This window comes from Parasteatoda tepidariorum, chromosome 8, assembly GCF_043381705.1.
Source record: "Parasteatoda tepidariorum isolate YZ-2023 chromosome 8, CAS_Ptep_4.0, whole genome shotgun sequence".
In the NCBI taxonomy this organism is placed as follows: domain Eukaryota; kingdom Metazoa; phylum Arthropoda; class Arachnida; order Araneae; family Theridiidae; genus Parasteatoda; species Parasteatoda tepidariorum.
In genome coordinates this window covers 32,378,324-32,522,502 of record NC_092211.1, presented here as the reverse complement: position 1 = coordinate 32,522,502, position 144,179 = coordinate 32,378,324, and the positions used below count along the sequence as shown (strand labels likewise).

General features: G+C 28.3%; 5 protein-coding genes across 6 annotated transcripts in view; 4 read left to right on the top strand and 1 right to left on the bottom strand.

Moving 5' to 3' along the window:
• The window catches only part of LOC107454335 (Deoxyhypusine synthase), a 16,428-nt gene extending 4,404 nt beyond the window's left edge, over nucleotides 1-12,024 (bottom strand). The window contains exons 1-6 of one of the 2 annotated variants that reach the window (XM_016071493.4): nucleotides 11,888-12,024; nucleotides 10,775-11,000; nucleotides 8,547-8,705; nucleotides 7,782-7,885; nucleotides 6,283-6,397; nucleotides 4,008-4,094 (exon numbers count right to left, since the gene is read on the bottom strand). In XM_016071493.4, coding sequence (XP_015926979.1) covers nucleotides 4,008-4,094; nucleotides 6,283-6,397; nucleotides 7,782-7,885; nucleotides 8,547-8,705; nucleotides 10,775-10,975 — 666 coding nt within the window. In that variant the 5' untranslated portion in view covers nucleotides 10,976-11,000; nucleotides 11,888-12,024. Of the gene's footprint in view, nucleotides 1-4,007; nucleotides 4,095-6,282; nucleotides 6,398-7,781; nucleotides 7,886-8,546; nucleotides 8,706-10,774; nucleotides 11,001-11,509; nucleotides 11,645-11,887 lie in introns of those variants that run through there. The other variant, XM_071184602.1, reaches the window with a different exon arrangement.
• On the top strand, nucleotides 11,718-26,599 carry LOC107454328 (protein SCAI). Its single transcript, XM_043040850.2, has 13 exons — nucleotides 11,718-12,060; nucleotides 13,943-14,029; nucleotides 14,253-14,351; nucleotides 15,765-15,861; nucleotides 16,542-16,640; nucleotides 17,502-17,654; nucleotides 18,663-18,782; nucleotides 19,356-19,545; nucleotides 19,631-19,718; nucleotides 21,304-21,458; nucleotides 22,169-22,342; nucleotides 22,602-22,702; nucleotides 26,035-26,599. The coding sequence occupies exons 1-13, from the start codon at nucleotides 11,858-11,860 to the stop codon at nucleotides 26,176-26,178; spliced, it is 1,710 nt and encodes a 569-aa protein (XP_042896784.2). The 5' UTR covers nucleotides 11,718-11,857; the 3' UTR covers nucleotides 26,179-26,599.
• A 13,348-nt stretch (nucleotides 26,600-39,947) lies between these two features.
• Nucleotides 39,948-72,213, top strand: LOC107454329 (nose resistant to fluoxetine protein 6). The gene is made up of 15 exons (XM_043040849.2): nucleotides 39,948-40,858; nucleotides 43,254-43,420; nucleotides 43,504-43,594; nucleotides 45,577-45,679; nucleotides 52,252-52,445; nucleotides 54,503-54,679; nucleotides 55,854-55,947; nucleotides 58,053-58,145; nucleotides 59,760-59,922; nucleotides 61,522-61,601; nucleotides 62,693-62,836; nucleotides 64,101-64,224; nucleotides 65,281-65,455; nucleotides 68,157-68,299; nucleotides 69,670-72,213. Exons 1-15 carry the CDS (start codon nucleotides 40,528-40,530, stop codon nucleotides 69,787-69,789), a joined length of 2,199 nt encoding a protein of 732 aa, XP_042896783.1. The 5' UTR covers nucleotides 39,948-40,527; the 3' UTR covers nucleotides 69,790-72,213.
• Nucleotides 72,214-76,150: 3,937 nt separating this feature from the next.
• On the top strand, nucleotides 76,151-113,666 carry LOC107454327 (nose resistant to fluoxetine protein 6). The gene is made up of 16 exons (XM_043040848.2): nucleotides 76,151-76,619; nucleotides 82,088-82,248; nucleotides 82,332-82,413; nucleotides 82,499-82,598; nucleotides 85,819-86,030; nucleotides 89,989-90,093; nucleotides 91,569-91,745; nucleotides 94,723-94,816; nucleotides 97,040-97,132; nucleotides 97,773-97,941; nucleotides 98,796-98,875; nucleotides 100,845-100,994; nucleotides 103,479-103,602; nucleotides 105,688-105,862; nucleotides 108,586-108,728; nucleotides 112,519-113,666. Exons 1-16 carry the CDS (start codon nucleotides 76,268-76,270, stop codon nucleotides 112,651-112,653), a joined length of 2,352 nt encoding a protein of 783 aa, XP_042896782.1. The 5' UTR covers nucleotides 76,151-76,267; the 3' UTR covers nucleotides 112,654-113,666.
• Nucleotides 113,667-122,875: 9,209 nt separating this feature from the next.
• Nucleotides 122,876-144,179, top strand: part of LOC122269139 (nose resistant to fluoxetine protein 6-like) — a gene marked incomplete in the record, with an annotated part of 31,962 nt that continues 10,658 nt past the window's right edge. The window contains 10 exon segments of the mRNA XM_071184601.1: nucleotides 122,876-123,305; nucleotides 125,695-125,849; nucleotides 133,382-133,463; nucleotides 133,688-133,790; nucleotides 134,229-134,419; nucleotides 135,763-135,939; nucleotides 137,303-137,396; nucleotides 138,868-138,960; nucleotides 139,773-139,935; nucleotides 143,119-143,198. Of these exon segments, the coding sequence (XP_071040702.1) occupies nucleotides 122,954-123,305; nucleotides 125,695-125,849; nucleotides 133,382-133,463; nucleotides 133,688-133,790; nucleotides 134,229-134,419; nucleotides 135,763-135,939; nucleotides 137,303-137,396; nucleotides 138,868-138,960; nucleotides 139,773-139,935; nucleotides 143,119-143,198 (1,490 nt within the window).

The following is a 144,179-nucleotide window of genomic DNA, read 5'->3' as shown; positions in this document are numbered from 1 at the left end:
ATAGATCGATGACGAAATCACAGGAATCAGACTCCTCTATGTTTTTCATTTCAAGAATAGGTTGTTGTAATAAATAATATCGTACAAAAAATATCAGATTTAAAAATTATGGAGAAATCAATAGCAATAACTGCCAAAAATTCTATAGAATTATTACCTTAAAAAGTAAATACTCAAATGCACGATTTGATTTTTCCATATTGTTTGAAATATATCGGGATATTTAAAATCCACGCGAAAATCAATCGAAATATTACATCGATTTAAGATACGATCGGCGTAAATTGAGCGCATCAAAAAGTGATTATCTAAATGCATGATTCAAATATTACGTTTAAATTTCTGCAGAAATTATTTTTTTTCTCGATTTTTCAAAAAAAAAAAAAAAACAAAAAAAAAAAAAAAAAAAAAAAANAAAAAAAAAAAAAAAAAAAAAAAAAAAAAAAAAAAAAAAAAAAAAAAAAAAAAAAAATCCTTTCTGCAAGAACTTTGTAATGTTTCTGCGACAATGTCACCGTGTCGCTGGGATTCTGCCATGGGCCGATTCTCAATTTGAGACTTAAATGTACAGATCTTTAAATCACATAAAAATGAATCATGATGTGTAGTTTAAAATCCTATGAATACAGATCATAATGTTCTATTTTAAATTGTGACATACAATTATAAATTGTGTTAATGTAATTTTAAATCCTATTTACATGAGTAAGAAGAAGTATAATTTTTTTTCTTCAGGAATACAAAAAGCAGAACTTTTTCTAAAAAGGCGGAATTTTTCTAGTTATTAAAAGAGTGGCTGAATGGAAGATACAGGGTTCATGCTCTACAATAAAAATAAAATTCAAGTACTTTTCAAGGACTTTTTAAGACTTATTATAAAATTCTCAAGGACTTAAATTTTAGTTAAAGATAGACTAAAATTTAACATTTTAAACTAAAATGTTTTGACGATAAAAGTTAGTCGATAATAGCAGTACTGAAAAATAAGACTTCCATTGCTCTCTCTTGATTTCGGAAAGTGATCTAAGTATATACATATATATATATATATATATATATAAAAAAAACAAGGGTGATTGGCATCAAGTCGAGAATAAAATTCATGATGCATAAAAACGTCAGGTTTGAATTTTGCATTAAGGCTTATTTTAAGCTAGGTATACAAAGTCTGAATAAGCAAAGATTCGGGCAGAAGACGGGGTAGGGGGGAATGTTCTATATAATACTGTGATATCAATTAGATATTTAAAAACAACTCTGCCGGGAGACTTATTTAATATTTAAAGTGGCAGAAGCATTTAGTCAATGAATTTTAAATTGTTCTTAAATATAATTTTGAAATTTCGACCACTTTTCTATTTAAGAAAATTAATCAATTATTGGATGTTGCGGCTTGATTATCATTTTAAATTTATTACCAGTCAACCACTTTAAATTGAAACAGTTGCCAACTTTCACCTCAATACCTTCTGATAGATTCTTAGTAACAATTTTGGTCACTGACTTTTTTTATTAACCACTCATACTTGAATTAACTTTTTTTCAGTAGCGTCGATCATACGCACTTGACATGGTCACGTGAATATGAATTGCAACGAGTAGTTTTCAAATCGAGTATAAATACGAAAATCGATGTTTGATATCGCAAAATGCGTGAATACGAATAGCGACATTCGATTTTAAACTCGCGGAAAAACTAATTGCGCTAAAAAAACGCTTAAGTACAAATCGCGATATTAGATTTTTAAATTGCTTTAATGGGAATTGCGAGTACGATTTTTGAATCAGGCGAAAACGAATTGCAACACCAGGCATTAAAGTGGACAAAAATAAAAAAAGCGCTGAACTTTTACAACGCAGGTCACTAGGAGGAGGGGGGGGGGAGTGCTCTATATGATACTGAGATTTATAAAAGCAACTTTTAACTATGCTGGGAGATTTTTATTCAATATTTAAAGTGGCAGAAGCATTTAGACAGTTAACTTTAAATTTTTCTTAAATATAATTTTAAAATTTTGACCACTAATATATTAAAAAAAAATTAAGCAATTATAGGAAGGCGCGACTATTAAATTACTTACTAATGAAAANAAATCGCGATATTGGGTTTTAAAAACGCTTAAATACAAATCGCGATATTGGATTTTGAAATTGAGTGAATAGGAATTGCTAGTACGATTTTTAAATCGCGTAAAAAAATTGCAACACGTAAGTTTTAAATCAGTTAAATACAAAAATCGATGATTGATATTAAAATCGTTTGATTAAAAATCGCGAGTTTAGCAAATTCCGGCGCAGTTCCTAATATTTAAAATTCCAAAAATCAGCCCAAAAAAAAAAATTAAATATCGGCGCTCGTAACGAAACGCTTCGACTCCTTTCCACTCTATAGCAGAAGTCGCGGTAATCCGACTATCGTTCGGGCGGCTTGGGTTTCTCCAATAGGACTTCCCAAAAATTTTAGTTTTTGGAACATGGTCGGAAATTTTCAAAATTGTTGAAAAAAAGCGGATTTCCGCTTTTTCGTGGAAGTCTTTCATCCCTGCAACACATAATTTTTAAATAAGTCTAATACGAAGATCGATGATTGATATTAAAATCGCCTGAATAAGAATCGAGATTTTGTCAGAATCTGGAGCAGTTCCCAATATTTAAAATTCCTAAAATCAGCCAAACATACATAAAATCCTAAAATCAAACAGTACGTGTCATCATCTGAAAGACGGGGAAGTCATTCTCTCACACTTACGCGTGTCAAAAAGTTAAACATAGAAATACTGGAAATAGGGCTGTTTTCCTGAGTTTTCGATACTTTTCAGGGTCATTTCGAAATTTTCAAGGATTTAATATCATTTTCAAGTACTTCTAGGGGCCCTTGAAAATCAAAATGAAATTCAAGTACTTTTCAAGGCTTTTTCAAGGCCGCGGGAACCCTGAAGATAACACTAATTTGAAATTATTTCATTAAGATAATTTTTAATGAAATATTTATTCATAGTCTAAACCTAGACATAAAGCATGTTAAATATATTTTATAAAATCATTGAAATTAATATGAAAAATTAACATATTAATTCTGCTTCTACTACATTGACTTGATACCTTAATATGTATCAGGTATGTATATATATATATGTATCAGGTCAAGCATATGCATTCCATGAACTTCATACATATTGATACATGTATATGTATATATGGCTTGATACATTTATATTTTTATACTTTATGCATAGCTGCCAACTCTTTTTTTCAGTTTTCCTGGAAGATTTTATTTTCATATTTAAAGTAATAGCAAGACTCATGTTATTCCATTAAACTTCTTGAATTATAATAAATTATAAATGAGTTTGACCACCACTACATATAAATAATTGAAACAAATATATAAAAGCATAATAGTCTTTAAGATAGGCAATTTAAACCCGGCTAAAATATAAATGTATTTCAGAGTATGATTGTTTTTTGGTAATTTTTTTTACCACAACTTGGAAAATCCATTCTCAAAAAGAGTGAAAGTTTGCAGGTATGTGTATGTATCAATATACAACATTGATATGAGAAATAAACACATTACATTTTGCTTTCACTACATTGGCTTGAATGAATATTGGTCAGGAGGATAACAATGTTCAACCACTGTTATTCTCAGAATAAGTAAAGTAGATTATATTCAGAGTCAGAAATAAGGAAAAAGATGATTATTCATGAAACAATATCGCCTCAATTTATCAAGATTACAAGGTTTTTCAAAAATATTAAAAATATTTTTACATCTTATTTTTTGCTTTCACAAAAGAATGGTAACAAGAAAATAATTTGCTGCTTAATTTATGAGGATATTGTGAACGCTATTTTAAACGTAAAAAAAATATTTTCAAAAGAAAAAGGACCATTAATTTACTTTTTAGCAAAAAGTAAGCATTCTGATTTCAAACAAAAAACTATAACAAATTTTAATTAAAACAAAAATATTTTTATGTATAAGATATCTAAAAGTTATTTACCTTTGCTGCCCAATAGCATATAGATTCAGTGTTGCCTATTTTCTGGCCAAGTCTTGTAATAATTTTTGAAGGAGACCAAATATTATTCTATGAATACCAAAAATGAAAATAGGTATAAGAAATAGATAACATAAGTTGAACATATTACTAAGTTATTATTATTTTTTAAATATAAAATACTAATTTTCAAGATTTTCTTGTAAACACTTAACATTTTAGGTAGAACAATAAAATAAAAATCTAACAAGAAAGAAGAAAACATTAAATGCATTAAAAAATAAAACACTTTTGACAATATTTTTATTTTAAAGCTTTAAAATAAAGAGAATTTTTTTTAAGACTTTAAGTTTGGCTCATAATATATACTACTATGAAAGGCTTATAATATATACCTTTCATCCCTTCAGTGGGTCGATAAAAATATGCATGCTTGGGAACTAACACTCGGGGTTCCGCGTTGGGCTGACCACCTAGTCGGAACATCTGCTCTTGCACCTCAGAGCCCAATGGTTAGGAAAACTGAGATGGGTACAGTAGGCCTTGGTCCTCGATGGGCTGTAGCGCCACTGAGTTTAGTTTTTTTTCTTCATAATATATAACCAAATGACTTTATTTTTTCTGCCACCCCTGATGACAACTTTTTCTTGTTATTACGTAATAAAAATTTGAAAATAAAATTTTTTTTTCAGTTCACCTTACTGTTATGCATATAGCTCATAAAAAAAATAAAAAAATGCCAGCTATACAGATAGAACATTATCAAACATGACTTTCAACAAATTCTAGAAATTAATTTAAAGACATAGAATACTTTTTAAATTTTAGAAATTCAAATTTTTGTTTGAAACTTTTTTTCAAAACTCATCAAAATTTTAGTTATTACTCACATAATAAAGAACTGCATTATTTAAATTAATAATTGGACAAACATGTATGGAAAGAAATATATAAATTAAAATGTTTTGTGATTATAATAAATATACAATAATTAGCTTTAATAAAAAATAGACTTTTTAATTGCAATCATGTATGACCTATCAAATACCAAAAGAGTCATACCCAAATATAATCATGTTGCAACTGAGATTAATATTTCTTTAAACAGCTTTCAAAACTGGTCTTGATGTGAGGTTTCAGCTTGGTGAAAGAAAAGAAGATTAAACAAATTTAAATGGCTTTTTTAAAGACTACAAGATATTAATTTAAGAATAACATTCAACAAAGAAAAAGAGCTTATTATTAACATTTATGAATTGAATTAAACATATGCAAATTAAGTAAAATTAATTCAAAGATCCATTCAAGAATTTAAAACTAAGTAAATTTAATTAACATTTTAAAGTTGGATTAGTTGAATTTATAAATTATCTCCGTGAGGTATCTATTTCTATAGTTTTTAAAACCCCATCTTTTATTTTACTTTTATATAAAAATTTAAATAATCAGATCACTAGATCTTATATAAGAATTGTACTTTAAGTATATATAGGTAATTCTTCATAAGTATTTTTTTTTCCTTAAGAAAATGACAAATAAACAAAAAAACAATTTGTTTAAAAATTTAAAAGTTATGTTTTCTTCACTCTTTTCAATATATATCATACATTCAGATATATATATGAGTATAGAGAAATAACATATCCTATGCATAGAGAAATAACATATGGATTAATGAATAAAAATTTTTAAAAGTGCAAACAATTATTCTTTTTAGAAGTATTGTAGAAATGAATTTAGTCATGAAGAAATGCTTTTGCTCGATAGAAATTTAAAGAAAGCTTTAAAATAATTAATTATCATGAAAAGTAATTAATTATGAATCATAATATTAGCATAAAACATAAACTGTTAATTACAAATTTTAACTAAATTACAAACTTAATCCCCCTTTTTATGCTTTATCTTTTATAAGTCATCATAATCTGGTAATTTTATAATATAAATAAATTTTATGCATTTAATAATTTGATATATTAAATACATAAAATATTTCATCCCAGTGTGTATAAGGCAAAATCAAAGTCTTACATATTGCTATAATTTACAATGTGAAAAACACTATAAACATTTCAAAACTTTCAAATTATAGAAGGCAAATGAGATAAACTTCAAAGAGATATAAGATATATTATTTATTTTAAAATGAAATAAATGGTATATTTTGAACTTTAAAAAAAAAAAAAGAAAAAAAAGAAGATGTTTTGTAAAGGTTTAGTAACAAATCTCTAACCAGATAGGGAAAAAAATTGATCAGCAAATAATGCAGTAGCATTACCTTTGAATGTTGTTCCTCCAGGCATTCATCTAAAATAGGTATCACCCAATTCTCAAATAAACAGTAGTTTTCATTGGGAACTAATAAATTCCCTATACGATTAAGTCCTTTGTCTCTAGGAAGAAAAAAAAATTATATTACTATAACAGTTCAATAAGAAACTGATATAAATAAAAAAATTAATTTTTATTTTTACTCAGTACTTGGTTACTTTTTAATGACAAATCTAAAAATGCATGACAAGTTAACAGAAATTGATTTACTGGCATAATTTCAAACATTTTTTCATATGTTGCCACAAATAACGACAATAGCCATCCCATTTGTGGGGACATGTAGGCTAATGATAACTACAGTTATCCTGCACATTTTGATAAATAAAGAAGGAACATCATTAGTACAAAATGTACTGATGCATTTAGTTGATAATTATTCAGGAATACAACAGGAAAAAAAAGATGCAACATGACACTGATTGCTGTGAGAAGAGAAAAAATGTTGTGATGAATGAGAAAATGACAGGAATAGTTTTCATGAAAAATTGTAACAATTTTCACTTTTGAACATCCGACTGACGCTCAATTTCATATGGCAATCATAAGCAATATGAAAAAAAAATGTGTTTCTGAGCAGGATTGCCAAATTTAGTGTATGACAATGTGTTAAAATTTGATCAATGGCAGTACATACTGCAGGGGTATTTGTGAACCCAAGTCAAAATTCCGGAAAATTTCTTGAGTAAAAAAAAAAAAAAAAAAAAAACAGTTTACATTGAAAAATTAGAAAAAAATTTAAACAAGGTTTTTTTTTTCTTCTTTTTTCTCAATATTTCTTAGTTTACTTAAAATATATTTAAAATTTTACATATACCTATACCANAGATACTATTGGTGATTATAACAACTATTTACTGATAAAAAATGAATATTAATCATGAATATAAGCTTATAAAGTATCTCTTTGGCTCTTACAAACAAATAAAATAAACTGTGTTTTTAAGTTTCACCTTTGAAAATTTGATTTTTGAAACTTCTGTGATCAATGATTTTTTGAAATTTCTGGACCTTTGATCTCTTAAACTTCCGGATCACTGTTAGCCATAATATAGCCACAATCTTCACTCACATGATTGTGAGGCAAAGATCAAGACATAAAGGTGTTTAGTCTGCTCATTTTGCCATACCTTACGTGAGCATTTTTTTTTTTTTTTTTTTTTATCTNTTTTTTTTTTTTTTTTTGCTTATCAGAAGTTTTAATGATTACTTTTTCTTTGTCATAACTATTAAAGCAAAATATGGTTTCACAAAATTAAAAAAAATGTGAATCATTTATTACACTTTACTATATGAGTTTTATTTAAGTCATTCTATCATAACAAATCACACATATTAGCCATCACATTTATAAAATTCAGAATATCAGATCAGAAGAGTTCTAATACATTTTTATAAATTATTCTTTTAACAGATTACAGTTAACATTTACTACAATGATAATACCTCAGTTCAGCACCATCTAAAGAAAAGTCTCCTAGTATAGTGGGAGCTAAACATTTGATAAGGTCTTCTTCTACACCTCCTGCGGATGTTACTATACAATCAATCTGAAAAATATAACAAATTATCTATGACATTAAAAGAGAAAAACAAATAAGATGCTTACATTTAAAAGGATTATTTTAAAGTGACAAATCTTATCAAAACATTGAATGATGAATTTAAATTAAATGGTGATCTTATAAGAAAATATTTTAATTTTGTAGTGTAAAAATTGTCTTGTTTTTAAGGAAACTTTTCAGAATTTCTTTTTAACGAAATAGGAAATTTAATGAAAACACATTTTATTCCTAAAATTAATAGAATTTAACTTGAAAATGATAAAAAGTTTAGCATATTGCTATTCATCATATCACAGCACATTTTTGTCTCCCATTATTTTTTCAGAAAAATTTTATTAAGTAATTAAATGCAAAAAAAAAAGCCTGAAAAATAGGAGAAATTAGCCAAATCATACAAACTCAGTTAAATGTTCACAGAATATTTTCTATGGAGTCAATTACACATTTTCTTATTCTTAAGCTTTATTTTGAAAAATAATTAAAAGCAAAGTAAATTATCAATATTTTTATGATTATTTTTTAAACATTTAATCAAAGACTTACACTAAAATGTTATGTATTCCAGTTAAAAAAGTGCTGCAAACTGTTGGAAAAATGCAGTTAAAATATTGTGTCCTTTTAAATAATAAATTATTACACTGCTTACCAGTTTATGTTGAACTAAATATCGAATGGTGTCCCTAACTCCAGCTGATGCCATATTTGAAGTATAACCGAGAAATATTGAGCAATTGGTCCTCCTCTTAATAAAAGGGTCAGTCTCTAAAACATCTTCATCGGTAAATGGCTCATTTCTACAAGAAATCTAATAAAATATAAATTAAGATTTTCTCTTTATTAATCTTATATACATTTTAATAAATTATTTACTTAAAATATAAACAAATTAAGCTCTTATTCTTCAAAAAAATTAAATAACTTTTTTTGAATGAAAAGAGAAAATAGATGTTTTAAAACAAATGAAATATATTTTTACAAAGTTCCGTAGAACATACTTACTATAGACATTCAAAGAGAGAATGCTAGCTGAACTTTTTTTTTTATGTTTAAAAGCATCTTTTTACTCCACTAATAAGAGACTATTAAAATATTAAGACAAAATAGAAATTTGGCAAATATTGATATGGCATTTCTTTTTGTTCATTAGACATTTTCATTGTGTTATTAATATTATAAATGTGCAATATTTATAAAAAAGAAGCACAACACCGAACTTATTAGCATCAATTATCAATCACTATTAGTTATTAAATATGTTTAACTTTAATTTATTACACCTGAACTTTATAAAATATGATCAAAATTTAAAAAAAAAATTATAGAAACAATTTAATGTTTCATTTTTCTTCTTAAGTAAGCGACACTTAATAATTGGATAATTGGGAGATTCTATTAATTCAATGAAATAAATTTTTTTAATAAATTTAAGAATAATCTATACATTTTAAATCTTACCTTAAAGTTTAAAGCGTAGAGTTTGATTTTCTTATAAAAGAATCTAATTATTGCTTATATTTTTGGACACAAATCTGCATCAATACTTACAAAGAGTTTGATTTATAAATCAGGTTGTTGCACATGTTGAAATTAAATTGCAATTGTAAATAAACAGATCATTTTGAGAAAAAGAAATATTTTAATAAAGATTATAACATAAGACAAACTTAGACGAAAAAAAAAGAACACTTTTATTGATATATTTTCTATAAAATTAAATATAAAAAGTTGCCAAAATCAAACGAAAAAAAAACAAGGCAGCGCACCAGTCAGACTGCTTACAACAACCTCGATTTGCTGATTCCATCAATAACCTCCGGTCCTGGTACTTTATATTCTTTCAGCACACACATTTATTTTCTAAGAAAATCTTATCAATGAGGACGACATAATCAATCCTTTTTTAGGATTGTTACAAATAAAAGAATTATAATGGTATTCGAGACAAAACTCAACCTGAAATTTCAGAATTTAGTTTGATTTTTCTAAGTAGAAATATTCAGTATGATAAGTTAAGAATATTACTTAATAGGGTAAATAATATTTAGAGAACAACAATGACTCAACTTCACATTTTTCTTTATAGTTTGTATACAAAATATGTATTATGCCTTCATATCATTAACCCTTTGATGTAGATGGGACACTGGCGTCCCTTTTATATATTATTTCTGATGCTCTAATTACAAACAAAATTATATTTTGTTGTTTTTTAGTTATAAAAAACAGTCATATTGTTACTAAAAAAACTGCTAGATTAGCAAAATTATACTTGTACTAAAATATAAAAATCCAAAGTAGTATGAATTTTTTTTTATTTTTAAAATTCATATTCAAAAATTTATCAATATTAGGATAAATTTCAATGATTAATAATTGTTTCTCTTAGATCTAAACAACTGCTAATAAATGTAAACTTAAAAAAGAATTTGAATTGTAGATACAAACATTATATTGCACGAGACCAGAAAAAATTAAAAATTAAATAAAGTTTTAAAACTCATACCTGTCATCAAATAACTTATTTCTAATTAAGAACCAAAATTAACCTAATTGCAGGAAGCTTTATTGTTAAAAAAAATTATTATATGTCTAGTGATTACTTAGTGATTAATGCTTTTTGAAGAAAATTAAATTTACTGACAATCTCAGGTTTTTCCAAACCCATGGGAATCCTAGATTAAGCATGCAAAATTGTATAAATTTAAACTTAGAAACATAAAATTACTATATTCTGTTAATAGCCTCAACAATATTTTTTTTTATTAAGACTATTTAAGATGTTGAAGAGTTTATGATACTTTGAAATAAATTAGTATTGGAATTATCTAATTTTATTTGCAAGTGCAGCATTTTAAATATGCCAGTAAAACTTACCATTTTATTTATTTCTTCAACAGCTAAACCAAAGTTTGTTGCCTGAAATCCTGAAGTTTTATATGATTGCAGAAGAGCATGATAGTCAACACCATCATTGAAGTCATATCCCTTTACAGGTACTTTATTTTTAGGCAAAGCAGAAGATTTTTTAAGAACTGCATCTAAAGCAATTGCTGGAATACCTTGTTCTGCAGACATGTTGGTTAGAAGTAGATATGTAAATCTAGAATTAGTATTATTAATGCACATTTAATATCAGATACAAAATTTAAAAACGTAAAATCAATTAGGATAGAAATTTGAAAACAAGGAGAACAAGACATGTTTTTTAGAAAAGGGACATTAATTAATTTATATTTGCAATAAATCATAATAAATTGCAAGAAAACCTGAACGTATGAATTTAATACTTAATTTAATGTTTGCAATAACTTTTTAACAAAATAAATAACACAGATATTTAAATCTATAGTTGGAATTATAAATAAGTATATTTTAATAAACAAGCAAAATAATTTATTTTCTTGGTTTGGTTTTCCTAATATCAAATAGAAATGTGATATTTTATTCTTTATAAATTGACATTACATTTCATAAAAATTTATATTAATTTGTATATCCCTTATATAAAAATTTGTACATCCCTTAGTCAAGTCTTTTAAAAAAATTTTTTTTATAGAAAGTATATAGGTATATTTTTTTAGTTATTAATAGCAAGGTAGATTTTGTTACCCTTAACTTCCATTTTAATTTTTCACATAAACCTACTTTTAATCAAAAACATTTAAACAGTTTAAAAATTTTACAAGCAAGTGATGAAATGATGTCCTTTTCAGGCTTTTTTTGAGAGCCAAGTGAATATTTATTTTCTACTCTCGTCGCTAGTTACACCGGTAACGGGATTGATTTTTCCCGCATGTTATTTTCAGATCCGCGGGATGTTGTTTAGCCGGTCGATAAACGTGTCGACCCCTCAGGTGTATTTAGTCAAGCATCTGGTGTAGAATATTATTTACTTTTATTTAGACATAGAAAAGCAGTGGACCTAAATATTTCCGATAAGTTTGACCTTAGTAGTACATGCATAAAAGTAATAGCAATTTATCTTACCGATTTTCCAATCTTGATTTAACTAAACGATCGACTTCTCACTTAGAAGATATTTCCCAACATGCAACGCGGAGGATGGCGATCATGAATGAAGCCGAAGAACAGGAACGAAAAATTGTTCATGAATTTTGCCATTTATTGGAAAAATCGAAGCAACTATTTAATGGATTAAGGTAAATTAATAGTTTTTAAACAATCAACTTTTGTTTTGTGAACTAAGTATTTATTATATTTTAGTTATTTCTCTATTATTTAAATATTTAGTCAGAACAGATGTATGCTCTGGCTTCAATAAAAAAATCACGATTTTCACTCGAGTTCTTTAAAATTAATTTTTTAATATTTGCAATTTAGTTCACGATATATTTACTATAGTAAGCACTTGAATCTTTATTATTGTTTGATAAAATTGAAGCAATATTCATTTCTAAGGTCTCTAGGTCTGAATCTTTCTTTCATTTGCTCCTCTAGATGTGACAATTTATTTTTTGTTATTGCTGCTAGTCTGTTGAGAAATTTAGTATCTTTAAAAAAGGAAGAAAAAAAGAAGAATAATTAATTTTTTTTTGAATTATATATTAAATAGATTTATGACTTCTATAATTTTTACGTGGAAGTGGAGATGTAGTGATAGGATTAGTTAAAAAATTTTATAATTGAAAATTTGACATATGTTTGTCTATTTGAATGCTATGTTTCGAAAATAGTTTTTATTTTAAAATTATTCTCGAATTGTTGATAATATGCATTAGTAATTAGTCTGTGAAGAAATTACATGAGTTGAATTATTTTTCTGTACATGAAAATGGAAATATATGGTGTAACATCGTTATTTCTTATTATTTTTATTAAAAGATTTTTTTTTATCTGTATGTATATTTATATATGTTTGATACTATAAATGGTTGAAGTCTGGTAAAGTTTTACCATCAATACTTAGAATTTACCAAAGTGACTTGGCAATTCCTAGGTTTTACCGCAAATGCTTGGTAAAAGGCAGAAATGGAATGATATTAAATCATACTTTAAATTCAGACTTTTACCCAGCCATTTTGGTTATTATGCATTATTAATAAATATTATATTGCATTATGTAAATATTATTGTAAATATATTGTAAATATATGCATTATTGTAAATATTATTTTGGTTTTATTGGTGAAATCTAGGATTTACCAATGCCATTTTGGTAAAAGTAAGGTTTACTGGTAATACCTGTGATTTACCAGACTTCAAGCTTTTACTGTAACACACATATCTGTGATAATTGCAGTATTTTCTATTTTCTTAAGATTTTTTTTTGTGAAGTGCCATTTAAATATTTATCTTTAAGTTTTAAGCTAAATAGATCCTCCATTGACTTTATTATATGGAGTTGTTCAAATATTAAGCACTCAAAAATTAAGGGGTTGAGTTGCTTAGTTTTGCTGACAAGCAAAAAAGGGAATATAAGCAACACTACTTAAGATAAGTACCCTAATAAAAAAAGTATTGTAAAATTGCAAAATAATTTGAATCTGCCAAAAAGAGAAATCTAAATGCTTAGGAAAGGTAGGGTTGCAATTAGTTTACATTTCTGATAAGGGGAGCAAAAAGTCACCAAAAATGTGCCTAATTGCATGGTTCCTATGGTTTCCATTTTTTTATTATTTATTATTATTCTTATTTNCTGTGTTAATATTTTTATCAGAAATTAAATTTAATATTGATTTTCTGAATTCTATATTTCAGTAATCTGAAATAAAAAACACGAATTTGTAAAAACAAAAATTTTATTTCAGAAACAATTTTTTTCTTTTTTTAAATCAGCAGTGGGGACAAGTGAGGGAATGACATATTTGTATATTTTAATTACCTAAAATAAATAAAAAATAAAAATTGATAATTTTATTTTTATTCTTTTGTTAGCTTGCATTCCAAAGGAAACTTTCCCTGATTTTTTTTTTCGTAAGCTGTAAAACAAACATAAAATATACTGGGGACATGAAAATGACTGTTTTTGTAAGAATGACCCATATATATATATTAATGTTTCTTCTAATTATTTCATTTCAGACAAGTACTGGATAATAAGTATCAGTTAAAAAGATGGCAAATAGGGGAAATTGCATCAAAAATTGGACAACTATACTATCATTACTAGTGAGTCTGGACTACATACAATTTCTTTTTTAAATGTAAAGTAATTAATTTACAATATAAATATTATTTATAAAATTTCTGAAGTAATTAGATAAAATGTCTTTTTTGAAAGTAAAACAATTTATCAAATTTTTTAAGGTTAAAAATTTTTGAAACATAGATTAAATGTTTTATAAATGTCTTAGTAGCCATTAAAATTCAAGTGTTGTTTTTTCTTTTCTAGCCTAAGAACTAGTGAAACTAATTATCTGAATGAGACTTTTTCTTTTTATGCTGCTATAAGAGCCAGGGGCTATTATAGCAAAGCTAGTAAAGAAGAAAGGTAAGTATCTTTTATGTCTGATTAAAGTATAAACATTCTACTCTTTTTAATTTGAATATGAAAAATTAGAAATACTGGGTTATTCATATTCGTCTCGATTCTCCTGGAATTTTCTGATTGATACCAATGTTGAAAATTCTAAATAAAATTCTTAATTCAAACAATAATAAACTTGATTGATACAAATAACAAAATGTTAAAAATTCTAAATAAAATTCTTAATTCAAACAATAACAAGCAATATCACAAATCTACAACCACTAAAATTTAATGAATATGAGTTTGAACAAGTGGCTTACTTTAAATATTTAGGTACAATAGTAAACAATAATAATGATATGAAAGTTGAAATCCAAAATAGAATCAACATTTCTAATAGATGTTATCATGGATTGAGAGACCAGTTCAAAGCTAAATACATAAGTTGTGAAACGAAAATACAGTTGTGTAAGTCACTAGTGAGACCAATAGTTTTATATGGCAGTGAATGCTGGGCAATTAACAAAACAGACGAAGAGAAGCTGATGACTTTTGAGAGAAAAATATTAAGAAAATTTTTTGGTGTAGTAAGAGGACCCGAAGAATTCGTTACAACCACGAACTACAATCAAAATACAAAGAACCTAAGAAAGTAAAAATAATCAAAGTTTCTCATATAAGGTGGCTAGGATATGTATTTTGATATAGAGATGGAAATCCTGTTAAAATGTAATCTTCCAAACACCAGAGAGAAAAAGAAAAATATGAAGACCTAGACCGAGATGGTTAGACAGAGCAGAGAAGTGGTTAAAAGACTTGGGTGTTAATAAATGGAGAAATGTAGCATCAAATAGATTGAGATGGGGTAAACTGACTGAGACGGCCTTAGCCAGTAACCGGCTGTAGTGCCTAAGAGGAAGAAGAAGACAAATCTTAAAATTGCATCTTTTTTGAACGTTTGTAAAATGGGTTAGCATGCTTACATATAATCTAAAAAATGTTATATTTATTTAAATAATTTTTTTTTTTTTGAAAGTTTAAAATAAAAATATCAACTTTTAGTTTAGTAATAGAATGTTAATCATCACAACCAAAGATATCCAAAACAAGTTGGGTTATCTTTGTTCTGGTTGTAAAATAACATAAAAACATCACAGATTCTAAATTTCTTATTAAATTTTTAAGTTATAATAAATAATATTTAGTATCTTTTGTTATTATAATATGTTATTATAATAAATAATATTAGCAGTATTTATTCTCCCCTCTTTCATTAAAATAAAAATATTATTTAATTGAAAATAATGGTTCAATTTTTGTTATAATATTATTATTTAATGTAAAGGCTGTGTATACTTTCTATTTATTTGAAATAATATTCAGCAAAGTTTCTGGTATTTTTTATGAATGACGTTTAAAATTATAAATTTTTAGGTCTGATTTGATGGTTAAGAAGCTGCGTTATTACGCCAGATTTATTGTTGTCTGTTTGCTGTTGAAGAAGATGAAATTAGTACGGGAGTTGGTGAGAGTAGGTATCCAAGGAAATAACTGAAAATGTTGTATGAATTATGAAGTAAATCTAATGAATAAAATCTTGTGAAGTTATATAATGAAATCTTTATGAAATAAATCTAATCATTTATGAAGTAAATGTTAATTTTTCAGTTTCATTTACTGTTTAAAAATTTTTTTTCTAATATTTTAATTTAGTTTATTACTAATTTGTTTTAGTTTTTATTAGTAGAATTAATTTGAAAAAAAAAAAGAATGAAAATTTAAGGGCTGTGTAGCCTAGTGGTTAGAGAATCGTACTCTGATCCGACGGGACAGGGGTTTGATCTTCGGCTCTGCTAACACCTACTGAGTACAGAGACCTGGAGAAAATTTCCTTCTCCTTCAGATATATGTCAAAATTGTGAAAGTGGCCTCACACGAATGAGTGGTGCTGCCATCTATCTGCTAGGTTCTGAGCTAAGACATGCTTTCACCCTTGCAGTGCTCTCTTCTCAACCGAAAGGCCCACCTTCCTGATTTAATTCACAAAGCCAATGGCTGACGTGTTTGGCTTGTCCAAGTGTCTTAAGAAACAACAGAAATCTTAGTGGATATTATATGTAATGCATTTATCATTAATTTAAATCGAAATGAATTTTTTAAAAACAATTTTTCTATTTTGCTTATAGTTATGTTTCTTCTTATTTTTTTCAGGAGCTAGCTAAGCAAATTGATGACTATACATCAACCTATGAGCCTGAAGATCAGCTAGAATGGTCTTTAGTTCTTGGAGAAATTAAGTCATTTATTGAGGTTTGTCACCTTTTAAAAGTTTTTAGTTTATCTATTGAAACTTTTGAAATTTGTATTTGTTATAATTAGGAAGAATTGTGTGTTATACATTGTATGAGCCTCATTTATTTGAATTTGACTGTTTAATTTATATTTGATCTTTTGAAATATTCATTATTATTATTATTAATTCTGATATTTTTATATAAAACTAATTTTCTTTTATGTTAAAAAAGAAGAAAAAAAAAGTGTTGGTAAATTAAAAATTAGAATTTTATTCTCAGTGTTGTAACCTGCAGTGGCTTAGCTTCTAATAATTCAGAAGTTGCAAATTAATTAAAAGAATAAAATATTTTATTCATGTTTTTAAGGAGCACCTTGCAGTCTGAAGTATTTCCATTGGTTTAAGCCTGAATTTAATGCCCTATTGCTGATAATATAAATAGATCATAAAGATAATGAAAAATCAATACATTGCTAGTAGCTATGTATATTCAAAAATTAGAGAAATTTAAGCAAACAGAAATATTTTTTACTAGAAAATAAGTCTTGTTTTATGCATCTTTTCACTCTAAAATGCTTGCTACATGAGGTAATGGGAAAAATTCTATTATAGTAGTATACATTGAAATTATTATTTAACAAAATTCATTTGTCTTTTCTGCTTTATGTTAAAAATATAATTATTTACAATTAAATTTGAATGTGTGTAAATTATGTTTCTCAAATTAATCTATATGTAATAACTTTTGAATAATTCAATAATTCTCATTAAAAATTTGTTTTTAATTCCGTTTAAAAATTCATCTTTTCAGATTTAAAAATTTTTTTTTTGATTTGTTTAACCTTGGTTTAAATAAAATATTTTTCTGTTTGTTACAGGCTGACAATCTTGTCAATATTGTGGATGTCAACTCGGCACCAGTTGTGCTCTCTCATCGCTTAAATCCTTTAAATAGTCCACCCATGGAAAAATTGGCCACCAATCATTTGACGCTTCAAGAGATACTTATAATGGGAAATTGCTGTGATCAGGTTAGACAGTGAAATGGTCTAGGATTTTGAATGGTCTAGGATTATTGTATGCACCTCTCTCTACTGCATACCCTTTCACATAATTCATAATCAAAATTTTTATACAGTTTATATTATTTATAACTATCTCCTATTCCAGAAACCCTTCCATCGTAATTATCAATGCACTTAAAAATTAATAGTAATACATTAAAAATTAATAGTTTAAATATTTTTACTATTGTTTAAGTCTACGTTTTTAACTATAATGAAAAAATAATTTTTTTTCTAGTTAGTTAGAATTAATTCATTATATGAGATATTCTTCTTTTTGCCCCTACAAAACCAGTGTAACCCTTTTCAGATTGTGATTTTTTTGCAATATTTAGAGAGTTTTTAAATTTGTTTTTTAATTTAAATTGAGCCATGTTTAAAAATCTAATTGTCTGTTTTGCTTCTGGATGTTAATCTTAGGATCTTTTAACTTTCATTTAATCTTAAGCTGCTTTATTGAATATTAGGTAATAAATTATTTAATAAAATAAAATTTTGATTTTTTTAAAATTATTTTTCAATGAGGAATGATTAATGAAGCTTTATAGAGAATAAAATCTATTTTGTTTTGCAATAAATGTTATATAAGTATGTTTTTTAAAGATATTCATTATAAATTGATTAATTTCATTTTTATTTATTCACTAGTTTCATTTTTATATTGAGATTAAAATTTTCACTTTATCAACTATGTAACATTCAATTAACGACTTATATTAAAGCATTGCAGCTTGCATAACTTGTTTTCAAACATTTAATTTTATTATGGTTGATGATGTCGTCCCTCTATATTTAAAACTAGCCATAATTGTAAACTTTTAAATTAATTTTTCATAACACCTAATTCAGTCTGATGATTATATATTTAAAAAACCATTAAAACCTTATAGCATCAAATTCAGTTTATCAATTACATATTGCATTAAAATTTCAACTTTAGTTAAATTCTAATTATTGTTATTTTTAATTTTTTAGGTCAAATTTAGTGAACTTACTTTAGATATGTTTCGTATGTTGCAAACTTTAGAAAGAGAACCTCAAGAAGAAGCTACTCAGCTGTTTGATGCTCCTCCTGCTCCTGGGAGAATACCATTTGTAATTATTTAAAAATTCCTTTTCTAATTGTGTTATGATCCACTCATATTTGTGAACGTTTAAAAGTTGGTCAGTTAAAAAGTTGGTGACAACCAACTTTTTAACAGAATTGTGGGACACATTCTTTAAAACTCTTTTTTATTGTTTGAATTGCCAAAAAATAAACTAGGTTTATAAACCTTAACAGAAACTAGAAGACCTTAAAATCTCAGTGGATTTAAATGTAGCTTTAGGAAAAAAGTAGAGAAAAGGAATATTTTTGCAAAAAATTAAATTTCAGGACTTTTTCTATTTTCTGATGTTGTAGTTTCCAGATAGCAAGCTCTGTATTATATTTAAATTTTTTTGTCAAAAGAAAATCACATTTATAATCTAAGAGTAGACTTTCATTGAAAAAAATCAAAATGTATAAGTTTACAGTTTTATATCGATGGAAAAATAAATATTTAAAAAGGTAACTTCTGACTACAATAGGAAATAGCATTAAAAAAAGCTAATGAATTTTTTTTTTAATGATTTAATCTTCTACATTACAAAGAAGATACTGTTTTCAATGTTACTCTTTCATTACAGACTCAAGATAATGGAGATCAAAGGCCTGCCAAGCGAGAAAATCCTCACAAGTATCTACTGTATAAACCAAACATCAGCCAACTTATAGTTTTTCTTAGTTCTGGATTCAAGGAACTCCCTCCTAATGGAGTACTTCTATTGTATATGTCGGCAGATGGTTGCTTTACTAATGTAAAACACCCCGATGATGGTATATTTATCTCTTTTATCTAATTGTTCACATGAATGTAATAAATAATTAATATTTCACTTACTTTCGTTGTTTTATTTTATAGGTTATGATTATGGTGGAATAGCTACAAATAGTAAAAGGGAACCAGATCATATTAGCAAGAGAAATGTTCAGTTAAAAGATATACATTGGTACAATTTTATTTTATATATATGAAGAATCTGTAGGCAATGTGATACGCCACGTTTGAAAATAGTTCAGTAGTGCATAACAATGATTTCCATGTAGACAATGAGGTATTTCTATGCATTTTACTGTTATCTGGTGAAACTCTGGAAACTTCAGGAGTATTTAGCTAAAAACAACACTAAGGAACAGTTTTGTGTAAAACTGTTCTCAGTGGCTAAAATGTGGCTTATCACTATATTGACCTAATTCTTTTCTTTTGCTCATTTTCATTTTAATTAGAGAATTTTGTGTTAATTAGAAAAGTTTTTAATGTTTGTTTTTAGTTTAATTTTTTTTATAAAGTAATACCATATTCCATGCTATTTTTTCTACAGAATATTCTCAGGTAGTATATAATTTCATTTTATAGTATTTATTATATTTATTTTATGAATAAATAGTTTACATGTTATAGATGTCATGTTTTTAGATCTCATAAAAAAATGTGTAAAATTAATTGTTTGAATTTTCTTCATAATTATATAAGTATCAGTAATTTAAAATCAAATCAAAATCTTTGATTAACCCTTTTTAAAACCTCTTTCAGTTCGGAGTAAAGCTTGATTTTCCCCCCACTAAGAATCTGTTTTGCTCTATGGGACACTTTTTTTTTTGATTGCTCATGTAGTTTTGCAATTAAATAGTTGGATTAGTTTTATTTTTCTGATCATGATATTTTAGTATCTTAAAACTTTGATTAGAGAGGATGTTTTTGTTATTAATATTAACAATTATAGTACAATATTTATAATAATTTTGAAAAAAAATTTTCTCTTTTTTTTATGTAGCTGAAAGATGAAATTTTAATTTATTCCATAAATTTATCTTTTGAAGAAATATTTTTATTTTACTTGTAAGAATATGAATTTTAAATTTGTATTTTTGTACTCTTTTAATAAATATCTGCAGCCATTTTCCTTGGAAAATTTGTTTCAACAATTTGGGCAAGAGCGTAACATTTCCATTAGCCTTTAAGAAAAATTTAAGTTTTTATACCTTGATTTTTTTTAATGATAATAATGCAATAATTTAATGATTTTTTTTACAACAAGAAAAATGTATAATAGTTGAGATGTATAAGAAAAATGTATAATAGCTTTTTTTTCCTTTCAATTACCACTGAAGTCTCTTGAACTTGTTTATGTGTAATTATTTTATTGTTTATAGATAGTATTTTTCTAATTACTTTTGAAATGTATAAGAAAAATGTATAATAGTTGTAATGTATAAGAAAAGTGTATAATAGCTTTTTTTTCTTTCAATTTGCTTAAAGTCTCTTGAGCATGTTTGTGTGTAATTATTTTAGTGTTATAAGATAGTTTTTTTTTCTATTACTGTTTTTAAAAATGGATAGCTTTGAGGCTAGTAATCATTTCAAAGTTGTATAAATGAAGTCTTGTCCTACATTTTTCTTTTTTCTTTCTTATTTTTTTGACATTGAAAAGGAAATTAGCTGCCACATGTTTTTTTGTTGTTTACATATTTTATGTAATAAACTTTTGAAGCATACTTCTAGTTTAATTTATAATTTATTAAAATTTCTTTTAGCCTTTATCCTGGTGATTTATATCCTTTAACCAGAAAGCCTCTATTTCTAATTGTGGATAGTGACAACAGTCATGCCTTTCAGTATATTCCACGTTATTTTGGACAGCCAGTTTTAGTTCTTATGTCGCCAGAAGATATCCCTCCATCCTTCCATGGTAAGCAAAACATTCAACCATTTATCCGTATGGTGTACCTTTTATTTAAATTCTTCAACAATTGCTTGCCTATTCTTCTCAATGATTTTGATTTTTCTAACTTTAAGTATTCAGTAATCATAATTATAAATTTGTGGGAAACAAAACAAAATGGAGTATACAAGCAAAGCATATTTTAGCTAAAATAAATGCATAATGTTGATAAAAAATCAAAATGTTAAGCTTGACAGTTTTTGCTAAATATGTTGCAAATTTTTCTAAAATTCTTACAATATAAGTGTGTGTGGTTTGAAATGAACTTAAAATTTTTATCAGCAGTTTAAGTCAACATCTCTAGGAATTATTTTAAAGTGTGTGGCATAAACTAAAAGTGTGGCTGATAATGTGTAATTTGTAATTAAAAATGCCATCGGCATGTAATATGGAACTCAATTAAATATTCAGAAAATTACAGATTCAGAAAAATGTTTGAAATATTAAAATAAGATGTAGTTTGAAGATTATGTTTTAAGCTTAATAGCTTAAATAAGAAGAACTTATATAATGAATTGAGTTTTATGTTTGATAGAAAAAAAAGAGTTCTTTGGTGTACTCTTTTTGTATTTTAATTTTTTATTATTTAAATAAAGGATTACATATAAATGCAGCATTATTAATTTTTTAATTCTGTTGTTTTTTAAAATTCTATTAAATTTTTGCCTTTTTTATAGATCAGCAGCACAAAGGAAATCTCTTCACTCTTTTTCTACATAGCCCATTGACTGCTATTTGCTTTATCTGCAATATAACAGACATACCTTATACTTTATGGGAAAAAGGTCAAAGTCACATAGATCGGTTTATGTCCGAAGCTAGCAGGCTTTTGGTTAAGTGCCGAAATATTGGTAAGCCTTAAACTTAAACACACATTTTTAAATGTTGATTGTTTAAAGAACATTAACTTTTAAGTATTCATATCTTTTGTGCTACTTATTTCCATTTATTTAACATCAGCATGGATACAGATGTTTAATATTTTATGTTTAATTTCCTTTAAAACTTTTGGAGTTTTCCATATGTCGTATTTATCTTTTGATAAAATTTCAATAAATATAGGTGTTTTTTTTTCTTCTAGTTTAAGTGTTTTTTAAATTGTTTTTTCAGATCCAGCCTTTTTACAGTTTTATGGAGATGATTTTTTGAGATTGCTGATAGTACGTTTCATTTTCTGCCATGTTGTTTTAAGACTGCACAGACTTTTCATGGTGAGTTGCTAGGTGTCTTTTCTTCACATATCGGCTATGATGACAATTTTAGAAATAATTTAAAGATTATACCCTGTCCACTAGAAATATGAGCCAAAACTAAGCTGTTGATTTACATAGTGGCGACTTAATGAAATTTAATTAGTAATCCTTTTATCAGAATTTTTTTTTTTGAAAAAAATTATCTTAATTTCATATTATGGGAAATGCTGTTCATCATTCATTCTCCCTTTACCTTTATTTATTAGAATTTCTGTAATACTTTCACCTTCATTTCCTTCTGCTGTTTTAATATTTTTAATTTTGATTCGAACTTAAGTTTAATTATTAGTGTTCTGCTTAATGTGAGCTATGAGCTATATTTCATGTTTAAATTATTTCCCAAAGTTCTTTAGATCATTATAGTGGTAAATAGACATTGATTTTATTCTTGTATATTCCAGAAATTTTTTATTCTAAAAATTTGTGATGCACCGAAAATCAAACCATAATATTATTATAACTTTATAGGACAACAAGAATTTTGTGTAACAATTTTGGTTAGTATTTCATATTTGTTGTCTTCTTACGAAAAGTTATGCAATAGATTTTATGTTAGTGAATTTTTTTTTATTGTAAAATAATAGGTTGGATTTTTTTTCTTTCTGGAATGTGATTTAAGTGATGTGATTTTTTTATGAAAAAGCAGAGGGTGAAATGGGTTTTGCAGTTTTGTAGATATAAATTTTTAATGATTTATTCCAAAGTTTGTTTTGAGTTGACATTCTATTTGAGTTGAGATAAATTGTTTGACAAAATAAAAAATTATTTGATGGACAAAGATATGTTAACTTTATATGATTATACAGATTGTGGCAAAGAAAAGGACATAAATGTTTTACCTACTTGATTCCTCCCCTCTCTTCGTTAAAGGTATATAACATTATATTGTTCAACAAAATTTTGAATAAAAGGAAACAACAGTTCATGTCCTGCTCAAATACCAGCACTGAAGCCATCAGGATGTGCATGTTTTTCTCCTGATCTACAATGTAGAAAAAAAAACTGAGAATTTACTAGCCCGGCCTGTAAGATTGTGTTTTAAGATGGATTAGATGTGACACCTTCTTTTCTAACTTATTTGACTAGTAGCATAGTTATAGTTCAATTGGGTACAAATATATAATTTTATTTTTATCCATGCTTTTCTTTTAGGTATATCAGAGTGCTTAGCGATTTTGAAAAGTACTTAAAGATGCTTATTTTTGATTTACGTTTTTTATAACAGCCCTTCAAGGGGCTTATTTTATTCAGGGTTTGTAAAAAGTGCTTAGCTTTCTATCTTTTAAAAGGATATTTTTTCTTTGCCGTATCGATTGTCGTTCTAAATTACAAAAAATGCATGTTTTTCACAATTTTCTCCGCAATATTTATCAGACACTAGTTATTTTATCATGATTATGTAAAGTTTTTGAAATTTTTTAAAAATTTTATTGTTTTTATTTTTATAAATTAAAGAACTTTAACTCCTTAACGATCGGTTAATTTTCAAGAAAATGGTCATAAAAGCAAGGTTTGGGATTTTTTTGATTTTCTTAAAAAAAATTAAAAAAATCTGATTATTTTGATTTAAATCAGATTTTTTTGATTTTTATTCATATACACTATAAGAGCTTTAATTTATGATTAAAAAAACCTTATAAATGTTTCGTCAAAATTAAATTAATATTAAAACTATATTATAACAGTATTTTAGAAGCTCTAACTTACTAAAATAATTTTTCATTATAATGCATAGCGACCATTTTGATACAAAGGCATGATTGAAATTAAAAGACAAGATAAAATAGATAATTTAAAGAATACTACTTTAACTAGTAACACAAAGTTTCAATTAGCACACCATAATTTTAATTTAAAATTGTGATCTCTTTTTTTTCCCCTCATGATTTATAAAATGGCAAAATAACTGCAACAGATTGTGTTTATAAATGTTGTCATTCATCAAAAAATAAATATTCAATCTATATATTTAAAGTATTCATTTTTAATCCTATATCAAAATTCATAAGTTAAGCTAAAAAAACATTTAAAAAAAATCTATGTACTCATTAGAATTTTTTTCACAAAAGAAAATCTGATAATTTCAAAGATACCGTAAGCATATTATGAGAAGAAAAAAAAAATACCAGTTAATAAACCCTACTGCTTCAAATTGACTTTGAAAGGGAAGAATGACACTATATCAGGAAAAAAATATCTGAACTCAGCTTCTTTTTTCTTTCTTTCTATTTTTGGCATATTAAGGTAATTTCTTTTTAATATTACCTCAAGCTTTAGAAACATAGAAATTTCCATCAATAAACTATAATGTAGATTTGAATTGCATGCTTTTTTAATCAAAAGGTAGAATTTTAATTAACATTTCCTTTTTTTTCTTTTTGAAAAAAAAATCATGTTTATTTACTTTCTACAGCTATGCAAGTCTATATTAAGACAGCATTAAATATTTACTTTAATCTGTACTTTCAATGTTAAGAATCAAAAGATTTTTAAACATGTAATTTCAAATGTGTTTAACACACACCAAGAAAGAAAGTAATTTCGTTAACTAAAATTAATTAATGCAGCAATTTAATTAAAATAAATTTTAAAACTAAGAAAAGAAAATAATAAAAGTATCAATAATTTAAAGCACTGTTTTTTAACTTTTAAAATCAATATAATATATATAAATTGATTTAAAGCAATGATTTTTTTAAAAAAATCATTTGATTTTAATCATGATTTAAATCAAGCTGATTTAAATCATGATACAGGTACAGAAGCTGATTTAAATCATGATACAGGTACAGACCTGATACAGATTAAATCAAGCTGATTTAAATCAATGAACCCTGCATAAAAGTGCCTATTTTTTTGGCTTTCGTATTTGTATTACGTATTTGATTAGTGCTGCAACTAGTTTAAAATAAACTATCTACAATTACCTTAAAAATATCCTGATACTGCCATCAGGAGTGTAAAATGAGAAATAAAATGTTTTCTGAGCAAAAGAAATGAATTAGTTTTATTCTTATTGGCGCATTACTACTGGACACTCTAGCCCGTCAATATCACGGGAGCGAGAAATAGCGGGCGAAATCTCACCCCGTCATTTTCACTGGAGCGAGAGAGAAAGGGTTAAACAGTAGAAATTTTTTTTTTAGTGCTGCACAGATCTTAATTATGATTTTTTTTTTGAAAAGTGATTAAAAATATTTGTTGAGTGCTTAAGTACTAATTTTTTGTTGAAAAATCTGGATAAACAGTATATGTTTCTAAGATTATCGTTGAATTTTTTTTTCTTTCAGAATAACAACTTTTCACCTAGATCTCATCCTCCTTTATCTGAGCCAGAGATTTTAGAACAGCCAATCTTAAAAAAAGCAGTTCTTGAATTAGTGACTGTCTTAGATGTTCGCAATATGTTCAATGATACAGAAGAAACTGACTGACAAGTAGCAAAGTTCATCCTTGCTTGAGGCTCAACTGTTCACATTTGTATTGTCTTGAATGTGTTCTCAACTTCATAATGTTTTTAGTCTTTCCTATTTAAAGATAGATCTGTTTGAAATATTTTCATTTTTCTTTTCGAGTTTCGGGTAGGAAAAGTTTTTTCTAGATATGGCTACATTTTAAAATGTTAAACTTTTTATCTAGAAATATTCTCATGAGGCACCTGTAAACTTATGAAAAAATATTCCTGCCTGCTATTTTAAAATTCTATGTGTGCATTATGGATCTGAAAATTTTATATTTTACTGTATTATACTTTTTACTTACTTTATTTATTTATTTTCAGAAATATCTTTATTTAGTATTAGTATTAATTTGCAAACATTTCTCTAATAAAAACTAAATACTATACACAAGAAATGTCTTTTTTTCTCTTCAAATTATTTTATTAAATAGAGTAGAAATATTTTTTACTTACAATTATTTTCTTTAAAATATTTGTCAAAATAGTTATTTTAACATTATTTAGATTGATTATTTTGTATCTTCTAGTATTATGATTTCTATATATTATTTATGTGGAATTAAAAGTTTTAATGATATATTGCTTTTTAGAGCCTTACTTGGGAGCATATATGCATTAAGAGTTTACCATTAGGAATTTAATCAAATGTAATGTTTCCAGAATATCTGAATTGAAATGTGTACTTAAATTTATTTAATTGAACTTTTAATTTATCTTCCAAAGATTAATCAAGTAGCTTATAAAAAATATAAAGTTTAAAGTTTTGCAGAAAAAGAATTAAAAAAGCTGCCTGTGATAAGTATTCTGTTCAATTCTAGTCTTTGACTTCATATTTTATGTGCCATGTAAAAGTAATTTATTTATTCTTCTTATGAAATTATTATCAGTATTATGGTTTTTAAAAAATATATCTTTAAAGATAAAAAAAAATTTATTTCCTTATTGTAAAATTACTAATTATATTAATGTATATTAATAAATTTTTTTAAATAATATTTTAAATAAAATAAATTTTTTATTATATGACAGAGAATAGTTTTGAAATGATATGCTGCATTTGGCATCAAAACAAACAAAATTGTTATGGAGAACATTTTGTTTACCTCAAAACTTGCACATCTCTCTCTTTTTTTTTCCTTACTTCTAATATAATAATTTTTTTAAAAATTAACACTCAATGAAGGTAACAGAAGTTACAATTTAATCCTTTGACCATACATTTTGCTTTAAAAAAAACATTTTATTCTGATATTTGAATGACCAGAATAAACTAACAAGTAAAATAAACTTAATAATTTTTTTTCTTCAAGTATATGAGTGTAATTATTCTTGTTCTACCTGAGACACTTTATCTTTGGGCAACTTCTGTGTCATGGAGCCATTACAGCATACACTAAATCACTTTAACATTTAAAATTTAAACAATCATTTGACTACTGATTTTACAAACAATTCTATTCATATTTTCCATGTGACATTATTTTTTTTAATATTTAATAATAACTCTATCATCAATGTTTCAAACAGTTCTGTAAGAAAATGTACTATATCATAACGAAACAGATTATACCATAATATCTATACTTATGCTATTTTACCAAATAATATTTGATTCATCATTTTCCGAAACTTGGCAAATATTCTAACTGGATTTGGTTCTGTCTATATTGTACCAATCAGATTCTTATTCTCCCTATGTATGTTTTACATAAATTTTCATTTCAATGAAAAAATTATAGTAAAATAAAAATGCTGTAAAATAGTTTTCAATACAAATAAAAGTTTATTAAAACTTTTAACATCATCTAAATTTTAATTACTTGAAGTTCGCAATTTTTTATGAATGACAATTTGGAGCATGCTCTACTTTGTCTGTGTTACAGAACTTTGCCCAAAAATTTCAAAGTAGCTTACCCCAAAAATAATTTTGATAATTTTTAACATACCTATTTTGTTAATAGTCAAAGGATTAAATCAAATTTTTAAGTATATTTTATCTGACAATTTGTCCCTCTGAATATTATATATATATATATATATATATATACAGTACAGAACCCGTTATCCGGAAATCAGAAAACCGGAAAACCAAAAAACCGGAACAAAATGTGATTAATTTTCCCGCCATTTAAAAAAAAAATTTTTTCCTCATAAGATTTTAGGATTTTTCGTTCTTTTTTGAAAGATGTTTACCTTACCATCAGTTTGGAAATAATCATTAGTGTATTACTCCATCGTTTTTTCTTCTTTTTAAGATTAATTCCAAAAAAAAAAATTTTTTTAGTTGGGTTTAACAATAAAAAAACAGCTTTTTGTAGCGATTCAGAAAACCGGAAAAGTCAGTTATCCGGAATAGCGATGGTCCCGATCGTTCCGGATAATCGGTTCCCTACTGTATATATAAATTACCAGATAAATATGTATATTTAAATTGAGGAATTGTAAAATTATCACTATTCATTCTATTACTAATCTCTTTAAAACATTGAAATTGAATTTTTATGCATAAATATTTCAGTAATTAAGTCTCAAGTATGGAAGAACTTCAAAAATATTTCCATCCTTTGTCATATCAGTTTAGATTATCTTGTATAAATAATTAAATAATGATATTCTATCACATAAAGCAAATTTTATATATTAATTCATTGAAAGGACTAGCACATATGTGCGTAGTTTTAAAATGCACTTATTTATAAGTAATGGAGACACTGCTGAGAGTATATATATATATATATTTGTAAAGAACTTGTTTTATTTTGTGTCTTTCTATCATTATTCAGAAGATTAAGAGAAAATTGGGTAACACCCTTAAATTCTGATCTTACTATAATTAATTATTTGTGATATATTTGTTAGGCTGTTGACATCACTCTAGATCTACACTAATAGATTTAGGGTGACGATCTGGTATTAAACTTAAATGGTTAACCATAGGCAGTATTAGCTCATGTGTGCATTACAATACCACAATTAAGGATTAGAAATAAGATGATGGTAGTAATAACTCGCCCGGTGGCTGAGCGGTAGCGCTTCGCGCTGTCGTGCCACAGGTCCTTGGTTCGATCCTCGGGCCGGACGAGGTTGACTTAGCCTTTCATCCCTTCAGTTCGTCGATAAATGTGAGTACCAAGCATGCTTGGGAACTAAACACTGGGGGATCCGCGTTCGGCTGACCACCTGACCGGAACATATGCTCCTGTACCTCAGAGCCCAAGGTCAAGAAAACTGAGATGGGCACAGTAAGCCTTGGACCTCAATAAGTTTAGTAGTAATAACTCGGCCTCTGTGCCACTCTCTCCAATCGTGTGTGAACTTTTCCATCTCTGGAAACACTGGTGTCATTATATTAAAATTAATTCCGAACCACTAAGATAGGTGATGTATTAACCTCATGAATTTAATGTATTTATTAAATTTATTTTGGGTTATTATCGATGTCTAGTTTTTGATTGGTAAATTTTTCAGTCAAAATGATGATAAGTAAGATTACTTTTTAATGCAATCTCATAGCATTAAATTGATTTACATTTATTTTTATAAATGATAATAATAATTATTATTATTTTTTACAAATTATGGAATAAGTTCCAGAAATAAGATTATTTATGTTTTGTTTTATGTCTTAATCTGTTGTCGAAAGCAAGTATTTTTTATTATTTATAAAAACAAACTTCTACCAAGTTCCTAATGAAAAATGAATATATGGTTTGAAATCATATTAAAAATTATATTGAGTGTTACCCATTTTTCAATTTTTTCTGCTATAAATTTGAAAATTTTTTCATTTTCTATAAGTGTAATCCTTACACCCACTAATATTTTCTTGTAATTTACTGGCAACTGAATTTTTTCTTGAATGAATGGTGAAACATGGTACATTAGAAAATGCACATAGGATGGAAGCACTTCTAGAATTGCCTATATTCTTGCAACAATTTTTATTGTACATAAATGATTTTTTTTAAAAATATTTATTTGGTTAAAAATTTATGCATTTTAAGTTTTTATTCAATTATTTATTTTAAGTTCATTTAATCGTTTGAAAGTGTATTTAGTTTGTTTAAATGTTCCAGTTATTAATAGGGGTGTACAACTTGTGGCCAATTGCGTCTCTCCAACTTACAGCAAAAAATTAATTAGATTAAACTTGCATAACTAGTGTAAAAGTGTAAGAAATTTCATGACATTTTTTCAAATTATTAAAAAAACTGAAAACGTAAGACTAAAATTCTAAAAATGTAAGATTTAAAATATTTCAATTAAAATTTTTTCTTAGATTTTTGTTTAACCGAAACATGTTATGAAACAAAATTGGTTTACTTAAAATTTAAAGAAGTAATTTATATTCTATATAAAAATTATGAAAAATTTTTTTTGACCTAGTTAAAAACTTGCTAAGCTTCAAGTGTTTTTTTAAGTTGAAACTATTATATATATATATACTTTATTAATATCACTATGCTCTATTTAGACTAAAACAAACTGATTTTGTACTTATTACACTAAGAAATAATTAAGCCATTATTAGTTGTAATAAATGCTGAATTAATTGTGGCCCCAAAGGTAAGCATTTTTTCTCGCAGTCCTCTTCTGAAGAAAGTTGTTTGCCTCAAAATTAATAATTCTTTAATATAAGGATAAAACCTTGACTAAGGGAAGAATGTCTTGGCATAGGCTTGTTGAGAAGGCCAGGGCTCATCCTGGGCTGTCGTGCCAATGAGAAGAAGAATATAAGGAATTTCAATTTAATTTTACATAAAGGAGTTAATTGTTTTTGTTTTGAGTTAGTAATGCTCTGTTAATTTTGACTTGTAAAATTTCTTTGCTGTTTTTATCTGCCAGATTTTTATTTTATTATTTGTTGCTTTTCATTTATGATAAACAGGTAAAAATCATTCTATCTCAGTAATATATGATTAATGGTGCTTATATTGCTATTTATTAACTAGAATTTTATTTTATATTATATTTTTATACTCAGTGTTTGTTATGTTTTAGTTTGAGCTGTATTTCTAAGTGTGCCAAAATATGATTTATTAATTTTAATTCATATTACAAAAATTTAATTTATTGAAATTATTTTATTGTTGTATTATATTGAGTAATTGCTTAAATGTTTAGTGCTGATGTTACATTTTTTGTTAAATGAAAAGAAATATTTTTATCCATTTAAAACAGTTAATAAATATTATTTATTCTATTTATTTTTATTGTGCAATATAATTATCGTATTACAGATAAATATATTTTGTTATGTTTGTTTTTTAAATATTAATGTTAAAATTTTTAATAATACATATATGTTATTTCTAATAGTGCATTGTTAATTTTATATTGTATTTGTCTTCTGAACTATTATTTTGTAATTTTCTGTATTGCACCATTGCGTCGCTTGTTTGTGAATTTTTACCAAGAAATATCAGTCTTTACTCAGATTGACTGACTGACTTTAAGGCAATACTAGCTTTGGTATTATTAATAAATCTTACCAGTTGTATAATTGATTGATATTTATTTGCTTTGAATGTGTCCGTTTTTTAAAATAAGAACAATTGGGGCATTGTATAGTGAACCCTGCAAAGTCCATATAAAAGTAAAATATAAAACAAATTAAGCAAAACATTTTCTTTAAAATATAAGGGTTGCCTAAATGAAAAGTGAACATGTAGCACCATTACACAGGGTTATAAAGGAATTAAGTGAAACGTGCTTTCTCTGTGTATAGATGATTAATGAGTTCACATGAGAGCATTAGTAATGAATATAAAGTTGAGCTAAGAATGATGCATCAAGAACAGAACGGCATAAATAAATATGATATTTAGTAGAAGAAAGTGATAGTATCATTCTTTACTCATGTTAGACAAAGTGCTGCACAGATTAGCTCTTAGGTTTCCTCTAATCCAGTGTTTCTCAACCTTTTTGGCACAATGGACCACTTTAAAAAATTTAAATATGTCACGGACCCCTCTGTGAAAAAAACATTGCTTAAACATNCCCCAAAATATGACCCATGGACCCCCAAGGGGTCCATGAACCACAGGTTAAGAAACACTGCTCTAATCATTTCCTCAACAGCAGCAACATTGTACATGATGGCATTTGTTTTTCCTAGGTCTCGGCAGATCTGATATTGATGTATGCTCTTCATTTAAATATTTACACTATTTATATATAGCTGTTTGCTTTAGACAGTTTTTCACACACAAATCAAACTTTCAATAATAAATCTCTGCATTAAGCACACCTTTCTGCCACTAAAATTAGTACTATTATGCATTGTTTCATTTTAGATCATCTATAGTATCACTTAAATTCTTGTTAATTAGTTATATGCAATTTAAGGTGAACTCTTCTTACTCTGTAACCCTGATGATTAACACCGTTATCGCTATTATTATCATGTGTGTACTTACCATGTACCATACTTTACCATGTGTGTACGCTTTTCCTTTGGGCAACCCTTTTTTGTGCCTTTTTTACTGAAATTTTTCCACTGCTTTTAGATGTGCTAAAATTACTACTCATCTATCCTATTCTTGACCAATTAAGGAGAAATGTTTTTCACAATTTTCACAAAATGAATGTGCTCTTGGCAAGGTTAGATACAAATTGCTCTACAACTTATTCTAAGACTCTTAAAATGTTTTCATTTTTTATCTTGGTTTGCTTTCAAAAATGGTATTTATTTTATAGGAAACAATTATGATTTATTGACAATATTATTCATAAATTTAAAAGTCATTAAGCAAAGATGATAATATTATAGTTTAATAGCGTGTTAATTTTCTTCATTTGAAAGTAAATAATAAAACTACAAAGACGTATGAAATTTTTTAAACAAGCATGATTAATAAAAGTTAATTATTATACAACTTTGTGTTTGTCTTTTAGTATACAAAAAAACTTTTTTTTCTAAATTTATATGTTATTTCTTTAATTGTTTGAGTTATAAGGTCTATGTTTTTGGTGTTAAAATATGTAACATAATAATTTCTTATGCCGCATATGGTTTTCTATAAAAATGTTTTAAAAGTATTTTTACGTATTTTGCAACTGAATAACTAGTCTGTATTTAAACAACTTCTCGTTTCTCGAAATTATAATTTATATGGTATTATATTATATAAAGAAAAATACTTAAGAAGAGTGAAAAAATTAAAGTGCTTTTACTTTTTAAAATTAAGTTTTTATAATGTTTGACAGTTTTCAATTTATTAGTAAACATAAAAGAATAATGGATTATTATTTTACAAAACATTAAGGAACTATAGCTGTAAGTTAAATTTTAGGTTAGGATGGCAAAAAATTTTAGTATAACATAAACTAAAATGAAAAGATTCAAGAAAACTATGTTTTTTTTATGGGCGTATTCTTTAATTTTAAATTATGTATATTAATAACAAATTACATTTTTAAAAATAGTTTTTTCTGTAAGCCTCAGAATATTATTTTTAATGTAAAATAATAATAATGCAAAATAATAATAATGCGAAAATAATATTCACGAAAAATAACTATCAGCATAAGGTATGATTTGGTGTTGTTATTCAAGTGTATTGCGCAATGCAGAAAAAAGTAAAATAAAGAAATAAAAGGCCACCCTGAATAACTTTTGATTTAACGATTGGATCTTCATGTTCTAGCAGGGTGCATAGCATTTTTAAAAAGTACTTAAAAGTGCTTGTTTTCGTTTTTTAAAAGCTCTTAAAGGTGCTTTTTTTATTGGGTGTTTTTAAAAAGTGCTTAATTTTCTCTTTTCCAAAATGAGATTTTTTCTTTACCATATCGATTTTTGCCACGAATTGCGCAAAAAGCGTGGTTTTCACATTGTTCTATTCAACGTTTTCACAATTCATTCAACCACAATCCATTTCGTCTTACCATCGGTCCGTACCGTATGAATGTGCCAATAATTTTAAATGTTTGATGAAATACTTGCGGGTCCGCATGTGCGTATACTGAGCTGCATTCGGTGGGAAGGATTCTTACATTGTCATAAGCAACTTTGCTGCATTTTGCAAGAGATTCTCAATTTCAGGCTTCATTTTCCGCCCTTTGAAATCGAACTGAAAAATCTCTCGAAATTTTGCTGATGACGGGGACTAACTAAACATTGTCATTCCCCCCCCTAAAAGAAAATTTTCTCTTGTTAATTTCATCGTTGGTGAAGCATCATCGTCTTTGTCACTGGCAAGCTAATGACCTTCTCGTGCTCTTCTATTTATAAATCAATACTATAATTGAACTTTACTTGGGGATCATTCACTAATAATGTATTTTCATGCAGGTCCCCCCCCCCCAGAGTAGTAAAGAATCACGAAGTTTCATCTCAAAATTAATCATCTTCCATTTGATCATTTAATTTAATAAAGATAAGAATTAATTTAGATTTTAATTCATCAGATTTATTACTTAAGGGACCGTCCAGAAATTGCATAAAATTTTTGTCAACTTTTACTTATTACCTGTTTTTTACTTATTACACTTTATTATTTTAAAATTTTCAGTACTTTTAAGTTGTTTTATGAATAAACTACAGAATATTTATTGGCAAGATTTCAAAAAAGTAGAAGAACTTTTGCTATTTTAAATCTTCTTAATCTAAATCTTAAATCTTCTTAAATCTAAAAATTTTTTCTTATGTTATTCAGATTTGTCATTCCAAAAAACTTTAATTCATCTCTTAATGATTTCATCTAAAAATAGTTGAAAAAGAAAAGAAAAATCTCAGATTTGCTAAATATTATGAGTGTAGGGACTGTGTAATAATTTACTTCCAACAAAAGTATTTAGCTTCAATACTCATTGTGTTTACATATTAAAACTATTTAAACTTTTTTCATGCATTTCATTAAAGAAATACTGAACCGAGTAACAAATTTTAATGAAATTTTATTTGAGGCCATTTACTTTTGTGATATGAATATATTAAAGTTTTTTTAGTTTGCTTAAATCCTTACATATCTTTATAAATTCGGTAAGATCAATAATAGTAATCTTGTTAATGTTTTGTTGAATTTGCTTTTATAAATAACTTTTATTGAAATCTAAGAAATACACTTAACCTTTTTAAATAATAGTAAGTAAATAAATTGTAAAATAATTATTAATTTAGAAAATGGAATGATCCACTCAATATTGAATATATTTAAAATTGTGCATAAATTGTTTTTATGGTGGCCAATAAAATCAAGAAAAGAATTCTTTCTCAAAAACTAGTTGTATTATTTTATCATGGTCATGGAACTTAGAAAATTATTTTGCCTTTTGTTAGCATACATATGAAGAACTTTCAATAATATGAAGGGGGAAAAATTTATTTATTCATCCTAATTACGATATTTTTTAAAAAATATTTTTAAATATAAATATAAAATATTAAAAATAAAAAAATATACTTTTTAGCTTAAAAATATTTTTGAGTGCTTAAAAAGTACTTAAAAGTTGCTTATTTTTTGTTAAAAAATTTGGCTATGCACCCTGTCTACGGCTCAATCTTAATGGTTCGATGAGGTGACTTCAAATATGATAATTAATTAGTGCAGGTGATATTTTAACTTCAATCAATATCAATCGAAATCAGAATCAAAAACGTACTTCTCTAAATAAACATAAAATTTTTTTTATGGTTCCGGATTACTGTTCCTCAAAATATAGGGAATAGCCTCACTCTAAGAAATATGGTACCCATAGATTGGGCTAGAGAGCGATCTAAAGTTTGAACCCCTTAACGTTAATTTTTTCTTTTCGGTTCGAAAACTTATTTAGCGAATTGAAAAATTTTTGCTCACAATTATAAAAATCGTTTATCCAAAGAATTAAATTATGTAATTTTAGATGGCAAAATGTAAGCCAAATCGGTCCAATAGTGCCTAAATAAATCGAATTTTAAATACATGATTTTTTCAAAACTCCTTTTCTCAAGAACTATTCGACCAGTCTCGCTCAAATTTCTTATTTTGCCATGTAAAATTACATTCTTTAAAATGATGTAAAAAATTGTATACCGTACTTCTCACATTTTTTTCGATTGTTATTAAATAAAATAATAAATAATATAAGAAATTTAATTTTTGCGTGGTATTATCTTTGGATAAAAGAATTCGTTAATTTTGTGCAAATTTTTTAAAAATTTGTTCGGGATATTGCGAAATACGCAAAAAGTAAAATTAACATTAAGGGGTCCAAACTTTGAATCGCTCTTCTGACCTTCTTCTCATCTTTTCGGGGTAACCATCCGATAAATTAAGATCTGATCATTAAATCAAAAGTTATTTAGGGTGGTCCGTTTATTTTTTGCGCTCTGTACATATATCAACAAATCAAACAGTTTAGTCATGGCATGGATTTATACACTCGGACACTATACATTTTATAATATAAAATCTGAAATTTTTTTTCCCAGACGAAATTTTTTTTGTTGAATTATTGAGGGAAATACCTTGAATATATATATATATATTCTCAATTATTTATTTTATTTAAATAAGCATGCATTTTCCTTCGAACATTTAAAAACCAGTCCACTCACACTATTAAAAAAATTCCGACTTTTTTTATGAAACATTATAAGCTTGTAAGTGATGAAGGTCGCATTTGTCTTCTCCAGCTTATTAAAAGTTAAATATAGGAAACAAAACGTTCTCCCTATTGTGTTTTAAACTCGAAATATTATCTCTCTTAAAAATGAATTGTTTTTACTAATGTGTTAAGAAGCTCTGGTCTACAGCGATTTTAAATTTGGAATTATGGAGGCTTTCACGGTAGTTATAATTACCGTGAAAGAATCTATAGAAATAACCTATAGAATCAAATAAAAAAACATTAAAATTAATGATCGAAGAAAAAATGATTAGGCTTATATGATAAGCAGTCTCATAAATTATTCTATTCCAGAAAATAAATTTTTTCCACAAATAAAATTTAAAAATATGAATTTAATACGGAATTTGATAAAGGCATCATGCTATTTTTGGTTGAACTTTATAGACTAGCTTTATAGACCGTATGAGATTCATTCAAAAATTATTTTTAAAAAAATTTAAAAACACACATTATAAACGAATAATGACATTAAACTAGTGTAGTAGATTAACATTAGCCATAATTACAGCTGGTTGCTGGTTGCATCATAAAATAGTACCAAAAAAGTAACTAAATTAAATTGAAATTAAAATGCATTTTATATCTTAAAATATCAGACGGCTTATAACGATAGTGGTTGCGAAATAAAGAAAAATGCACATTTTTCTATTTTAGCTTTATAAATTCCACTTTCCGCTAACAGAGCTACCTAAACTCGCGTGGAAAATGATAACAAGATAAGTTTCAACTCAGATGAAAAAATTGAACATTATGAATGACTCAGTTTAATAAAAATATCTGTTCAAGAAAATATATCTCTTAATCTTGAAGTATTTTTTCAACTCGTTCATCTTTAGCATAGCTGATGAATTACATGAAAAAGTTATTTAACGAACGCACCCAACTTCACTCGGTCTGAGTAAAGAAATTGCGAGCACCGAAGCAATAGTTTTCGTCTGCATTATCGCAGTGTTGCCAGATTGGGCTACAAGTAGCGGATTGGGCTACTTTTAAAAGTCCCCGCTACTGAAAATTGAATTTTCGCTACTTGCTACTTTTTGGGCTACTTATTATTTTTCGAACGCTACAAATCTTAAATTTGCGCTACTTTTTTTCCTTACTGAAATATATTTATATTTTTTAATTTTTTCCCTTCTCATTATAAAATGATTCTGAAAGTTTGCAGCTTCTTTATCATTTTTAAAAAGGACATTTTTGTTGTTGTTTAAAACGTTCTCGCTTCAGTTTTGGATTCTTAATATGTTTCACTGATGGAGTCTGTAATCTTTCCTATGTTTATGTTTCAAATCGTAGACTCGGGAAATCGCAAAGATAAATATGGAAAAATGCACGGAGAGTATGATGGGGAAAATGTTTCTTAACTCCAACTATTATTAATCGTTTATCTTCTCGAGAAAAAAAATCACGTTACTCGCTTTGAAACTCAGAAAAATTAAATCCAAAGTCATTAAACCTGATGAATGAAAATAGTTGTTGTGAATGACAGTGAGTTTCCAAAAAATTTCGTACTGTTAAATGCTTTTTAGTGAATTCATTTCACTTTTGTAAATCACCATCTATTCACAGTTGCACGAAAAATAGGAAACTTTTTATATCTCTCTAGAGCTTAGATTTGCCCGTTGTAAATGCTGAAATAATTTTTTTTTAAAGGATGTATTGCTATGGTTACAGTTATTATTTTTCACCTCATTTTGCCAAATATGCAATAAATAAATGAAACAAATAAAAATGAAGTTTTGGATAGTTATCATATTAAAATAAAATTCGTTTACCAAACGCAAATGATAATCAGAATTGGCATCAAGGAGAACGACATGAAGAAATATTTCATAGAAGGCCAAGGCCCATCCAATGATGACGATGAAACGCAAAAGATGGATTTCGTTTTTAAAACAAAAATATATACTATGGAATTTCAAATAATAATTAACTATAACAATGAAATTATGAATAAAAATGACTAAGTTAATTTAAACATAATGCACTTAGGGATCAGGAAAATTGAATAACGACAATTTTTTTAATTCGAAAATGTCAACATTTTAAACCTTTCGAAACATTTATAGTAATTGCAAAATAACTAGGAAAGATAATTACTTTAAATGATAAACACGGTAATGTATATGCTGCGTGTTATAAAAGGAGTTTAGAAAATTATTAAAGCTACTACAGTGAAACTATCGTAAACTGATCAGAAGTGGAACTACAATTTGATGGTTTTATAAGAGAAGTCATCTTATAAAAATGATAATAAATTGTTTTTACCAGTTTTGCACTTGATCATCAAAATCTTAGATAGGTGATTAACTTATAGAGATGGTCAACTTAACAGGTTTCACTGTGCAAGTAAAGTAAGCACAGCAACTAAGGCGAGCTGCGAGAAAAGAAAATATTTACGAGCATTTAGTGCAAATCTATCTTTTTATCATTGTTTTTTTTTAAACTTTACAACAGATGTTACGGCTACTATAAATGAAAAAAAAATTAGTTAAAAATATTTGTTGCTTCGTAGACGCTTTAAAATACTGTTTCATACGTGGTCCAAATCAAAATATTCATTTGTTCACTAAATTACTATCAAAACTATTCTCAATCGAGTTTGAAACAATTATTGATGCTGTTACAAAGAAAAGCAAAGTCATATTTCTCATCTGCGAGCTGAATGTTTGTACTTTGTATTGTTTCGAACTTCAGAGCAGAAATGATTAAATAAATTATTTTGCTTATCAAAAAAAGATTTTTTGCCTTTTATTTTTAAATACACACAGATGTAGGCCCATGAAGTTGAACTTTTCTGAATTTCTTGTTGGAGATTGGGTCCTAGTTAGGTCTTATTTTTAATTTCCTCGAAACGCGAGATAATTTTTATTAAAAAAAAATTAGCTAGTGAGAACATTTTTATGTGCGAGTAATTAAGGTTCTTGAGGTTGGGGAACGAAGCGAGCTGAGGTCGAAACCTCTTAGTATTCTTATGCAGCTCAAAGACCGCACCAACATTAAAATATCGAAGACAGTTCCGACTGATTTTTACACATAAAAAAGCTTTAAAAAAACGAGCTATCCAATGTTATTAATAATTTTAGTGTTTTCTGGCAAACGGCGCTGTTTTACAGAAATATAGCCAAATAAATTAGAGCACTCAAAACATGGCAAACTTTGCACTTTATTTATGCTGTGATATTAATTTTGTTAATATATATATANGTATTTTTTCAACTCGTTCATCTTTAGCATAGCTGATGAATTACATGAAAAAGTTATTTAACGAACGCACCCAACTTCACTCAGTCTGAGTAAAGAAATTGCGAGCACCGAAGCAATAGTTTTCGTCTGCATTATCGTGTTTATTATTTGATTTGCCTTGTGTTATGTTTTTGATTACGGTAATCTAATTTCTGAAATAATGCCTTATCACTTTAGGAAGTTAAGCAAAATTGCAATGACTTTTTTATGTAATTGTGTTCAGTAATAACTCGTGATTTTGCGATCTCTCGGCGTTTTATATATGGAGAAAACATGCCGAGATAATATTAATTATCTGATAGCAATGGTTTTTGCGTAGTTATGTCACAACACTTAAAACAAATGAACTTTTCATTCTGATTTGATTGCATTTATGTCTTATTTCATGCAATACTTGAAATTTTATAAATAAATTATTGAAAAAACTGATCTTGTAAAGTTATTTTGCAAAAGCAAATTTTAAATAATCATGAAGATTTTTTTAGTTTCATTAACTGTTTGTTTAAGTTTTCATATTTATCATTGTGAAAATTTGCCTGAACTGAAATTTTACAAAACCTATGATGTTGTGCAACTGGGACAAAGAATTTTTGAAGATTTACAATCTTCAAATACTTTAAGAAACAATTCAGAGTTTTTAGAAGATATTCATACTGCAGGACCGTTTGAATTTGATCCTAAGTTGCTGAAGGATATTTTCACAAATGCATCGTCTAGATGTCTTCACGATTTAGAGTATTTTGTGGACAATTTGAATACCACAGATTTTAGGAAGATACTAAGTTCATGGGCTTTTCAAAGTATGAACACAATTTTCTATAATTTTTTTCTTCCTTTTTTTATTTTGTCTATTATAATTTTTTTAAAAATAAATTTACTCTTCATATCTACCAACATTTATGAGTTGTATTTGGAGGAGTCTTAAACAGTTTTAATTTACTTTTCATATTAACCCATATATTTCTTACTTTTTATTTTCTAACTCTTCAAACAATTATTAAAAAACTGAACTGAATTTATTTTTTTGTGACCATTGTTGAACAGCTGACCCAATTTTGAGTTTACGACTACCAATGTTCAAATTTGAACCTAATCCAGAAGACAAGGGAACTCCTAGATCAAGTATTGGGAGAAATTTTGCCTCTGTGGAGGCTTTTTAATGTAACTAACCCACATTTGCATTACATGGAGAGGAAAACCATACAAATCTCCCACAGTTAGCATGACGGCAAGGGGACTCTAACTCATGATCTGTCTACCAATGAGGATATTATACGTCAGCACTGTGGTTAGTGCGATCATGTGAGGAATTTGTATTGATCAGCCATGGCTGGGATTTGAACCCAGTTCACCTCATTGGGAGGTGATTATTTCTTGAGCTATGAAGGCTCAAGAAATTTTATTTGATATAGTATTGATGTAAATTGATACAATATAATATTTTCAAATCTCATATGACCCTTATTATTGCTACTTTTTGGTTAGCTAAGCACAGGTAAATTCAATATTTTTTAAAAACTTCTTTATTAATTTTTTAAGCACAAGCAAAATAGACACTTCTTTAAAAAACGTATAAAAATGAATAAAAAATAAATCATTGTTGAATGTACTTACGCTTATTTAATCAAAAAGTGTCAATTGATTTTACAATACATTTTATTTCCATTTTTCTGATACAATTTTAAAACAACATTGTTTTAAAATTGTCACCTGTAGCACAGAAATAGAATAATGTAAATCAATTAATAAATGCAATAATAAAATATAGCTTATTGAACTTTCAAAGTCAAATAAAACTTTGAAACTTACATATGTTATAGTTGTATTTAGTTTTTGAGTATTTTTATGTGATAGAATTTCTTTTCTATATTTATTGAAAAGTGAGTTCTTTTCCATTTTGCTGGCACAAGTAAATTCAGCTACTTTATTTATCTATTTATTTATTTCAAATTTTTCAAAACTAACTGTAACAAGTAATCATGACCTAAAAAAATAATAAAAATAGTGAAAATAAAAAAAGTTGAATTTACTTGAGTCCGGTGACTTTACATTGCTAACTTTATCACCTGCATCGGAAAAATGAAAAAGTGCCAAAAAGGGTAATGTTTTTGTGTTAACTATTTCCTTTCAGAATGATGATCCAAAATTTCAAGGTGTTTTTTTCCCAAAGCTATCTTTGTAACTATGAAACTGAGAGAAATATTCTTATATAATCCTATGCAGAGTATGGAAGAGTTTTATTTGTAAAAAAAATTCCTTCGATAAAGTATAAAAATAAAAACAGAAAATACTTCCTAGTTTTTAGCATTCTTAACCCTTTAACACAGATGGGGCACCAGTTACGTTCTAGATATTTTTTTTTTATGCTCTAATTAGAAGCAAAATTACATTTTGTCATTTTTTTTCTTTTTCATTTATGTTCAAAAATTTATTAATAATTGATTTTGTAAACTAAAGACATTTCAATGAGGTATTACTGTTTCACTTAGATCTAAATAACTACAAATAAGTGCAAATTTGAAAAATTATTGTCAGGAAGTTTTTGGAAAATTGTTCCAACTCTGAGATCTAGAGAAACTCTTCCTACTATTGTGAAGAATTTCATTTGATTGTTTCTCTTTTTCGTTATTTATTTTAAACACAGATGGCTCTGGTAAAAGTTTTGAAGATTTTTTTATCTACCAAGTTTGTAACTCTTTACCTGGTGCAGGGCTCTAGGCCATTCAAGTTTTTGGGGCCCTTACATAAAATGTTTTTCTCATATATTTTTTATTTATTCAAATATAAAAGTATTTATATATCTTTTCATTTAAGAAAGCATATTTAAAATAAAAATAAATAATAATAAATTAAATTTTACTTTATTATATTAAATTGGAACTAAAAAATAATCATAAGATTTTGAAAAATCATTGTTTTTCTTAATTTCTTTTAAAATTTATTTTCAAAAAATCCATTTTAAGGGGACCCCAGGCCATGGCCTAGTCTGGCCTAATGGGTAATCCAGCCCTGACCTGGTGCTAGGATTATTCTGCAGCTGACTAAAATAGTCGAGTGGTAGCAGTAAAAGAAATTCTTCTTTTTCCAAAATATAGCCATGAAATTATTCCAGCTGTGGCAAAAAAAATATTCTGTTTTATTTTTTTATTTATTTTTTTTTTTTACAAATGATTCAAGTTATCAATTTTTTTTCAGTGGTTGATGCATATGGAAAGCCTGAAAGTGGCATTGTTCTAGGTAATTTCAAATGGCTTGGTGACTTTGATGAATGCAAAAAAGTATATGTTCCGAAGGAAAACTCAAGTGATGAGGGAGGGTTTTACGGAAAGTATTGTGGTTTACAAATACCTATCGGTTCTCAGGTGAAATGTTTTAATGATATTTTGAAAAAGAATTTTTGAAATGAGATAATAAATGTAAAATGATAAAAGTGTTCTGTTTGCAGTTAGTTGCGCTGTCTATGGGGCTGTGTGTGCCTGATTCATGTGGTGGTTTCGATTTGAAGAATGGTATAATGGAATTTATTCATACCATAAGTGAGTATATCAATGCTGCAACTTCTTGATTTTTGGGAATAAATATTTTATATTTATGATAATTTTAATTTATTATTTATGGTAAAAAAATTTAATATTTGCTTTTAAATTCTTGATTTAATAAATGAAATCTAAATTATCTTCACCATTACTTCTATGAATAAATTAAACTACAGTATTGAGTCCCATATTCAGACATCCATTTTGCAGACATCCCTTTTAACCAATTTTTCAATCCTTTTTTTTTAAAAAAAAAATTCAGGATTTTTTCTGGATTTTTCCATTTTTATATGCTTGTGGTATATTTCCAAAATCCTAATTTTTTTCCTATTTCCTCTTGCCAATGTTTAGAATAGTTAAGCATTTCATGTTTTCATGAGCACACTTCAGGAGTTGTTGAAAAGATAAGAGAAGTAAAAAAAAAAAAAAAAAAAAAAAAAAAANAAAAAAAAAAAAAAAAAAAAAAAAAAAAAAAAAAAAAAAAAAAAAAAAAAAAACATAAACTTTAGTAAGTAGAATAAACTATGAATATTAAAGAAATTTGAATATTAATAATATTTGAAAGAAACACTTGCAAATAGGCTTTATTTGGGTTTAAATTATAAATGTTTTTATTAAAAATCTACTAATTCTAATTCTTGTTTGATAATATTTGTTTTTTATTAAATAGGATAATTTTTTTTTTTTTTTTACATTTTGAAGTTTGCTTTTTAATTAATTTTTATCTGAATATTTGTGTTACTAGTTCTTCATGTTAAATATTAGGAAAAAAAAAAGATAGCGAGAGAAATAGAGAACATGTCTTTATTCATGAAGTTCAACTTATCCTCTGCTTACTTTTTAATTTTTTTAAAAATATTTTATACATGTGAATTTATTTTTATTTAAAAAGTGAATCCTTAGTAAAGCGAACTTTTTTGGAACCAAATAAATTGTTCGCTTATGAGAGTTTTTCGTTTAAGGGCAGGGTGCACTAATAATGAAAGCTAATGCCATAAATTGTTTTGAGAATAATTGCTATGAAATAGAAATAATTCAAATAATTAAATAATCTATAATAACTATTAACTATATTTATTTAAATTTAACAAAATTATATTGTTTACGGTACAAAAAAAAAATAGATGAAGAAATTTTATATTCATGTCTTGCTTTAAATTTATCCATTTGAAGAGAAAAATGTGATTGTGATGTGTGAATTGTTTTAAATGGCACTTTATCTTTATGGTACATTTTCAAATCATGTAGCATTCTTACATCAATTTTATCACTTTTGGATGGATAAATATGTCTCAATCCCTCAATACAAGTTAGAGCATCATGTGAAGTTTTCAGTTTTAATTCTTTTCAAAGTTGCGAAAAATCTGTTTTTTATTTCCTTTCCTAAAAAAAAAAAAAAAAAAAAGTTTATAAANAAAAAAATAAAAAAAAAAAAAGATAAATAAATAATAATAAAAAAATAAATAAATAAATAAATTGTTAACAAAATTTTTTTGGAACTTCCCAACAAAATGAAGAAATGTTTGAATTATACCTAACCTAATATTTGTAATTCATTACTAATTTGCCTGTGTTTCCTTTAACATTTTTATTACATCTTAAGATTTATTTATAGTCCTAGTTTTTTTATCAGTTTGTATGAAATATAGTATAATTAATAATTTTGTGCTAATAAAAGATTCAAGCTAGTGCTTGATAAAATATCTATAGCTATATTTTTTTCCCTTCAAACAAATTGACATTACGTTTAAATCATACTTGTAATGTTCACAAGCTTAAAAATGCGAAAGTTGTTTATGATAATGCTTATAACTAATTAATTTAGATTTATTTGGAATATTTAATAGTTATGATTTCAGACAGATTGAGTATCATTTCCTTAGCAAAAATGGTTTTGTCATAATTGTATTACATCTTTATCTAAATATATGGAACTTTTTTGTTTAATCAAAGCTCCTAACATGTTTTTTTCACATTTTTAGAGATTCTTCCTTACAAGAAAAAAATAGAAACAGTGATGAATTCCACAGCAATAACTTGTCATGCTAACTCAAGAGAACTCACAAATGGAGCTATAGCCACCATGTAAGTTATTGCAAATTGCTACTATGTGTACTATTTTATTTAACCATATTCTTATTTTGTAACGAAACTTAGCCTAAATAACTATCTAATAAATTTTTTTTTCTACTTTTTTTTTCTTAAAATTTGGTCTGGTCTGGTTAACATATAAAATATTCGAAATTTTAGTCTAAAATTTATTCAAATCTTTGAAATTTTTAAAAAATAAATAATTTTGGAAAAAAATGTAGCTTACTTTAAAAATTAAAATAAAAAAATTATTTTTAATTGTACTGGTTCTAGAGTAATTTGAATCCCATCAGTAGCTATGTACAGTGCACAAAAAAAGGACCACTCTAAATAACTTTTGATCTAATGATGTGATCTTCACACTAGGATGCAATCCTAATGGTTTAAAGGGGTGACCTCAAATATGCTAATTTATTAGTGCAGATGCAGGGGTCTATCCAGGGTATATTTACTACCGTTTAGCGGTACCTTCACAAACTCAACTTTAAGAAAACGGCAGTTTTATGAAATACTTTTAATAAAGCAAGTTCTCATGGAAACCCGGTTCTCGTTGCAATCTAGGAAATAGAGGAGCACTTTTGCCAGATGTCTTTCACAAAAAAGTAGCACATGTTTGGTTAGATAGTGTAATGTGGTAAACCTAACCTTTCGCTCACGCCATATCAAAGCTAGCATTTTTTTTAGCGGAGTTTTTTAAAATGAAACAACGAGGGTCTCCCTCAGTAAACTTTACAGGAAGTCAAAATTCGGATATTATTCTAAACATTTAAATATAATAAACACTATTGTAAATTTATTCTAACAGACCTTTATTTTTTATGAAACATTTTTTTTCTCTGTGAAACTTTTTTCTGTATGACCTAGTCGAAAATGTTCTCATAATGAAAATAACTTATATTACTGTTAAATGCATGTTTTTATTAAATTCAAGTTGAAATTTAACTATGGACAATAATTTTTATGGAATTTTAAATTTGGATGCAATTTTAAGCCCACAATTTTTCAATAGCAAAATTTTCTTTTTTATAAGCAGAAATTTTCCTGCCATAAATAATTTTTATTTGAAGTGAAAATTTTTGAAAATATTTTCTTACTTTATCATATTTTTGTGTTGATATTTTAATATAATTTTTAACTTTCACAAATTATGTCTAAATTTTCACAAAATATGTACCTCTCAAAAAAACCCAGACAGACCCTTGAGATGATATTTTAAGTTACGAAATCAGATGCAAAAACGCAATTTCTCTGAATAAACATGCCTTTTTTTTGACAGATTTAGATTTCAGATCCTTAAAATATGGTCTCCATAATTTTGTCAAGAAAGCAATCTAAAGTTTGAACCTCATAATGTTTTTATTTTTATTTTTTGCGAATTAAAAATTTTTTGCTCACAATTATAAAATTCGTTTATCCAAAGATAATTCCATGCAAAAAAAAAATTTTAGTTAATATTTATTATTATTTTATTTAATAATAGTTAAAAAATTTTGAATTGTAAGAAATAATTTTTTTTTAATATCAATTTAACGTAAGTAACTTAAGTAAGCAAAATACAAAATTTGAGCAACATAAGATTTTACTCATCAATTGCTCTATTGAAAAGACTGCTGGAATGGGAGATAGTTTTGAAAAAAGAAAACTGTATTTATAAACAATTATAAATCAAAAATTTTTATAAAAATTGTGCAAATAATAATGCTAATTGTGGAAAATGGGGTTCAAAAAAGTAATGGAACTATTGTATTGCTTCTTATACAATGATGACCTGCAATCTATGAGTGTTCCATTTTACACAGTGTAATCTTATAAAGTATTTCATATTCCAATTAAACCTATTTGATTAGTCTCTTCAATGCTGCAAGACACAAAGATGAGATTGCAGTTGCAAAGTAGTTTTTCAGTGATTTTTTAATGTGTCCAACGGCATCATGCGGGGTGATGCTTTGGCTTTCCTCATTTTCAACATTGGGCTAAAAAAAGTTGTTAGATATGCCAGAATCAATACAAAGAATAACATACTGAATAAATTGGTACAGATCAAAATCATTGCCTATGCTGAAAATATAGACATAATTGCTAGAAACAAGGATGATATGAAAAATAAATTTTTGGTTTTTCAAATACAAGCAAAAAAATTGAATTTACATGTTTATGCTGCAAAAACGAAATATATGTCATTTACTAAAAGGTCCAACAATGATACCTTTATAGAGTGTGGAGCTTATGAGTTTAAAAAAAATAGCTTTGGAAATATCTTAAACAAACATTTTATACATCTAGAATCAAATCAGAAATTAATACATCCAATGATGTAAATCCAATGAAAAATTAATACATTTCAGAGGTTCAAAAAAGAATTATTGCATCTGATAAATATTTTTTGTTGTCCATTTTTGAAAAGAAAATACTAAGTATTCCAAAAGAAATGCAAAATAATGGTATTANTTCAGGATTTTTTCTGGAGTTTTCCATTTTTATATGCTTGTGGTATGTTTCCAAAATCCTAAATACTAATTTTTTTCCTATTTTCTCTTGCCAATGTTTAGAATAGTTAAGCATTTCATGTTTTCATGAGCACACTTCATGATTTATTTCTATTTGGATTACTTAATAGTTATGATTTCAGACAGATTGATTATCATTTCCTTAGCAAAAATGGTTTTGTCATAATTGTATTACATCTTTATCTAAATATATGGAACTTTTTTGTTTAATCAAAGCTCCTAACATGTTTTTTTCACATTTTTAGAGATTCTTCCTTACAAGAAAAAAATAGAAACAGTGATGAATTCCACAGCAATAACTTGTCATGCTAACTCAAGAGAACTCACAAATGGAGCTATAGCCACCATGTAAGTTATTGCAAATTGCTACTATGTGTACTATTTTATTTAACCATATTCTTATTTTGTAACGAAACTTAGCCTAAATCCTCCCTCTATAAACTTTACAGGAAGTCAAAATTCGAATATAATTCTAAACATTTGAACATTATAAACACTATTGTAAATTTATTTTAACAGACCTTTATTTTTTATGAAATTTTTTTTTTCTCTGTAAAACTTTTTTCTGTATGACCTAATCGAAAATGTTCTCATAATGAAAATAACTTTTAGTGCTAGTACTGTTAAATGCATGTTTTTAATAAATTCAAGTTGAAATTTAACTATGGACAGTAATTTTTATGGAATTTTAAATTTGGATGCAATTTTAAGCCCACAATTTTACAATAGCAAAATTATCTTTTTTATATGGGGAAAAATATGCAGAAATTTACCTGTCATAAATGATTTTTATTTAAAGTGACTATTTTGGAAAATATTTTCTTACTTTATCATATTTTTGTGTTGATTTTTTAATATAATTTTTAATTTTCACTAATTATGTCTAAATTTTCACAAAATAGGTACCTCTCAAAAAAACCCAGACAGACCCTTGAGATGATATTTTAAGTTACAAAATCAGATGTAAAAGCGCAATTTCTCTGACTGAACATGCCTTTTTTTTGACAGATTTAGATTTCAGATCCTTAAAATATGGTCTCCATAATTTGGTCAAGAGAGCAATCCAAAGTTTGAACCTCATAATGTTTTTATTTTTATTTTTTGCGAATTAAAAATTTTTTACTCTCAATTATAAAATTCGTTTATCCAAAGATAATTCCATACAAAAAATAAATTTTAGTTAATATTTATTATTATTTTATATAATAATAGTTAGAAAAATTTTGAATTGTAAGAAATACATTTTTTTTTAATATCAATTTAACGTAAGTGACTTAAGTAAGCAAAATACAAAATTTGAGCAACGTAAGATTTTACTCATCAATTGCTATATTGAAGTGACTGCTTTAATGGGAGATAGTTTTGAAGAAAGAAAACTGTATTTATAAACAATTTTAAATCAAAAATGTTTATAAAAATTATTCAAATGACAATGCTAATTGTAAGAAATGGGGACCAAAGTAACGAAACTATTGTATTACTTCTTATACAATGATCTGCAATCTATGAATGTTCCATTTTATACTCTGTAATCTTATAAAGGATTTCTTATTCCAATTAAACCTATTCGAATTGTCTCTTCAATGCTGCAAGACATAAAGATGAGAGAGCAGTAGCAAAGTAGTTTTTCTGTGTCTTTTGATGTGTCCAACGGCGTTATGCGGGGTGATGCTTTGGCTTGCCTCATTTTCAACATTGGGCTTAAAAAAGTTGTTAGATATGCCGGAATCAATGCAAAGAGTAACATACTGAATAAATCGGTACAGATCATGGCCTATGCTGAAAATATCGGCGTAATTACTAGAAACAAGGATATGAAAAAGAATTTTTTGGTTTTTCAAATACAAGCAAAAAAAAAAAAAAAAATGAATTTACATGTTTATGCTGCAAAAACAAAATATATGTCATTTACTAAAAGGTCTAATAAAGATACCTTTATAGAGTGTGGAGCTTATGAGTTTGAAAAAAATAGCTTTGGAAATATCTTATAGAAACATTTTATACATCTAGAATCAAATCAGAAATTAATACATCCAATGATGTAAATCCAATGAGAAATTAATACATTTCAGAGGTTCAAAAAAGAATTATTGCAGCTAATAAATAATTTTTTTGTCCATTTTCTAAAAAAGAAAATACTCTGAAGTATTCCAAAAGAAATACAAACTAATGGTATTTAATACAAATTCACAATTGTATAAGTGCTATAAAGAACTAGATTTTTTATTTTATTTTATAACCATCATTGGACTGCTGACCCAATTAGCCTTGTAATTTTGAACTAATCCAGAAGACAAGGAAACTACTGGATCAGTATCCCCAGAGGTATTGATTTGTTTTGGGAGCATGGAGGACTTTGTGACCCGACAGATTTAACGTGCCTCAGTCACCATTTACTACACAGGGAGTCTTCGGCGGGCTGGAATTGAACCTCTTGCCCATGGTCCCAGTGCCCTACCAACCATGCTTTCCCGACCCTAACTAGATGTTTTGAAATTTATTAGAATACAAAGATTAAAGTGGGCATGCCAACTTGCCAGAATGGAAGAACATTGAAATGTCAAAAGAATTTTTATGGCCTAAGCATACTTTATTAGAAGGCCTAAACTATGATATATTTATTGAATTGAACAAGATTTTAAAATACTTCAAATAAATAACAATAAAATATGGTTATTGAAAGGGTCATGATCCACACTGGATTGTTGCTTCATTGAAGAAGAAACTTTTTTTTTTCAGTACAGTTGAACTATCCCTTATAATGAGATAGTTGGGACTGATGTAATTCGCATATTAAATCAGGGCACTCATTAAACCATTCAATATCGTGCTTAAAAATATTATTTGAGTGCTTAAAAAGTACTTAAAAGGTGCTAATTTTTTGTTGAAAGATTTGGCCATGCACCCTGCATCAGGTATAATTGTTGTACTTAATTACAATATTAATAATTACAATTATATTATTAATTACAGTTAAATAAATTATGATATAAATAATAAATGTTTATATCAAAGTCACATTTTAATAAAATGAAGAGCAAATAGAAATTATGATTCACAAATTTTTTTATAGGAAACCACAAGCAAACAAATGACCTATGTAAGCAGCAAAAGATAAAATTTAAAGTGATTAGAATGGCTTTGATATGAAGTGATTCAGGACAAAATGGATGAAAGACAATGTAACTCTTCATTGCTTGCATATATAAATTTTTTGAACAGTTTGAAATTAAATATTTTTTAACAGACATGAACAGACAAGTATTTTTTTCTGTCAACTTCTGTTAAGTTTATTTACCAGGAGGTACTCGTTAATCCCAAGTCAACAGAGTGAGATGTTTAAGTTCTATCATGGAACTGTATTTCTTATGAAGACTCATAAAACAAATCTTATAATAAGTCTCAAGTAAATTACAAGTAAAATCAATAGAAAAGGTATAGATTGTACATAATTAAACTGAGCATCTTCTTAACCACAACATTTAAGTGTTCTAGTTGAAGAGGAGAAAAAAAAGTCCGCAGCTTCTAAGATCTATGTTCTTTAAATGTTGAAACAAATTTTCTTAGCTCTTGTGAATTGTCTGAGTTCCATGAATCGACTTACAAACCTCAGAAAGTGGAATTAGTAGGATGGAGGCAATCTGCATTTGATGCAACTATTGTCTCTAGGTTTTTCAGGTGGCTGCTTCAATCTGATATGTCTGTTGGCTGGAACCACCACAAGAGTATATCTTGGTTATTCTTGTCCCAAGTTATTATCTAATAATAACACTTCATGTAGGTTTTTTAATATTAAGTCAGATTTAACGAGAAAATAACAATTATTTTCTTATTAAACCTGGGACCTCGTTAAATCTGGGAGCCAATAATCGAGTTAGGCTGTAATTTTAATGCTTAAAAATTTATTTGTTTATGTAATTCAATTTAATAGTTACTTAAATATTTGAAGGTAAGAAATAGTTAGTAAATTAACTTTCATTTTTTTTTGTTATACCGTGCAAGTCATAAAAATTTTTCTGGATTATTCTGTATTGAGTAATTTAATTTTGTTTACTTTAGAACCATCTTATCATTTTTTACACTCCTGGCCATATTGGGTAGCTTCGTAACTGCTTATAAATATCTCTCTACATCAAGGAAGCGTAAGAGTTTTCTCCATGAGAGTTCCATAAGAATAAATTATGATAAGGAAAATGAAGATGATTCAGATGAAATACTCCTCTTTACTGAAGGCGCAAAAACAAAGTTCAGTGGTAGGTTTTATTTATCAGACAAAAAATGTTTTACCTAAAAAATATCATTTATATTTCTTGTTTGATGAAGTTGAATTTTGCATAAATGTATATCATTGCTTTATAAAGGCTTAGTCGCTATCACTGCTGTCAGTTCTATTAAATATTAAAAAAACTATGCTTTCTGAACTCATATTTTATTGCTCTCCACAGACATAATGTATAGAATTACATTGTTTTGTTTTTGAAAATTTTAATCTTGTACAAAGGTACATATTGAAGTTAAACTTGATTATCATCTTGTTTGTATGCAGGAGTTGCATATGCTATTTATTGCAATTGGAGAGAGAAAAACTTGACAGAATTTTATTGCTTTATAAATGCTAAGTCACTGTCACCATAATCAGTCTTATTTAAAGTAAAAAACTGTTTCCCAAACATGTAATTTATTGTTCACCACACACATAATCTATATATTTACTTATTACCTTGTTTAGTTCTTGAAAATTTTGATGTTGCTCAAGTGTACATATTGAAGTTAAATTTGATTATCATCTTGTTTGTATGCAGGAGTTGCATAAGTAATTTTTTGCTATTGGAGATTGAAGAACTGGATAATTTGTTCAGAGTTTGTGTGTTTAAAGATCTAAAGATTAATTTCAAATGTATTATTAAGATGGAAAGAGTTAATGTGTTTGAAGCTCACAAAAATAATTAATTCGTAAGACTCACCAGATATGATTCCTGACTTATTGGTTGTAAGTAAGACTGCCTATTTCCAAAGCTTGAAGCAAGTTGACCTTTTTCTGCCTAGATTTTTGAAGCTAATAAAATTTTTATGTTATAAATATGTCTTTCAGCTCCAGTTTCTTGTTATTGTTCAATTAATAATTTTAGATTTGCTTAACTCAAATAAATAATTTAAATAGTTTTGCCTTACATTAGTGAAAAATTATCGAACTCTTTTTTTCTCCCTAATGCCCCCCCCCTCTCGATTGACACTTGTCATTCAGCTATTAGTAGGGTAGATTTGTTGGCCACTTTTCAGGGGCACCATATTAGGTGGGCCAACGTAGCTCCCGTAGTAAGGACAGATAGTACAGAGAATGAAAGAACATCCATGCCTTGTCTGGGGTTCGAACCCATGACCATAAGGTCTGATGCTCCCTGAAGACGACACAGCTCAGTTGGGGTTACATAATTTTAATGGAAAATATTTAGTTTTTATGAGAATTTTTATTATCTAATGATAATTGATTTTCAGGACTAAATTGGTTAATTAAAATCACTAAGATAGTCTGAGAATGATAACATGAATTAATATCCCTTTTTTTACAGTATTTCATCCTTAAATATCGCTAAAAAATTAGAAAAAAAGGACAATTCAATTGTATGAAGAATTCCTCAGATATTTATTGATTTTAATACGATCTTATTCTTGAGAAATATGTACAGAGTATGCACAATATGATGAGGGAACCATAATATAGTTAAAGTTTTTATAAAGTTGTCACGAAAAATGTTTGTTAAAAATAAACTTTAAAAATGCTTATATTTAACAATTTGAAATGAAGCTGTTGAAGAGAAACATACATATCCTTTTATAAGCCAAGTTCAACATACCTGATGCAAATCTGTAATATTATCATGGAAATGTAAATGTTTTGGCTAGATGAATATGTGACATATAGCTTAAATGCCCAAAGACCTACATAGTCTTGAATACTCATTGATTCCTGTAAATCATTACAGAAAATATTTCTATAAGGCAAATTTATTAGTTTATTGAGTAAAAATATATTTTTATAGAATTAATGGTTCCTTTTTGCTGAGTAGAAGGCTAATTTTATAGAATTTTGATTATTAAGAAATGTTATATCATGTCATTTTATGTGTTAAATGGATTTCCAAGATTATGAAAGAAATGTTAGAACAATCTCGTTTTTTTTTTTTGAAAATTTTTATTATGGGTTTTATTAGTGAAAAGTGTTTCAGATAAATGGTTTTTTTATATTTTTATTTCTTAAATTTTTAATAAATTCTTTGTTTTTTTTCAAACTGATAAATTTTTTTAATAGTTTTCTTGGAAAAAGCTGATTCATTTCTCAATTGCTTTTGTGTATTTACAAATGGAGCTAAACTTCTTAATACTGATGCTACTGAAGGTCAAATGATGTGCTTGCATGGAATCAGATTTCTCAGCATGAGTTGGGTTATATTGGCTCATACATATGCTTTTAGTTTTGGTTCAGTAAGTAAGTATACTGTTGTGATTATAATTTAAAGATTTTTTAATATGGGATGCATCATGAATCTTATATCAGAATTAGTTTAGAGTGGCTATGTTATGCGTGGGTAACCTATGTTTTCTGTAATATCGGCAATTTAATTCGTTATTTTTGTATTCCATAATAATCTGTATTTAATTATTAATTAATAAGTTTTATGCTATTTTGTATTTGGTAATATAGCATTAATAATAAAATAAACCGTATTTGTGGGATATCTAAAGTAATCAGTGTTTACTTTTGTCATAGATACCCAAGGTTTCATCCTCAGATTTTCCAAACGTTCCACTATTTCTGGTTTTGTTGTAACCACAAATTAGCAAAAGATATATGCTGTTAAAAAAAAGATCATGGTTTTAAAACCTGCTACTGAATTTTTTTTCCTAATAAATTAGTTTCATGGTAAAGAAAGCAGTAAAGTTGCATATTGCGCCATTGAACAACAAGTTTTGTTCTATAGAAAAATCTTTCAATGCCAAGAAAGTATCGACCAAATATTCTCCTTGCTATTAAAATGAATGTAACTAAAGTTTATATGCTATCAAGCAAGTTTTTTTCAAAGTATATTTAAACCGGCTTTATGATAGTATGTTTTACACTTTTAATGATCAGATTAGAGAAGCTTAAAGTTTGAAAATGTTCACAGTTGAGCCTCATGTTCACAAATGTTTTTATATAACAAAAAAGTTCTGAATTTAATTCGCATTTATTATTCCAATAATAGAAGAAAACCTCCTTGAGACAAATTCATATTTTGCCAACGTTCACTTTTGCAAAATGAAAAGGAAAAAGAAAAAAAAAGTTGTTGGGGTACTGTGTTAGGAAATGTTCTGTTCATCGTAGTATCAAATGCATATTATTTTTAAAAACAAACACGGTAGGTGTTATTTTGACTAAAATGATAAAAATATTTTGATTTTCAATATTCTGAATTTTTGATACCAAGCAATTTTTTAGTGTCTCTCTGGTTTTAAGTAATGACTCTATTTTAATGTATTGTATTATTCATATATATTTCCTGTATTGTATGATAAAAGCATTTAATTGTTTTAGTTCTTATTGCTGTGTTTAAAGGATTAAACTTTGAAATTTTAGTTGCTTTTTACATTATTTCTTATAATCATTTTCTAATTTTCTATAGGAGCTATGAAAGTAGTATTAGATCGTATTGATAATTTTCCTTTTGAAGTGATACTTAATGGTTTTTTTTCTGTGGATTCCTTTTTCGTTCTTAGGTGAGTTACAGTTTTTAAAAAGGTTAAATTGTGCTAAGTACAAAATTTTAGTTAATTCTTTTATTAGGATATTTTTTCAAAAGTTAAACTAGATAAATATTGTTATTTCTTCTGAATTAATAAATATTGGATGTTATCTATACACATAATGAAACAGATTTTTTTGTGTGTCTCAATCTGTGAATATCACTTACACGAGGGGACTTTTTTGCAAAGTTTAACATGAAGGTAGATATCGAACCCCAATTATAAAGAAAGAGCACAGTTGTCAAATTTTTATTAGTTTTTTTCTTTTAACTAAGCAGTGCATAAAGAAGTTCATCAAATTCAAATTAATATTTTTTTTATTTGATATATTTTAAATTTTTTCTTCCAAAATAAAGGCTCATATTTATCATCATGTTCTTCATCCTTAGAACAATGTTATAATTTCTGCCAAAGTTATTTGGGAAACTGCAATTCCCCTCCTTCCATGGAAAAAATTGTAAAATTTTAAGAGCCAGCTTCTAGAACTATTATGGTGACTTAATCGCATTTACAGCAAAATAGAAAACTAGCTTTGCATAGTCATACTTTGCTATTTTTTAGCAAAAGGGATCATATGTGTGTCATTTTACAGTAAAGAAGGAAAATATTCAATTAAAAAGTTTGATTTATCGAAAATTTTAAGAAAGTAAAGCTTTTAAATTGTGATACCAAAAATTAAATAATGCAAACTATAAAATAAACACTAAAGCAGTTGGTAAATTAATAGTTTTATTTTTAATACAAACATTAAATGGCTATATACATTAATATCGTCTTTGAGTTTTAGCTTTCAAATTTCGTCTATCAAGAAATTTTTCAGGATTAAAATCTTTTCAGAAAGGTCCACTTAAATTTATGAACATTAAACTATTCTTGATCTTAAATTTGAATGGAGTTTATTATGGTGTTTAACAAACTGAATCTTCTTTCACAGGAAGATGTTGAAGTAAGTAGTTTCAGCAAAAGGAAAATAGTAAATAAATGGAGTAATTTGTAAAAATAGCTTATTGCCAAAAATAATTTTTTTAGTGAAAAAATAATAAATAAGCTTAATATGTTGAAAAAGTTAGTGGCCAATGGAATTTTTCTTGTCACCTGGCTGACCTGGCACCTGGGATTTGTCAGTTCCTGCCCCATCTGCAAATTTTAAAGTTAAGACATCCAAGAATCTATTATAGATATAAACAAGTAATTTAGATAAGAATACAAAGATTTATCTCAAACAACATTGCATGAGAGATATCTGATAGATAAAATAAAGGCAAAAGTTAGTGTTGAATCTCAAGGTGAGTTCATGTAGGCAATTGTTTGCCAGTTTGTTTTTGTCTAAACATCATTTTAGGTATTTTCAAAGTTGAAATTTCGTAAGTGATTTTTAATCTCCCAATTTACTCTTGAAATACTAATGCCAGGAATTCTGATTAATGTTACCAAAGACAACTGTGATTATTGAGTTTGTGAAATTTGAGGATAATGTGGAATCACAAAGTTGCAAGTTCACATTTCTGCAAGTTCACAGCTATCTGTAGACGACTTGTTGTACAAAATGTCCAAATATTTAATGTTTTTCAAGAAATCACTATTAACCCTTAATTTCAAGTTTACTTCCCACCAGGTATAATAGTAATACTTAATCACAAGATTAAAAATTACAATTATATGATTAATTATAGTTAAAAAAATTATAACTGTTAAGTAATAAAATGGTTCTTGCTGCTATATACAGGACATTTAACCCTGTAAAAAAAGCCATGTCGCTTTTATAGTGTCATTGGTCTTTAAGGGTTAAACTTCAGGATAGTTAAATTTTTGTATTGATATAAAAGTGGTAAATTTATATCCCTTAAAATTTTTCAAGGCTGCTGCACCAACTAGAAATATTGCTTTCAAATGGTTATCATAGTCAAGTACCGTAACTTTGAATTCATTAAATAGTTCACTTGATTTAAATGTTTTAAGTATAATTTATTAATACTTTTTATTCTAATTCTTTCAGTGCATTTTATTTTGTGTGGTTTGTCTATGAAGTTTTTGAAAAATATAAAGTCACGAATGTAACTATTTGTATTTATTTTTAGTGCCTTCTTGATGTCATATTTATATCTGCAAGAAGCAGCTAAAAAAAAGGGCAATTTATCTTGGGCATACTTTTATATTCATCGATATTTAAGGTGGATTTTTTTTATTACTCTTTTCAAGTTTACTGAATTAATAGTTTTCATTGTATAAATTTTTATCGTACCTTGTGTTTTAAAAATGATTGTTAATTTGAAGTCAATTAAACAAGAGGAACTTGATTGAATCGTACTGTTTGCTCTTCTGCCGAGGAAACAAGAAAAATAAATTATGATAAAGTTTCAAAATGTATTTCAAGTTTGTTGACAGATGGGACTGTAACTGAAAAAAAAGCTGTCTGCTAACTCAGCCTCATCTGTAGGCAAACATTGTTATTAGTTTGTAAACTTGTTGAAAAGCCTTTTTCTTAGACAGAATTCAACTAACCATTCATTTCTATCTCCTTTCATTTTATTTTTAAAATTGATGTCTTAAAATGTTGGCCATTTTTTGTATATATAGTAGGTTGTCACATAAATTTTTAGAATTCTAACTTTATTTTATTTTTAAAGTTTTTTTTTGAATATATGTGAATTTTTTCATGTACAATTTACTTTTGAATACATATTATTGAATCAACTGAGTTTTTTTTTATAAATAAAATTGTTTATTGTATTTACTTAATTGTTGCAACTGTCAGAAATCTCAAATACAAGTGTTTAAAGTTGTATGTCGTCCTCGAGAGAGTGGATTAATACTGGACAATTTTAGTCTCGAATAATTCTCAACAAAGAACTGATGCCACATATAACTAGACTAGTGAATTATTCCAGAAAACTAGTGTATTAGGCCTCAAGATTTATCTTGGCTTAGACTCTCAACTAGCATACATGGCCCATTACCATACTGCTATCATCCTGATTTTGAGTCGCAGACCATTGGTAGGGAACCACTGATGTAAACTATTGCTTACATAATTAACTGAAGCAACTGTTTTGAGGAAAAAAAGAGAAAGAGTTATGAAAGTCGGGGAACATGGTCTTATGATAAATATGAAATGACAACTATATAGGAGTAGAATTGTAATAAATGTTAATCATGAAAACCTAGCCTTCTAATTTGCCAATGACTTATAGTAAGCTTGTGTTTCCTAGAATAAGATTTTCTAATTTTATTGATCCCTATTTTCAAACGATGTTTTCTTCTTGATACACATAGAATTGTTTTGGTACTAACTTTTTGTATTATTTAGATATTTTTTAATGTAGGTTTAATTTTCAAATCTGCATTGTTTGCTTATGCATGTTTACTAAACAATTCTCATCATTTGTACCTGATAAAATATAGAAATAACAAAAATAGTTTATTTTTATACTTTAAACTGTGGCTTGTTTCCCAACCTAAGAAATGTCTGTCTTGTCGACTTTCTCACTTTTAGTATATCTATATCAGGAAGTCATTGTTAGTAAAAAAAAGAAATTTAAAGGTGATTATCAGGAATTCTGTAGGAAGTATGATTTTAGAAATAATATTATTTAGAGAGGTAGAAATATGATTTTTAATGGTAATGTATTTTTAGTGATTAGTAATTATAAACTTTGATTGTTTTTCTTAATGAAAATTTAATATTGGGAGCAAAATTATTTTTAAAAACTTTTTTGTTCAATTTTCTTTAAACTAAAATTTTTTTTATCCTTTTTTAAAACTGTTTTTCTTCCTATTTTACACAGGCTAACTCCAGTTTACATGTTGGTGATTGCTTTTTATACTACTATTTATCCATATTTGGGTTCTGGTCCTTTCTGGCCTGACTATGATGTTGAACCTCTTTGTCAGAAAAATTGGTGGTGGAATTTATTATATATAAACAATTTCCAAAAAACTACTGAGGGGGTAATGATACTCTATTAATATTTCTCCCTCTTTTTGTCCTATTCACATTCTTTTCTCACTTTCCCAAATAAGTATAAAAATATTAAAAGAAGCACTAAATAAAAAGATATATTTTTTATTAACTCTTATTTCTGCATTACTTTGTCTCAAAAGCTATTTAATCTATTTGTAATGTAATATTAGTAACAGATACATCACATGTACTGTACATATAATTCGACTCCTTAGTTTTGATTATGAGATATCAAATTTCTGGTATGTCGAGTGTGTATGTCAACCACTGAAAAAAAAAAAAAAACAAATGTGAAAATTTCTGATATTTAAAACAAAAAAATATTAAATCTAAAAAATTGTCTCAGGTAAAAAATATTTCACATCAAAAACTTACAAAATCAGAAAATTTCCACTATGTTTATATAGACAATCCAATAATCCAATAATTTGACATCGTGTGTCAAATTATTGGATTCAAATGTTTTTGTAAAATCTTTTAAAAAGTGTTTAAAAGTTTGAATTCCTTTGATTGAGGTAAAGTAGATTTTTTTTTTGTGGGACTCAGCAGATAAGGATGAAGTAAAATCCATTACAGAGTGACATCCGCATGACGACACTGTTAACGTTGTTGAATCTGATACAGGCGATGTTCTGGAATATTTAAATTTATACCTTTAAGGTATGTTTTAAAAGCTTTCATTGTGCTATATTTTTTCAAATACTCTTGAATAAATTATCTTAACTCTTCTTCTTCTTAATTTTTTTTTTAATTTGAAGCAGTGTTTCTAAAAAAACTTTTTGTGTAAATAAAATATGTGAGAAATTACAAAATTAATTGTATATATTTTAATTAAAAGTTAATTAATCAGAGTTATTCATATCTATCTCATTGTTCATAATACATCAGTATTTCATGATCAACATATGTCCAACTTTATTACTGGTGTATAAGTCAAACCTCTGATTTTCATATAATTTTGGGACAATTTGAAAAATCAACTTACGATAATATATTACATATATTTGCATGTTATATGTAACTATTAAGGAACTATAAAGGATTTTACATTGTGTAGCATATTGTGTTGTGTAGTTATACTTTATCATTTGAATTTTGGTCTAATAATTTTAAAAGAATTCTTATTTTCATGATAAATATATGTAGCTTAAACATATAATAGTTTGAATGGATATTTAATTTGTATGGTTTGTTCTATATATATAGGTAAAAGATGTATTTATTCAAAAGAAGTATATATTTTTTTTGTATGATTTTGTTTTTTAATAATTGTTTGAGAGAATTAATAAGTGTATTTAAGGTTTGTTTTCAGACTTAGATTTTCTCTTTATTTGTTATAAATCTGATAATTATATCAAAAGTTTTTGATTGCTTCTTATATTTACTAACTTATTTATTTTTGCTGACTTTATTTGCATATGAGAGTTTTTGAAATTTATATTTGCTTGGTATATAGTTATTTCTGTGAAATACAAGGAATTAGTGAGTAAAATAAGGTAAAGTAAATAGTTATATAATAAATTAAATACATTAATTGAAACATTTGACAAAACAGCTTTTTGACTCAACTATTTTTATTTTTTTAGTGTCTTGGATGGTCTTGGTATTTAGCTAATGATATGCAATTCTTTGTTATAAGTCCACTGTTTTTAATTACCCTTTGGAGGTATGCATTATGAATAATTCGTGATATTGGAACATTGTTTAATTGCAAGATAATTATACTTTTGAGAATATGATTTGTATGTTATTGTAGGTTTTTATAATATAGTCAATATTATTAATAAATAAAAAGTTTTAATTTTTCTTCGCATGTAATAAATTACTTTATTTTTCTTGTTTATTTTAATTGATCTGAAACAAAACTGCAATTTTGGAATGTTTGTTTTAGATAAATTTAAAAATAGTAATTGTAGTTGAGCAAACTAACTCTTTAACATGCTTTTATGAAGTTGTTCAATTTATTTATTTGAATGACGCAAAATCAACTTATTTTCAGACCCAGTTACCATCAGAAGTTGATAAATGTACAGACTTTTATGGGTCAATGCAATTGAGATTAATAATTTAAATGTAGTATTAGTATTGACTATGCAATTTAGTGCAAAACATCAAGTTTAGCACTAAGTTAAAATATGCATTTTTATTAATAAATATTTTTAGTAAATAATTGTTTCACAATATTTAATTATTATTAAAGAAAGTTTATATTTTAAAAATCTGAATTAAAAATCTAAATTAAAATAATACATTTGTTTTAAATGAGAGTTAAAAAACCCATTGAAACAATAAAACATATATTTTATTGAATGATAATTCAGTGAAGCATGAAATTTGTAATTATAATATTCTTGATTGAACTAAATTGATTGACTTTGATAATCATTTAAAGAAGGCTTTGGCTTTTCAGTTTAGAAATCAAAGTAATAAAATTTTTCATTATTTTTTTTTATTGATATGTTTATAATGTTGAAGATTATCAGCTGTGTGTGGTTGTTATTTTTTTTAACATACAGCACAAATTTAAGCAAATTTATATTAGGTGGAAAACTAAATGATTACTTTTGATGGTAAATAATTTAAAAAACTGCTGCAAAATAGTTTAACTTATCCTGTTTGATAATTTACAGTTTTAATTTTTCATAACTTATTATGTACCATGAAAATTATCATTAAAAACATTATTTTATTTATTTATGAACATTTATATGACTTTTTTGTAACATGGTTAAAATATGTATTTTTATTTGCTTTTAGATGGCCAACCATTGGTTATTCTCTTCTGACCACAGCTTTATTTGGGTCTTGGGCTGCTTCGTTTATAATCACTTATGATTATAATTTGTTTTCTGGTTTTGGTGATATAGCTACCTCTATAATTCAGCCAGATTTTATGGATAGGTAAGATGGATTTGGTTTGACCTCTAAATTATTTTTCATGAGCAATAAATTAGTTTTGTATTAATTGTGTTTTAGAAGTCACCCATAAAAGTGTTTAGAGTAGCATTTTACCTGTTATATGAAGAAAATTTGAAGATTATTATTATTCTTAAAAAAAGAAGGCTGATGACCATGGTTATTATTGGTGAAGATCCACATTGCAAATTATTGTAGAAGAAAACAAACATCCAAATGCATGATTTCTTCGCTTCTCTGTCTATGGAAATAGTATTAAGGGAGATATCAACAAGATCATATTTTGGATCAAAATTAATTTATAATTAAATGTCATTTCTGAAAATTTGGCACATGCGTTAATTTAAGTGGACCCACTTAAAAAGGACAATTTAATTTATAGATTATTTTTATTTTTGGTATAATTTTTGATAATTTTTGTATATTTGTTATATGAGAGTTAATAGACCCACTTCCTGCCTGATTTATTGCCAAATAAGAAGAGATTATTATCCGACACTTTGGAAAATAATGAAATATCCATTATTCATGAAATATCCATTATTTATTAAAAAGGAATGCTGACAAATGTAAAGCCAATTGAGGCAATACCACATTGTTTAATGTTAATATTTAAATAATTTGCCAGAAAATTTAAAAGATTCTGCAAACATGTAACTAATTACATTTTAATGCCACTATCTAAAGTGGTTGAAGAAATAAAAATTAAAAATAGATTTTGATGCTCAGTTCTTGCCACATTGAATAATAATTAGTTGTACACTTGCATTGAAATAAAGAATTAGCTGTTACATTTATTGAGAAAGAAAAATAACCTAAATATTTGCATGCAGCCTATATTTTGTTTGAAAGATATTTGAAATAAATAGTTATGTATATAAATTTATAAAATAAAGGAAATTAAAAAGCTAGGAAACATGTATTGCTAATACTGATATGAAATACGCTGCTTTTAGTTATTTTATTTAATTTGGGACGCTCTAGCAACCACAATGCAATTTACAATATTTTGATTCTTAGGAATATGACACTCTTTAATGAATTTTAAAACTAACTAAATTTTAAAAAGGGAAGAAAAATTACCAATTCAGACAATTCATGTACAAAAAAGTTCTTTTATTAAATTAGGATAATAAGGCAATGCTTAATTATATATACTAAGCTTAAGTTATACACTTATAAAAAAATCATGTAATTTATATTTATTATAACTTTTTTTTAAATTTTTGCTGTGTTGCCTTTTTTACAGGTGGACTGTGTATTTTGAAAAATTGTATATCAAACCATACTCTAGAATTGGCCCATACCTTGTAGGAATAGCATTAGGTTATATATTGTTCAAAAGAAAAATCACCCCTACTAGAGATAGTAAGGTAAGAAACTTTTATACGTTGTTAACTTTTTAATTCTTTTATTCTTGCATTTAAATGTTGTTGCATCCAGAAGTATGACCTAAGCGATCACATATGACCATAAAAACATAATTCTTGTTCATAACAGTTTTTTTTTAATTTCAAATATTATAAAATGTTTGACAATGTGAAAGATTGAAGAATTATAAATTTTTTTTGGTACTATTATTTTATAGATCTTTAGAGATTTTTCTTTCTAGAGATAGTAAGGTATGGTGTTAACTTTTTAACTCTTTTATTCTTGCATTTAAATGTTGTTGCATCCAGAAGTATGACTTAAACTATGACATATGACTATAAAAACATAATTCTTGTTAATAACAGTTTTTTTTAAATTTCAAATATTATGAAATGTTTGACAATGTAAAAGATTGAAGAATTATATATTTTTTTGCTACTATTCCTTTATAGACCTTCAGAGACATATCTTTTGCTTGATATCATTCTTTCAATACCTAAGACATTTTTAGTGTAATGGAAGTAGTTTTAAAAATGTTAAAATTATTCATTTATAATATCCTTATTTAATGTCTGAGAATTTGTGGAATATAGAGACTGATTCTTTGAGATCTGGAATGATTTTTCTGAAATAAATGATTAATGTCTTAATTGTATGTTTTGTAAAGTATTACTGAATTAGCATTATCAAAATAATATTAAACAAGGTACTCTCAGGACAGGAAAAATTGTTCATGAATTAGAACAGAAAATCTTAAAATTTTTTTATTTAGTTTTACAAATACTCTGTTGCAACTTCTAATATTAATCTATTTAATTCTTTGACTGGGACATTTATTGTTACAAAAATTTACAGTATTGTCTGCTATAAAAGGAGTTTACGTAGAGAGGTGTTTAACTTATAAAACAGGTCAGCTTAACAAATTTCTCTGATTAAAATCTACCCTATTGTAGTTTGTTCTCGTACATTGCGTTTGTAAGAGTTTCTTTGATATCAGAGTTATTTGCATACTTATAAGTTTAATAATAATAACATCCTCTTTCTTTTTCTCAATCCAGATAATTCTTTTTGTTGGATGGGTTGTTGCTACATCTGTTGGATTGACCTGTGTGTACAGCCTTTATCACAATACTACTGCTTTAGTGGCTACTAGTTTTTACAATGCCCTCAGCCGTACAGCCTTTGGTCTTTGTCTAAGTTGGGTGATTTATGTTTGCCTTACTCAGCAAGCAGGTCTGTTATACATTTGTTTTTTTTTATGCATCCCATTATTTATTTATTTATTGAGTTGATGATGTTTCTAAAATATGTGATTAACCGATTTTTATAGTTTATGCTAGGTACTGTTGTATAAGTACTGCCAGATAAATGGGAATGCACTGTTTAATAATAAAAATTGAAAAGTACTTGGAAAAATTAAATTTACTAATAATAATTTTTAGATTTTTATCATATTGAATATTTTTATATCATTATTTATTCACTATTTTTGGCAGTTCACGTTTTTTTTTTCAAAACTTGTTTCCACTGTTATAATATTTTTTCCTTACAGTTCATGTCGCTAGAAGCCCAGCCAACTTTAGATTGATATGTTTCAGCTTGTTTATAAAGTAAAGTTGGACGCACTGCAATGCTAACCACATTGTTATCATTATCCCATAAATTTTTTTCCTATGCGACCTAGCACTATTTCACAGTATGCCTTAAATTACAGATAAAAAAAAGAATTATTGGATTTAAGTTTATTGATATCAATATTTCAGTTCAAAGGAAAACTCTGAACAAGAAATTTTTCAAGACACATAATAATTACACAATATAAAGTCATGTTTTTCTCTTTTAATTTATGCAATTTTAAAATAAAGATGCATATTTGGAATAAAGTAGTTATTTGGTTAAAAATGTAGTGTATTTGATAATTGATATTGCTCTTTAAATATGAGAGTTGAATTTGATTTTAAAAGTATGAACTAAATTTTGAAAATTCACCAAGTTTTTGATAGTTTTTTTAGCATATTTCTTTTTATTAAAAAATAATTGAATTTATAACTAAATATATTTCCTAACTTAACAAAAATCAACATATGTAACAATATTGAGTTGGTTTTCATGATAATAAGAGTAGTTCAAAACTGGCTAATAAGAAGCAAAGAAATTAGAAGCAAATAAGAAGAAATAAGAAGCAAAGCTAATAAGCAAAGAAATTGTTATTGTTTTGATGGAGGAGTAAAAATATAAGGAAATGGTTTAAATAATGTTTCTATGTTTTTCTTTTTAAAATAATTATTTAAAATCTCGATAAATCTTAATTTTTTGTTGTATAAGACTTCATTTATTTTCTTTAGTCTTATGGAACAAGTGGTAATAAAGTTTTATACAATTTGAAATTAATTTGTTGAGCTTAAAATTTTACTCAGTTTGCATTTAATTTACTTAAAACATTGCTTTTACTTCAGCTTTCAAAAATTTCACAATTATTATGGTTCTCTTATTATTTATATTCTGTTTTAAATTAAAATATTAATATATTTGATTATTAAGATAAACAAAACTTAAATAGTTTCATTTCAAATCATTTTTTTTCTTCAAAAAACAAAGTTTAAAAACAATTTGTCAAGAATTTTCTGTTTTCCCTGAATGTGTGAAACATTAATTAAAATATGTATATATATTTTGAAACAATTTTATAAATAATTAATTGCAAAAAGTGGCGTAATTTTTATTTTAATATTATTTTATAATCTTTAGAAATCTTCTATTTTACTATACGATATGTTCTGTAAGTAGGTTGTTTACAAAAGAGTTTCTTTTGCTGCTCTGCTGTAATTACTGTAGTTATAAATCTCAAAGTCTATTAAATTAAATTATATTTTATAAATTTCGTCTAAAACAAATTTTTTTGTCTGTTTTTAAATTTAGAAATATAGATTTTCTAGAAACATTTTTGTATATCGTGGGCACTCTTCAGTCCAGAAGACTGAAATCTGTCCTGAGAAAAGAGCAGTGGAATGATTTTCTTTCCTCCATTAAATATTTATTTTCAATTTATTTTACAAATTTAACTTTTTCTTTAAAAATGAAATAATAATTATTTTGAGTTAAAAAAATTTTAAATTATTACTATTTATGAAAACATTGTCTTTCATGTTATTGCAAAATGATTAAGCAATGATGTCGCACCACAATGAAAGAATGGTATTGATTGACTTTCAACATCTGCTTGTCTAAACATAATATTGTTGAATCTAAATCTGCTTTGTATTCCCCCCCCCCCAACATTTTGAGATTGTTGGCAAAGTTAAATTAAGATTATTTTTTAAAATATCAAATTTATAGAACTATGACAAAGCATAAAATGATGATGAAGTTTAAAATAAGTAGAAATATACATGGCTCCTAGAAGAAATTAGTAGCTTATTTTAGCAATTGGGGTAAAAAAATAAATAAGGTTTTTTTTTAGCTATAAAAAATAATAAAATAAAGAAAATATGTTTTTTTTTAAAGAAAAAAAAATCTATTTTTGCTATAATATATGGGCCATTCTGATGGAAAGTGAGCCATAAATTTCTGAAAAATTCTTCAAAATAGTGCTACACCGTATTAATTGGTTCAGACTTGAAATGTTTCTGGAGTGGCATCCATGATCGTGGGTATATTACCAAAAATGAAAAATTCAATAACTGACAAAAAAAAAAAAGAAAAGAACAAAAAGAGATAATGTATTTAATTAGTTTATATGCTGCTTTTTAAGGAAAAATGTCCAAGTCAATACATAACCAATTCCAATTATTACAGTACAGTATAATCCTAATATATCTATATTTATTGTTCAAAAACTAAATGAGAATAGTTAGTTATTAATGATACTTTAAAGAGATTATTATTACTATTAAGCTATATACATTTATTTTATTTACTCTGTTTTAATTTTCAGTTGTTGTGGATAAGATTTTATCATTTAAGCTGTTTGTTCCTTTGAGCCGTTTGACATACTCTGCATACCTTATTCATCCAATGCTCATAATAGGATATTTTGGATCAATGAGAACCACTCTTGATTTCTCACATCAAACAATGGTTTGTATTTTTCAATTGAATATTTCTGTCACATTTTCTCTTTTACTGAGGCTGAGGAAGAGAGTATCATGTGATTAGGTATGTGTGATCATGGTCCTGAAGGAATCTTTGCTTAGAAGGAAGTCAAGAAAGTATATACATTAGGGATCTCAAATTAATATCTTAGAGAAGAAAAAAACAAATTTGCAAAAAACGTAATTTTAGAAAACACCTCTGAGTTTTCAAACATAATCAGACTGGTGCCATTTCCAGTCCCCAATATTAACTCCTTGATTTCAAAAACTTTTTTTGTGTTTATTGCTTAAGACTCGGTGTATACCTATTGCGTGTACTCTTCATTTTCAACCAGAATTTAAAAAATATATTAATAGTGGCCTTTGCATATCACTGTGTATTGTTTATTTTCTATATGCGCTCATGAAATAAGCTGTTCAGAAGATAACTGGCAAAAATATTGTTTGCAATGTGCAAGAGCTACGAGAAGTTTAAATACCTTATTCTGAAAAAAGTTACTTATACATGTAAACATAGACTTTTTCCTGTAAAAGTAGACTTTTTCTTTTAAAAAATTAATACTCAAAATATTTTTGGCACAAAACTTTGTAATGGTTTTATAAATGATACTTGAAAACTCCCCTACGTTTCTGCCTTTTTGAGGAAAATAATTGTGGTTTGTGCTGGAGATTTGAATTTCTTCTAGACAAACAAGTGAGACATATTGTTGGATGAATTTTTTCAAGATGAATTGACTGTGACCATTCTCAATATAATCAAATAGATGGAATAGAAAAACAGTTTAAAAGTTATAAGGGTTTAATGGGCGAAAAGTACAAATTTGTTCTTGTACACATCTGATATTGTTACTTAAATAAAGGAGATAGTGTTTTTGTGTATTTTTTCACACTGAATTAAATAAGATTATACATGAGTCAATGGAACTAATAGTTCAAAATTCATAAGAGTTTTTATGTATTGAAATTATTATTTTTTGGCTTGTACTTGTGTTTACACTTTACATTGTGCTATGAATTGACTTGAATGAGATCAATCTGACATAATTGGCCAAATAGTTTAGAAGTTATAAGGGTTTTATACTTATCTCATACTTCTTAGTGCCAAGCATCATTTTTGATGAGCCTTAGTTGAAACGTCTGTAATAGTTATAAAGACTTTTTAATAAATACTGCTTAAAATTTCAAATTTTTGTTTGATAACTTATGTTATGAAAAATGGTATTAAAATTTCAAACAAGAAAGATTTATGAAGGAATCCAAATGTTGAAACTTTAAAATGAATAAAATAATGTCTTACTTTAAATCTATAAGTATTGACAATTAAGATAATTATTAATTTAAAATTTTATTTTATAGGTGATTTTGTTTCTTGGATTGCTGACAGTAACCTATGCTTTTTCTCTGATTGTTTCGTTACTTTTTGAATCTCCAATCATCAGATTAGAGAAATTAATTCGTTCAAAATTCCATTCATGAGTATGCTGTATTCAAGGATACATTTTTTGCACATTTGTTATTAAGTGTAGACTAGTGTGAATTAAAGAAAACTGCTCTAAGTGAATCTATATAATTAATAACATATGGGAGAAAAATAGCTTTAAAAGATGTCTATAGTTGATTGTGTATAGATTTGTATTTTAAATTGTTTTAAAATTGTGCCTTTAAGTTTTTTTTCAAATTATAAATGCTTTTATAATTTTAATTTAAAAAAAATTCTGTGTGTCAATTTATTCAGATATATATTATTGTTGAAATAATAATTTAAAGTAGTACAAGTAGTATAAATTTCCCAGAATTTTGTTGAAATGAAACTGTTGACTTTGTAAAACAATTATGAGAACAGAAACTAGGACATCATATCATAAATAATTAGTATTTAAATTTTATTTCGAAACATTAATTATTATGCTTCTATTATCGAGGCGAATATATATTTGAACTTGGATTAAATATAATAATGGAAAACTTAAAACTTAGACAAATTACAAGGAAACTAGCAATGAAAAATAAAAATAAATAAATCGTAAAATGATTAATTTTAAAAAGCATTTGGCAAAAACATTTTATTGTAAAAATTTTATCACAAAAAATAAAATTTTATTACTTAATGATGCTGGTCATTTTGTTTTAGAATTTTTTGAAACTTTAAGTGCCATATTTTCTTAGGATTTTTGGATATTTTTGTTAATATTTTATCCTACATTTTAGTTTTATGTACTTAAAAGCAGTTGCATCAGTTATAGTCCCTTTGGTTAACATTTTACTAAATTATTTTCGATTATTAACTACGCGTATCTCTACGCTTAATTATAAAAGTATATATTTATTGTTGACGTTTAAAAATATTACTTTGTTGCTTTACTTTGCAGCTTACATTATGGCATATTCTTTTCTTTGTAAAATAGTATTCTTATATATCCTTTTATGTATACAGATTTTTTGTGCATCACAATATTATTTACTAAAACTATTTACTTATTGTTTTATTTGTATATTTGTTACTTAGAACTATGTAATACAATTGGACACTTTTTTAAATATTTATCAAGCTTCAAACTGTCTTGTATGGATGTATGATTCAAGTGGCGACAAAGTCATTGCTTTAAAATTGACACTTATCTTAAGTTGCCAAACTGATAATTCATGATGTCAGATTTAATGAGGAATAGTTCTATTTTAGCAAATTGTCCTTTAATTATGAAAATTTCCTTAGTCATTCATTCTGTGTCGCAAAAAGATCTGTTTAGAGAGTTTTTTTGTTTATTCCCTTTTTTTATATGAATCTGTACTTAAAATTTTTATAAATTTATATGTTTTGTAAATATTTGTAGATATAAGTTGATAAGTAGTTGACAGTTTCTTATTTAACTCTATAGTTAGATGAATATTTTGCATGCAACTTGTTAAATTTTTTTTTCAACAAAAGTTTGAGAATTTTACCATAAAAGAACAGTATTTCAGAATTTTCGGATTGTACATAATTTAGTTGATGGTTTAACTTATCTAGATAAGTAGTTTTTCAGCAAAAGCTAAAAATAAAAATGCTTTTAACTTTCAAAGGAACAAAAAGTAACTTTATCTCATGTTCTTAACTAGTTCATATCTGATTCAGGTGCAGATTAGGTTCATCTGCAGAAAATAGTTCAAATGATCTAACATCAAAATTCAGTAGAGCTATTATTTTGTATTAAATAATACCTCTAAACTCTATTACAGCTAAAATGTTATTTCATATCACATTATAAAATCATAGTTATACAATCAAAAAAAAAATAAAATGTCTTAATAATCTATAATAAAAATGTTGCCAAATTTTACTGCATAAATCTTTATTTTTTTGTATGTCAATTTTCATTTTAAATATATTTAAAAATGTAATTATTATGACACTATTTTCATTCTTATAAAATTTTTAAAGAGGGTTTACTTTATCAATATATTGATTGTATATAATTTAATTTGATGCCAAAAATATAATTTTTATAATGAATTTATACACATTTTTTATTTTGAAATAACATTAATATTTTTATGTGAACTATGTTATGAAAAGTATTATTGTTGCATTTTTTAATTCTAATAAATAAATGATAGCTATTTTAAATTTTCTCCAAAAAAGTTTGCTTATATTTTATATATGTGATAAAAGAGTATCCATCTGTCTATTTATACTTACTTTGTTTACACTTTGTATTTTGTAAAACTAAAATTTATGTTTATGTGTTAATTTTATGATTCCTATTTTTGATACTGATTGTTGAGTTTTTATACTTAAATGTTTTACGATAAAGGTTGTGAATTAATAGTATTTATTATTGCCAGATTTTAGAAATATCTGTTAGAATGTTATTAAATGTTGTATGTTATATTTTTTTACGAATAAACTAATTGTTTATGTTATTTGAGTGGCTTTTTCCTTTCTTGCAATTGAAAGTAGGTATTTAAATTTAATGACGGAAGATTTTGCTAAAATAATTTATGGAGATGGTCTTACATTGATTGGGGTGATGAAGTTTATGATGGCTTAATACAAGAAACACAATGCTAACTAAGCCAATTGTGTAAACAGGAAAAAAGTCAAAAGTGATAAATTTTTTTCCAAAATTAAGCGTATTTTCTTGAATACACTATTGCATGGGTAGTAGACAAAATTTAGATAGAAAATGCAATCACTGGCGTATAAATGTTCAGAAAACGTTTTTTTTCTTGAAGGCACCCTCAGTCTGTGCTTAAACCATCCAAAAAAATTTTTAACCTTTTTTTTAACATTAAAATTGTGTTTTGAAGTTTCAGTTTTCTAAATTACAGTGGCTTGGTTAGCTTTAGAATGTATTTAGATTGGCCAGTCACCATGAGTAGAAAGTAAAGTAAAACCGAATTATCAAAATCATCTTTGTCAATATACTAATCACTTTATAGTACATACCAGTTTCTGAAATAGTAGGAGTTCGAATATAATACTTTGATATATGCTGATGCCACTTCTATATTGTTTGGAAAAACCATTTCTTTCAGCATCCTATTTTAGTCTGAATAACAAATTCAATGCAGCAAAAAAAAAATAATAAAATAAAAAATTATATATATACACTGCATACTATATATATACTACATATTTTAAATGCTAAGTAAAAAATTTGAACGAAATCGGTCGAGAAGTTTTTGAGAAATAAAAATTTAAAAATACGATTTCTTTGAGATGGCGATACACGCAAAAATTGAAATCATTAAAGGGCTGAAACTTACGATCGCTTTCCTGCTCTAACTATGGAGCTTATATTTTCAGTTCCCTATATTTTGAAGGTTAAGAATCCGAATAGGCCGAAAAAAAATTCCTACGTGGTAGTAAGAAGTGGTGCCTGTTTTCCTAACTTTAACTATCGTTTGTTCTAACTAACGCATTTAAGGCTAGAACTTAATTNCATACATACATACATACATACATACATACATACATACATACATACATACATACATACATACATACATACATACATACATACATACATACATACGTACGTACGTACGTACGTACGTACGTACTACATGTTTTAAATGCAATGCTAAGTAAAAAATATGAACGAAATCGGTCGAGAGGTTTTTGAGAAATAAAAATTTAAAAATAAGATTTCTTTGAGATGGCGATACACGCAAAACGTTAAATCATTAAAGGGCTGAAACTTACGATCGCTTTCCCGCTTTAACTATGGAGCTTATATTTTCAGTTCCCTATATTTTGAGGGTTAAGAATCCGAATAGGCCGAAAAAAAATTCTTACGAGGTAGTAAGAAGTGGTGCCTGTTTTCTTGACTGTAACTATCGTTTGTTCTAATTAACGTATTTAAATCTAGAACTTAACCATAAAGAGTGAGTTCCAGTGCATGAAAATAAGATCTTAAAATCAAAAGTTAATGTTTATTTTCGCCACGAAAAGAGAAAAAAAACTTAATTTTTGATTTAATAATGATCGTATTAGCATTTTCATTAAGATGCAATACGCGTTTAAAAAAGTGTTTTTTTCTTCTTTTCTTTAAACTTTTACTTTTCAAGAATTATTAAATCGACATTTCTTAGATTTAGGATTTTGTTATATAAAATTACTTATTTTAAATTAAAATTTTAATCAAAAATTTCTGTAAGTTTACATTTTTTCCTATAATTATTAATTAAAGCGATAATAATAATAAACAGTTATTAATTTTTTTTTACCTGAAATAGCAATTGAATGAATGTATTTTATGTAATTATGGGGTACAATTAATCGATACACGTCATTAGTTTCGTGAATTTAGTTATGGAAAATACAAAAAAGTTAAAATAAATTCAAGCTGACTAGATTTTGGTCAGGGTTTCTACTTGAACTATTAGAATCATAATATTTCAAGACCTGAAATTTGATTTTGTCAAACAAACAATAAAATACCATCTAAAACTATTTTGGATTTTTTCCTAGCAAATGGCAGCAATTCCTAGCTAATGTCTTTGTTGAGAAATGATGAATCCAACAAAGTACCCACCTAAATATTATGATGTATGTTTATGCAATACGCAAAGACTTTTAACGGGACATTTCAATATGGTAATCGAAAAATGGTCATGAGATTCATTCAGGAAAAATAAAAATAGTGTTACATGATTTTCGTGAAAAAACCACCAGCCATAAAAAGTAGAGCTTGTGGAATGTTTGGTAGAGTCGTTTAGGAGATTTGGTAGTGTCGTTAAAAATGGAACATACGAGAATGCTTCTACGCTGGTGAAATAAAAAAAATTGTGCTCTAATTTATTAAACAAAACAAAAACGTCTTTCAGAGTCATTGTTACTGAAGAAAGACATTACTTTTATCATTGAGAATGACGTTGGCTGACTGCAAAATCTGGCTCATTGAAATATTATATTTTGCAATGCGTCACGCTTATTGGAAAAGTTTTTAGTATTTTCTAATCTGATTGATTTCTTAAACTTATTGCAATCAGCTTATATGCTAATTAAGCTAATTAAGAAATGCGTAAATAATTATTCGATCAGACTGAATCTGCTTTGGCTTATTGTAACTATTATATATTTTAATAAGACTATTTATAATAAGTCACCACTACTATGGGCTTATTGCAAGCAGCTTGAAATAAATAAGGTTAATTGCGCAAATTAGCCTATAAGTATAAGGACTGATTAGCCTACAAGTATAAGGATATTTTCAAATTAGCCTATAAGTATAAGGACTATAATAAGGCTGATTAGAAAAGGATGGAAACTTTTCCCATCTGCCTGGCGGATTGCAAAATGACAGTGGCTATATCCACAGAACTGGAACATTCAATAAATAGTGTTATAACATTTATAAAGGCAAATGAAAGACATACTTGTCTTTACTTTTTTTTTTTTGGTTAAGAGCGAATTTTCTTCACTTTGTCCACATTAATTCGCACATTTTAGTAACTTGAGGTGTTCCTCTGGAATAGTTACAATTGCATTTTTGAGAGCGAAATTTTACAGCAAATTAAGTTTAACAACTAGTTTTTATTTATTTTTATTTTGTTCTTTGTATTGGAAATATCTTTTTTCCTTCCCTTTGCGGACAATTTCTAGAAATGGATGTCGACAGTTTTGGAAACGAAAAACCTAAATTAAAAATTTTCTTCACCCATAAATGCTCGACCAGAAATTTTGAGAAGATGCAAAAAATGCTTCTGCGAAAAAAGTGGTAGTGCAATGAAGTGGAATGTGGTAGTACAATGAAGTAATTAAATGAAGTGGACATTCTCTTGTGTTACCTCCCACTTTAGAATTTTTTCTTTTAAAGAAAAGGATCTCCCAGTAACGTCAGATATAAATGTTAATATTTTTTTTATGAAGTGTTAAAATTATATTATGGTAATCAGAACTATTTTGTTTCTATAAAGTAAATATAACACGCATGACTTTTTTGCAAAAATATTATTCAACTGATGAAAGAAACATTTGACACAATTGGAATGAGATTTTATTTCTTTCCATAAAACAATCGTAGTAAAAATTGCTCGCATTACATCTACCCTTTGTTTATATGTATAGTTATGTTCATTTTGAACCTTAGGTGAATTTTGTCTTAATAATGCATCAAATTTAGATGACAAAATAAAAAACTTTTTTGCACTAAGTATGAAGGAAATTAGTTTGTTTGCTCTCAATTATAAGACATGACCATACATGAAAATTTACATTTTTAGATTTTTTTTAAAGATTATAGTATGTCGAAAACAGTTAATGACGCATTTACTCCATTATGTGTTTTGAAATATTGAATGCCATATACCCTTATTAGATATTTGACTTGCAGGATGACGCAGGATAAATCTATCTCAGATTTGTGAAGTTTGAAACAGTGCTTCGAACGTCATTGGGTAGTTTACTTCAGTTTTTATCTCAATGGATTTTAAGTGGCAATTTTTGAAAGTGTTCGATTAGGCTTAAACAATGAAACTGACAAATTTCGGAACATTTATTATTTACATTTATTTATTATTGAAAACAAAACTAAGTTTTGGAAAAACTGCCGATAGGCATACTCGGAATGTTCACGATGTCCTTGATATTGTGCAAAATGCTATGAAAGTGATTGAAACCGCCCATAGTTTAGGCTTAAATAACGATTTTTGGTTGAATAGAGATGTGCATGACAAACTGTTTCAAAGTAAACTTTTAAATTTGATACCTGTCTTCATAAAAATTTCTAAAAATGCTCGAATTAAGAGATGTTTGCAGGATTTGTGGTATCTGAAAGAAAATCTACATTTTCGGGATTTTGAAGATTCATGGGCATGGAAAAGTAAGTACCGAATATTTCATTTTAAAATACTTTTGATCTGAATACATATATATATATATTAAGTTATACAATATTACAATATCAGAAAGCACTCTTTTTTGCGGATATAATCGTGTGGGCTGATGAAAAGATTATATCGTTTATTTTCCAGTTTTTAAAAAAAAATTTCATCCTTTTTTTCTTCTTTTATTTCTAAAATCAGTTGTTTGTTATATATATATATATATATATATATGAGATATATATATATGTTTATTGGGATGTCTTTTTATTGTATTTTCTGCCATTAAACCCACATTCTGCCAATTCCATATTTTGCATTTATGGATTACTTTTCCAATATTTCTTTAAAGTGACTTCTAAATTTCTTTAAGCATGGGAGATGACCTGGACCGTCGATTCTTGCCAAGAAAATGGATTCAAAACAATCATTCAAATCCATATAACAACTTTTTTTCAATAAAAAAATTACATCTTTTTAGTAAATACTAAGTCATTAAAATAAATTTGCATCCAAATAAATGACATGTAATTCGTTAAACTTATTAGAAATGTGCTATAGTATAAATTCTTAAAGCGTAACAGCACGACTGAGATATATATATATATATATATATGAGATATATATATATGTTTATTGGGATGTCTTTTTATTGTATTTTCTGCCATTAAACCCACATTCTGCCAATTCCATATTTTGCATTTATGGATTACTTTTCCAATATTTCTTTAAAGTGACTTCTAAATTTCTTTAAGCATGGGAGATGACCTGGACCGTCGATTCTTGCCAAGAAAATGGATTCAAAACAATCATTCAAATCCATATAACAACTTTTTTTCAATAAAAAAATTACATCTTTTTAGTAAATACTAAGTCATTAAAATAAATTTGCATCCAAATAAATGACATGTAATTCGTTAAACTTATTAGAAATGTGCTATAGTATAAATTCTTAAAGCGTAACAGCACGACTGAGATATATATATATATATATATATGAGATATATATATATGTTTATTGGGATGTCTTTTTATTGTATTTTCTGCCATTAAACCCACATTCTGCCAATTCCATATTTTGCATTTATGGATTACTTTTCCAATATTTCTTTAAAGTGACTTCTAAATTTCTTTAAGCATGGGAGATGACCTGGACCGTCGATTCTTGCCAAGAAAATGGATTCAAAACAATCATTCAAATCCATATAACAACTTTTTTTCAATAAAAAAATTACATCTTTTTAGTAAATACTAAGTCATTAAAATAAATTTGCATCCAAATAAATGACATGTAATTCGTTAAACTTATTAGAAATGTGCTATAGTATAAATTCTTAAAGCGTAACAGCACGACTGAGATATATATATATATATATATATGAGATATATATATATGTTTATTGGGATGTCTTTTTATTGTATTTTCTGCCATTAAACCCACATTCTGCCAATTCCATATTTTGCATTTATGGATTACTTTTCCAATATTTCTTTAAAGTGACTTCTAAATTTCTTTAAGCATGGGAGATGACCTGGACCGTCGATTCTTGCCAAGAAAATGGATTCAAAACAATCATTCAAATCCATATAACAACTTTTTTTCAATAAAAAAATTACATCTTTTTAGTAAATACTAAGTCATTAAAATAAATTTGCATCCAAATAAATGACATGTAATTCGTTAAACTTATTAGAAATGTGCTATAGTATAAATTCTTAAAGCGTAACAGCACGACTGAGATATATATATATATATATATATGAGATATATATATATGTTTATTGGGATGTCTTTTTATTGTATTTTCTGCCATTAAACCCACATTCTGCCAATTCCATATTTTGCATTTATGGATTACTTTTCCAATATTTCTTTAANAAGCATATATATATATACTTGTGGTTAGGATGGTGACCCTGTTAGTTGCGCATAAATAAAGATAAATATTTGTCAGAAAAATAACATTTACAAATCATATTGTCATAACTTTAACAACTACATGAAATTTTTTTTCTTCTGAAGCTTGGTGTTCAACATAATACTGTATCGACTTGTGACAAATCAAATTGGAACTATCAGGAGCTAATTTGAAACTAGTAATGAAAGTCCAATTTGTTTCTCCCCCCCTAATATGAGCTATATATTTTTTTTTCTCAACCATTTTACGGAGATGGGATATCGTTGTACCTTTTATATGTTTTTTTCAGGCGCCTTAATTACAAGCAAATATATTTGATATTTTTTAATTATAAGAAAAAATCGCTAAACTGTCTAATAGTTTCTAAAAAATTGTTATATTATTGGAATTATATTTGTACTAAAATATAACATTAAAAAAATTATTTTGAAATTTTTTTTCATTCGCATTCAAATATTTGTCAATAATTTGCAAATTAAAGAAATTTCAATGATGAATAACTGTTTCTCTTAGATATCTAAATACAAATAAATGTAAATTTAGAAAATTATTGTTTTAAAGTGAGCCATATTTTGAAAATTTTATCTTTAACCCAAAGAGAGACACCGGTGAGCCATACGGTATTTAATAATCATAAATTATTAAAATGCTAAATATAATGTTTTTCACTTATTTCGATCTAAATTTAATACAAAATAAGGAAAGAAAATGTTCGGTGTCAAAGGGTAAATGAAACATTAACATGGGTTGTTTTTGAATCAAACTATAAAATTATAGTTTGGTTTAACAGAACTATAAGTGTTTTAAATCACTATTTTTCATTAAATAAATACATCACAAAAAAATTAAGCAACTCTCTTACTCTTTTAGGTCTATTTGTAGAATTTTAATTAGTGAAAAGGTTTCAATTCAAAATTTTAACTAATATTAAAACTAAAGTCAGATTTTTTATACTACTTTTTAATGTTAATAATGAACTAAGTTTAACACAGTTTAACAGAGTGGATTTTTATTCACTGAGATATCATCAGAGAAAGCGAAGACCCTACCCTTCACGAATCTTAATTTTTGTATGTTTCCAAAGAAAAAAAGAACATTTTTAAAATGGTATTTACTCAAATGTTTGCTGAAAATAATTTAATTAGTTAATAAAACATAAGCAAACGTAGTATTTTTGTTTTAGACCTTTTAGAAATCTACTTTAGATTCGGACCTTAAAATATAAGACAACTTGCATCGTCAACCAAACGTTGATAAAATTTCAATGGAAACATTCATTGAAAGTATTTCATTTCACAAAATTATTCATGCAAGCTTTTTAAGGCCTTTTTTATTGGAGCACAAATAGGACAATAGTTGCACAATCATTAATAAATTAAGTTGGATTAGGAAAAGGTAATATTAGCTTGAAATTACATGTGGGTATATTTTATCTATGTTAGAACACAAAAATTCTTATATTCATATTTTCACTTAACTGTTTAAAAGAGTATTCTGTAAGCAGAATTAAATTAAATCATAATTAAAAGAGAAGCTCAGTTTAATTGGGTACTTGCAACTCGGGACGAAATGATGTGAGTATGCCTAGGAATGTGATTTAAACCAGATTTTAATTGGATACCTGTAAGTGACGTCAGACGCGTCTATTGAACCTGATTGGCTTCTGAATCAATTTACCAACTATGACGTCACTTGCAGGTATCCAATTATTCACAACTACGAGGAAAAAATAACTACTTAAAATCATTTGTTTAAATTTTTTTTCACTATTTCAATAAGGAAATTTACAGTAAAATATATTACAAAACTTCCATAAGTGTGTACTAATTTGTTGCGTCACTTGTAAAGTCATTTCTTAAGGAGAATTATCATTATAATTTAAAGAGAGTTAATTTAAAAGTTAAATGTAAGTATAAATGGTATGAAATTAAGGAGAGGAACTTAGGAACTTGATAAACTTAGTTTAGTGATTATAAGTTAGATTTGCTTTTATTAATGCAGTGTAAATCACTAATTATTTTTTGCCACGTTATGAGTTTTCTAATTGCGATCTCAGAAAAAAAAACTGCAGTTGAAGAATATTTTCAATTAATAAAATACTTGTTAACAAATAATAACTATCACAGGTTTGTTTTCATTAACACGACATTAACAATAAGAAATTCTTTAAGAATTCACTCACAAAAAAAAGGATGCTGTAAAACAATTATTTAAATATTTTCTCCCCAAAACTATAGTGTAACGTTAAAGCGTTTTAAGAGGATGTAATGTAAAATTATTAAAAAGAAATAATATCGAAGATAAAAATTCGTTAAAATTACTGAGGATGTTATATATAGAGGAGGTTTTCATTTTAGATCCGATTCCATTATCTAGTCAGTTTGATCTCAACGCAGAAGATAATTTAAATCCTGAGTGAAATATTGGGTGAATTGAATATCTGCAAGTGACGTCATCGTAGGTAAATCGTGATATTTGTCGATTCAGAAGCCAATCAGGTTCGACACACATGCGTGACGTCGCTTACAGGTATCCAAATAAATCTGATTTAAAGCACACGGTTAGGCATAATCACTTAACTTCTTCTCGTGCTAAAAGTACCCAATTCGCTGTTTGGGAAAATATTTTGAGCGGATTCAATCATATTTAAATCACTTAAAGGTAAAAAAAAGAAACAAAACCCACGGTCAGCTTGATTAACTTTGAGACTCTAAACCTAGATCTATCTATGTGTATATTTTATTTTACCTATAGCGGTCACATCAGCATAGAGAGCAACATTCAAATTCACTTAGCCTTTGCCAGAATTCGAATTACATTATTTTTTTAAAAGAAAGTTTTGTAGCATTTTATTTCATTTAATTGCTATAGAGTAATAATCTATCTCTGCAAGTGGATTCAAAATGCTAATGTTCCCACCCTGAAAGCTGTAATATTGAAAATCAAATTAAAAATAAAGCTGAACAAAAAATGAGAACTGAACAATTAAAGTAAGTATCATGTAGCCTTGCTTTTTTAGAGAGGATGTTTTGAGTAAAATCGTACATTCCAAGTTAAATCTTAAAATCTTTCACTGTTTTACAGCAATGGGACATATCCCACGACATGGGAATAGTTTCACTCTAACTTTGTTGCTGCAGAATGGTTGCATGCAATGAATAAATCAAATAGTCCTATTTTGGTGTTAAGATAAAAATCCGAATTCACTGGGGGGAAAAAACGTCACAAAATCTTCGGCATTACGGCAATAGGATATTATCCCACGACATGGTTTCACGTCAACTTTTTTGTTTGCAAAATGGTTGCATGCAGCGAATAAATCAACCAGTTTTTATTTAGTTATAGAGATAAAAATCCAAATTTATTTTAAAACCAAACATTGTTTTTCTACCGATTAATTACAGATTCCAATCGTTTCAATATGCATCGACACTTGTTTAGTAGCTGTAGCTACCTTTATGAATCAAAATTCCTTTGAGTTCATGCAGAGTTTAGCTCATTAAATTACTTAATCATAAATTTTATCAATAATTATCTACGCATTTTAGTGATAGATTCATTTGGAAAGCCGGAAAGTGGTTTCTTGGAAGGAAATCTTAAGTGGGTCGGAAATTTTGATGAATGTAGAAATGCATACGCCCCCAAGAAGAAAGGAAGCGATGCTGGTGGATATCATGGGCATTACTGCAACTTGAAACTCACCCTCATGGTAAAGGTTTAAATTTAAATCAAATTAAATTTCATTTATTTTTAAATATAATGAGAATTTGATTATGTTTGTCTTGATTCCAGGATACTTTACCAATGAGAATCGGCATTTGTTTACCAGAAACTTGCAATCCATCTGATTTTGAACCAATTTTGAATATTTCAAGTAAGTATATATTTTTTGTTCTTTTAACAAGAGACGTTCATGCAAATGTACAAATGATAATGTTTTTTTTAACTTTATTTTCTAGATTTAATCCCTCCATTTTATAAGCCAGACATCAAATTGAAAATTGAGTCTTTAACATGTAAAGGTCCACGAATTATTAGTAAAGTTGGAATCATAACAATGTAATTGTTCTAATTTATTATCTTGGTTCTTGTTTGGTTGAATGTGCGCAATTTTCTTTTTCGTTATTAAATTGTGTTGATACATTATTTTTAATACTTATTATCTTTTTTTAAATTTTTTTTAAAATCTTTTATTATTAAACGAAAAAGATCTTATAATATAATAAATCTCATAAAAATTTAAATCGTTGTTTTATAAATAATCAAATGTTATTTGAAAATAGTTTCCTTATGATGTGTGATGCTTTAATATATGGATAATTCAACTCCATTTATATGCATTATTTGGCATTATATAAACTTAGTAACGTTTACTACAATGTAAAAACTTATCTCTACACTAAAATGGTGGTAACTACTTTACAGCAGAGTGGTGAAGTGGATCTGTGGTAGCTAAGGGTATAGAGCGGTTGCCTCCCAATGAGGTGCCCCGGGTTCGAATTTCAGCGATGGCTGGTCGATACGAATTTCGCTACGAGCTCGCACCAACCACAGTACTGAAGTAAAAAGTCGTCAGGTGTAGACGGATCACAGTTAGAGTCCCCTTACCGTTTGGCTAACTGTGTGAGGTTTTCGTGGTTTTCTTCACCATGTAACGTAAATGCGAGTTAGTCCTTTCAAAAAGTCCTTCGCGAGGTTCAAATTTCTCCCAACACTTGATCCAGGAGTTCCCTTGTCTTTTTGATTTGATTCAAAATTATAAGGTTACCGAGTAGAACATTGGTAGTCGTAAACTCATAATTGGGTCGGCTGCTCAACAACGGTTATAAAATGAAATAAAGCGGTGAAGTGAAATGCCACACATAGCTCTTTCGGACCGAGGTGTTTCACTTCATTAAAAATGTTCTTTTACACAACTTGGTGTAAAGTAGTCGGCACCATTTTTGTTATTCAGTAAAACTAATTACAGTAAGATATGATACACATAAGAGTCTGTAAAGTTATTTTTTCGATGCAATATAAAGCAAGAATCATTCATTTAGGGGATGCATGCATTACATCTTTCTTAAAATAAAATTAGTAGTGAACCAAACATACAGTTTCAACAAAAAGAATATTAATCTGAATTCGAAAAAGGCTTAACAAAACGAAAGCTGATAGAAATGAAATATTACAAAATGCTTTTAATACAATTGACAGATTTATGTACATCTTGTTACAAAAAAAAATTATATTTATTTTACAACTAAAAACATAAATATTTTCTTATAACAATTTACTTCCGTAGAATTTGGAGCATCGTGCGAGACAAAATCACCTTCTCGATTATAAACTAAAATTATCGATCGTCTGACTTTTTAAAAAACTAATGCCAAGATTGGCGTCTAGTAAAAGCATTTAAGTTAAAAGCATTTGTTTGAAATAGAGCACAATTTTTAGAGTTTTTCAGCACCAAATCAGGATTGGCATTACACCATTTTTTACAGTATAATAAGTACAATATTGGCTTATTTAAATTTCACAATGTACCGCAGGATATTGTGAAATACACGTAAAGACATTATACATGTAAAATAAAATTTCATATCATTTATACCCCATAATACAGGATGCTTCAAAGAAACATGGTCAACATAAAACAGCAAGTTAGGCCTATAAAAAGGATAAAGAATCACACAGAAACATAGGTACATTGTATTGTACAAACATATTGTATAGGGTCGCAAACGCTATCCGAAGCCACTAGAAAAAGTTGCTAAATTATACGTAATATACAACATCAATAACCAAAAATCATTTTACATCATTTTATTTTTATTGTAATTCCACAAAGGTACGCATTTATGTCTAATTCAAGTGCAAGAGATGCTCAGAGGTTTGGTTTGATGCTGCAATGCACTGTCCACCATTTGAGCATAGCATATCCTTCTTGTATTAGTGGTAGTAAATGTATAACATGTGTGGTATTGCAGTAAAATGAAATAGTGGTAAATGGTTTTAGTTTACTGTCTTTGCATACATTTGTCATATACTGCCATTGCATGCATTTGTCATATAGCGTATAAATTGTAATGCTATATATAGTGTATGCGATTCCATGTTCCTATGTGATTTTTTATTCTTTTGGTGTGCATGGTTTATTCTTTAATTTCGCAAATGATTTTTTTAAGCACTCTGCATACACCAGGTGGTTGCAAAAGTGCATTCCCGTTTAGAAACGTAATGAAATAGCATTAAAAAAATTATTATTATTATTTTTTTTTCTTCAATCAAGTATTTCCCCCCCATTTTTTGTAATAGTAAGTCTCTCAACGTTTCCCCTCTTTTTTTGTATAGATATTGTATGCTTTATCAGAGAAAACCATAAAGACGGTTTTTATTTCTATTACATAATGAATTTTTTGCCATTTAATTTTTCTTCAGATAACTGATTATACGAAAACCTGCCTTGATTAGGTTATGTAAAGTTGGAAGGTTTTTCTTTTTAACACCCTAAATATTTTCTTTTTAACACCCTAAATATTTTCTTTTTAACACCCTAAATGTTTACTAAATATTACTAAATAACACCCGGTTGAGAGACATGTGATGGACATACTAATTTACTCCCGACTGTTCGCTTATGACTATAGCCTAGATACTGAAGTCCTTTATTGTTAATTTGAATAAAATATATGCATCAATGAAATAAAATAGTTATTTAATAGCTACGACATGACTTTTTTTTTAGTAATACGCCATTTTTCCGATGTAATTACGCTTTTGTGACTTAAAATTGCTATAGAAACAAACAAAATATTACTGATAGAATAAATCAATGTTCTTACCTTTCTTCCACTGCTTTTAACATAATTCACTTACTAATTTAAACACAATTATAATAAACATAATTAAATTATTTAGTTTTAATTCATGTATAATAAACTAAATTTAACTTCGTTCTAAAAGAAAATGTTTGTAATCGTTAAAGGTATTTTACGATTCGCAATTACCTACATAATTGCCGAATACTTGATGATTGTCGTTAAATGTCAAACCCTAAGGATATAAATTATGTTATTTCAGTTTTGATGAAGTAGTGTTGATAAGGTCTTTGCAATTGAATATTTTAATTATATCTTTTGAAAGCCATATTTTGTTTTTTACCTGAATTATTTGTCATTAATTTTCTTATAACTAAGCAGGGAAATGAAAGAACTATAAGTTTCATTCTTTTTTGGAGTAATAATTACTATGCATTATTTTCTTTATTGTTAAAATTTTGCATTTTACTTTTTAGAAGCATCATATCAGTGTTTATCCTTTTGGCCATTTTGGGCAGTACTGTGACAGCATATAAAAATTATAACAATGCGAAACCCAAGGAAGATCTAAGGCGATATGAAGGCGATTTGAAAAGTGTAGCTGTTAATTTTGATTCAGAAAAATTAACTTATGGAATCCCAAAGGTTCTCTTTGTTTTTAATGATGAAATACCTTCGACAATTTTGGGTAAGATTCTTTCATTCCTTTTCAAATTAGTATCTAAATTTGATTTTGTATTGTTTAATCTTTATTTTTACGTGCAGCATTGTCGGATTTCCAAAAAATGATTGATAATTGGAAAAAAAAAACTGTAAAAAACGCAAAGAGATAGAAATGTACGGTTTGTTCCGTTCTGCTTCGAAAACTAGAAATTTATTATCATATAATTTCAAAATTGGAATACATTTAGTCAACAGATGGCACGGCTGATTTAAAAAAATTATGTAAGATTATTTTCTGCTACATATCAGACTATTACAACTGAAATATTTGACGGATGGTTGTAGATTTGTCATTAAAATGTGCCATGCTACGAATAGTAGTAAATTTGAAAGTACTGTTTTATAACTATTGTCAGTTGCACCATTTGTTTTTTAACTGCTAATTACTTTTAAAACTATAAGAATGAACACCTGGTTTTTGAAACATATCGCTGCCAACTATACTTTTCTATCTTTTTTCATTTTTCTTTTCTTTTCTTCTTTTTTAAATTTTTAGTTATTTTAGGACACTTGGAATATGCAGATATTATGTTTTTAATGTTTTGCTTTTATAAAAAAAGCTAAGAAATGTAAATCATTGAAAAGTTTTATATGAAATATTTTACGTACTTTAAATACACACATAATTTTTTAAAATTTTTGTTATTCAAACTTTTTTACAATAAAAATAGAACGTTGAACAAAACTGTTAACGATTTCTTTTTCATTAAGCAGGTATAAATATCTTTTTTTTGAAACATTAGATTATATATATTTATGTAAATCTTAAAATATCTGATAGGTAAAAATAATTTTTTCGTCTGTTTTTATGTACTAAAATTTGCACTAGAACACATGTAAATTCTGCAGCATTAAAATTTGAATTTACATTTGAAAGTAAAGAAAGATACCTCAGTAAAAAATATTGATTTAAATATTCATAAGCAAGATTTATTTAATAAAAAAATAAAATCATAGGAAAATAAACAAACCGTGCTAGATTTATACATAATAAATTTATATATCTGTAAAATAAATGTATAAATTATTGAATGCACATTTTTCGTGCAGGAGAAAAATAAATAATCAATAAATCGGCATCAATCAAAACTACGAAATCGTGCACGAAACTGAACAACCTGCACCAACAATTTTTTTTAAAATGTTCTAATTTGTTTATTATTTGTTGCTTTTCCTGATGCCTTTAAGTTATTAAATTAAACAAAGCTAAATAGCTAAAATATAACAATTTTATTTTTTAAAATTAATTATTAGTAAGTTTATTTAAATTTAAAACAATTGTTTGCCTTATTTTATTTTGTTATTGCGATACATTATTCAGAGAAAAGGAAAAAACAAACTTATTTTTTAGCAAAATTACAGTGTAGACGTAAAATATGCTAGAATGACTTGTGATCTTATAAACAACAATGATTTTACAAATATCTTTAAACACCATCAATTATATGATACACCTAATGATTTGTTTTTTTCCTTCCTATTTTTTTTTTTAAAAAAATATAAAAGCACAAAATAATTTTTTTCTGCAATGATAATTAAAAAGTCAATTCGATACTTCATATTAAATACATACAATTTCTGGAAGACTGTATGCATAAAAATGCACTATAAATTTCTTATAATCTCTTCCTTTAAAAAATAAAAAAAAATTAAAGCTTGCAATTAATTGAAATAAAAGATTAATTTTAGATTTCAAAACATAATTTTTTTAAAATGATTATCATTTAAAAAATCTGAATGATGAAGCATCTTATAAAATGATCTGTCAAAAATGAAGGACTAATCAGTCGATAAGTTACATCATACGAATCTAATTTAAAATCGATCCAGTAGTGACGATTTCCTTTGTTGTTCTTACTGATGCCATTTGCCAACCAGCAAGCTTAAGTGAAATCAAGCAAATTTTGGAGGCAGATGGTGCGTTTCTTGTTTTTTCAGTGGTGCCCTCTATGGCCAAGAATTCGATTAAGCCACGCACACGTCATAGCCCGTTTTATAGCTCAATCATACTCCATTCATTCATTCACAGACCTTAATTTTGACCAGACAATCAATCTCCAATTCAGTATCTCCATAGGTTTTGTTTTGTTATGGGAAGTTGGTGAACTTTGCGACCCCTACAGATTTAACTTGCCCTAGTCACCATTTAAAACACAGGAATTCTTCGGCGGGCGGGATTTGAACTCCCGTTCTCATGAACGCGAGTCCAGCGTCCTACCAACCAAGCTATCCTGGCCCTACTATTTCCATTAAAAAAATGACACAAAACTTATGTTTTTATTGAATGGAAATTTTAAAAGGACAATTTCTTAAAGTTTTAGTTCATCATTATTATTTTTTAAAAAATTAAACTATTTAAATTTTTTTCTTGTAATAAACGAAAAAACTTGTAAATATATATTCCGACTAATAGTTATTTAAGTAAAGTTTATTAGGATAATCTTTAGTTGAAAATTTTGACCAGTAAGCTGCAAAATACAGTTTCGGAATTGGTTCAAATCCCAGCGCTGGCTGGTTGATCTGAATTATGCTCCCGGCTCGCATCGACTACAGCGACGACGTAAAATAGGCTCAGTGGTAGACGAATCATGCGTTGGAATCCTATTGCCATCGAGTTTACCGTGGTAGGTTTTCGTGGTTTTCTTCTTCAAGTAAGAATGTAGTAGTGAAGCCAAGTAAACTCAGAATGAGGTCGGCTGTTCAACGCCGGTTAATGAAAAAAAATAAAATATTTAAATTTTAGCGCAGTAATATATAAGTATAATTTTTATCAGTTGGTTCATCGGATTGGCGGTATTTGATCGTTTAACCCAATCGAGTTAATACGTCCAGGCTCAAATGCGTTAGAAGAATATCTTATTGGTTGGTGTCTAAATCTGATAGTAATTCAGTATTAAAACATGTATTAGAGCAAAAATGAACTTTTTCCACATAATTTTCTTTATTCTTATCACTATATTAAATTTTTTACCTCAATGTAGAGTGTTTAATAAATATAAATAAGCTTAAATCATAAATTTATATTGTTTGTTAAATACATTTATACACAAATACATAAAACAAGGTGACCGCAAAACAATATGGTCCGTAAAAAATTTATAACATCAACGATAATTTATATTCATTTTATAAATTTCAGTGATAATTAAATTTTCCGCGTCGTTTCTATTTTGATAACGTTAAAAATTGCGTCATGACAGTAGATAATCAAACGTTTTTGTAATGTTTTTTTAAAGCGTTCTAGGCAACATTAANAAAACTGATCAGATATCAGCAGAAATTCTTGATGTCACCATAGATCCAGTCTTATTTCAGATCATTGTCCAAAATATGTTTCATGCTCCGTGTGCATCACCATACATGTCTGTTTGAAAATGCACTAATGATATCCTAGAGAATTAACTGCTTTTTTTCACCATTAAATAAAATTTGCATTTCAAATCATAATCGCAAATGTCATTTACACACTTAAACACTTAAATACAAAATTCAAATTCAAATTGAAAGCGTTGCAACGCACGCAGGGTACAGCTAGTTTAATAAATATAAATAAGCTTAAATCATAAATTTATATTGCTTGTTAAATACATTTATACACAAATACATAAAACAAGGTGACCGCAAAACAATGTGGTCCGTAAACAATTTATAACATCAACGATAATTTATATTCATTTTATAAATTTCAGTGATAATTTAAATTTTCCGAGTCGTTTCTATCTTGGTAACGTTAAAGATTGCGTCATAGCAGTAGAAAAGCAAACGTTTTTGTAATGTTTTTTTAAAGCGTTCTAGGCAACATTAATTAAAGGTTCCTGTAAAGATATTTCTATATTCGAGGAAATAAATAGACTTCCCGGGATTTTTTTACATTATTCTATAACTTACGTGTACCTTTACAATCATTAAATTAAACCTTCTAGGTCCAGAGCGCGTATTTTCAAGACAAGATTCGTTTAAGATAAGAAGAAACGCTGAAACAGTTGTTGTAAAACCTCTTTATTACTGCATTGGTCGAAAATTTGAAGGTAATTACAGATGAAATAATTATTTATGAAGTGCTTTATGATATATTTTTATAATTTTTAGCAGTCAATAACGTAACTTTTGAAATACAGGGTTATTTATAATTCCCTCCGCCTGTAAACGCCATTTTTCTTTCCTACAACTGGCTTCAGTGGTATATGTTACTGCCATCTACCGGTAACAGCTTAAATTAAAACTTGAATGCTTTCGGAATAATTTCATATGTTCTTTTTTGCCATATTCGTCTTGGTTTTTTTATTATAACGCTTCGAAACCCAGGAGGGAATTATGAATAACCCTGTATAATGATAGTTTTAAAATTTTTATATTTGTTTATTAAATTCTTTTTCATGGGTATTAAACAGCATCAGTTCGTGACCTCTTTCTATAGTCAAGTTGGTGATACTAGGTACCTTTATTTGATAAATTTTAATTTTAAATTCATTTTCGTGAAGGAAAATAAATAATACAATTAAATGAAATAAATTAATTAAAAATTTATTAATTAAAATTTTTAGGGGTTTATTCAAAATTGAGACATGCATTAAATAAAAATTTGTTTCGGCTGGAGTTAAGATTTCTAGAACTCGTCTCTACAGGGAATAATTTTTAAACACCATCTTTATTAAATCAAGTTTAAAAATAGTTGGGGAGAGAAGATGTAACGAAAGTTACACCGTCTCTCCCCAACTTTTTTCACAGTAATAACTTCAATGAAGAACTTAAAAACTCAGCAAAGGCAATTTCTTCGAATACCATCTATGATCGCATGACTGCCAATACTGCCGTGCAATCGAAAAGCTAATTATTGCAATTTTTTTCCGAAAACAATTTTGTTTAATCAATTTTTTGAAATTATACTTTGGCGTTCATGGCATTAACAATGGAAAAAAAAGTTGTCAAGCCATTTCAGGGTGCGTAGCTAAATCTCTCAACAAAAAATAAGTACCTTTTAAGTACTTTTTAAGCACTCAAAAAACATTTTTACGCATTATATACTTTAACAAAATGCAAAATAATTTTCAAAAACTTTATATGATCATGATAAAATAACTAGTTTCTGACAAAGAACTGTTTTCTTGATCATATTAGCCGTTATAAAATGATCAAGAGATTTTTCGATTCGATATCAGAGGGTGGAAAATGACGCCTGAAGTAGATAATATCTTGCAAAATACAGCAGTTGCACATGAGTGTACCTGTACAACCATTTGTGCATGATTTTTTTTGAAACTTTAAATGACATTATTTCTAACTGCATGTAAGTTTTCATTTAATCATCTGGGTTTGTTTCTATATAGAAAGAGTAAAAAAATCTCGATTAAATGTGATGGGACATTAAAGCAGAGAGTTGCAAAAGCAGAGAGTTGCAGTTATACTTAAAATTAAAGCTTTTCTTAGTAATCTTTCATTTCATTTTCTTAAATTCTCAATTTTAATGACATTTCTTCTTATTAAACAAACTATTTACTAATAGGTTTAATCTCCAAATGTGACGCATTTTTGAATTGTTTCTGTGTTTTCACAAATGGATCAAAATTACTGAACGCAAATGTTGAAGACGGACAATTATCATGCATTCATGGCATTCGATTTCTAAGTATAACATGGGTTATCCTTGGCCATTTATATTTATCAATTCTTCTAACGGCAAGTAAGTATAAAATATATTCAATTTTTACTCACCACTCAATTTTTATCTTTATAACAACTGCTGCTCAATTTCCATTTTTACTAATTTGATATAAATCCTATCTCTGCATTCTATTATATTCATTCCAAAAAGAAATTAATTCAGGAAATTTTTTTATATACATGAAATCATTACATGTGTTAAACTTAGCGAATTAAAACCATGGGTTTAGAAGAGTAATTTGAGTGCCTGCCAACTATGTATTTTAATTTGTCAACTCTTAACTTTGCTAAGGAATCAGGCACAAAAACGTACATTCTTTTTATAAACATGACTTTATTTTGACGGATAGGGTTTTTTCAACCGTCAAAATATGGGAATATGGTATACTGTGCCACAATCTGGTATACGGCGGGATGGACTGACATGAAGTCTAGCTTCTTTGATTGTGCGCCGTAACATAACATGTAGCAAGAAAACGAGAGCAAGGTATAAAACAGTTTTACACAAATACACATTCACAAGGAGTAAACTCCCTTCCCAACTTGGACTGAGGGGATACCTTATGCATAAAAAAAGAGGAAAATCCGTCTTATCGAAATAAAGCAGCTTATGTTATTAGCCAGAATAACCACCATGTTTGTATATAACTTGGAATATGCGATGTCATTTGGCAACTGAAAATGGTGACATCAATATGGCACGATGTATCAATAATGACAACCTTCAAATCTATCCTAGACTAAAACTGCCTGCCATTGGCAAATAAAGCCTTACTAAGGATAGAGGAATGGGTTGCCATTCCATGACATACATCTCATTGTCCGAAAATCATACCAGTGTAGTTCTTTTCAGCAGAATTAGAGGCACCGTTCTTGAAATCTAACTTCATCTATTGATTCTTTGTGACCATGAGTTTCTAGCACTTTTTGGTAATTGGTAGACTTTGCACAATCTAGGGGAAAATCCATGTTAAGTTTATCACCAGGGTCGAAAATTTCTCATTAGTGATCCTTCATTAAAATCATTAATGAACCTTCTTTCTGCCAATCAGATTATCTTTCGTTGTTTTTTTCACCTACTGTCTTCTTTTTTTTACATCGTAAAAGCAACTTGTAAGATGAAACAATGGGACAGCCCACATTGGAAGCTGTCTACAGTCAAAGGAGAATAAGAAAGGAAGGAATTTTGGATGAAACAGTTGATCTTGAATCTTATTAGCATGGCATGAGATAAGAAAAGAATTTCTTCTGCAATGTACAACAATGTTGAGGCACATTGATGGTATGGGAAGAATTCTGCTATGATAGTAAGTTTAACATGGTTATCAAGCATCAATGAATTCTAAAAATCCATTTACTACCGGTTTCAGAGAGAATGGGTGGTCAAAGTTGGATTTTCATGGGTGCTATTGCTAAGTTGGACGTCTTTTACGTTGCATTGCTAAGTTGGACGCCATTTACGTTGCAAATGGTTTTTGAATTATTGAGTGCACGCCATTAAGGTTGCCTTTTCCCCTGATCTCAATCTCCAAGAAAAAGTAATGCGTTTTAACTATTCTGGTTATCATCTTTGAAAACCGGGATAATATTGACACAACTGATCTCTAAAGATTAGTAATGATAGTAAACAACATCATACATTCTAAATTATAAACAATCATGCTGGATATATCTTCTATTAACTGTAGTAGCTTTATTTCGGCAGAGTAAATTCCCCCCTACCTATTTACATACTCGATTTCTCATCTTGTTTAAATGAGGCTAGAAGTGAGTTACCCCTTGTAAATATGTATTTGCACTGCATACACTTTCTTAGTATAATTGTTTTGATCTCATCTGCTTTTTTTGTGCCTAATTATGACACACAATGTAGTAATATTTCAGTGGGACGCACATTATCTCCAAAACGTTTGAGGAGAATTAAAAACTTTTTGCACACAGTTATAAAATTATTTTACCTAAAAATAATTAAAAGCAAAGTATAATTTCATTAATTATACTTTTTATTATTTTATTTAATAATGGGTTGATTATTTTTTTAATTATAAGGTGTACAAATCCTTACATTATTTTAAATTTTGTAATTTAAATGAAAAAATACAAAACTTGAAAAATCAATCGAATAGTTCTTGAGAGTTCTATTTTGCAGATTTTGAACTAAGAAATTATTTGTTTGTTTTTGTTCAATGCTTTATTTTGTCATTTAAAATTGCATAGATTGAAATGAAGTAAAAGTTAGAATTCAACCTTCTAACCTTTTCCTGAATCCAACCTTTTCAAACTTTTTTGGCCAATATGAAATAAAATAATATAATATTTACAAAATAATATGATATTTACCAAAAAGTATTTTTTTGCGTGTGAAATCATATTTAGATTAAAAAAAATGTAAAATTGTGTGCAAATTTTTTTTGATTCGCTTGAAAAGTTCTGGTGACATGGGGAAACACACAAAAAAAATGAAACAAACTTTCGTCCACCTCTATCGGGCCTATATTTTCCAGATTGTGGTAACCCCATTGAGAAACAAATGCTTACTTATTCAGAGAAAGTAGGTTTTTGTATCTGATTTTGATTTGAATGCTTAACAGATCTTAACAGTTAACTTAATAGTTCTGATCTTAAGCGATAACTGTTTGTTAGATTGACCACTTAGTTCGTGAAACTACAACCATTAAAAAAAAGTTATTCAGTGTAATATCTTTTTGTTTTGATTCTCCAACATTCTTAACTCAAAGCTTCTATTTAGAAAATCTATACTGCCCAGTTCATCACATACATTGCATTGAAATTAACTAAACACAACAAGCACAATATACTTCATAACATCATTTGTAATATTTTTTTAGTACATTTGTACTTCATAAGTTCAACAAGTATTTACTACCTTTTTTATTATTTTTCATAAATTATTGCCTATAGTAAATCACTAGATATACCCTTTATTAACCTGTAATATGTCTATTATTTACATTGCTTTATTATTATTTTTTAAGGAACTTACAAGGATATTTTACCGCGTATTGACAATTTATTTTTTCAAGTCGTACTTAACGCTTGGTATTCTGTAGACTCCTTCTTCGTATTAAGGTAAGAATTATTTTTTTTTACACACGAAAGAAATAAAATTCAGTAAAATGATATGTGTTTTCAAGCTTTTTGATTAGTTTATTTTCTGCTTTTTTTAAAGTTTATTTGTTTAATTTTCAGTGTGCTGAAAATAATTACAACAAAAACATCAACATCGCATAATTTTTTGTTTAGTAAACTGATTTTTGTGTTCGAAAATGCAGTTTTAACTACTTAAAGGGTTGGTCCAAGATATGCTCATTAACTGAGTTACAGAATTAGTTTGAAAATGAATTTAAAAATTTATTTTTTCGAATAAACTTACTTTATTTGTCATCCGCTTTTAATTTTTGTAAATAAATAGTTTTTAAAATATTACTAAAAATACGTAATAAAAGATGAAATCTTATAGTTGTTAGGAAAACGAAGCATTACAGCTCATATCATAGATAATCGGTGGTTAAAAAATGATTAGTTTTGAATTGAGATGTTAGAAATAGGGCTATAGCAGCGTTTTGCCAATAATAATGATTACTCAGTATTTAGAAACAAATTTTTTTTGTTGATAGCAGCGTTTTGCCAATAATAATGATTACTCAGTATTTGGAAACAGATTTTTTTTGTTAATTGAAGCATCATTTCCAAAAATCTGAAATTTTTTTTCAAAAGAAAAAAAAATTGCCGTCTCACTTTTAGAATTTTTGTCATCAAGAACAATTCCGATTGCGTTTTGTTATTTTGCGAACTAGTTATAGCAAAAAAATAGGATAAAATGAGTTTCTAATTCTACTGAACGTTATAAAATATCTTCTAATTCATCTGGTATTTTGTATTGTGAATTGGTATTTTGATTGTATTGAATGCAAGGAAATATTTTGTTTCTTTTTTTTTTTAGTATTCTACGTATTTTACGACCAATACTATTTATAAGTTTACCTCTGAAAATAATTAGTCAGCCCTAAGGATATCATGAAAAATAAAATTTAATTCTCAATATTTTCGCCTCGGAACTTAAGAAACCACCTGGATTTGGTTAGGAAGAGAATCTACTGTTCGGCCATCAGGAGAACTCCCTCAGTCACCTGACTCACGCGATGTTCATTACTGAAGTTACGAAGATTGAACGTATTCATTTTAAATAGGGGAATGAGTTTGGCCGTTTCACATTGATATTGGTTAAGAAAATTATGTGTGATTCGTTTTCAACTCTTCCCTATTAGAAATTGTTTTACTCTTGTTTCTATAGCAGCTGACAATCTCAGACTTTCAGTCGGGAGAAGTTCTCGTGAAAGCTGAACAGTACATGGTTTTGCAGGTACGTCGCAGTTAGCTTTTAAGCTACTCTCTTTGGATTTGATCATACGTATTCACCACATTGCGGGGTTGCTGATTTCAGCGATTGATTAGTTTTTTCAACACTCCCTTCAAATTTTTTACAAGATTAAAGTCAGGTGATTTTTTTTCTAAGCTAGACAAGATGGTATAAGGTGTGAAAGCTCCACCTTATTCTATTTCGAATATAAGACTACTAGTTCCAAATTCGTCTAGCCCGTTGAACTTTGCTGCTGTCACCTTAAAAAATAGGGATATTGGCAGTTTACTAAATATGAAAATGTTGATTGGAAGACAGCACCTGATAGTACAAACTTTTAAAATAAACATGTAGGTTCATGTTAGTCATCACCTGGCTACCAGAATCATTAGACCCAATCAATTATCAGAACAGACCTCCCAAATATCACAGACCAATCACCGACTTTCCTTGAAATCTCTGGGACTGACTAATTGCTTGTTAACGAATAAACTCAGTGAAGTTTCAAATTTTTTAGAAAGAATATGAAGTAAAATAAGCATAATTTTTTTCTCCAATCAATTACGTAAGCAAAAGATGACTCGAGTTTTTTTAGATTTCCGATTAGTTTTTTATTTGTGATCTTAGACAACTTAGTTTTATCGGTATAAAACGAATTTTTTTTAAAAATATAAGTTCAAAGTGTAACATCAATGTTTGTCCTCAAAAATGAATGAATAAAATATTCTAGTTTGGTCACTAATTGCAGAATTGGAAAATGTATTGCAAAGTACCTGAAATTAGTATATACTCGCCTTGGTTTTAGTTATCTTAAAAATTATAATGTGAGTAATTTTTTTAAAGAAAAAAATGTGATTTATCTTTCAAAAGAAATTATTTCAGTTTTCAATATTTTTTGTTCGGTATGTGATGTACTTTTTTTTCTTTTTAAGTGGATTTCTCATGTCTTATTTATACTTTCAAGAGCGCACTAAGAGAAGGAGTGAAATAGCTTGGATTAATTTCTACTTTCACCGTTTCTTAAGGTATGCATAGACTGACTTATTTGTGTCACAAAAAATGTACTAATTAATTACACTGTCGGGGCTACGTTGCTAAAAATTCCTGATCACATAACGGTAAAAAATACTAGCCTCTTGAGTTCACATTTGTAAACTCCATTTTTACTGTAAAAATTTATCCCGTAATCTTTGCAGTTATATTTATTTAATTAAAATGATTCACAGTATTTTACAGTAAATATTACCATATATAACAGTAATACATACATATGCAGGCATGCGGCAATACATGTAGACAGTAGATATTACAGTAAAAATTACGGTACATTAGATTTTTTGTTTCACAAAATTTCACGGTAAAAAGAGTGTAGAAAAAGTTAGATTTAAAATTAAATACAATATCTTACTTTTCTATTTCTACGAAATATAAAAATCGAAACAGAGATCTTTTTATGAAATATAATCTTACAGATAAGAATTTATTACTAAGTAAATACTATACTCCTAATTATTGTTCCCGTGACATTCTTAAATAATTCCTAAAATGTAAATAAATAAATAAAATAAAGTATGGATTACCTCTATATTACCCTAAGTTCTGGAATTATTAAGCGAAAATAAAGTAGTTACGTTACAGATATTTATTTTAAAATTTATTTCGTAGATTAACACCGATCTATGTGATTGTCCTGGCTTTTTTTGCTACCGTTTTACCTTTATTGGGATCAGGACCTTTTTGGTATTGGTTTGACTTTAAAGTTGAAGAACATTGCCAGAACACTTGGTGGCGGAACCTCCTTTATATCAGTAATTTTCAGGATTTACTTGACCAGGTAGTATGGTTTAATGATAAAGTTTCTATGATAATTTTTCATTATATTTCAAAAAGTTAAAATTTGTTTTGTACTGATAATTATTTCAGGATTCCTCCAAATTTAGAAAATAACTCTTATTTTCCCGAATAAATTTAATGCAGGCTAATAAAATGAATAAACAGCTTATTTGATTAAAAGCACTCAGCTTTGCGTCGAAAAATTTTTACTTTGAAGAGAAAAATAACCTATATTTTTGAACATTAATAATTTCTATGTCTATCGTGTTTTAAAAATGGTGTCACACATTTTTAATTCGAGAAGTAGTTCTGATTAAAAATTGGTCAAAAATATTGCTTATTGTGTAATAAAAACGTGTACTAAATTTTAATCTTGCAAAGAGCATTTTAAATTTGCACCACGAAACTTAGAATGAATGAAACTTATAAAACTAATAATGAAATTATGGAACTTATTACCAATAAACAAATAATAAAACTTATAATGACTTTTAATGAAAAGTGCTTTAACTTTTAAAATTGGAAAGATACTTTGGAATTTAATTTCACAAATTTGCTTCATTTATATCTTTTGTATTTAATGTCATTCTTTAAAATGTTGCCATATACTAGTTGTATTTTCAAGTTGTATTTTTTCTCTAAAAAGTAGCTAATTTTATATTTTTTTAAATAGAAACGTGTAACACAAAACGTAACGTGTAACGTAAGTTACACAAAATCGTCTCACGAAACTAAACGCGATCTTTTCTTGTCTGATTATTGATATTTAATAATTTAATTAGATTAAAAATATTTTAAATGTATGTTTAGTGCGATGTTTTTAAATTGAAATATTAATAAGATATTTCTTTGCAGTGCATGCCTTGGTCTTGGTATCTTGCTAATGAAATGCAATTCTTCATCCTCAGTCCCATATTTTTGATAACACTCTGGAGGTAAATTTACAAGGAACATTTTAAACTTGTACCACGAATGTATGGAAAACGACAAACGCTGTTCAACATTATACGTAGATAATGACTTGAAAATTATGAATAATAATATAGAAAGAATAATATGAAAAAATTTAATTGATAAAAACTGTCTACTAACTGCAAAAATATATATAATGCAATAAAAGGTTAACGCACACATTTATTTAATTAAAACATTTAAAAATTTGGTAATAACATACTCTTTTCTTCCGAGCTTATAGAAGTTCTGCATTTTATATTTTATTTTATAATCGTCGTTGAACAGCCGACCCAATTTTTTGGGTTTACAAGTTCTAATGTTCCACTCCGTAGCCTTGTAATTTTGAACCCACTCCAGAAGACAAGGGAACTCCTGGATCAAATATTGGGAGAAATTTGTTTTCATGGAGGACTTTTTGATGGATCTAACCCGCATTTGCGCTACATGGAGAGGAAGGTCACGAGAACCTCCACCTTTTAGCCTGATAACTCTTTATTTAATTATGATTCTTTTATCAATATATACAAAATAATTGAGTTAGAAAAAGAAACCATAGTAAAAAAGTTGAAAATTTAAAGAATAATAAAATACAATCTACGGGCTTTAGAAACTTAAGTGTCGTTCTGACTGAATCCTGTTTGATCATTCCGCTAAAAATGCACCAGTCAAATTCCTAATATCAAAGAGAATATTTCATAAGAATTTTTAATTTAATAAAAAAATTAAAATACAATTGGTGCAGCGTTAGACAAATTGTGCATTAAAATGAAAGTTTGCTTTCAAAAAATTTTAATTCATCACAAAATCACGTGTTTATAACAAAAAGAGATGGACGGAATATCATCTTCTTCTTCTCATTGGCACGACAGCCCAGGATGGGCCTTGGCCTTCTCAACAAGCCTATGCCAAGACATTCATCACTTTTCTCAAATATTATCACTATCAGGAATATCATCACTCTTCTCAAAAGGTCGCACAGTGGAATGATAGTTAAACACGGTTCCCAGTAGATCACCAAAGTCCCCCATCACTGAAAGTGGTCAGTGAAAGGGAAGGCGATCATTGATCAAACCGTGAAGGCCCGAGGGTGCTCTTGATCGGTTCTCGTTTTACTGTTCTACCGTAAAGTGCTTGACATCGCGCGCAGCTTGTCGGGCCACCAAAGCGGGATAGCCATCCTCTCTGCTGCGGATCAAAATTGCAAAGGCATATCTTCGGATCATACTTAGGGATATTTCCCAGACCATCACCAACAGCCTATTATGAATCTCTAATGCGCTGTAAATAAAGTACTACTACTACCACTACTACCTGCCTACTTACTACTACTATTACTGCCACTACTACTACAGCTACAGCTTATCTATAGATAAAACCTGACAATTTTTCCCCCTGTTTTCGAACGGCAGTCTCAGAACGTCTTGGAGCGAACTCCAGAAAATCCATGTTCGGGACGTTACTTACAAGAAAACGAAAAATGCGAGTACGATAATTCGAAGTTAGACTGTATTTTAGGTTATGGGCAGATTTTGAAGGTGTCATTCATTAAAACAAAGCCACTGAAATAATAATAATTTTCCGCGCCGACCGGCCTGTGTAGGGGGCAGGGAACTGTCCTAGCATCAGAAAGGTCCTGGGTTCGAATCCCGGGCAAGGCATGGATGTTTCTTTCTCTCTCTCTGTGTTCTATGTCCTTTCTCCTTTGTGTGTGAATGCGACCCGCCCTATAAACGGGTTGTGGTTGCGTGAATGGCGTGGCAGAAGTCGAATTCCTGGCCATAGATGGCGCCACTGAAAAACAGGAACAATCGCACCTCCACTGCCTGAAACAAGCATACGACAAAATAAAATCATTTTCTATTTAAATTATAATTTTTAACTTCTAAAAATTACGATAAAAAATACTAAAAATGTCCGACTTACTTTTAATTAATGTTTTATTATCTTTAGGTGGCCAAAAACGGGTTATTCAGTTTTAGTTCTATTTTTATGCTGTTCCTGGATATCAGGGTTCGTGATTACTTACTATTATGGATTAACTGCTGGTTCCATTAGCAATCCCAAAGACATAGCAAAAGATCCTGCTGGATATGTTTATAAGTGAGTCCAATAACTTAATGAGAGCAAGCGATGAACCACTGAGGAGTATCCGTTACTGTCACGTGAAAAAACCAAAAACCCAAATGGATAGAGGTACTAAATCAATTTTATAGACAACGTGTGAAGCAAAATTGTAAAAACTGCTTGGAAGAGCGGTAATGCAGGCGTCAAACCTGTGACGTAATGAATTGCACACGTCATTTAAGGTAGTTCTGAAAATAGGCTTAGTCTGCTTTTTTCTGAAAATGGCGCTAAACGTCAATGCGGTGAAAAGTCAAAGTTTTATAGAAATGAAACGCATTTGTGGTCTAATTGTTTAATATGTAAAAAATTACTCCAATGCTGGGTTATGTGGGCTCATAAAAATTTGCAAAAACTGAGAATAAGGAAGAGATTTAGAAAATTTTCATCTACGTAGTTTTTAAATTTTCATCACTTTGAAAAATATCGCCAAAATGGCGATTTTTACATAAGTTTAATAATTTTTAAAATATTTAAGTTATTTATCAGTCCTAAAGCGCTCAGATAATTATTCACGGCAATATGATATGTAGTTTAAAATCATCGTTTTGGTTTAACTGTGGCTCTTTTATTTTTCTTGGCAACAGCGCTTTGGAAAACCATGTCTAGTCAAGACACATTAATAAGCGTTCTAGTGGTACAACGCTTGCTCTCCGTCTATGTATTCTATGGTAAAAATTCCTTGTTTAGAGGCTTTCCATCCCCCTATAAGTTTCGAAACACCCTGCATGAATGTTTGTTTGTAGGAAAGGAATAAAAAAAAATGCAAACATCATTAATGTAATCTTTTAAATATTTTTAAGAAAAAGAATCGTCTAAAGTTTAATACCTAACTATAATACTAATGTTAAACCGATGAGAAAAAAATCCTTTTTCAAAAGTTTCTTCCAACTTTCCTAATTAAACTATTTCGACGACATTTATGATCGATGCTTAAAGGTCTCCTTTGCACCTGTTGTTCAAACGTCAAGTCCTTAGGTCAAGATTTATTTTATATTTTCTAACCGGCTTAGAACTGCTGATCATATTTTGAGTTTACGACAACCAATGTTTAACGCCGTACCCTAGTAATTTTGAACCCGATCCAGAAGACAAGGGTACTCCTGGATCAAGTATTGGGTGAAATTTGCCATCGTGGAAGACTATTTGTTGGAACTAACCCACATTTGCGTTACATGAAGAGGAAAACCCCGAAAACCGCCCAAGGTTAGCCTGATGGCAAGGGGACTCTAACCCATGATCTGTCTATCATTGAGGATATTTTACGTCAGTACAATGGTCAGTGTGACCCAGGTGCGGCATTCGTGTCGATCAGCCATCGTTGGGATTTGAATGTGGCTCTCCTCATTGGAAGGCGAACGCTCTATCCCCTGAGCCACCACGACTCTTAGGCATAGATTTTATTATTTTAATTTTATAACTGTCGTTGAACAACCGACACAATTTTGAGTTTGCGACTACCAATGTTCTACTCCGTAGCCTCTTCCTTCCTCTATATACGCCGTAAAAGCCAAAATATGGTAAATCCTAGGTTTTACCGGTAAAACAAAGATTCACCAAAGTGGCTTGGTAAATATGCGAAGTATGCTTAGATATGATTTCATTTCGGCCTTTTACCAAGCTTATGGGGTGCAGCCTATTTACCTTTGCGTTAATATCTAGGTGTTACTGCAACGGCTTTGCAAAGGGCCAAAATGGAAGCATATTAAAGTGTTCAAGGCATATTGGTAAATACAAAGTTTTATCGGTAAAACCTAGGATTTTCAAACTTATCAGATTTATTATACCTATAAATTTAACCTAAAAATTAGGCACATTTTTAAGTTTACTAATTAGTATTTAAATGAGAACGTACACAAATGTTTCTAAACTATGAATTCAGTGAAAGAAAAGAAGGTGGTAAAACTATCTACAACCTATCTATCTATAATTATTACAATCTATATAATCACATGTTCAGAAGAGCGATTTTTTCCGTAAAATACCATGATTTCCATACAAACAATAAGGTTTTCAGCTGATTTAATCCCCGGTGGCGGTGCTATGCCCATCTTGTTCCAGATCCATAAGTACAAGTTACTATGGGGGAAAAAAGGCTGCCTATATGCAAGACTGACCCCACCACTATTCTCATACCATTGGTCTCGAAATTGTGGTACTGTCACGAGACTGCTTTGTTATAACCAGGCTAGAGGGCGAATGCAATCGAGTTAAATTTAAAAAAAAAGGAAAAACAAAAAGAAAAACAACAGTAGCAACTTGCATTTGATTTTTATTGCTGCTTCATTTTTTCTGACCTTAATAACATTTGGAACCTTTAATAAATTTGAGATCTCTAATTATAATTAAAATATTTTTATTTCATTTTTTAAATAACTGCAAAAATGTATGTTAAGGGTAACAATTACGAGATACCCTACATGAATTAAAAAATTTTGATATATTGTATTCATACTTCTCCAGCTGGAAAACATTCATGGATAAAATTTACATAAAGCCATACATAAGGATTGCACCATACATCATCGGAATAGGTCTTGGTCATATCATGTTTAAGAGAAGAAATGCAAGTTTTAAAATCAACAGAGTAAGTGCTTCATTTGTAATTTTTCTATTTACTTTTTTTTGTCAAAAAAAAACTAAATAAAATTAATTAATTGTTATTTTGTTCACGTGGTAGATTATTGAAAAAAAATGGTTGTATTGTTTTACTTAACTCTCAATTAACTATTTATGTAAATATTAAATGAAATATACCAAGAAAAATAACGTGTCCCTATTTTGATTTAGTGTAGATGACAATAACGTTTATCGTATTTATATATGTATATGTACATTATCATTCAATTTTCCGCCGATTTATCATGCATCTGAAAAAGCTCGTATAATATTTTTCAGTGCTATGTAATAAACCAATAATTTCGCACAATAACTTTGGTTTCAGTATAATAAAATCCTTTAGCTTCAAATGCATGTTTTCAACGAGTTATAACTTTCAAAGTACTGCATTTATAAAACTTTTACGATAAACCAATAATTTCGCTCAATAACTTTGGCTTCAATATCATAAAATCCTTTAGCTTCAAATGCATGTTTTCAACGAGTTACAACTTTCAAAGTACTGCATTTATAAAACTTTTACGATAAACCAATAATTTCGCACAGTAACTTTGGTTTCAATATAATAATATCCTCTAGCTTTAAATGCATGTTATCAACGAGTTACAACTTTCAAAGTACTGCATTTACAAAACTTTTATGATAAACCAATAATTTCGCTCAATAACTTTGGTTTCAATATAACAAAATCCTTTAGCTTCAAATGCATGTTTTCAACAAGTTACAACTTTCAAAGTACTGCATTTATAAAACTTTTACGATAAACCAATAATTTCGCACAATAACTTTGGTTTCAATATAATAATATCCTTTAGCTTCAAATGCATGTTTTCAACGAGTTACAGCTTTCAGAGTATTGCATTTATAAAACTTTTCTTTTTCACAACTAAAAAATTGCCTAATAGTCTTTTTGACAATAGTGGAAGTATGTATTGGTTCATATACAAGATGTGTTGTAATGAAAATTCCCAATAAATGAAAAAAAGGGAATATAATATGACGATTAATTACAAAACAGAGAAAATTGTCATCGCATTAATGCAATCACTGGTTATTTATTGCTTAAATGTTTATTAATTTTTTATTCTTTGTTTCTGGATAGACTTTCATAAACACCTCCCTATTTCAAGTCATGGATTACAAAAACCACATCAATTGATATTTGTTCTCCTGTCGTCAGTAGGGCTGGATTGGTTTTCAATTTCAGGCAATATACGTCTCTTGAAGATGCCACAAAATTTCCTTCTTTCTTCGAAATTCATATTTATGCAGAAATCACCACCAAGACAGTAATGGTTAATAAGTTCATCATAAAAAACTAAATAAATTCTTTAAACTAATATTTTATAAAAGCATTAAAAATGCACGCTGGTGGAAATAAAAAGAAAAAACTCTGTCTGGGAAACAATCAACTTCAAGAAGTTTCAAAATTATCGTCTGTTTTTTTTCATTGATCTTATGCTGCTTTTTTTAATTAATGCTTATGATAGCCTGTTTTTTTATGACTCTTACAACTCTTTATTTGTAATTCTACTGTTGAAGTGGATCGTGTCGAGAAGTGTATGGACATTAAAAACTTAGGACTTCACCCCTTTTCCTACTGGGCAACATTTAGAATTCTTGTTAAAAACGAAGTTAAAATGGTATAACAATACTTTACATTAAGGATCACAAATTAATATTTAACTAATGAAAATCAAAAAAGCTATTAGAATCTCACAATTAAGGAAGATCGGTGTAAATACATAAAAACCTGTTTCATTGTCTGATGATATTTGAAGAGGAGGCGTTTCTAACCATCACCATTCAACTCCTTTCTTTATTCTTAAGCAATCAAACAGGTTGCAATGTTTTTTACATCCACCCTCCTCAACTGTAACTCCTTTGATTTCGATTGATTTGATTTTTCTCTTCTTTACATAATAATTTGCGATCCTTAAAAATAAATATTAAGGGCAGTTATTACAGAATGCCCTATATGTACACCAAGGAAAATTTTAGAATTTATTGACTGATATTCTACATACTTCAACTTTCGCTTATTACCTTTCAGATTTATTTATGGCTTGGTTGGTTAATTGCAGTTCTAGTTGCATTATTCTGCGTTTATGGCTTATATGGACAAACTTTAGGAATAGTAGGAGCAAGTTTCTATAACGCTTTAAGCCGAACAGCTTGGGCTTTAAGTGTGGCTTGGGTGATTTTTGCATGCTTATCTGGAAGAGGAGGTCTGTATTGATTTTACATCATGCTGAAAAATTTTGTAAAGTTAAAAATCTAAAGTTTTAAAATTGTGCATCTGACAAATTTATTATATTAAACATAAGTTACAAATTAGCTAAGGATCTTTATAAAAATATGATAAAGAAGGTTATCGAAAACGGAAAACATTGAATTGAACATTGATTAAACATTACATTGTAAACATCGTTTGAATGTTAGAATACTACTACCAATAAGACAAGTGAATATACGTAAAACTCTATATATACCACAAATAGACAAATTGAAATAATTTATGGTAAGTATAATTTATAACAGTTTTCACAAAGTTATATTACATTCATTGTATATCTTAGAACTTGATTTTCGCGAATAACGTGGGGAAATAGAAATAAATAACTAATGAATCGAAAATTATAAAATTTAAAAAGACAGTTTTCGAGACAATCAGGCTTTCGTAAGAAAATGCTAGAATAATTTTAAAATTCAAAACAGTATATTTAAGTTAATTAAATTAGTTAAAGTTTAAAAGTTTATGGTAAATGAAATACTGCTGTTAAACGGAAAGTTTGAATCGCGTTTGGCACTGTTAAAAATTTTTTTTTTTTTAAATTGAGTAAAAAAAGTGTCAAAATAGCTCTGAAACAAATGTAGTCAAATATGAAAATACATGTGCTCATTATTGAAAATAGTAAGACACTTAAAAATGGGGTTTTAAAAATTCAAATTTGTTTCGGGGTTATTTGGTTACATTTTTGCTCAATTTTGCGAAATCCTTTTACAGTGCTGGTTCTTCCTCACGGACTCGCCGCTTTACCCCTCATTACTGATTAACCCCATACAATGTATTAAAAAATGACTATGCATTTAAAGTGCAAAACAAAAGACATAAACACTCTGACATTGATTTATATCGTAAAGTGGATTGAAAAAAATGCGACATTGCACACTTAAAGTGCAAATCGGTGGAATAAAAGACAAACAGATAAACCAGATAAGAAATTGCCTTTTTCTTTACTGTTATAAACATCAAAACTAAAAACTTATTTTTAATGTTTCTATAGATTTTCTGCTACCTTCATTTTAAAAAATTCTTTCCAATTTGTAACATCTTCTAACATTTTATATTATTTGATAACCCAATAAATTAAAGTATTAATATGTTACTTAAACATATTATACAAAATATATAATATAAATGTATATTCACATCTAAATAAGAACAAATATTCTGGTTTTTTCTATTTAATTGGCAATTTTAATTTTGTTTTTCACAGAGCATCTATTTTTAATATGCAGAAATATGCCCTTTACCCGCGTCTCCACCTTAACTTTTCTTTTTGAGGAAATTATCAGTCAAAAATCCCTATTCTTTGATCTTTAAAACTTGATTTAGTTGTTTGTACACCGAAGAGCCATTACATTATGACCACCCTCCATCTATAACAATAGGCTAGCCCAGGTTTTCATGGTTTCTCGCCCAGGAACAATGTTTTCAAGGAACACATTAGGACCCATAATCCTCATAGAACAATCCCTGACGTCTGTAAGCTACTTGAACATGGTTGCAGACAAGGTTCACCCGTTCATGGCAACAGTTCTTCCTGCGGAGGATGGTGTTTACCAACAGGATAATGCACCATATCATAAGGGTCGAATCGCCGAGGAACATTCCAGTGACTTTCAAGTCATGTCTTGGCCCCCAAATTCACCTGACCTTAATCCAATAGAGCATTTGTGGTCCTACTTGGAAAACCAAATTCGTGCTGCCACGCTACCTCCTCGCAATGTGAGGGTATTGCAGGATCAGTTGGTGAGCGCTTGGTAGCAGATACCTCAGACTACCTATCAGCACCTCGTGGAATCAATGCCACGGCTGGTGCTAGCAGTTTTGAGGGCTAAAGGTGGTCCTACATGTTATTATCAGGGTGGTCATAATGTAATGGCTCTTCGGTGTATTTATAACTGGCTATCTAATGGAATGAATATCGTTCTATAGTCATTCAACAGTTTTTCTCAATAATTAGGCAGAAAGAAAATGAAAAAAATAGTTTGAGATATATTTAGACAAATCATTATATTTTAAAAAATATTGAAGAGATAAGTACATCAAATTTTAAGGTGTGCAGTATGACTGCTAATTTCTTTTTGTGTTTTGCGATCCTCGTCTTAACTGCATGTCATTATTATAACAAACAGACGTTATTCCTAACGATTTTTAGTTTTATTTGATAGGTAAACTAGTTTATATAATTTTAATTGCAAATTTTCTGTGATTCATCTCTATCATAATTCGCAATATTTGGAAAACATTCTTATATTTCATACTTTAATATTGATTTGTGAAGTTAATTTTCAGAATGTATATATTAAGGACATCTGCCGAACTGCCTGTGTAGGGGTCAGGGAACTGGTCTCGTATCAGAAAGGTTCTGAGTTCGAATCCCGGGCAAGGCATGGATGTCCTTTCCTTCTCTGTACTCTCTGTCCTTACTATGGGAGCAACGTTGGACCACCTAATATGGTGCCCCTGAAAGGGTGGCCGAAAAATCTGCCCTTCAGATACCTGTATGAGGAAAGGTCATTCTCTAGTTGGGCATTGGAGCAAAATATTAAGGACAGTGATTACAAAACACATTTAAACATAAATATTTTGGTTTGTCTAATAATTTTATTGATAAATGTACATTAAAAGTAGAAGATAAATTTGTTTGTTTATCTTTTTTAGGAGTTGTAGATAAGATTCTGTCTTGTAGAATTTTCATCCCTTTGAGTCGGATAACTTTTTGTGCATATCTCATCCATCCACTTTTTATTGGTTCTTATATGTTTACTTTACGAACTCCTCTAGCTTTTTCGCACCCAACAATGGTGAGTGTTTCCATATACATTTACTAACATAGTTTGAGGGCCGGGATAGCCTGGTTGGTAGGGCACTGGGCCCATATCCAAGTGGTCATGGATTTGATCCCTGTCGGCCGAAGACTCCCCGTGTAGTAAATGGTGACTGATGCACGTTAAATCTGTCGAGTCTCAAAGTCCTCCATATTCCCATAACAAATCAATACCTCTGGGGGTACTGAATTGAAGATTGATCGTTCTCTGATTCAGGTCAAAATTACGATCTGTGGAAGAATGAATGTATGTATGAATGGGCTACCCTATAAACGGGTGCGACGTATGGTGTAGCGGAAGTCGAATTCTTGGCCATAGATGGCTCCACTGGAAAACAAGAACAATCGCACCCCCTCTGCCTTAATGGTATACGTCAGCAGCAACAACAACATAGTTTGAAAATATTTATTTTATAAAATTGTTATATTGATGGGAGATGGAATTATATTCCGACGCATTATCTTTCAATGTAACCAATGCATTTTAAAATACCAATTGAAGGCTTAATTTAAGTGATATAACGATAAGTCACATTTTCAAATTGCTCAGAAGAACGTTTTTTTTCTTCTTTTTTTTGCAAAAAGCGCAACAATTTAAATGTGAGCTGTTGTTGTTCATTTACGTCGCACTTGAGCTGCACAATGGGCCATTGGCGACGGTCTGGGAAACATCCCTGAGGATGATCCGAAGACATGCCATCGCAATTTTGATCCTCTGCCGAGGGGATGGCACCACCGCTTCGGTAGCCCGACGACCTGCACGCGAATTAAATGTGAGCAATAAGATATTAAGTAGCCATTGAGTTGCCATTAGGAAAGATTCTATCACTGATGTCGGTTCAAAGTTCACCCAGTTTTAGATAGATATCAGCCAAGCTGGAAAGCTAAGGTGGCCAGTTTGTATTCCTGAACATATTGTCACCAGCATGCCATTGTCTTGAAATTGTGAAATCTTAAACTTCAATTCTTCACCGACTGACAGCTTGCTTTGCGGGATGTTTTACTTTAATGAGATGCTTTCTCATATTATTCTAATATCTGATTGACTAACATTCGCATATTAGTATCAATTGTTCAGGAGAGTGTTATTTTAAAACACAACAATTTCAATGTGAGCAATAACATGTAATGTAGCCAATGTATGCAGTAGTAAAATCATTGAGCTGCCATTAGGAAAGATTCTATCACTGATGCTGGTTTAAAGTTCACACAGTTTTAGATGAATATCGGCCAAGCTGGAAAGCTAAGGTGGCCAATTTGTATTCCTGAACATATTGTCACCAGCATGCCATTGTCTTGAAATTGTGAAGTTAATTGTTTATTCGACTGACAGCTAGCTTTTGTGGAAGTGTTTTACTTCAATGAGATGCTTTCGCATATTGGTCTAATATCTAGTGGAAATTTTAAAAAAATTGCAAAGAATCTATCTGGAAATAATACCAAGGGATTATCTAATGTCGAAATATCACACTTGGAAAAAATATGTTTTTTTTTAAAATATTGCTCCAATATTTTTAATAATAGTAAATTCCTTTTTTATTGTCTTTTATTTTAAGTAGGTATGCACAACAACTCTGAGCAATCATTGTCTCATTACAATAATTAAAATTTGATTCAGAATCTAACCTAGTTTAAAGCAAAAGCGATATTAAATCAATAATATCAAACATCAGAACAGCAATTAATTGCAATATTAATTGTTATTTTTATTATTTAACTAATAATTGGCGATTTATCACATAAAAAGTCAAAAATACGAAAAAGTAATGAAATGGAAATAAAAATAGTTTCTGTAGGGACTGTTTTGTTCGTTTGCGTTGTTGTAATGGTACAAAGAATACACTTAAGCAATAGTGGCCATTTTAACCCATTCTCGCTTCCCAATACACAGAGTTGGTTGATAAATAATACAAGTAGTTTATGAAAGTCCTTCGTGAGGTTTATTAGAAGTCGTGAATAATTATATTTTTTTCGTCTACCTTCTCAAGCATCCTTTTACCTACAACTTGCAAGATTTTTTCAGTTCTAATGCGTTTTGTACATGAACCATTGAAGTTGCCAATGTGCGGCGGCCTCTGTATTGCCTGACAAGGAAAGTGCGGCTACCACAATATAAAGCTTCGTAACTCAACCAGGACTTCGGCGTACACGCTTTTCAATCCGGTAAAAATTTCGGTGTATAAATATTTTTCCTAGTATAGAGCATCCATCTACGTCTACGGCCTCAGAGGTCCTTGGTTCGAACCCTGCCGGCAGCCGACAAGCATCTCTCTCTCCTGTTTTCCTCCACATTCGTGATTACGAACACTTGAATACGCAATGCAACATCTTCCTCATCGGCAGAGCTACACTACTTCACCTCGTTCCACGGTTTGCCTTGATTCGACAATTAATTCGTCTAAGTCTACAGCGTCAAGGCCCAAACTGCACTAGAATGGCGACTTCACTTACGGCCTCTCAGTGTCATGAAATGCTCACGACTATCAACGAGTCAGACGTTTTGCTTTTATGGAGGGGGAGTTTGTGGCGTCCAATATATAAAACTTCTAAACTCACTCTGGACTGAGTTTCCTAAGTGCTTAGATCAGTGTTTGCCAAACTTATGACTTTTGTGCACCCTTTCTAAATTTTTCGTAACACTGAGATAGCCAATAGAAAAATACGTAATCGTAAATTTTCATGGCTAGTTGTGTTTTTAAATAAAAATTTTTGAAATTTTCGTTTGTTGCAAGATATTTCGGATAAGAGCCCGTACCCCCGCTAAACTGTTCCCGTACCCTGGGGGTACGCGCACCACACTTTGGGAAACACTGGGTTAGATCATCCGAATATAACCCCAAAGGTCCATCGTTCGAATCCTGCTGACAGCCAACAAACATCTCTCTTATTCTCCTCCACAAAAGTGATAAACACCAACTTATGGAGCTTTTTTTAATGTGTGACGTTTTTTTTAAATTGAAGTTTCTTTATTTTTTTTATGTCTTACAAAAGAAACTAGGGAAATGTGACTCGCCAATTTTGAAATAAACTTGTGGGACGTATGCCTTATGAGGAATAATTTTAGGGGGCAACATTCGTTTCGGCCCATAGAAGGTCCTGTGAGAGATAAAAAATAATTCAATATATAGAAAAATCGGTATTTTATTACTTCAATGCAGACTATTAGTTATTGTAATTGTCTCATAATCCAATTAATTTGTAATTAATTGGATAATTAATTAATTTGCTAATTAATAAATTATTCAGAAAATTAATTAATCGTTTCGTAATTGCTAATTATTAATTAATTGTTAATGAATTATTAATTAATTAATTGATTTGCAATTACATACTCCAATTAATTTGGAAAGTTTTTTGAAAAAAAAAATTAAAAAAATTTGATGTCAATTTTTTTTTTTTAAATTAACCTAACAGGTTTTTCTGAAAAACTGCAGATACATAAAATTTTCAAAATCAATTTTAACAATAAATATGCATTATATAGTACGTGAAAGTAATTAATTATCCAATTAATTACAAATTAATTGGAGTATGAGACAATTACAATAACTAATAGTCTGCATTGAAGTAATAAAATACCGATTTTTCTGTATATTGAATTATTTTTTATCTCTCATAGGACCTTCTATGGGCCGAAACGAATGTTGCCCCCTAAAATTATTTCCCATAAGGTATACATCCCACTAATTTATTTCAAAATTGGCGAGTCACACTTCCCTAGTCTCCCTTGTTAGCTATATATTTATTGGCTTCATTTTTTTTTACAGGTTTTGTTGTTTTTGGGATTGATTATGCTGATTTTTACTTCCTCAATATTAGTATCACTGATATTTGAATCTCCGGTGATTAGAATGGAAAAAATGCTGAATAATAAGCTTCAATCACGATACAAATGTTCCTAAGTTATGCATTATCTTTCATCTTAATTATGATGAAGATACAATTAAAACTGTTATCTGATTTTATTTCGCTCAGACTTTAAAATCTGATGATGTACAAGTTCAACTCAAGATGAAAACAATCATAAACTGTACAAATTTATTCAAGCTAAGCTCAAATGGTTTTTAAGTCGTGTTTGATTAGATTTAAATAACTGATAAAGAACAAATTCAACTCAAGATGAAAACAATCATAAACTGTACAAATTTATTTAAGCTAACTCAAATGGTTTTTGGGTCGTGTTTGATAAGATTTAAATAACTGATAAAAAACGAATTCAACTCAAGATGAAAACAATCATAAACTGTACAACTTTATTCAAGCTAACTCAAATGGTTTTTAAGTCGTGTTTGATTAGATTTAAATAATTGATAAAGAACAATTCAACTCAAAATGAAAACAATCATAAACTGTACAAATTTATTCAAGCTAAGCTCAAATGGCTTTTAAGTCGTGTTTGATTAGATTTAAATAATTGATAAATAACAAATTCAACTCAAGATGAAAACAATCATAAACTGTACAAATTTATTCAAGCTAACTCAAATGGTTTTTAAGTCATGTTTGATTAGATTTAAATAACTGATAAAGAACTGATATTTATTTGTAAGCATAATGTAAAGGAAATAATCATAAAATGAACAAATTCTTTAGTTTTAAATAGGGTGTACGGACTATTCAAATGCTTGATTATTTAAATAATAACACTAAAAATGCATAAAAATACACAAATTTACTGTATAATCTGTGAAATAAATATCTTGATTAGTCTCCTGATAGTAAAACAGACAGTCTAACTGTAATTACTTAAAGTTTTTTTTAAATAAAGATCAATTACACCAATGAACATTTATTGAAAATCTTGAAATGTAAATAAAATGTAAAATTAGAAGAACTGTGAAATTTTCAATTGTTTTTATTGTTAAAAATTGGCTTCTTATTTCTAGCATATAAATAAAATTGATTTTTTAAGTAAGCATTTCTATAATTTGATTTATGAAATTATAGTTTTATATTTATTCAACTTAATTTATATGTTCTGGGGTATTTATTGCATCATACTTTTGTAGTGCATCTACCACTACAAAAATACAATTCCAATTCACTAGTATATAAGACATGTTAACTCGAGTCCATGTTGGGGTACCTTTCCATAGATGAAGGTTGACATTGTCTATGACAACCCTCATTGGTGACCTTCGGACGTGATGTGAACATGCCTGCCTTGACAGAAACGCCCACTACGATTTGAACACGCCTACTTCGATGGATGGTCCACATTGAAAAGTTGACTTCCTACTTGCGACTGCGACATTGTCTTCATCGCGCTGTTGCTGCTCAGTCTCGATCACACACAACGTACAATGTATACACTCGACTGCTAAAGGCAACTTAGGAGCGACCACTACCGTGAACTTAACATAGCTCTCACTATCAGTGCTCAAAAAGTACGGTGATCTTAATACGACTCTCCCGGTTTCTCACAAAACAGCAATGAATCAACTAGTGGTATCCGTTCATCAAATTTCATCCCAGATATAATTCTGGTGGGGGAGTACTGTAGTGTATCTACCACTACAAAAATACAATTCCAATTCACTGGTATATAAGACGCGTTAACTCGAGTCCATGATGAGATACTTTTTGATGGATGACGGTTGACATGGTCGATATTTAAATCCCCTCACTTTCAATGAGGTAGTTGTCTCGCAGTGGACTGATCGTTAAGACACGGTTCCCAGCAGATCACCGGAGTCAAGCATCACTGGCTACGGTCAGTGTGCGGGTGGGTGACCACTTGGATCAGTCTGCGTAGGGACCGAGGGTGCGCGGTATTGGTCCTCGTTAAAATGTGCTACCGTAAAGTGCTCGACTTCGCGCGCAGGTCGTCGGGCTACCGAAGCGGGGGTGCCATCCCCTCTGCAGAGGATCAAAGTTGTGATGGCATGTCTTCGGATCATCCTCCGGGATGTTTCCCAGACCGTCGCCAATAGCCCATTGTGCAACTCTAGTGCGACGTAAATTAACAACAACAACAACATCAACAAGGAATCTATAAACTAATGGCTTTTTTTTATAAATGTTTTTTTCTTATTTTAATTCAACAGTGGGGTGATGTGAGGGAATGACACATAGTAACATGAAAAAATTAATTTATTATTTTGTTGAAACCCAGTCTGAATGACACTTTTCGTAGTAAAAAATATGCATAAGTTATAAAATAAACATAAAGTAGACCAGGGATTTAAAAATGTCTTCTTTTTTGAGGATTACCTTTATACCGGATATCTTTTTACTAACGAATTCTTATTTGTTACTTGCGAATTCTAATCGATATTGATTTTTATCAATTAAAAAAAAACTATTTATAAGGAAACATGTGAAAAAATATTAATAATCTATGCAAATGATACGATTTAAAGTGATAATTAAAAAAATAATCATTTACTACAAGATTTTCATATTAAGTAAGAATATTTTATTACGACATAATTGTGACGCATGATATATATTTTTAAAAAAGAAGAAATTTAATTCAAAGCAGCCAAGGTGACTGATGTTTCTTTATTGTTTTCAGATTCAGAATTATATAGCAAATTTAGGATTAGGCAGCAGATTCTGAATTAGATAGCAGATTTAGAATGAGATAATGTTCTACAAAACATGCAATAATGTTATAGTTTCGCAATCACATTTATTGAGTGCAATAAAGTGCTTTGTATCTTTACTAGTGATTTACATTGCGATTACGTTTTACCGTAGTAATAATAAAATTCACACAATTCTGGATCAATTTAAGGTAAAAAGTACTAGCTCTCTGAGTCCAGCCGTTGTAAAACCCGTTTTTATCGTAAAATTTTATATGGTAATTTTGTACAGTAATATTTACTTAAAGTGATTTCAGTGATTTTACAGTAAATTCTACTGTATAAAAATTAAGGTACATCAAATGTTTTGTTCTGCAGAAATTTTAAGATGGAAAAGGATTTTACGGTGAAAAATACAGTAGCCTAAGTGCCAGTCCTATTTTTCCTTAATTTGATCTGGAATATTTTACAGTGCATAACAGTATGAAATCACGAAATCGTATACTTGCAGCTAACCTATAACAAAGTTGAATGTTTACTCTATAATTTAGCAGAGGAAGCACTAAATGGTAAAATGTTTTTCTCTGCATACAGCAATCCAGTTTGAAACTAATTTACAGATTTTAAAAGCTGTTTTTTGTACGCTTTTTTATAGCTTTTCTAATGAGTTTTAGTTTCATATTTGCCGCTGAAGAATCATGTGTTACCTAGACTGAGAAAAAAGTATGGTTAAAACTACCTGAATATGGTAAATTTTACCGTGTTTCTGGCTCTATGGGAATACCAAAAAGCTCAGTAATTTTGACCAAACGCTTCGGTAGTGATTTTGGCAAAACTATCAATAAAATATGGTTTTAAAATATGTGATAAAATTTGATAATTTTATCATGATATTTTTAGAGTTGTTTAAGATGGACAGAATACATGGACGAAGTTTATTCTTTAGAGTTGTTTTAGATGGACAGAATACTATGACGAGGTTTTTTCTTTAGAGTTGTTTTAGATGGACAGAATACATGGGCGAAGTTTATTCTTTAGAGTTGTTTTAGATGGACAGAATGCATGGACGAAGTTTATTCTTTAGAGTTGTTTTAGATGGACAGAATACATGGACGAAGTTTATTCTTTAGAGTTGTTTTAGATGGACAGAATACTATGACGAGGTTTATTCTTCAGAGTTGTTTTAGATGGACAGAATACATGGACGAAGTTTATTTCAAATTATACACCAGGATTGCTCCCAACTTAATAGAAATTGGTCTGGGTTAATTTTTTTTAAAAAGAAAACTAGCCAACATCGATGCCTGCTGAGTAAGTACAAGTAAATTAACTTCACGATTTTTTAATATGGAATGTTTTTTTTCAAAGACGAGACTTTTTTTTAATGTCACAAAACTTTCTAAAAATCAAGAGAAAAAAACCCCCCATTTAAAATTGAATTAATTTCATTATTTAAGCTCAGATTATATAAAAAAATCCAGCAATCATTATACCCAATGACAAAATTGAGTGAATATTTGAGAAAAATGGATAAATATTAAGGGAGTAAGACTTATAATTATATATAACGGGAATTTTGAGAAAAATCGTACGTCTGAAAATGCAAAGTAATCGCTGAATGGATAAAGTAATTTAATTAATAATTTTTTAATATTTTAATCTTACAAATAAATTAAACAAAACATGTTGTAAAAGAAAATTACATATAAATTCATTAAGTTTGGGTTAACCATATTAAAATGTAAATGGTGAAAAAAAATTAAAAATAAACAGCTCTAATGCATCACATAACTAAATGAAATAGTTTAATATTAGAATAACCCGTAATATTCATAGGTTTATTGCAGTTGAAAGTTGAATTTAAAATTAAAATACTGCTTAAATGCACATATGTACTGTTTACATTTTGTTTTGGCTTTTAACCTATTGGGAAAATTGGTGTTGTTTAAGGTTTTTCATATCATCACACAGTTTGACCAGATCCACTTTATGGACTTCAACACTATAATCACACATAAAGAGCTGTTTTGTCATAAATCTGGCTAACATAAGCATTGAAAAAAGCAGCACATGAAGATCAAATAAAAAAAATATTACGATAATTTTAGTACTTTTTGGAGTTGATTGTTTTCCAGACTGATTTTTTTCTTTTTATTTGTTTTACATAACGTAAATTTAAAGTATTTTTTATGTCTTTTTTATGATTAATTTACTCATAATTACTGTCTTATGTGGCTATTTTAATATAATCATAAATATTGGTTACAGGAATGTTTTTTTGTGACGTCTTAACAAGCGTTTATTGGCGGGAAAAAATCAATCCAACTTACTGAACAAGAAGACAAACATCAATTTATGCAGTTCTTGCAACCCGAATAGAATTATGGCGTACATAAAAATCTATCAAAATAAAGGTAAAAGAAAGAAAAAAACATTTGACTAACTTGTAACCAGATTGCAATAATGCAATTACAATTTTCTATATTTTGCAATTTTTTTATTTGTATTTTTTATTTATTATCATGTTTCTCCTTTCAGAAGATATTGTAAATTGGTTGATTCCTTGATGTTCCAGTTGGTTCATACTGTGTTTTCGGTATTTATCACCAAACTTCAAATTTAGTGGCTTCTAGAGTTTTCTTATTAGTATTTTTATTTATTATAATGTTTCTCTTTTCAGAAGATATTGTGGATTGGCTGATTCTTTGCTGTTCCAGTTGGTTTATACTTATTGGTTCCAGGATTGTATCCGTGGTTGATGTATAATATAAAAATAAGTGCCATATAAGTTGATAATGAAATATTTAGAATATAGTTAGGTTTTGCTAAAAATAAATGCATTTTTTCATATTTTTTAAACTAGTCTTCATTAGATACTTAATTAAAAGCAAAAATAATAATTAAAAAATTGTATATAATTATGTTTAGAATATCATACTGAGAAAAGTATGGTCAAAACAACCAGAATATGGTAGAAGTTACCGTGATTTTGGCTCTATGGGAACAGCAAGGAGCTCGATAGTTTTTACCAAAGCGCTTTGATAATAATTTTTTTCAAATTGGCAGTAAAATATGTTTTTATTATCCGCGATAAAATTTGGTAATTTTAACATGATACTTTAGAGCATGTCTGAAAAAAATCATTTATCCTATTAAATGTCTCCTTTCAGTTTTGTATTTTTGACAAAATGTGTAGTAATAAGAACTATCGTTAGAACCAGAATTTTTGGCTAACCGTCAAAAGAGGAAGATCAAGTCATAAGAAAAACAAATAAATTACCGTTTGCATTAACCTCAGAAAAATGGCCAGAATATAAAAAGACTAACGTATGTACACCGAAGAGCCATTACATTATGACCACCCTCCATCTATAACAATGGGCTCACCCAGGTTTCTATGGTTTCTCTCCCAGGAACAATGTTTTCATGGGGCACATTAGGACTCATAATCCATATAAAACAATCCCTGACGTCTGTAAGCTTCTTGAACATAGTTGCAGACCAGGTTCACCCATTCATGGCAACAGTTTTTCCTGCGGGGGATGGTGTTTACCAACAGGATAATGCACCATGTCATAAGGGTCGAATCGTCATGGATTGGTTCGAGGAACATTCCAGTGACTTTCAAGTCATGTCTTGGCCCCCAAATTCACCTGACCTTAATCCAATAGAGCATTTGTGGTCCTACTTGGAAAACCAAATTCGTGCTGCCACGCTACCCCCTCGCAATGTGAGGGAATTACAGGACCTGTTGGTGAGCGCTGGGTACCAGATACCTCAGACTACCTATCAGCACCTGGTGGAATCAATGCCACGGCGGTGCTAGTAGTTTTGAGGGCTAAAGGTGGTCCTACATGTTATTAGTTGGGTGGTCATAATGTAATGCTTCTTCGGTGTATATTCATCCAAAAATAAATCAATAAAATCTCTCATCGTTATTTTTATAAAAACACTTATAAAATTCTGTGAATAAAATCTTTCTCTTGCTCAAATTTCAGGTATTTTTTTCAATTATTTAATAAGTGTTTTTGCAGATAACATTTTTGGATTTCTATTTAAATTTTTATTTGATTTTTAACCAAATTTATTCCTGTGGCGCAAAGCATTATAGAGTATATAAAAAAATCCATGGTTTTCAAACAAATCTCCAAAATGAGATGGCGACGAAAGGGTTGAAAGTTAATAAGCTAGTTACAAGAGTTAATCAATGCGTGAGAAAAGTTTTTCAACTGCGAGTTCGTGTTTGCAGAAAGTTTTTCATTTTATCTAACTCTATTTATGGGTGCGCACCACTGACACGCAGATAAAAGTATCTCAATTTCAAAATTGCTACAACTTCTAAGAAGCTGTTAAATTTGATAAGCGAAAATAAAAATCTCACCCTTTTGTTTTTATAGTACGCGAAAATAATACCGTGTTATCACCTATTATTTAACAGACCATAAAACCAACTTTTTAAACTTGTATTTTGAGAAACAAACAAAAACTTTATCTATAAAATCTTACTTTATGGTAATCTGTAAATAGACTCGTGATTAGAGTAATATTCTTTGTTACGCATAAAGAGGTAGCCAGTAGTTTGATAACTCTAGTAGACAATAGTATTGCTTTAAAGGCAGAAAAAAAGAAAAAAAAAACACGTGGTTTTGTTCTGATTAATATGACACTTTTAAAGTTATCCATCACTCTGTTTTTTGTTAGAACACTTGCCTCTATCAATCGTCAATGAACGTAGTTTTTAATTTGAAAACTATGAAGTTAACTGTTTTGGGAACATTTTTACTTGTGGCATATGTTTGTGGTGATAAAAATTATATTACTGATGATATCCCAGAAAAACTGGTGTCCTGGAATATTCATCCACTTTTAGATGCACCTGGATAATTTTTTTTAAAAAATTTTTTCCGCACATGCGCTGCATAAAGCAACTACTTCAATTACTCTTATCTAGCGCAGTTTTTATTATTATTTTTTTAGTTTTAAAGCAATAATTTCGTTATCAGTTTAAAATTGATTCAAACGCTTTGTTTAATTTTTTTTTTAAATATTTAAGTTATAGCAAAAGTGGCACTAGACCTAGTATATATTTCGGACATTTACCAAAGGTCTAGTCATACTAGGTCTGGTTAAGTGCCATTGCCCGGTATACATTTGCCCGCCCGGTATATCCTACACTGATGTTTTTTTTAAGTCAAGTGCCATTGCCCGGTATACATTTGCCCGATATACCCTACACTGATGTTTTTTTAAGGTTCAGTGCCAATGCCTGGTATACATTTGCCCGGAATACACTACACTGATGTTTTTTTAAGGTCAAGTGCCACTGCCCGGTATACCCGACACTGATGTTTTCGACACTGAACCGACCCGACACTGAAGTCAAGTGGCATTGCCCGGTATATATTTGCCCGATACTCCAAACACTGATGTTTGTTCTAATCTATAGTCAGTAAGTATTAAAATATCGAATAAATATAATTATATCCACGAATAAATTAATATCAAATCGGATGTAATAAATATTTCGGACATTCACCAAAGCGACTAATTTGATTGTCAACATTCACCGGTGAAAGTCTACAACCACCGATTTCGATCATTCACAGTAACATGCACAACATTTACATAATAACCTCATCAGGACGATTATTTCATACTTTGCCTAAATAGCATCCGGCATTTCAAAAAATAAAAATAATTGGTTTTGTTGGCGATGATCTCGTAAGGCGATAAAGAATCATGCATAGTACAGGTAAGGAAGATATTAACCTCGAAGGAAAAGTGGATGAAAACCCCAAGGAACCGTCATTTTTATAACTTTCATTATTTTCACTGTTTTCTTCTTTAAAATGTTTGATTCGTGTCAATTTTCTTGCGGAATTTCTACTGCATTGCGCAACTTTCCTTCGGAATTGTAGCATTTAGCTGCTTTATACATGATTTTTTATTTCTCTTTTTATTCCTGCGTTAAAACTATCATCAAAACAAATTGGTTGCCATTTAAAAGAAGAAGACTTTTTTCTAATGGTTTTCCTTCTTCAAAATTCTTCGAAACAGATGCAATTAATATTTTATGACTAAAGAGAAAGGAAATATTTCATTTTGTAGAATTTGCTTACTCGATTCCCGAAAGCTGTTTTAAGTAGATCAACTTTTTTAAGTTCTCTAACTTAAAACTGCAGATAAATGCTAAGAGTAATTGATTAATCTCGTTAGATATACAGAGTGTTCCCTCATCACCACAATTAATATATATTTTTTAGAATATTTGTCAATAATTAAGTGAATATTACATTCTTATTTTAATATTTAAGTAAGGAAAAACGAAAAAAAAAATAATCATTTTAAAAGCGCCGTTAAAAACAGCGAAACCAGTGAGATTAATAAAACAGAAAGTTTCTTTAAATATCACCTCTAAGCCTCCGTCAATATTCATGGGGGCATCAAACTCGTTTTAATGTTTTGAATCTAGTTTTCCTCCATAACGATTCGCAAAGGTTTTAACAAAGTATTCTTTATCACCTGAATAAACATTAATATGCAACCTTAAATTCGCCTTAATGTTTGATAAGGATTCTAAAAATTGACGTATGAAGAGCAGGTGTCCTGGAAAAAATATCGGTAGCAAAGATTCTCTAATCTAAATAACTTGTTTTTACAAATATGAAAGTAAATGCTGTGAGTTTTCGAACATCTTTTTTGAAATTTTATTGAGTTTTCTAGTTTCATAGATTTTTTTTACAATGATTAATTAATGCCGTCTGTTACGTAGACCCCAAATTTGCAAATTTATAAGTACAATATTATAGGGCTTTAACAGTATTTAAAAAAGAAAAATAATCATGGTAAAGTGATGAAGTAGTCCTAAGTTTACATTTTCGATAGTTTATATTTCCTGTTCATAAAAAAAATATTTTTCTATTTTTACAGAAGCATCCTAAACTTATCTTTTTACGTTAATTAACAATTCAAACTGAAAAAAAGTTTGCTTGAAAGCAGAATTTCTTAATTATAACAAAATTACGCGATTATTAAAATTACTTTAAAACAAAGTTACTCAAGTAACAAACTTACTTAGACAAGCAGACAAAATACTGAAAAAGAAAATTCTAGTAGCCTAAAAGTATTTGAAAACCTAGTAGTATATAAAAACAAAGTAATTAATTGCACTCTAGAGATATCAAATTAAATATTTAAATTTTAATCTCATTATATTCTAAAATTTGATCTTATCATGTCAATATTAAAGAATTAAAACTATAAATAAGATTGAATGTTACAGAACAGACAGCACTCATAGTTCTAACACATAATATATTTTTGAAAACATAAATAATGTGATGACATCATCCATTTTTTATTCTCACCTTATTACGTGAAAAGGAAATGACTTTTTGAAACGTGATTTCTAAAAAACGAACAAAAACTATTTAAACAATAATTTCCACTCTACCTAAATATGTAAAGGAACTCGTGACCAAATAGATGTTCTTTGTCACACATTAAAAGGTTAAAAATGCAATGATAATTTTATCAGACAATGGTGTTGCTGTTAGCGTACGAAAGATATGTTGTTGTGTAATAATTAAAAAACAAACAATACTTTTAAAACTATCAATCACTTCATTTTCGCTAGCAATCGTTGATGTCTATTGTCATTTCTGATTTGTGAACTATGAAGTCAATAATTTTAATAATATTTATATTCTTTGCATACGTTGGTGGTGAAATTATTTATAACTCTGATGATTTTTCAAAAAATCAGGAAAGAACGATTTACGATGTAAATAGATTTGTAAGAGACACGACAAAATGTATTGCGTCAGCTAAAATGCTGGAAGGAAAAAAAGAATTTTTTATAAATAATAATGTTCACAACGATATTAAGTTATTAAACTTTTTCAATCTTATTCCTGCCTTGATTAATAGTATCAGCAATGTTACAAACAGCACTTGTTCTGCGGATTTGTCTTACATTAAAGATAATGTCGATTTCAAAAATTATCAGGATTCTTGGGCAATAAAAAGTAAGTATGTTCAGTTTTCTTTTTATATTTAAGTATGTTATAGTAATACGTGTTGATTAGGACCGTAAAATATACAATATGCAATAATATGCAATTTGTCACTTTCAAACATAAATATTATATTTTAAATTTAATTAATAAACTTAGACACACTTTCAGAAGAAATAGGCTCCAGTCGACAAGCAAAAATATGTATAACTTCCTTAATTTTATTGCACTTTAATTTAAACGTTTTCATTAAGAGTTAACGTTTTTATTCAAAATGAATCCCAGTAATTAGTCGCTTAAAATAAATGTTCAAAAGATTATTTCAATAAATCGCTTAGCCAGACAACGTACAGTTTTCAAGGAAGGTTTTTGCGATTTAATGGTTCCAAGTGCAGCAAATTAAAAGAATAAGATATTAATTGGAAAATCAATATGTTTTTTATTGCCTTATTTTAATAAATTATAATGAGCATCGAAAATATTCTATAGAAATTTAAAAAATAACTATTTCAATCTTAAACTTATTTCTATCGAAAAAAATTTATTCTGATAAAAAAAATAAAGTTATTGCTATGTTTATTATAGAGTGTATTTTATGAGTCATATAATAATAGCACAAAAGAAACAAAATGTGTGGAAAATTTATCATACCTGGTGGCAAAATTACAAAACAACAAAAGCACTCGAACTTCAATTTAAGCGCCCTCTATCTGTGAGAGGATTGTTATATATCCTTTGCAGATAGCGAAAGATAAGAAATTCATTTTTACTGAAGCGCTACTCTTATTTCAATTTCGGAGTTTGGAAATCGAAAATAAAACATTTCTTTTTATAATAATAAAACGAATTCCAAAATATTTCGTCGCTTCGAGGTCGTCAACGTCAGTGTTATATTGTTGTCAGTGTCTATGTCTACAGATCTCTAACATAACCTCAGAAAATGGACTGATATTGTTTTTTGCCGGTGACAACAATCGTCACCCACGCGTTGTCACGTCACAAATTGTTTTTGATCACCCACGCGTGACGTCTCTTGCAGGTACCTAATTAAATCTGATCCGAAAAAGTTGATTGAGGGAAAAAAATTAATATTCGATAATTATTGCGAGAGTTATTAATTGTTAAACTTAACATAAATATCATACAGGTCACTCTGCAGGCCATAGAAATGCAACTGTGGAGTTGAAATTTGGACAGCTATAAGGGCTACATTTAATTATGAGCTTAACACACAGCTTTTTTTTTCTTCGGAATTTCAATTTGTTTGAAAATTGTTAAGTTAAAAAATTTTAAGTGCTTTTTCATAAATTTTTTCTCACTTTCTTTTAAGTTACATTTTGCTTTACTATGCAAATTTGAAATTACGATGGGTTGTAGAAATTTATGTAGGAAATAAGACCAAATAAAAAAATTACATTCGACAATTAGTTTAGGAAATATTAAATTTTAAATCTGTAGGAAAAAAATACCATGCTTAGACACCTAAAACACATTGCAATGAAACTATGGTAATTAAAATTTCACTTGCTGAAAAAAGCAATTTCCACTTGTAAACTTAATTCGAATTTTGTTTTGAGATTTCCATTCGTTTCAAAGTTGTTGCAAATTTAGATGCTTTTTTGTGAATTTTTTGTTCAGTTTGTTTGCTTTAAGTATTGATTATTTATCCATTGGTAGGAAAAATTTATTTTTCTTTCAGGATATTTTTATTTTTTTATTTTGTAAGCTCATGCTCGAGTAGATATCAATCAAAAGCAGCAAAAAAAAAAGAGAGAGATTACAAGGTCACCAGATGTAAAACTTAATATTTATACTGAAATTTTAAAAAATTACAAAGTTTAATAAAGAGAGATAAAAACCATTTCCCATTTGATTTGTTATAAGTCTCATCTACGTGTAAAATTACTATTCATTCATTACTTCTTATTGAGTCAAATAATCTGCATATACTTAGGTTAATTTGTTTATTTTTTTTCAATTGCAGATGATTATTTTTCATATCTAGGTAATTGAATATAGGCTATTTCGCTACTATAAGCATATTAACAAAATATCCTTACATCATACCGTAATAATAGTATATTTTGAAACCAAAACGTTCTGTGTTTTTGTGGAAAATAATGACTAAAGATAAAACACTGATGAATGAGACGGAACTACGTTGGCTGGCGAGGAGAGAACATAGCCTCCTAGTTAATATCAAATAAACGTTAAAATATCACATAAATAAAGATGAAAACGGATGCAACAAATATTTTTACTTTTTTAGTCATTAAAGCAGTTTTGTGAATGTTGGCCCTCACCGAAGAATGTTGACATTCTCCCCATTTTGGATTTAATGATAACAAAGTCTATATTTCATCCAATTGAAAGTCTTATAAATCTTATGTGTATGTTTCAGTGTTGGATTCCTTTGGAAAACCAGAAAGTGGAATATTGGAAGGAAATCTGAAATGGCTGGGAAATTTTGATGAATGTAGAAGTGTATATGCGCCGAAGGAAAATGACAGAGGAGGATTTCATGGGCAATACTGCACCATGCAAGTTACAGTGGCGGTAAATTTATGGGAATTAATTTACACTGTTTGAAATGTAGGATCATGTTGATTAGAAGTAAAAGACAAAAATGATACAAAATTAAACCATATTATTATTCAATTTAATTGCTCTTAAAATTTGCTACACGAGATTCCAGTACATATTTAACGAGAACACAATTTCATAAAAACGAAGCAAAATTGAAACATATTATTGTTAAATTTAAATTGTCTTAAAACTTGTTATACGAAACCTCTGTAAACATTTAACGAGAACACAGTTCAATTTAAGGCCTAATTAAGATTGCTAAAATTTTTTGTAGTTTTATGGTTCAACGTTGTAGCACATTTTTTCTGTTACAGTATCTAAAATGTCCCAAGTATACGAATTTTTTTATTTGAAGTATATTTTGTTTGATTGTTGAAATAAAAAAAAATTATAAAAAAATTTTGTAGCAGTTTTGCAGAAAGTTTTTCTCGTTAATATCATTCCATTACGCCTGTTTTCAAAAGAGTAAAAAAAACCTTCATATTTGCGATTTCTGTATTTAAAGAAACTATTGGGGTTATATTAGAGAATTCCGTTTTAAATCAAAATAAATTTTAAAAAAGAACATTGTTCAGAGATAATGCATTGATAGTGTATCAAAGATCCTATCTAAAAGGGCTTTTTTAAATGCTATAAGGTGCAGGTTGATGCAAAAAATAAACATACAAGTAATCATGAAAAACTTATATTTTAACCCCTTCAATTTGCTGTTTAATTTCTTAAGGCGAAAATTCACAAAAAATATTTCATAAATTTTGAAAAAAGACCTTTTGGAAGTCTGCATATAAGGAAAGTATAAATTGAAACTCATAAGTATGAAAATGTGACGGAGATTTTTGTATAAAGGATTATGGATTAAAGTAGTTTTCTTAAGAAATACATGCCTTTGTCTTAAAACAGATTTTTTATGCTTGGGTACAAGAAAAGTTCGTGAATTTTAAAAAAAAAATATTTACAAATTTAACTGAAATTTTTCGCGAAATTTCAGTTTCACAGAAAATTTTACTTCTACTCTATTTGAAATGTAGGAACATGTTAATTAGTAATATGATGCAAAAACGATGAAAAATTGAACATATTATAGTTTAATTTAATTCTTCTTAATTGCTCTTAATTATTCTAATAATTCATCTGCTACTAGAAACTTTAATATGCATTTAACCAAAGCACAATTCACAGTTTAATTCCTAATTAATATTGCAACAAATTTTTGTAGCAATACGGTTAAACGATGTAACTCATTTTTCCTATTGTAGTATCTAAAATGTCCAAAGTGTACGGATTTTTTGTTATCTGAGAAATATTTTGTTTCATTGTAGTAACAGAAGATGAAAATTCATAAAAAAAGTTTCGTAAGATAAGGCATTTCGATTAGGCAGACAGTTCTCCTCGATAACACCTTTCAGTTCTGAAAAAAAAATTCGTAATGAAAAAAAAAAATCGAACGAACTATTTTGGCTTTTGAAAAGTACTGTTTAAAAAAAATCAAACCAGGAAAAAAAATCTTGTTTTGAGATAATGCGTATATTTGATTATGCATTTCATTTTACTTTTAATATCAACGACCATAGCTAAAACTGTTTTCTAAACGCTGTAAGGTTTATGTTGATGCAAAAAGTAAACTTATAAGTAAACAAACTTACATTTTGAAGCTTTCACTTTAGAATTTGCTTTTCTAAGAAGAATATTCATTAAAAATTTTTAATGCTTTTCTTTCATAAAACTTGTTGGAAGATTACGCATAAGGGAAGTATAAATTGAAACTCATAAATATAAGAAAGTGACGGTGATTTTTCTTTTTCTTATAGAGTAGCATGGTATAAAGTACTTTTCCTAAACTATAAATGCGGTTATCTTAAAGCAGTTTTTTTTTATGTTTGCATACAAAATAAGTTCTTGAATTTTTAAACTAATTTTTTACAAATTGATCCAAAATTTTTCGTAAAATTTCCACATTACGTAAAATTTTATTTGCTTTTTAAATTTAAATGATAAATGATAAACTCAATNCAGACGATTATTTTTCTTCTTATTTATTCTTATTGAGTCAAATAATCTGTATATACTTAGGTTAATTTGTTAGTTTTTTTTCAATTACAGGAGATTATTTTTCTTCTTATTTATTCTTATTGAGTCAAATAATCTGTATATACTTAGGTTAATTTGTTAGTTTTTTTTCAATTACAGGAGATTATTTTTCTTCTTATTTATTCTTATTGAGTCAAATAATCTGTATATACTTAGGTTAATTTGTTAGTTTTTTTTCAATTACAGGAGATTATTTTTCTTCTTATTTATTCTTATTGAGTCAAATAATCTGTATATACTTAGGTTAATTTCTTAGTTTTTTTTCAATTACAGACGATTATTTTTTAAATCTAGGTAATTTAATATTGGTTATTTCGCTACAATTAGCATATTAACAAAATATTATTACATCAAACTACAATAATTGTATATTTTAAAAACAAAACGTTATTTCCTTTTTTTTTTTACAAAATAATGACTAAAGATAAAACACTGATGAACTACGTTGGCTGACGAGCAGAGAGCGTAGACTCCTAGTTAATATCAAATAAACATTAAAAATATCTCATAAATAAATATGAAAACGGATGTAACAAATTTTTCTACGTTTTTAGTCATTAACGCAGTTTTGTGAATGTTGGCCCTCACCGAAGTATGTTGACATTCACCCCATTTCGGACTTTAATGATAACAAAGTTTATATTTTATCCAATTGAAAGTCTTATAAATCTTATGTGTATGTTTCAGTGTTGGATTCCTTTGGAAAACCAGAAAGTGGAGTATTGGAAGGAAATCTGAAATGGCTGGGAAATTTTGTTACTTTTAAATTTTTCTGCGTTTTTAGTCATTAAAGCAGTTTTGTGAATGTTGGCCCTCACCGAAGAATGTTGACATTCACCCCATTTTGGACTTTAATGATGGACTTAAATGGCTGGGAAATTTTGTTACTTTTAAATTTTTCTACGTTTTTAGTCATTAAAGCAGTTTTGTGAATGTTGGCCCTCACCGAAGAATGTTGACATTCACCTCATTTTGGATTTTAATGATAACAAAGTTTATATTTTATCCAATTGAAAGTCTTATAAATCTTATGTGTATGTTTCAGTGTTGGATTCCTTTGGAAAACCAGAAAGTGGAGTATTGGAAGGAAATCTGAAATGGCTGGGAAATTTTGATGAATGTAGAAGTGTATATGCACCGAAGGACAAGGACAGAGGAGGATTTCATGGGCAATACTGCACCATGCAAGTTACAGTGGCGGTAATTTAATGGAAATTAATATACACTGTTTGAAATGTAGGATCATGTTGATTAGAAGCATAAGGCAAAAATGATACAAAACTAAACTATATTATTGTTCAATTTAATTGTTCTTAAAATTTGACTCTAGTACGAGACTCTAGACACGAGATTCTAATACATATTTAACGAGAACACAATTTCATAAAAACGAAGCAAAATTGAACCATATTATTGTTAAATTTAAATTGTCTTAAAATTTGTTATAAGAAACCCTTGCAAACATTTAGCGAGAACACAATTCAATTTAAGGCCTAATTAAGATTGCTAAAATTTTTTGTAGCTATATGGTTCAACGTTGTAGCACATTTTTTCCGTTATAGTATCTAAAATGTCCCAAGTATGCGAATTTTTTTATTTGAAGTATATTTTGTTTCATTGTTGAAAAGAAAAAGAAACTTATAAAAAAGGTTTTGTAGCAGTTTTGCAGAAAGTTTTTCTCGTTAATATCATTCCATTATGCCTGTTTTCAAAAGTGTAAAAAAAACTTCATATTTGCGATTTTTGTATTTAAAAAAACTATTGGGGTTACATTAATGAATACCGTTTTAAGTCAAAATAAATAAAAGAAACGAATATTGTTCAGAGATAATGAATTGATAGTGTATCAAAGATCCTAGCTAAAAGGGCTTTTTAAACGCTATGAGGTGCAGGTTGATGCAAAAAATAAACATACCAGTAATCATAAAAAACTTATATTTTAATCCATTCAATTTGCTGTTTACTTTCTTAAGGCGAAAATTCACTAAAAGTATTTCATAAATTTTCCTTTTGAAAAAAGATCTTTTGGAGGTCTGCATATAAGGAAAGTATAAATTGAAACTCATAAGTATGAAAACGTGACGGAGATTTTAGGATAAAGGATTATGGATTAAAGTAGTTTTCTTAAACAATACGTGCCTTTGTCTTAAAACAGAATTTTTATGCTTGTGTACAGGATAAGCTCTTGAATTTTTAAACAAATTATTTACAAATTTAACCGAAAGTTTTCGCGAAATTTCAGTTTCACAGAAAATTTTATTTCTACTCTATTTGAAATGTAGGAATATGTTGATTAGTAATATGATGCAAAAACGATGAAAAATTGAACATATTATAGTTTATTTAATTCTTCTTAATTGCTCCTAATTATTCTAATAATTCATCTGCTACTCGAATCTTTAATACACATTTAACCAAAGCACAATTCACAGTTTAATTCTTCTTAATTGCTCTTAATTATTTTAATAATTCATCTGCTACTCGAAACTTTATTACGCATTTAACCAAAGCACAATTCACAGTTTAATTCCTCTTAATTGCTCTTAATTATTCTAATAATTCATCTGTTACTCGAAACTTTAATACACATTTAGCCAAAGCACAATTCACAGTTTAATTCTTCTTAATTGCTCTTAATTATTCTAATAATTCATCTGTTACTCGAAACTTTAATACACATTTAACCAAAGCACAATTCATAGTTTAATTCTTCTTAATTGCTCTTAATTATTCTAATAATTCATCGATTACTCGAAACTTTAATACACATTTAACCAAAGCACAATTCACAGTTTAATTCCTAATTAATATTGCAACAAATTTTTGTAGCAATACGGTTCAACGATGTAACTCATTTTTCCTATTGTAGAATCTGAAAATGTCCAAAGTGTACGGATTTTTTGTTATCTGAGAAATATTTTGTTTCATTGTGGTAATAGAAGATGAAAACTCATAAAAAAAAATTCGTAAGATAAGGTATTTCGATTAGGCAGACAGTTTTCCTAGATAACATCTTTCAGTTATGAAAAATAAAAGTTTGTAATGAAAAAAAAAACGAACAAACTATTTTGGCTTTTGAAAAGTACTGTTTAAAAAAATCAAACAAGGAAAAAAAATCTTGTTTTGAGATAATGCGTATATTTGATTATGCATTTCATTTTACTTTTAATATCAACGACCGTAGCTAAAACTGTTTTCTAAACGCTGTAAGGTTCATGTTGATGCAAAAAGTAAACTTATAAGTAAACAAACTTACATTTTGAAGCTTTCACTTTAGAATTTGCTTTTCTAAGAAGAATATTCATTAAAAATTTTTAATGCTTTTCTTTCATAAAACTTGTTGGAAGATTACGCATAAGGGAAGTATAAATTGAAACTCATAAATATAAGAAAGTGACGGTGATTTTTCTTTTTCTTATAGAGTAGCATGGTATAAAGTACTTTTCCTAAACTATAAATGCGGTTATCTTAAAGCAGTTTTTTTTTATGTTTGCATACAAAATAAGTTCTTGAATTTTTAAACTAATTTTTTACAAATTGATCCAAATTTTTTCGTAAAATTTCCACATTACGTAATATTTTATATGCTTTTTAAATTTATATGATAAATGATAAACTCAATTTAATTTTAATTTTTTTTAAACAGTCGTAGGGCTCGTAAAACTGACATCTAAAATATGCGAGAGAAAAAAGCCTAGTGATCTTGATTAACTTTACCAGAAGGAGTAATAACCTTTAGGAAATGTAATTCTATTTAAGCCGCGATGGCTTCGCCTTTCAATGAGGCGAACCGGGTTCCAATCCCAGTCGATACGAATTCTGCATCCGACTTGCACCGATCACAGTGCTAACGTGAAATATCCTCAAAAGCAGACGGATCATGGATTAGAGTTCCCTTGCTGTCAGGCTAACCGTTGGAGGTTCTCGTGGTCTTCCTCCCCATGTAACGCAAATGCGGGTTAGCTCCATCAAAAAGTTCTCCACGAAGGTAAATTTCTACCAATTCTCGATCCAGGAGTACTTTTGTCTTCTGAATTAGATTCAAAATTACAAGGCTACGGATTTGAACATTAGTAGTCGTAATCCCATAAAATTGGGTCGGCTGTTCAACGACGGTTATAAAATAGAAAATAAAATGTAATTCTATTAATTTATAAAACTATAAAGAACCATCTTGAAATAAGTAATCGCCTATTACGCCGTGTTACATGTTCATCAACATGTTACATGACCTGTTATTTACTTTATTTATTTTTTTAAAAGTATTTTTCAAAACTAAAAATCAGACAACATGCATACATGCTCCGACTCAGCAACCTTATTGCTGTTGTTTCTAATGACACTTGGTCAAGCCGCACTCACCAGCGAGTGGCCTTTTAAAAATTAGTCACGAAGATGCGTCTTTCGTTAGGTAGGAGTGCTCCGCAAGGATGTAAGTACATCTTAGCTCAGAAACCCATGGACAGATGGCAGTACCACTCATTCCAGAGGTCACTTCCTTAATTTAGACGTAGATATAAATGGGAAATAAATTTTCTCTTGATTTCTGCTCAGCAAATGACCATTGGACTCTTGTTTCCACAGATTTTATGAGCACGTACACCGAAGAGCTATTACATTATGACCACCCTCCATCTATAACAATAGTCTCACCCAGGTTTCATGGTTTCTCGCTCAGGAACAATGTTTTCATGGGGCACATTAGGATCCATAATCCTCATTAAAACAACCCCTGACGTCTGTAAGCAGCTTGAACATAGTTGCAGACCAGGTTCACTTATTCATGGCAACAGTTTTTCCTCCGGAGGATGGTGTTTACTAACAGGATAATGCACCATGTCATAAGGGTCGAATCATCATGGATTGGTTCGAAGAACATTCAAGTGACTTTCAAGTCATGTCTTGGCCCCCAAATTTACCTGACTTTAATCCAGTAGAGCATTTGTGGTCCTACTTTAAAAACCAAATTCATGCTGCCACGCTACCCCCTCGCAATGTGAGGGAATTGCAGGATCAGTTGGTGAGCGCTTGGTACCAGATTCCTCAGACTACCTATCAGCACCTTGTGGAATCAATGCCACGGCGGGTGCTAGCAGTTTTGAGGGATAAAGGTGGTCCTACATGTTATTTTCAGGGTGGTCATAATGTAATGGCTTATTGATGTATATGTCACTGATTATATATGAGCTAATCCATTGGCTATCACTGTCCGGTAGTGACCTTTTTCTCTGTATCTATTTCATTGGCGCCAATAGCCAATTGTACAGCTCTAGTGCGACGTAAATCAACAACTATTTCATTGCTTTTTCTACCCTCGACGATAGAAGAATGTTTCTCTTTCCTACACACGGTGTATTCTAAAATTCTTGACATACCTAAATTCCAGATAATATGTGCATACATTTTTATTCCAGGAGTATCTCCCAATTTCAATTGCTGTGTGTTTACCTGACACGTGTAAACCATCTGAATTTGTAGATATATTTAATAATTCAAGTAAGTATTTTTAATGTATCTTGTAAACATTTGAAGTTTACTAATTTCTTCTCGAGTTCGCTAAAATAGTTCAGTTTTACAGTTTTTAAAAAATAAAAAAAAATGGTAAAGTTTAAATTAGTAGAACATTACAGATTTGTCATTTAGGATTGATTGAGAATTATCCCCCAGTTTTTATTGCAGATTAGTTAAATGAATAGACAATGTTTTCTACTCTTTTTCAGGTTTCATTCCAGCAATAAACAAAACTGGCATCGGTTTTAATGTGACTGCCTTAACTTGCAAAGCTAAATCATTGGAATTGAGTACTGGAGGAATTGTGACATTGTAAGTATTTTTTTTAAAAATAAAATATATTCTTTATTTTTTATGCTTCAATTAGGATTTTGTACTTAACTTTTATTCATGTTATCATTGCAATTTATGTTGCGTTTTTGAATTTTCAATAGGCTTTTCACTTATGCGCTTTTTCATGTTAATCCCTTAGGCTGGCGCATAAGTGAGAGTTTGCTGTAACCTTAATTTTTTTCTTTCAAATGTCGGTAAAATTTCTGAACGATGGACGCGGGAATGTTCTAGTTTCAAAAACGATCTTAATGAAAATTATCAACTTTAAGAGCATAGCATTTGTGACAGGACCGTTTAAACAAGTCCATACGGGAAAACAAAAGATGCTGCAACGATGGATCGAAGTTTGACTGTATATGCATTGTATAATATTATTCATGGCAAATATTTTCATAACGATATTATGGTATCTTCCAGGTGTATAATGTCTGTATTCTTCCTTCTGGTATTCTTGGGGAGTTCTGTTACTGCCTTCAAATATTTCGCCCATTCAAATACTCCGAAAGATGAATGTAAAAGTTCTGAGGGAAAAGTTTCTGAGTATTTCGTAGACAGGAGTTTGGAAGAGCCATTGGTAATTAATGAAGGTTCACCAACAAAATTAAAAGGTTAAATATTCCACTGTAACAATTTTTTCTCAATTGTATATAATAAAAAAAAACTATTTGAATCATATTAAGTAGTTTTCAAGAATATAAGGAAAGCCAATATCTATAAATTTTATATAACAGTGTTTGTTAATCTTTTAAAATCCAGGTCTTAACACTAGATAGCCTAAAGGAAGTCATTTTGACTGCTTTTTTACTGCTTTTTCATTTACAAAAAATGTACAAATAATAATGCATAAATTAATCTTTTCTTTCCAAGTGAAGCCAATTTTTTTATTGCTAATATTTACTAATAACTTATTATATAACTGTAAATAATATAAAAATATTAAAAATTAATTAAACAAATTCCTATGCACATTTAGTTATTCTTTCACAATGCAGTCATTTTGACTGCTTTTGGGCAATTTAGGTATATACTAAGTTTCAGTCTTTCTAGTGTTAAATAATGGAATGGAATTATAATTTTACTAAGAAGTATTGAAGTCAGAAGAAAGTATACCCATTAAAGCAATGAAATATTTTTAACACTAGAAAGACTGAAGCTTAATATATACCCATATTGCACAAAAGCAGTCAAAATGACTGCATTGTGAAAGAATAACTAATGTGTAAAGAAATTTCTTAAATTAATTATTATTATTTTTTATATTATTTACAATTATATAACAAGTTATTAGTAGATATTAACAATAAAAAAATTTACTTCACTTGGGAAAAATATTATTTATGCATTATTTATTTGTACATTTTTTGCAAATGAAAAAGCAGTTAAAAAGCAGTCAAGATGACTTCCTTGGGCAATCTAGTGTTAAGAAAATACAGGGTTATTCATAATTTCTTCCGCCTGTAAACTCCATTTTCCTTTACTATAACTGGCTTCAATGGTACATGTTACTGCCATCTACCGGCAACTGCTTAAATTAAAACTTGAATACTTTCGGAATAAATCCATATGTTCTTTTTTGCCATATTCGTCTTCGATTTTTTACTATAACGAATCGAAACCCCGGAGGGAATTATTAATAACCCTGTATAATAGTATATTTTAAAAAAAAATTCAACAATTAAAATTATCTAACTTTTTTAATTATAATTAATTATTAATTTATTTAATGGAAAACATTTCAATTTTTAGAATTTTTTTCATCGAAATTTTACTTATATATTTTAAAACGCTTTCAGGAAAAGAATTATGCAGACTTTAATGAGTGTAAACATTTTTGGACTTATTAAATTCATTGTATTGCCCTAAAACACAGATTTATTATCTTTTTTGTAGTAGTTTTTTATAGCTATTTTTATGTTTTGTTTCTTTAAATGTTGAATATTTCATTCTTTAGTGTTCATCGACATGTGTGATCCTGTCTTAAACTGCTTTTGCGTCTTTACGAATGGATCTAAATTGTTCAACACTGATTCCACAGAGGGACAACTCTTGTGCCTTCACGGTATTCGATTTCTAAGTATGACATGGGTCATTGTGTGCCATGTGTATATGTCACCTATTGCTCAAATCAGTAAGCATAATTCAAACACATATTTTTATTCTGAGTCAACTAAATACTTATAAATTTATTTCTTGCTCAAATTATAAAAGAAGTTAAATAATTCAAGTGTATTTTGAATATTTTCTTAAAAAGAAACTATCGAGGGTCTCAAAGTAAATCTGGTATTGTCCTAATATGCGAACCACCTCACTTAACTGTGTAGTTACTTTATTGCTCGATAGGTCGCAGCACTAAAATTACAGTCTATTGCCTTTTCCACAGAATATATTGCATTGGGACAAAACCGTAAATCTTTTCTTGTTTACTTTTTAAATATTTAAGACTATTTAGTTTGAACAATTTTCAGTTGCAATAAACTTTAAATTAATGGTTCGTAATCTCAGTGTCTGTCACTGAAAAATACATTACCTCATTAAAAAGTGTTGATTAGTCTGAGTTAATTAAGGCTTGAAATTAATAATAATAAAATGTAAGTGAAAAGGGAAAAATTGAGGTGATCTCTGTCTGATCGTGGAGACCAAGTCACCTAAATAAAACCACGGTATATGACGTTAAAAATATATAAAAATACATCAAACAATGTTTTTTTTCCATGACTTTCATGTCATGATTACTTTCTTACAATCAAGAGATTATCATTCGGTGAGGTCAAAGGCACTAAGAACGGGGGATCATCTTTTGATTGCTAGACAGTAGTAATATTTTATTAGAGTTAAAATAAATAAAAATGTAATAATGTTATGTTAAAAAATTTAGGAGGCGCCATCTATCGATTCATGCTGTAACGACACATTTAAGAAAAGTACCTCACATATTTCGACGGCACCGAAAACTTTTCTTCTTTACCTTTCTAATCCTTAAGATTATTAAGATCATCTCTTGATTGCCAGACAGTAACAACATTTTATTAGAATTAAAGTAAATGCAGAAATATTATGTGCATTTATTTACAAAAATTAATAGCGTTTATATATAGGTGAAAATAAAGAGAGGCTAGTGTCAGAAGCAATAAAAAATAAATGAAAATGAAAATTAAAAAACTGTTCATAATTTACAGATAAAGTGCTTGCTCAAAATTAGAGGTTATTCTTATAAAGATTTGATGGAAACAACAACATTGTGAGAGCAACAGCTTTTATGTACATCTGTCTTATGTATTGCTTGCAGGCAAAATAATAGTTTATTTGAGTGAGATGATTTTTCCGTAAAGTTGACGCAAATTTAAGAAATTTTCCACCCACAAATCATTGAAATCTTTCCCAATGCAATTAATTAATTTCAAAATAATGTTAAAAAATTATTGTAATTTTTGTTGTACATAATAAATTATTTATGTACCGGAATTTTTCTAATGTTTTGTTTTACATAAAAGGATCTATGAAAAGTCTCCTGCCACTCATTGATAATTTGCCTTTCCAAGCCATACTCAATGGATGGTATTCGGTTGATTCATTTTTCGTGCTCAGGTGAGTCAGAAATTTAATTTATTTTTAATATACAGGGTGTTCTGTAAATATCACCCTCAATATATATTTTTAGAATCGTTATAAAAAATATACACATAAGTATACATAATGTGGGGTTAAACACAAAAAGTTAGTATATAAGTGGGAAAAAATATAATCGTGAATGTAAAGTGCACAAAAAAGAGGAAAAAAAGGAACACCCTGAATAAATTTTGATTGCATGATCGGATTTTCATGCACATGAACTCGATTTCAATGGTTCAAGGGCTGACTTGAAATATGATAATTAGAAGTGCTGAAGATATTTTAAGTTATGAAAGACACAAAAACGTACTTTCCCTGAATAAATATGCCTTTTTTTCCCGACGGATTCCTGACCTTAAAATATTTAGAATGGCCGGAATGTGGTTTAATGGCTCTCTTCTCCAGTAGTTTGATGAGGAGATCGGTAGAATGTTTAAAAGTTGTTAATTTTACTTTTTGCATATTTCGCCTTATCTCGTTAAGCGAAATAAAATTTTTTTGCACACCATTATAAAATTCATTTATTCAAAGATAATTCAGTGAAAAACCATATTTAATAATTATTATAATAATTATAATAATAATAAAAATAATTGTTTTAATAAAANTTGATGGTTGACCTTCATACTATTAAAGTAGCATTTTCCATCGTGGAATGATGTAAGTTTGTTGGCATATCAAACAACATGAACGCAACATGGAAAATGTTGGACCATCAAATGATGTTAGACCCTCATGTGTGGCACTGAAACCAACATAAACCATCAAAATTTTTTGATGAAACCATCAAGAATTTCGACCTGGGATAATTATAATAATTATTATTGTAATAATTATAATAATTATTGTAATAATTATAATAATTATTGTAATAATTATAATAATTATTGTAATAATTATAATAATTATTAATATAATAATTATAATAATAATTATTATAATATATTAATTATAATAATTATTTATTATTTTATTTAACAATGGTTGAAATATTTTGTATTGTAAGATATAAATTTTTTTTACATCAATTCAAGAAAGGCAATTTTAAATTGAGAAAAATACTAAATTTGAATGAAATTTTTTCGAACAGTTCTTAATAATTGAAATTCAAAAAGAGTATAGTTAAAATAATTTAGTCGCTCTCCTGACTAAACTGTTGGGACAATATTTTGAGGGTTAAGAATCCAAATCTGTCGCGAAATCAGTATGTTTATTCAGAGAAAGCACGTTTTTGTGTCTGATTTTGAAATTTAAAATGTTGTCTGTACTAGTTAATTGGTAAATTTGATGTCCCTCGAACCATTAACATTGAGTCCTAGTACGTGAAAATTCGCAACACCCGCAACACCCTATTGGTAATGAATATTCATTCGAGTTCATTGATTTTTGCTCCTATTTATTTATTATTCAACTACAATTCGGTGATTTGTTTCTTATTATTTTACAGTGGTTTTTTGATGTCTTATCTATACTTTCAAGAATGTGCCAAAAAGCAAGGAAAAACTCCGTGGCTTTATTTTTATGTCCATCGTTACTTGAGGTAAGTTTAAAGCATTATTATCAGAAAAAGCTAATTAAGTTGAGAGTCACTTGAATTTATGAATAAATTATTTTTTAATCATGCAATATTTCTTAATGTAGTCATTTATAGGAAGCCACTTTAAATACTCTTGGCATTTCCGGAAAAATTAAATTCCTAGTGCACTTTAGCATCCAAATAGAGTCTCGGTGCTGCCATCTAGTGTGGCAGAAACTAGACGTCCAAATTAACATGGCCAACGGTATCTCACCCATTGTGGTGGTCCTGAAAGAGTGGATACCACTTCTGGAGAACGCACTAGGTCTGCTCATCGGGAAGACTTATTGTGCAGCTCATTGGAAATAAAAAAAACTGTAAATACTTATCGGTTATTGGGAGAATGTAGTCAAGTACGCCAATATGTAGGTGCAACTCCAGATTTCACTGCCTACCGGTTACCGATAATATTCATAAGTGTATCAAATACTACAATATCGCGATCTTCAACAACAACAATAAGCATCAAATACGATAATATCGCAATCATTACAGACAACATGCAATATTATGAGAGCTGATCAATTTTATTCGGGGCACTGGCTGATGATAGGCTAAACTTTACCTAACAATCATGAGTAAGTGTTACAAATTCACAACAATTATTAAACAAGTATATTATTCGACAAAAAGTATGATTTCATGCAAAAAACAGAACATTCGAAAAATAACCTTAAACTATTTCAGTTAAAAACAAATTTATTACATTTCTGAACATAACTCCTATAAAAGCTCAGTGTACTATTTTATTTGAATAATATTTATTTATCACTTAGGTTAACACCGGTGTATATGATTGTCCTGGCATTTTATGCAACTGTCATGCCAATAATGGGATCCGGACCGTTTTGGCAAGATAATAATGTTGATCCAAACTGCCAGAAGGGATGGTGGTGGAACTTAATTTACATCAATAACTTTCAAAATCAAAGTGAAGAGGTAGTATTGACTGTGTATTATTTACTTTTAATTTATGATTGATTTCTATCTTTACATAAAAGGAATGTATTAAAAAATATTTCAATTTCGTCCATAGATGATTTTTAAACTATGTAGTTTTTTCTTTGCATATATAGTATTATTTATATTTAGCCATACAACTTTAAAAAAAATATTAAAAATATATTATCGGATTTCAATGAAAAGCGTTAAAAGCGGTATTAAAATTATATTGTTCACTGTTTTGTAGTCAAATAACGATTGGCCACTTTTTACTGTTCAATTTCTCTTTCTTGAAATGGGTATTTCCTAACCTTCGTTGAACAGCCGACCCAATTTTGGGGTTTACGATTACTAATGTTCAACTCCGTAGCTTTGCAATTTTCAACCCAATTCAGAAGACAAGGGAACTCCTGGATCAAGTATTAGGAAGTTCGACTTCCTGGAGATCATTTTTAATGGAACTAACCCGCATTTGCGTTATAAGGAAAGGAAAACTATGAACACATGCCACGGTTAGGATGACGGCAAGGGGACTTTAACTTGTGATCCGTCTACCACTGAGGATATTTTACGTCAGCACTGTGGTTGTTGCAAGCCGGGTGATGAATTCGTATCTACCAGCCATTGCTAGGATGTGAACCCGGTTCAACTCATTGGAAAAGGAACGCTCTATGACCTGAGCCACAACGGCTGTGCAATCGGTATTAAAAAAATTAAAATAAAACAAATTAAAAAGGCTGCGCACTAAATTATTTTCATCGGATTTTCGATTACTTTTGCATTCAGTTTTAGAATAGTGCGTATACCAGAAAATGGAACACCATAATGATTTTGTTCGTATAATTATTTCATATAATATATTTTTTAAAAAAAGCAACAAACAATTTCAGAATAATAATGAAAATCATTATTTTTTTTATCTCCTGCTTTATAAGTTATAAAAAAAGGTTGAAAGCATTTAAATTAACAAAAAAAATTTTAATTAATGGGAGAGGCATTAAATTAGTGATTAAATTTTTCATAATTTTGTTTGAAACAGCTGTACAACAATAATATAATCACATATGTTTAGAACTAAGAGTTTTTAAGAAATTTCAAATATACGATAAAATAGTACTTACATAATAATTGATTGAATATTGATTTTTTAGAAATTTTTTCAATCATTCTTCTTTAAAAATTAATAAAAAATAATAATTTCACACCCGTGAAATATCTTTTAGTTTAAAACATAGTTAACATTCTGAAAAATCTACGCACAAAGTCTCAAAGAATTCTGTAATAAGCTTTTTTTTTGTAATGCGCGTTAGCGTAAAGAGAATTTCTCAAAAAAACGTTTTCTGAAAGTGATTTTAAAGCCAAACAATACGAAAACAATTTCTTTCACGCGAATAAAATAATTAGAAATCATAACGCACATTTTCAATTTAAAGACATTTAGAAAGCTAATAATCAAAAGTTCAAAGATAAGCAATAAAAAAAACAAGAAACTTTCGTCAAAAGTGCCTATTTTTTCATTCAGTCGAATACTTTAAGTTTGAATGTTGGTTTAAAAAGCACAGTTTTATGGACCAAACATAACTTAACGAAAGTTAAAATACAGACAATAAAGAGTAAAAAAAAAAAATTCGGAATTTTGTGGATATTGCCTATTTTTACACCCAGTCGAATAGTTTCAGTTTGAAAATTGATTTCAAAAACATATTTTTGCTGAAAAAACGTAAGTTCAAATATAGACAATAAAAAGAGAACACAAAATCGAAATTTTAATCGAAATTGCCTGGTTTTTCACCCTGCGAGTATTTTAAGCTTGAAAATTGGTTCCAAAGACATGTTTTCGCTGACCAAACTTAACGTTTCTTCGGCTGATGAGGGTTCCTGAAACTTCAGATGGGTGTAGCCGCATCTGGAAAACAAGAGAAGGATTTCTGTCAGTGGCACTTCACAATTTTTATATTCTTCAGAAATTCGGGAGCACGAATCCTTCCGAATAATCAATATTTATTTCGACAAAGTATTTGGTGCCTAGTTTAGTAAATTAATTGATTAATTTGCATTACTTAAGTTGGTTCTCAAACTATGAAACTATTCAATAATTTGACCATAGGTTATACAAATTGTAACGTTTTATTTTGTTTCGATTAAGTGTACATATTTATGTATCTGGGAGTAAAGATACACATTGCATTTGCTGATTGCATTGCATTCAATCACGGTATTTTTTTTCAGTGTATGGGTTGGTCTTGGTACTTGGCGAACGATATGCAATTCTTTGTCATTAGCCCACTATTTCTTATAACACTCTGGAGGTAAATATGAATGCTTGTTTATGCATGTACATTTATTTTTTTTAAAAATTCTTCATGCTTAATGTTTAGTTATATAAATAAAATTTTTTTGTAGGACTAATCCTTTAAAGCTATATCGATTTATAACGAAAATAAAATAAATGAATCATGGTTAGCATATTGAAAATTTTAAATCTAATATATATAAGTCTCTTACGTGGCTCTCAAATTTTGGCTGTATTTCTTTTCCGCTGGTGGCAACGTTTGCTTTGTTTTGTTTACGTTACTATTTCTCTTACACGGCGAATCGACCAGTGATTGCCGCTAAAAATGTCACATGCCAAATCTAGCTGAGGTGGCTCAACATATAACGCTTTTAAAAACGGAAACTGAAATAACCAGAGAGCATCAGCTGCGGCAATCTCATACTATTAAGCTAGGCAGAAGTGAGTAGTCTTTGTCGATAGATCTCTATTTTAGTATTTTGTCGAAAGCGNTCACCTATAATTATTTCCTTAACGTTTCTTCGGCTGATGAGGGTTCCTGAAACTTCAGATGGGTGTAGCCGCATCTGGAAAACAAGAGAAGGATTTCTGTCAGTGGCACTTCATAATTTTCATATTCTTCAGAAATTCGGGAGCACGAATCCTTCCGAATAATCAATATTTATTTTGACAAAGTATTTGGTACCTAGTTTTGTAAATTAATTGATTAATTTGCATTCAAGTGGGTTTTCAAACTATGAACCTATTCAATAATTGAACCAAAAGTTATTCAAATTGTTACATTTTGTTTTCTTTAGATTAAGTGTACTTATTTATGTATCTGGGAGTAAACATACACATTGTATTTATTTATTGCATTGTATTCAATTACAGTTTATTTTTTTCAGTGTATGGGTTGGTCTTGGTATTTGGCGAACGATATGCAATTCTTTGCTATTAGCCCACTATTTCTTATAACACTCTGGAGGTAAATATGAATGCTTGTTTATGCATGTATATTTATTTTTTAAAAAATTCTTCATGTTTAATGTTTAGTTTTATAAATTTAAAATTTTTTGTAGGACTAATCCTTTAAAGCAATATCGATTTATAACGAAAAGAAAATAAGTAAATCATGGTTAGCATATTGAAATTTTTAAATATTATTATAAATAGTGCTGCTTAATAGTCTAAATAGGAAAAGATTGCTTTCCTTTAGTGCCCTCATAAGGGTCGCAATTTATGTTTAGACACATCCCTAATTTCTCCGTATTACATTGTAAGAAATTGCCGTAAGACTTCATGAATTACTTGTTAATTTATATAGCCAGTTTCTTCTATTGAGAAAAAAGCTCATTATTCGTAATTTAATGGCAATACTTTAATTAACTAACTTTAATTAACTAACTAACTTTTTAATTAACTTCAGGCAATATAAATAGAATTAACGGTTAATTTATTCAGTTATTGTGTAAAGCTTTCTAGCTCAATTCGTTCCTGTAACCCTTTTCGATGATGTTCCCAGTATCAAGCCACGTACACGGAAGCCCTGAGTTCAAATCCAGTCGGTGTCAAAGAACGTCACTCTCACACTTCCTTCTACTTTAGACAACACGAATAACTCTCCCACTTCTCCATAGATGGCAGTAGTTCACTGCTTTGTCTCGTCCATCATTCGCCTTGATTCGATAAACAAATCGCACGGGTCTCAAACAATGCCAAGGCACCAACCGTGGACAATGGATATATATTTTACGAGAGAAGAAAAAGTTCATACACACCTATATTTTTATGGTCAAAATAGCTTTACGGGCATAAATTTATTATTATGGTCAGTGACTAGAGTACGTTTTATCAATCAAAATTTAACCTAGAGGTTAAATTTTTTGGAGTGAATTTCAGAATTATTTCTCTTAATTACGTTCAAGCATTCATAAGTTGATACTAATTTTTAAATTAATTCCTTTTT

Bases quoted from the DNA above. Each gene is read 5' to 3' on its own strand.
- LOC107454327 (XM_043040848.2), top strand. From the start codon at position 76,268: ATGAAACTGACAAATTTCGGAACATTTATTATTTACATTTATTTATTA. The intron at 76,620-82,087 runs GTAAGTACCGAA...TACGCATTTTAG, and splicing joins AGATTCATGGGCATGGAAAA to TGATAGATTCATTTGGAAAG. The intron at 94,817-97,039 runs GTAAGAATTATT...TTTCTTTTTAAG, and splicing joins GACTCCTTCTTCGTATTAAG to TGGATTTCTCATGTCTTATT.
- LOC107454328 (XM_043040850.2), top strand. From the start codon at position 11,858: ATGCATAAAAGTAATAGCAATTTATCTTACCGATTTTCCAATCTTGAT. The intron at 16,641-17,501 runs GTTTGTCACCTT...TGTTTGTTACAG, and splicing joins AAATTAAGTCATTTATTGAG to GCTGACAATCTTGTCAATAT. The intron at 17,655-18,662 runs GTTAGACAGTGA...TTAATTTTTTAG, and splicing joins TGGGAAATTGCTGTGATCAG to GTCAAATTTAGTGAACTTAC.
- LOC107454329 (XM_043040849.2), top strand. From the start codon at position 40,528: ATGAAGATTTTTTTAGTTTCATTAACTGTTTGTTTAAGTTTTCATATT. The intron at 55,948-58,052 runs GTGAGTTACAGT...ATTTATTTTTAG, and splicing joins GATTCCTTTTTCGTTCTTAG to TGCCTTCTTGATGTCATATT. The intron at 68,300-69,669 runs GTTTGTATTTTT...TTTATTTTATAG, and splicing joins ATTTCTCACATCAAACAATG to GTGATTTTGTTTCTTGGATT.